Source organism: Scardinius erythrophthalmus (assembly GCF_964197995.2).
Source record: "Scardinius erythrophthalmus genome assembly, chromosome: 19".
NCBI lineage: Eukaryota > Metazoa > Chordata > Actinopteri > Cypriniformes > Leuciscidae > Scardinius > Scardinius erythrophthalmus.
In genome coordinates, this window is record NC_138239.1 from 32,957,062 (window position 1) to 33,074,755 (window position 117,694).

Below are 117,694 nucleotides of genomic sequence, written 5' to 3' on the forward strand. Positions count from 1 at the left end.
CATCTGCTACAAAATATCACAAAAGGCCCTTGATATGGTGAAACGTTTATTCATCTAGATTGAAATTGATTTTGTTACTCTGAGGAGTGAGTGAGCTCAGATAATAACTGAGGTTATTTTTGTGTTAGTGAAACATATACAGACATTAAATCCAGATGATCACCAAACGTATTGATTTTGGACCACCAACAACAGTCCCTCGTTCTGACCAATAGCGAGGTCTGAACTCGCCGTCGCAGCGGTCAATGACGCTCAAGTGCTGGTGGTTTTCACAGCATGGGACTGAACTGGAACACTTTATAAGGCTCCATTTGTTAACATTAGTTTGCATGAACTTACAATGAAAAATACATCTAAAGCATTTATTAATCTTAGTTCATGCACTGATAAAAGTTCTTCTGTGGTGAAGTAAAGACTACAGGAAAAAAACAAAATGTAATTTCTATCTAAATAATTTAGTACCGGCAATAATTAAAATTTAAAGTAAATTCTATATTAGTGCTCGTTAAAATTAAAGCGTAAATATCAACATTATAAAATGAAGTAAAACCTACTCAAGTTTCTGAATCTGGTGTTCCCATCATGTTGTCTACACAATATCTACTGGATTGTTGACGCTAAGTAAGGCATACACTTTCAAAACATGGCTAAATTCAGCTTTATATTAAGTAAAATGTTCTTTAAAAAGAGTATTGCAAAGTAAACTTAAAATAAGTCGAAATTACTCAAACTGTAACGTGACATATTAAAGTTTCTTATTTTCTTTACTTAAGTAGATTTTGCATAATTCACAATTCCATATGTGAAATTTATCTAAAATATATGCGTGTTATATGTGTGTGTTTAATATATGTTGCAATCTAAAACTTGCAAAAGAAAGAATTAAGTAAAAAAAAAAAAAAAAAAAAAAGTTTTTGTTTAGTAACACATTAAAATAAAAAGTTGTACTTGTTAATATTATTCAGTAGACCTTAGCTAACATGAACTTACAATGAACAAATGTATTTCTCACTGATAATGTTAGTCAATGCATTAACTAATGTCTACTAATGGAACATTATTGTAAAGCTCGAAGATATGCACGTTTGAAACTGAAGAATTTTGGACATAAGTATTAGTATTGTAACTTGCAGTGAAATATAAAAATATTAACTGTCATGTAAAATTAATTTTTTAAATTTGATATCTTCATTTTTATAATTAGTTAAAACAATATAATAATAATGATGATAATACATGCAGCCCTATATACAATATTTAAAAAAAACAATAAAAAATAAAACATACTAAACAAAGATTCAATATTTCATCCGTTTACCTGCATGTCATGTGACTGTTAACAAACATCAGAAAACCACGCAGATGTGAATGTGTTGTTGAATTATTGACATATTAGTAAAGTGATACCAATTTCCCTAACAGTTTATTTCCTGAAAACAGCACTATTCAAAAGTGTTGACTACTTCAACCTTGCCTAGAAATGTCTCAGAACCGTCAGATACACATATTACAGGGAAATTTTATTTGAAACAACTCAAACAAAATGTCGTCTTCACAAACAGCAGTAAATGCGCATGCGGGTACTGAGGACGCTATCACATTTTAAAATCCCGAATGGACAATAAACTATTGTTCTGTTTTTTCTGTTGTTGTTTTTTTTTTTTGGACAATGGAGACACAATATTTGAGAAAAGGTGTCTTCGCTGTTGGACAAAACAAAAAGTTGGCATAAAGAGGAAGTTGCAAATAACCTAACTATTGTTTTGACATCACTGAGTGAAACATCTTATTGAGCCAGAAACAAAAACATGTAGTGAGAGACTTGATTTTCTCCTTAGGTTGGGTTAGGAAAAGCGAGCTGCATATCTGAATGTGACTGGCTCGACTCCATATTCCATACGTCAGCAGAGAGCAAGTTGACATTTTGACTAAATATTACAAGGTAAAATAATTATAAAGAAATGCATGGATGAATCATTCTTAAGACCAGAAACATGCATCAAGAGTTGAATTCATGCTGATATTTGATAGTTTTTGTTCATAGACAATGTCAGAAGAATCCTACCATACTGCAATATTTAACAAATATTCAACCATGTGCAGTATTACAAGAAATTATACAAAGTTTCTATGAAGAATGTGAAATTGAATGTCATCTACATTACAGGTAATATAACTGGAAGGTCAGGCAGGAGGTTCACTGCTGAACTCTGGATTTTGTAAGAGCATGATCTAAAAAAAAAAGTCTGACGCACTAGCATATGTAAACTAACCAGAGCATTGGTCCTCAGAGAACAGTCTGAGCCGAGGAACCTGCGGAGAGCTTAACAGGTTACAGAACTGCCTGTGGAGTTTCACACATTCCCTCTACTTCTCCAGTCCTCAAAACCAAAAGCTTCTAACTGATCACTGTATGTAGGGATCACTGAAGGCTTCTTATTCCCCTAATGCAGTCCTGGAGCGCCACTGTCCTGTAGAGTTTAACTCCAAGCCTGATCAAACACACATGAACAGGCTAATCAGTGTCTCCAGGATCAGTAAGGCTGCGTTTGAAATCATTCACTGTTCCCTACATTAGTCCACTAATAAAGTTCACAGTGAACTCGGACACTCAGTGCACCGGAAGGGTTCCTGCTTTTGCATAGTTTGTATTTACTACTAGAGCTGCCAGTTTGCTAAATAGCATTGAAAATGTTTATCTTGAACTCTGTCATGGAAACTATAGCTGTGTTCCATTTGACCGTAAGTGGACTGTGAAGTGGACTAAGAAGTGGACCTCACAGGGTATTCCTCCATCTTATGTGAGATTCCAATCCGAAAGGGAGCGAACATGTTCAGTTCGAAGGGCACAGGGAACGTCGATGCATCACTTCACACGAAGTGGAGAGCGAATATCACTGTGCATCGCGTCTGAACTAACAAACTAGAATATTTATGAATGGTTATGGCGTTTAATTTTACGTTTGCACATTCTATTGTGTGAATAGTTATGCAAGCAAAGTAAAAGAGTTGAGAAGCATCTGAGGCTCCGTCATTTTTTATTTCAAATTTAGTAGCTGCAATAGTTAATGAAATATGCAGGTAGTGTAATTAACATGTTTTAATTATAATTATTAGATACATAATGCTTGTTTTGGATATGTATATTATAATAATGATATGACAAATTACAATATTTATACCATAATCTGCACATCTTTATTGCACATCTGTCCAACTTTATTTGATGACGTTGCATGCATTCCAAATGAGTGATTATTGTCAGCGAAGTCCACTTCAACGGATATGCCGTTCCCGTAGTCAGGGAGAAGGGAGTAGGGAGCAGTGAACACTGCGTAGGGACCCTGTCGAATGGAACGCAGCTTATGTATAAACCTAAAATAAACGATTGAATAATCAATAAAAAAAGCAATTAATACACATATAATATTACACTGTATCCACATTGGTCCAGCGATTTGGAAAATGGATGGATAGATGATTCAGCTGCGGGCGCCATCTTCTGGCGAGATGCGGGAATTCATTCACCGTGACCATCAGAGTGCATTATGGGTATTTTCTAGATGTTGAGCTTACATCGGTTGTACACTTGTTATTGTGGTGCATTGTGGGATTGAATGAGTGCACTCGATAACATCCACTATGGTTTCGGACACCATTACAAATGGCTGTCCCCTCAAACAGTGCCCTGTTAAGGGTACAGGGGTGATTTCGGACAGAGCCGAAGGCTACAGGCCGGTGAGCTTTTTCTTCAGAGTTAGAGCAAAACTCTGCAGGACAGCGGCACTCCAGGACTCCTATCCCTGCTCTAATGCATCATATTCGATACGTGAATTACGAAGGCCTAATAAAATATCAACATTATCAAAACTTGTTGTACAAATCTTCTGCGTGCCTTCTGTTTTTTTTTTTTTTTTGGGGGGGGGGGGGGGGGTTTGTAGCAAGTAAAGGCCTTTTATTATAATTCGAAAAAAAATCCCTTCAGGTCATTGTACATGTGCCTTTTTGCGGCGAAATACTTACTGGACTGAAGCAGCTTAGGTTTACTTTGTCATAATTTCTTAGAAAAATGATGTTAAAATGATACATCAGGCTTTTGAGGAATTTATTTATAGCCTCACAATCACTGTTATATTGTATTTCATTGCATTATGTTTTATGACGTCAAAAAGATTTCTATATATATTCTATATATATATTAATATATACACAAAAGCTTCATTAAAATGAATCCATATGAATCAAGCAGTTTAATCAGTTTTTTCTGAAGAGACACAATCGTATTACATGATGAAAAGGTTTTTGAATTTAGGTTTTTATTCACATTTAAACTCCAAAGATCAACATATAATTTGAAGCACAAACATGCTCACTACAGTAGATGCTTAAGAACCAATGTGGTTTGTCTTAACTTCATCTTAGATTAAAACGATCGATTCAAATGGGTACGTTTTACAATGCTTTTTTATTTTTTGAAGCATGAAAGACTTTTTTGACAAAAAATGATGAGAATATTAAAAAAAATCTCTTAATTTGTGCTCCGAAGATTCTTCCAGAACCCAAAGTTTCATGAGTTTGGAATGATATTAGGATGAATAAAGGACAATTTTCATTTTTGGGTGAACTATACCTTTCAAATAATGAACATGTTATTTGCATTTGGGCCACCAATTTATCACTGTTTTGATAAAGCATGTATGTCTGCTTGACACTCAATGGTCATGCTTTACTAAAATACCATATTACTGACACACTATCCTACATTCAGTAATTTGAATATTCGTATGAAATAATTATTTCAAGTTGCACAATGAAAATGACTTCTGTTTCAATGAGCAGGTTGGTTTTAATGAAAGACTGTGAATCTGATTATTAAACTTCAGGAAATTTGTGAATTGGACTCTAATACATTTATATAAAATTAAGTGCAGTAAGTGCAGTAAACTTGTGAAAGTAGCTTCCTTTTGAACTAATTTAAAGTATGCCTGCTTTCTCCTAAACCATTACACAAACAACAACAAAAAAACTTTTTTTTTATTCCTAAATAATGACTCTGTATTAGAGAAAATAATGCTGGTTAACATTCTATTAAGTTCAGGGACAGCATTTATGTCTGAGTGTTGTGTGATTAAACACTAGCAGTGAATTCTGCAGCAAAACCTGGTGCAATTACACACTGAGCTGTTACATTTGGAGTGTGTGCCAAAGCAGAGCAGTATCAAAACTGATGTGTGTACGACATATTTCCAATGCTTTCAAGACATGAAGGGTTAGTTCACCCAAAATGAAAATTGTCATTTACTCGCCCTCATGTCGTTCTAAACCCGCAAGACTTTCGTTCATCTTTGGAACACAAATGAAGATCTTTTAGATGATATCTGAGCTTTCTGTCCCTCCATTGACAACTACACAACTACCACTTTGACGCTTCAGAAAGTTAATAATTTGATTGTACAACTAATCCAAATGAATTGAGCAGTTTAGTCCTAATTTTCTGAAGAGACTCGATTGCTTTATATGATGAACAGATTTAATTTAGGCTTTTATTTACACATAAACATTGATCAGCAAACATAAAAGCTCAACCGAACCTGCTTGGCACGTGAGAACAAACCTCATTGGTTCTCTTGTTGAAGCTCAAAAGTGCTGCGTAACACGGGAATGAATCTCATTGGTTCTTGCTGAAGCTTAAAACGTGATGTGTAACATGAGAATGAACCCCATTGGTTCTTGCAATCTGTTCATCATATAAAGCGATTGTCTCTCTTCAGAAAACTTGGACCAAACCGCTCGATTCATATGAAGATGAACAAAAGTCTTACGGGTTTGGAACGACACGAGTGTAATTAATGACAGATTTTCATTTTTGGGTGACCTAACCCTTTAATGCGGCACGCAAAGCTGCTCTTCTGGGTAAAAGACGGAGGAGAGATCTAAATGCAAACCTCACAGCACACAGTCAAACATCTGGTGGCCGCCCAAACTTTAGATCAGTTCACAACCAAACACATTTCATCCCATCCACGACACTGGGGCCAGTATCACTTGGCTCATGGCTTTAATGGTTTTGTGTGCAGATGGTTTCTCTCCACGATACAAAACACAGTCCTAAAGAATGTTTTAACAATCAGAGCATGTTTATTTAAAACCAAAACAGATTGCACCCAACATCCATTTTTCCTTTAAACGCCTTTTCTGAGCACATGTATTTCCATAGAAGTTTGATGAAGGAAAAATCACAGACATTTAATATTGGGATAATACATCGTAGTTTAATTCTTTTTTTTTTTTTGTAAGGGTTCCTTTTAAAGCAACTAAACCTTAGTACTGTTCTCACTGTATTTGATGTACGTATATTCTGCTTTAGAGACAAGAAGCACTGGACACCACAGAAGCATTCATTTCAAACTTCGCTGCTGCAGTGTTGAAAAGAAAAGACGAAACAAGCCAGTGCTGTTTTCAAGAATTCTGCAATCAATCCAAAGGAGACAGCCAGAATCCGTACACTCTTCCATAGGAAGGTCAAACCTCTTTCCCCCCTGTATTTACAATTAAGCTACATAATATTTTGGCAAGCAAGTGTCATGAGAGAAAAAAAAACACACACCTAGTTTAAAACAATGGGGTTGCATTAAAACCTAAAAACAGGGAATAAAATAAAATATTAAAATCCCACCTACCATTTAGATCCTCTAGTGTGAGCCGCCTAGAATGCACATACATTTGAAGCTTGAGAGGCAACAATCATTCATTAAGGTGTCTGCTATATTCTAGCGAACTGAGTGAGTCCTGCGAGAGCTTTCAAAACGATTACAGAGATGACTATACAAAATGATCTTTACCTACTGAGTGATGATTATGTTTCCTCAGTGTCAGTTTTCTCTAGCTCAGGTTCAGTCTCAGCGTTCACCTTTGGCCCAGTCTGTTTAGTGTCTGCATCCACAGATGAGGAAACACACATTTCTGGGGTCTTCTCTTCTTTCGAGGGCTCATTCTGGAAGCAGGTGGGTGTGGAGGAACGGGATGGAGAGGGGCTACGAGAGCGCTCTGTAGCAGCCTGGGACGCAGGCTCCAAAATGTTTAATTGAGGTTCTGAATCTGTTTCCATTCCATTGATAAATGAGGCTTCCTCCTGCTCTTGACTACTTGCCGTCTCTTTCGGGGGGCTGAGGGACTTGGGCTCTGGTTTCTCCTCTGGTTGCAGTTCAGTGTCTGGTTTTGTTGGCTGCAGTTCTGGTTGAGGCTGGTGTTGGGATGCTGGCAGAGACGGCGAGTTGATCTGCGCTTGTTCTTGTGCTTGAGGCTGAGCGAGCAGAGGGGTCGGCAGAGGGAGAAGCGGCTGAGACTTGGGTTGAGGAAGCAGCGGTTGAGGCTGAGATTGTGAAGAAAGCGGAGTCCAGCGTTCCCGCTCTTTGTCCTTCTCATTCTCCCTCTCCTTTTCACGCTCCCGCTCTCTCTCGCGATTCCGCTCTCTGGCTCGTTCACGGTCCCGATTCCTGTCCCTCTCCCTTTCGCGGTCTCTGTCTCGCTCCCGGTTATGGCGATTGCCGTTCATTTCGGCCCTGAAGTCCATGTCCCTGTCGTCTCGGTCTTTCTGCCTTTCCCAAGGTCTGCGTCGATCGTCGTAGTCCTGGTGCATGTTGGGGTTAAAAGAAGGCCCGGTTCCACGATTCCAAGCTGGCCCTGATGAATTTCCACCGCGGCCGTCGAAACGATTCTGAAAGTTAGGGTTGGAACGCTCCTCCTGGAAACCCTTTGGAGGTCCAGCAGACATCGCCCTCATGTCTCGCTCATCAAAGTCCCCCCTGGGTGGCCCCCAGCGACTTTCTGTTCTGAAACCTCCTGACATGTTTTCTCTTCTACCCTCTCGACCCTCGACTGCTCTCGGCGGTCGTTCTAGTAAAGGTGGTCTGGCAGGCACAGGCTCAGTACGCATCTCCAAAGGAGGGGTCTTCAACAACCCTGTGCTCTGCTTTTCTGGTGGTGGAAAGCGATAGTCCTGATCTCCCTCTTGTTGGCCCCCTACATCTGATCTGGGTGGGGTCTCGTTATTAGCCTTGGCCAGACTGTCAGGCCCAGCAGATGAGGGGTTAGGCGGTCTTGCAAAAGTGCCCTCGGCGTGGTTGAATTGCTCCATATGAGGAAATGGGACACGGACCCGGGCTTGGGCTTGAAGAGAAGCATCCATTATGTTGTTGGCCTGATGTGCGAGACCGGGCTGCATGAGCAGGGGGAAGCGGCCCCCGGGGCCCTGGAGCAGGTTGGGTCGCAGTTCCAGGGGAAGTAGCCCTGCCATCCTCTGACCGGAGAGAGGGTGTGTTAGAGATGCAGACGGGTGCATTCCCAGCAGACCCATTCCACTGCGCACGGCATTCTGCATTCCTGACAAAGAAACAAGAAATGTTTTACCAAGAGTACAAGAATAAAAACAAAATGATTCCTGAAAAGTAAAAAAAAAACAAAAAAAAAAACAGTCAACTTGTGGTTATATTCCATGACAGAAGCTTTATAACAGATTTGTGTGAGACAGAGCAAATTCGTTTTCACTGAACACGTTTACATCCACACTCTCAAACAGAAGATGCTTAAGACGACAACAGGTCTGGTCATGTTAAACCGTTTTCTTTAATCGGCGTAAGGTTATAACCAGCTTAAGCATAAAGGGATTGACACAGCTATGTTGTTCCAAACTACGCTGTTTTACCTGGTATGTAAAAACCTTATCCTGTGTTCTGTCTGTTTTTTGAAGTGCAAATGTGATAGGAAAGCTTCATTACTGCAGATTTAAGAGCATCCAGCAACATTTTGGAATTAATTGTTTTTTTTAAAGCTTTATTCAACATAACTCACATAACAAATGAAACACTTGAGTCGGATACACGGGTGATATGAGGTGACAACTAGGGATGAGCGAGTACAGCATTATCTGTATCTGTATCTGTTAACCATATGAATTATCTGTATCTGTATCTGTACTCGGACTGGGCGGGGCCTAACCCGGAAGTGGGTGGGATTTAACCCAGAAGTGGATTGTGTTGTCTTGAAATGGGCAGGGCTTTAACCGGTATGTTATTTTAAGCATGCAATTGATATGAGTTGATCAGAAATTGTTATATTTATTGCTGATTAGAAAACTATTTACATGACAGCATCAGCATTGAGCTTCAGATCAATGGTTTTGATCACGATAACAAACGAACTACAGAACAAGTTTTGCAACAATGAATACAACACATGCGGTTGCAATTATGAAGTAAAATGTAATGAACAAGAGTTTTCATCTCAACTAGGGCTGGGTGATATGGACCAAAAGTCATATTCCGATATATTTAGGCTGAATTTCGATATATGATATATATATCCCGATATTATTTTTTTTTTTTCATGTTTTATTTTTTTCAAAATTTGTTGACACACACACAAGTACTGTCCCCCTTTACTTAAAGGTCCCGTTATATGCCCCTTTTCACAAGATGTAAAATAAGTCTCTGATGTCCCCAGAGTGTGTATGTGAAGTTTGAGCTCAAAATACCCAACAGATCATTTTTTACAGCATGTTTAAATTGAATTGGGGCTCAGAAAAACGAGCTGTTTCAGTGTGTGCCCTTTAAATGCAAATGAGCTGCTGCTGGACGGCAAAGGGGGCGGAGCTTCATGTCAGGACAAATTCATCTCACGGAATGATGATAATATCAGAAACTCTCAGTAACGGCATTCAGTTCGAGTCGGACAATAATGCCTACAGAGTCAGAGTGCTGTATAGAGATGAAACAGGTATGGTTTAGCAGTTTAATTACGGTTATTATAACGTATTTGTCATCTGCTTGTATGTATCCATTATTTATTAACAGCCTACAAGTCTGCTGTTTCAGACCAGGTCCGAATGATGATCAAACATATACTGATGAGTTTAATAAAGTTTATTGTACATCACACAAAAGATGAAGCGTCAGTTTTACTTCAGAAAATCACCGTAAGAGCTGAGTAAACACAGTAGCCTAAGTTATAAGAAGTGCGCAAGTAGCCAGTAGAGTTGAGGGAGCATTCCTGTGGGCGGAGGTTAGTCTAAACACGGTTCTGGTGATGTCACTAAAGAAGGAAGTAGAGGGATGTAGTCCAATCGAGCCGTTTTATGTAGTCAACTTCTGTTAAATAAAATATCTCGCTTGGCATTGAACTTTGAGCTTTATAATTTTACAGATATTATTTATACTCTAACAACAACATTACACACTAACTAAAGTTTGAAACATGGGATCACGTAGAACGGGACCTTTAACATAAATTGTAAGAATATGACTAATAGTAAAGACTAGTACTAATAAACATTAGGCCTATGCTAAGGTATTAAAAAGCAGTCCCAAACTAGTTTTTGTTAATACAATGTTGGTATGAGTCATTTAAAAATATAAAAAAATAACACAAAGAAAAATAAAGTGGCATTTTGGGGTTAATATGGAAACGACAGTTACCATGGTGAATACACAATACTAACAAGAACTGTTAATGAAACATGGAAACTGCTCCTGGTGAATAGAATGAAAATCATACCTGCATTACTTTTATTTCATGTAATTTACAACATAACGGCGTTGCATGCTCGTAGTTTCTTTTGCTCTTTATATACAGTGAGGCGATACACAGCGCGGCGATACACAGCGCGCCCCGCCGCATTTGCACGTGCAATTGAGTGTGCGCTACGACTACAGTATAACGGCTGACAGGACAAGAAAGTCCGTTTTTCTGAGGTGAAAGAAAAAAACGTTTTTCCCCGCGCGGGTGCGGGGAGCAGTGCAGAGAGCTCCGAGTCAGCTTGCTTGGAACAAGGATCACAGCGCAAATTTGAACTATATCGATGCGATATGGTCTAATTCCATATCGCATTTAAAAAAATATAAAAAATAAAATAAAATTATATATATATATATATATATATATATATATATATATATATATATATATATATATTCTTTATATCGATATATCGCCCAGCCCTAATCTCAACATAACTTTTTTTTTTTTTTTTTTATCCGAGCACAGATATTGACTCGTATTACTCGTATAATACTCGTACTCGACAAAAGTGCTTTATCCGTACCGGATACTCGTTTCAGCCGAGTATCCGGCTCAACTCTAGTGACAACAGTACAGAGGATTTACCAGATTTTTTAAGATTTTTTCTAGTAAATGCTTCAGTAAGCTGATTTTTGGTAGTTACATACATCTCCACAATCTCTAAAATATCATTTAGATTCAAAAACTGCATGCAGAAGCATCTCAGCAGGTTTGTAATACAGCATACAAGCCCTATGAACTGTCATTGTACTGCTGCAAGATTCAACAAGATCCTCTTTTTTTGTTCTATAGAATAAAATAACAGCATACCATGTGCTAGCTGCATATGACTTGTATTCACATTATGTAAAATGTGCATATAAACCCATTTACCTTGTAGTGTTAGCTCGGCCTCCATAGTTTCTGCAGACTGAGGAGTTTTGTCCGTGCTGCTCTGCTGATGCTGTACTCCCACAGGGTTAAAGACTCCTGCCCCAGGCATTGCTGATGGAATAAAACTCCCAGGAATAGTACCGGTGGGAGGAATCATGGCTCCAAACAGAGAATCCTTGCTGTTTTCTTGAGTGGTTTGCAACGAAGGCTGCACTAGAGCTATAAAGGTGAGAGTGGGGTAAAAGGCCTGTTTAGGAGCTTGAAATTTCAACTTTAAGGACAGCGCTTTCACAAGAAACAAGGATTGCTTATTTCAGAGGCAGTTTAACATACATGTCTGAGCCGAAGCAAGACTGGTTCCAACTGCTGACGGTCCTACTCCTGGCGTGGCCATAAAACCTGTGAAAGAGAAATTTACAGATATATAAATATTTGGTAACACTTTACAATAAGGTTCCATTGGGTTATGTTAATGCATTAACTAACATTAACAATAAGCAATATTTTTGTTAGTTTTTAATTATTCATTGTAAACAATATTCACTTAATATTCAACAATATTACTGATCTGACTGTACTGACTCTTGTGTGAGAACTGAACTGAGCTGGACGATTAAATTATTATTATTTTTTTATAGATGAAATGAACTAATTTAATAACTGATGATCTTTACATTGGAACTGAATCAACACTGGTAAAGCTGCTTTGAAACAATCTGTATTGTATAAAGTGCTATATAAATAAAGGTCACTTGAATCATACAAATATAACTATTTATTGATAGGTCATGTTATCTCAAGTCCATTAAATCATATTTAAACTTTTGACTTTAATAATGTATTAGTAAATGTTGAAATTAACATTAATATCCATCCATCATAAACGAACTCCACAAGGCTCCGGGGGTTTAATAAAGGCTTTCTGAAGCAAAGCAATGAGTTTGTGTAAGAAAAATATTCATATTTAACATGTTAAACAGTAAAATTCTAGCTTCTGGCCAAACGGCCATACGCAGTCTACTTGCGTCCAAAGCGCAACTTGTGACGTTGTAAGTAGGTAAATATCAGCAGTACGTCACATTACTCGCATAAGTTGCGCTTTAGACTTAAGTCGAATCCGTATGTTCAGTTGGCTGGAAGCAAGTTATTTTACTTTATAAAGTTTTAAATATGAATATTTTTCTTACACAAACTCATCGCTTTGATTCAGAAGGCCTTTTATAACCTCCCCGGAGCCGTGTGGAGAACTTTTATGATGGATGGATGCACTTTTTTGAGCTTCATACTGATGGTTGCAATTCACTGCCATTATTCACTTCCAAGCTCGGAACCGTAATGGTGTTTATTAATATATCTCCGATTGTATTAGTCTGAAAGAAGAAAGTTATATACACCTAGGATGGCTTGAGGGTGAGTAAATCATAGGGTAATTTTCATTTTAAAGTGAACTACTCTTTTAACAAAGGTTCATAAATGCTTTGGAAGCATGTTTCATTGTTAGTTCATGATAACTAATGCAGTTAACTAATTCTAACAAATGGAAATATTTAAAAAAATCTATCATACAGTTAAAAGCCTAATTACTGAATGTTCAGGTTTGAACCATGTACCTGGGGGAGGCTGTGAGGTGTTGAACCCTGCCCTCAGAAAGGGTGGAGGAGGACCAAAGCCTGGCGGGGGCACTGACATGGTGACAGGGAAGGATGGAGGCACAAGGCCAACAGCAGAGACGGTCTGCGCCACTGGAATCTAAACCGAACAAAGCCATCCATGTAGAAGTAAACAGTAATGCATTATTAATTCAGCTGTCTCCACACCCCAAGGTGCAAAATAAAAACAAGAATGCAAAAATGCACTCTTATATTACTTTAAGTGGGGTTTGAACCAACAAACTTCAGTAATCAGCTTAAATCTTTAATGGCCGCACCACACCATCCCTAAAATCTATCAATTTAATCAGATGTAAAGATTAAGAAACCGAAATGTGTGTTGTTCCATTTGTCAGGGCATTTTCAGGCCTGAATGAGTGCTAAAATCATACCTGCATGGGCATCATAGTGACAGGCTGTGTAAAGGCCTCACTAGGTGTGCTGCTGGATGTACTGGTTTCAGCTGTAACAGCCTGACTCGGAGTCTCTTTGACTGTCTCAGTATTCCTCTGTGATTCCCATTCTGCAACAGAAAAATGAGGTTAAAGTCCGCGTGAACCGGAAGTTGCAAACGACTTTTCTCCAGTGTAGTGACGCATTTCCCAGTGAAACGGAATATTGAACAGAGGGCAGGGTTTTACTCTAGCGCTCCTCCTCTCCATCTCTGCTCATAACAGACTAACGGTTTGAGGGGAGTGGTTAAGCGTTGCCCAAACCAATTCCTCAAACCTACGTCATCAGAGAAGGTCCTCCAATGCAGAGGGGAGGGGCATTTTCAGATTTTGATTAAAGATTACGAAGCCAAAACATTTTTTTTGTGTGGATTGACTTGCATGGATGAATTGTTCACCACAAAACGATCAATTTAGGCAAACAAAGTAAATATGGTCAATTTTGATTTCATGTGGACTTTAAGTTCTGAGTAGAAGTTAAATATATACAAGTTGCATAAATCTACAATTTCCAGCTCCTAAACAAGGAAATTCTTCTTACCATTGTTGACAGTCTCCTGGTCAATCATGCCTCCCTCTGCAAAGTCATCCAGGTCATCCAGTTTGACCTTCTCCCAAGGAATATAAGTGACCCCAAGGTCCACATCCCAGAACTGCTTATACTCCTGTTTTACCCCTTTGTTGAGGGCCCAAGCGATCTGGAAGCAATGCAACATGTTTAAGATGTATTCCCATAAGAAATTATAGACCATTACAAAAATTATAAGTCAGCGAACATTCTTCACACATACTTTAATGACCTTTGAACCAATTTTGTAGGAGCCTGTGCTCAGTTTCTGAAGGGCACGGTATGCATCCTGACGATGGACCATACAGATATAAGCACAGCCTCTGGGAGGAATCATCTGGGAGAAAATAAAAATAAAGTATTAATAACAATAATAATAAAAAAAATCATAAAACAAAGCCTGAGGACCTACAGTACAAGCTTCCCTAAAATACACTCTTAAAAATAAAGGTTACAAAAGTGTTTTTGCAGCAATGCCACAAAACAACAATTTCTGGTTCACCAAAGAACCTTTCAATGAACAGTTCTAAATATAACAATGTTTTCTTTTCTTTTCTTTTGTAACAGAAATGTTGGTTAAAATGGATGTTAAAGGCTGTTCATGGAGCCACAGATGCCAATAACAAACCTTTATTTTCAAAAGCGTACTTCAAGTTTAGGGTATTTCTAATTACACTTCAGCAAAAAATATTTATAGACCCAAAAAATGCCTCTTTGCTAGATGGCACAACTCTAACTAATATTTGAACTAATCTAAGATGCTCTCAAGTGCTCATAGTTACAGAAACTCAACTCACATTGATAGATTCAATCTGGCCAAACTCTTCGAAAAGGTTAGTAAGATCTTGTTGGGTGGCCTTCTTGTCCACTTGGCCAACCCATAGAGTAGTGCTGCAAACTGAAAGAGGAAAATTAACATGAGTTACAGATGTGATTTTATGGTAGAAGACATTTTCAAGAAATCTGTAACTCTGTTTAGTGAATGAATTGAGTGTTCTAGCAGGTGGTATGGCTATCTAACATTTGTGGATTAATAAATGTAAAATTTTCAGTGCCAATACATCACTGGCCTGAAAGTGCAAGTAACAGTTCTGTCAACTGGCCTGACAGAACAACTTATACCATGTAAATCTTCATAATTTTTGGGTGAACCATCTCTTTAAGCTTTCTCTCACAGACCAAAGCTGTAGTCAGTAAACACGGAGGTTTGTGAATTTCCTATGATATGAACATGATTTTATACAAAGCATCCATTAACTTAATGTGTTATGGAAGAGACGATTACAAGAATAGTTCACCCAGAAATTTAAATTCTGTCGTCATTTACTCACCCTTAAGTTGTTCCAAACCTGTATGAATTTCTTTATTTTGCAAAACACAAAAGAAGTTATTTTGAAGAATATGGGTAAACAAACAGTTGATTTCCAAAAGTATGGGAAATAATTACTATAGAAGTCCATGGGGCCCATCAACTGTTTGGTTACCGACATTATTCAAAATATCTTCTTTTGTGTTCAGCAGAAGAATGAAATTCATACAGGTTTGGAACAACTTGAGGTTGAGTAAATGACAATTTTCATACAACATGCTTACCATCAACAAGTTAGTTTGTACAGAAAGTTTTAACTTATTTGCATGAAACTTGACAGACTAAACCTCTAAAAAACAACCCTTATAAATTCAGAAAGCATAAGGTGGACCCTTTGTAAACTTACCACTGAGAACCCTTGAGCGGATAGGAGGAAGCCCTTTTTTCTGCCTTTCCTTTTCTCTTTCCCGCGCTCGTCGCTCACTAGAATAAGAACGGGAGGACTTCCTCTTTCGGTCCCTCGACCGAGACCGTGATCGCTTCCTGTGTTTGCGCTTCCGAGACCCTGAACGAGATCTTGACCTCCTTCTCTTAGGTGACCTGGGAATAAAGAGGTATTCACAAGAGAACTCTTTACCTGTGACTGAAAAATGGAAATGAGGCAAGAGCTATTTAACAACAATGCTAGACCAACCTGGACCGAGATCTTGAGCGTGTCCTTGAACGCGTGCTGCTGGTTTTCTTCTCCTCAGCCTCAAAGAGCTCCTCATCTATAGTATCCTGTCCCTCATCAAGATCCATGTCCTGCAAAATACACACATGAAAATGGTGTTCCAACTATCTGTTTGTCACCTCTCTTCCATCATTAATTAATCAGTAAGCGTGACAAACATCCAACAGAAGAGGCTATTTCTAAGTCATCTAGTGAGACATCGCCTTTAAACTACTGTCAATACATGACTAACACTGACTTTTCCTCCCAACTACGATTTGATATCTGATCTTGCCTGTTGTTGGTTATCAATGGAGTCATCCATTTTTGCTTCTTGTTCTGGGAGCTGTGGTGGGGCACTGCTTTGGCCAGGAGGGGCAGAACTTTCAGGACCAAAGATGGCATCCTGGGCCTCCATGGACATGGACTGACAGAAGTAAAGTGCATTAAGTATCAAGGTAAGAGAAACTGAGTTACAGTAGCTGCGTTTCCATTACCCTTCAAATTGTGCAAATTAAAATTGTGAATTGAAAATATGGCCAATGGAAACACTGAAATTTAGCAAAAACTCCTATTTATCACAAAAATGTTTTTATGCTCGCATGAGGTGATTTTTCAGGCAATTCGAAAAAAAAAAATGAATATTTTGCAAAACTGCAATGGAAACAATTTTAGCGCATTTACAGGTCACCTGACGTAGATGGCGTGATGTTTGGACAGAAGAAGAGACTGAGTTCTTTATTAAATTCATAAAAGACAATAGAATTACAGGAATACTGGATTCTAAACCTCAAAGAAATGCCACAATCAAGAGCTTAAAGCAGATATGAGGGAGAAACACCTCATATGTGCCACTCGCAAGTATAAGAGGCTTTTCCTTGCCATTAATGCTTGGATAACATGCCTACGTCTCCTCCTATTAACAATAATGGCTAGTGCGGTGGCTGGGATATATATAAACCTACCAACATCGGTCGCCATGATTTTTGGAATGACTTATCACAAGAGGAAAAAATTATGTTTTAGTCGCATAACATTGGTTAATGGAAATGCTGTCATTTCGCAATAGTTTATCGACATTCGCAAAAGTTTTGCGCAAATCTGTAATGGAAACGCGCCTAGTAATAGCACATTATGTCAAGAAAGAATCATGATTTTAAGTACCTTCTGTTGATGCTGCTGGTGCTCCATTAGCTGTTTCTGAAACTGCTCAAGGTTTTGCTGCTGAAGATGCTCGGCCAGCTGATGAAATATTGAGTTATTGATGGAATCTGACACCACAGGTCTGAGAGAGACAGAAAGAACATGACTTAAAAAAAATAAACAAAAAAGGGAACAGCTTTTTCTTGAAAATGGAATACAAAAAAAACATACAACTGAGATGACGTAGCATCTTTCTTAGTATCCTCGCTGTGTTCCGACTCATTCCCGAAATCAAACTGACCCAACAGCTTCTACAACACCACAGAATGGCCAATAAGAAAAGAGTTCAACTTCACAATTGATAGTGTAATGCAAGGATTACACCTGTTCAGCCAGTAGTGCTCCTAAAAGTCCCTGACCTTGTTAAAGGAGGAGACTCTCTGCTCCAGCGGGTTGAGTGTGTTTGCTGCTGCGGCTGCGGTGAGCTGTGCGGTGAGGGCCTGGAGCTGAACTACCAAACCTGCATCCAGCGCCTGTAGCAGAGAGGGCTGAGGCTTCTGCTGCTGCATCTGCAGGCTCTGGACCAGCTGCTGCAACTACACACACACACACACACACACACACACACACACACACACACACACACACGGGTCAGAAAAACAGCTGTGCAGAGAACACAGTGAGGTCAGTGGATGAGAAATCTGACCTGCTGGCCCTGAGGACTCTGTAGGATCTGGGCAACCGCTGCCACTGTGTCCGAGTTGGAGATCTGAGACGCCCAGTCAGGGAGACTATGTTGCACTATGTTGGCTGGAGTGGCTGGAGTTGCAGGAGTTCCTTCACGAAGTAGGAGAAAATATACAGATTTAAGAATGCTTTAAAAAATTTAGGAATACTTACATTTTTAGGTGAGGTAGACCTGGTGAACATGGAACGACATGACAGAAACGAGAGAAAATGGATGGAACAGACTTTTAAACCAGTTGTCATGATACATTTTCACCTCAAGGTGTCAGCATAAACTAGATGCTAACAATTCAATCAGAATTTTGAGTGGTAGGGCAACCTTGTGTGATTGACACACTGAAAAAGGAGTTCTGAGTTCCTGAACGGATACGCTTAGCCTCGAAAACCACTCTGAAGCGTTATTTGAGATAGTGTAGGTTTAGTGTGCATTAAGGGCACTGAGATTGGGTGTTTTTAAGAACTGGGACAGTCTTCCTGTTGCGTGCAAGCGCTCTCAAGTGGCCAAGACTGCGAGTCTGGGTATTTGGACAGGCCCATTCTGCTGTAGTTTTGTATTACTTGTAATTAGTTTCTTTGTTCTTATTTCATCACATACTGTTTACTTCAGTCAGCTTGAGTTTTTGATGATATTAAAACCTTATTTAAAGCAAAAATAACTATAATGTGATATATATTATTATCGTGAAATAAAAGTAATCATATCATAATGTAAGATTTTGGTCATATAGCCCACCTTAAAAGAGTATAATCAAGATTGCCAGAATTGTTATTTTCTTGTGTATTTTTTGCAACCATTCTCAGACTAATTATTTAGGGTAGAAGGGTTGATAAATGAGTAGGGAGGGGGGCATTATAAGTACACCAAAGAGTCCCTGCATATTTGGACTCTAGTCTGTGCAAACGATTTCTCTGAATGTAAAACCTGTTGCCACAACAGTGCATTGTTCCACAGAGGAGAGGATGCATTAGTGTGTAGTATGCATAGTGTATAACTTACCGGGAGTAGTGCTGTTGACGGGTACAGCACTGCTGGCAGAGACGGGCGTGACACTGGGGGGAGGGAGTCCTGCTGCCATGTCCAGGAGAGGCTGGATGATGTCACTCTTGAAGACACTGTTTTTCTGCCATAGATTGAGCACACGGACAATCTTGCTCTGCAATGCAAACATTGAAACTGGCAAATAAGCCAAATAGTCTAGACAAGAGCTTTACCATTTGATTATAGTGATGCGACAAAAAAACACACACACACACACCTTGTCATCTGTCGGGCAGCGGTAGAGGCTTTGAAACGTGCTAATGATGTTCTTACTAAAGCGTGGAGCGAAAACATCTTTCTCTTGACCAAACTGGTGACGAGACTGCCGTACAATGGAGTCGATGACATACAGACCAGGAACTTTGTACTCTGGCTTGCACTACACACACAAAAGTGAAAGAAGTAATAAATAATGAAAAAGGGTGCAAAGGGTCCAGGCTCAAAATACACCATTTTCATCATTTTTACAGCCAGCAATTTCCCATGCAATATGTATAACAACCATTAGCTTCATGCACAGCAAGAGTAAACCACACCAAGCTCTGGGTTTGGAAGCTCTTTTTGTGGGTGAACTGTTGCAAGTAAGAAACTGGATGCGCAAAAGGCATTTTCACATAAGGGATGACATATACATGGATTTATAAATATCTTGTTTAATGCTAGAAGTCTTTGGTGCTCTTTTGTTGGCAAGTTAATCTCTTTTGTAAGATACTTTTAGTAAGATATAGAGATATTCTGGATTCAAAGGAGTACATTTCACCAAATGGTGACAAGTTTTCTGCACAAATAATACTTCAACGTTGCACAAATAAAATTTTCATGTATGATTAAATAAATGTATGCATTACAGGGTTAAAGTATTAATGCTAATATTTATTTTCCATGTAGGACATTTCATTTTGTATTTTCATAAATATTTTAGGCACACTTGAGCATTTTACAAACTCTGTAGAAACTCAGAATATCTATTCATTTATTTTACATTTGCAAGACAAAAAGAACTGACCTTTTGAACGAATTTCTCCACACTTTGGACCACATGTTTGTAGAACTGAAAGAGATCACAAAAAAGAGAAGCTTAACCTTTAATGTAAAGATTAAGAGACATTTATATTTATATATTTAAATTGAATGTTCATCTCCAATTCATGCAATTATTCACATCACTTCACAAACAATTAAATCAAGACCCAGAGCTGGACATGTGAGAAAGGACATTAACAAACATGTTCTTCAGTATCTCTGTGACTGTCACATGTATTCAATGGAAACAAATGTTCAAACTCCGTTTCCATAACTCGCCATTGTATAGCTGGGTTAGCATACATAAGTCGAGCGTGAAGATTGTTTTTTCTATGTATAGCTATATGCTTCAGGGAAAACATGTTTTAGATGCTTTTATGCGACATTTTGATATCATTAGTTCATGATAAATATATATTTTTTAAAAAGAGCAAATGTTCCATTTATTCTCAATTAATAGGTAATGAAAACTATTCAAATACAATTTGATAAATGCTATATAAAAGCAGTTTTTAGGTGAATTTTAGAATTTAACGCAGAACATTTCAAATATGGCAAAAATATCATATCACAATTTTTTTTTTCAGGAAAATCACAATTCACGATTTTATCACGATTCTCTTTCATGTTGGTTTTACTATTTTGCAAGTGACTGAGCCTTACAGCCAAACTAACTTCCCTATTTTAAAAACAAAGCCTTACAAGGTAACAAAATATGAAATAAAAAAAGACAGACAATTAGGCCAAAGTGGCGCAAATAAGAATAGGCTACACAACATAATATACAAATGAAATAAACAGTGCTTTATTTTTTCAGATACAGTATGTATTTAACAGTAGCATTCAAGAAAGAAATTAAATGAACAAATATAAAAATAAAACACTACATAGACATCACTGTATAAATGATACATTGATTCTTATTAAAGCTACTTTTAAAGTTCTCAGTCAAGAGCAGTGAGTGAGTTTCTCTTTGTGTTTTGTTGTTTTATTAACATTTAAGGATTAGTTCCCCCCAAAATGAAAATTGTCATCATTTACTCTCTCAAGTTGTTTTAAACCTGAATAAGTTTCTTTCTTCTGTTGAAAATAAAAGTTATTTTGAAGAATGTGGGTAACCAACCGGTTGCTGGTCTCCAGTGACTTCTATAGTATATTTTTTTCCTATGGAGGTCGATGGGGACCAGCAACAGTTTGGATAGCCACATTCTTCAAAATATTATTTTCTTTTTTTGTTCAGCACAAGAGAGAAATCAATACAGGTTTGGAACAACATTAGAGTGAATAAATAATGACAGAATTTTCATTTTTGTGTGAACTACCCCTTTAACCCTCTGGAGTCTGAGGTGTTTTCTGGGCACTGGAGGTGTTCTGACATGCTCTGACATTTGTGCTTTTTTCAGTTATTTATAAACATGTTAATGGCAAAGGTGTAAATTTACTCTATATAGCACAAACAGGGCTACCAAAATATGTGATCACCATGCATGTATATTTTTTTATTTTTAAGAGAATGCTGCTTATGCGTGGTTATTGAAAAAATTAAAAATGAAAGTTGCTGAAAGAAGACCTCAAAACTCATAATAAATATGCATGAATAAGACTTTTGAGAAATGGATGTTCTTCCTTCGAGTTCTGGCTTCAAAATTATGTGAAAATAGTCTTGCTTTATCGTTCAGATAAAACAATACATTGATTTAAATTGATGTAAAACAGGTTTTGCTTGGAAAGCCATTATGCGAGTGGGCGTGAACGAGGAGTGGTTTACACCTTGGAATACAAAATGTCCCACCCATTATGCATAATGACTCTGCATAATTAGCCATTCATTGAGGTGTGACTCTGACTGACTGAGCCACAATGCAAGGACAAAAAATTAGAAGACGACTTATATTGACCATTTAAGATTTTGCTTATCTATCTTGTAAATATGTTTTGCTATTTTATTAAAAAGGTTACAATTACAACAATAATTAAAATTTCAACAATATTTCTAGTGTACTCTTTCTTTGTAAAAAAAAAAAAAAGATTATAGGCCTACATTTTAGGCCTATCTATGTATTCATTAGTTTGAATATAGCCTAATTGGAACAGCTAACATCTTAGTTGATGACTTTATTTTATATACATATATAAAAATTGCTAAACAAAAGCTTATTTGATATATATATTCAGTATATTCTACAGTAAAAACTGTACTCAAATCTAGTCAACAAAATGTTGTCTTTCATATTTCGCCTGACTGTAACGTTGTTTTTTTGAAATATTAGGGCATATAAATGTTAATTTGCAGTTTAATACGTATTGCTTATACAAATAGCCTACATTTTATTTCAACATATTTCAGTCGATTTTTACTCATCTCAGTATAGTAATACAGTTTGCTAAAACATCATCATTCATTCACACACGCGATTTAAATTTAAACTGTCTTTTTGCGAGCTGTGGTAAACAGCGCGCACCTCTGCCGTTCATTCATCAAAAACAGAAACCCGATTCACGTGAGAAGAAAAAAAAACTTACAGTATTCCTCAGCTCGCTCCTCAATATACCCGCACTTCTGAGGTAGGCTACTTTTTTCATCAAAAGCTTATGTGGCAGTATATTCTACAGTAAAAACTGTACTCAAATCTAGTCAACAAAATGTTGTCTTTCATATTTCGCCTGACTGTAACGTTGTTTTTATGAAATATTAGGGCATATAAAATTGCAGTTTAATACGTATTGCTACGTACAAATAGCCTACATTTTATTTCAACATATTTCAGTCGATTTTTACTCATAGTAATACAGTTATTCACACACGCGATTTAAATTTAAACTGTCTTTTTGCGAGCTGTGGTAAACAGCGCGCATCTCTGCCGTTCATTCATCAAAAACAGAAACCCGATTCACGTGAGAAGAAAAAAAAACTTACAGTATTCCTCAGCTCGCTCCTCGATATACCCGCACTTCTGAGGTACTTTTTTCATTATTGTTATTGCTCACAGCGCTGCTGAGACGGTGTTAAAGTAATGATCTGAATAAACTGATATGTGGGCGTTCACAGGTTTGCTTGGATTGCCTCATTCATTTGCGTTTGAATAGTGCGCGCTCTCCGTAGGCGGAGTCACATTACATTTGAATTAGCTCTAATGAGGTCGACTGGAATCGCTCTCTTTTAATACAGATTTCACAACATGAGAATATTTGTTTTTTATATAAATTACTTCATTTAAGAGAAGAGAATTCAAGCTTCATGCCTGTATGTCTGTTTGCCTGTTTGACTGAGTATTCGCTGAGTTATTGTTCATTTTCGGACGCGTTTCAGAATGGACTACACTGGCAGAGAGAAGGCAGAACTCGCATCACGTTTATTTTTCTTTATTTGGCAAAAAGCACAACACTTTGTTTTTATTGTGAGTATACACAAAAATAATACACATTTAACAGAATCGATTGATGTATGAAACTTGTTTTGTAAAATCAAAGTCAAAAGAGTATTTTGGGTCTCAATTCAACTCATAAGGAAAAAAGCGAGCAGATCACGCCGACGTGATCTCCGACCTCTGAGGGTTAAGGACAAGGGGCAGCAAATTTACTATTGGGCTACTGTCTCTTTAAGACCGGCGCATCTTATGGACACGCCCCTATTTTCTCTCAAATGTGTGCTTTCGCTTTAGACACAAGTTAACCAACTGTGTTTATGTAAACCTTGTGTGTATTTGACAGTATTAGCGCAATAAGACTTGAAAGATAACTTAGTCCAGTAATCAGGCGCTATTTGACGTTTATGCGCATGTTAGTTAGAACCGCGCAACAGCACGCGAGTGAAATGTTTAACCAGCAAATCTCTAATGCACAGGCAAATAAAAACTTTTATGAACTGCAGTGTCCTGTAGCGTGAGTGTAACTCTATCGCTGCGTAAACATGTGATGTGTGAATGTACGTCGCGTTGGGTATATTGACATGGAGGCGCCAGAACTGCAACTGATAGAATGCACTGTAGCACGGTACGATATTTCTTCAAAAGCAGATCGTGGAGGCATTTTAATCGTCCACGGTCAAAAACAGTGATATCGCACACCCCTAATTTCAAGGTATTAACCCTTTAGGCGCCAGAGGTTTTTTTCTAAAACGTTCGATTTTGACATCTTAATTTCAAAAGGCTATATCTTAAAAGTGATAAAAGATAGAGACTCTGTAAATTAGAGAAATATTAAGGATGACCCAAAGTTTATGTAGGGATAACATTTTCCCATCTAATTTGCATATTATGACGTCATATGGTGGCGGCCATCTTGGATTATAGAATTTTCATGAAAATTCACGTTTAAATGATAAAATGCAGCACTTCTTTCCCCCCAAAATGTCCCTCACCTTCTGTATGCTATATTGCACAATACTGAATGCTCAGGTCAATAGTAAGTAGTAAACAAACTGTGTAAATCATTACTAATAAATGGTAGAAACAAACCGAATGCATGTAGCGGTTGGCCTTTTGCTGTAGAGATTTTCCATTTACTACATACAGTTGGCACTCTGATTCCATGTATGGGGCACATATATATTATTCATATGACACACAAACACAAGTAGACAAGACCTGTTTAGTTCAAAAGCTCACTCGCCACGGCAAGGCACATATCATGAGTGAGATGACGAGACGAGGAAAGACAATGTTAGTATATTTTTTTTTGTGTGTTTTGTTGTTTTTTTTTTGTTTGTTTTTTTAGCTGACAAAGACGCACACATCACAAGGACATGAACACACAAAAAAGAACACATACTGTACACTACTAAATGGTCAGGGAAATAGATAGTAAATTAACAGTGTAAATCATTACTAATAAATGGCAGACAAAAAAAAAAAGAATTTATGTTGCAGGGCTTTTGCTGTAGAGATAATGACTCCCTATCCATCCAGGTGACATTTCTTGTAGTGTTTCATGGTGTGGTCTTGCGATAGACTATGCATTATAGCCCCTCTGCCCCGTGTCACACCGCCTCTGCTCCTGCTACGAGCAGCGCGGGCGCGACCAGATCTGCCTCGCGCGCGCCGAGTGTGCACAGCTCGGACTACTGTCATTGTCATTGCAACTTCCCACCCTGCCTCCATGTTGCCCCCTAACAGTCCTATGAATACTTCGACCTTGTCTAACATACCCAGTGGCATTAGACAAAGCCTCCACCACAATACTTTCGCCGCGATTGCGGAGACGCACGCATTCACCATGGCTAGCGCGGTAAAAATCTCCCGCGGCCGCCTCGTTCCCCACAACACTAACACGCCTGCTAACTTCGCGATGAACACTCCGACCCCGGGAAACATTGTTCCCACCACTGACATTGGGCAAAGGACCATCTATATTGGGCAAAGGATTCACCGTTTGTGCTTGGTGTAGGGCTATACTTTCACTTTCAGAATCACCGTCATTTTCTGAAGGCAGATAACGTTATTCCCCTTCTGAATCAGGGTCCGCGAATAGAAGACCCAACACTTCATTGCAGGTAAGCTTTATTGATGCCATTAGATAATAATAATAATAATAATAATAATCTAATGCAAATACTCGCTGACGTTGACAATATTGCTCTGATAAAATGGCTCACTCGCACACTAGCTCCGCTTTTGTTCGCACTGATTCAATGCGCTCTAGCTCGAAGATTTTGTATAGAAACATGATGTTTTTTTGAGTCGGGGATGAAGTATGACATGTCTGCCAACTAGTGGAGGGGAGGTTGAACGAAATTTGACACCTTATTTGACAAAATCAGCCGTTTTATTCAGTGCCGCATCTTGTCGAGTAAACTCGACCGTGGAGCCTAGAGGGTTAAAGGACAAGTTCGGTATTTTACACTTAAAGCCCTGTTAACAGATCGTTTCTGATGAAATAGAACGGTTGAGATAAAAATGTGGACACATGCTGCTGTCCCGAGAATTTTAGGTTTATTTCGCTTCTCCCCCCCACCTACACAATGGCAGCCTATGGGCACTGGAACAATCCTTCCTAAAACGCATTAAACTTTCGATTAAAAAGACGTGAAACTCACCGAGTGGTCAGGGGTGTTCAATGATATGCTCACACAAAAATCGCTGCAAAAGATGCTTTCCAACAGGTTTTATCGTAGTTTTTGTCCAACTCCATTGACTTGAATTGGATGGGCTGTGTGCGGTACGGTATTACTCCGCCGCTTCTTCTTCTGCTTCTTCTGTGTATTCAATGAAATGCCAGTGGTTTGCTTGTAATTGACAAAGGTGCATTATCGCCACCAACTGGGCAGGAGTGTTTATTATTTAAGCTCTCAACGGAAGAATCTACGGGTGTGAGACGTTTGGAAAAATAGATCCACAGTTTTACAACGAATGGTAAAACACCTGTTGGAAAGCATCTTTTGCAGCGATTTTTTTGTGAGCATATCATTGAACACCCCTGACCACTCGGTGAGTTTCACGTCTTTGTAAACGAAAGTTTAATGCGTTTTATGAAGGATTGTTCCAGTGCACATATGCAGCCATTCTGTAGGTGGGGGGGAAAGCGAAATAAACCTAAAATTCTCGGGACAGCAGCATGTGTCCACATTTTAATCTTAACCGTTCTATTTCATCAGAAACGATCTGTAAACAGGGCTTTAAGTGTAAAATACCGAACTTGTCCTTTAAGATAATGTTTCCAACATATAAGATCTCTGACACTCTCATGGCCTGAATTTCATTTTGGACAATTTTGTGCGTTTCTGACCGTTTAAGTGCAATAATCCAATGAAAAAGCACTCAGTTTGGTACTCACAAGCTGTTTGAGAGGCGGCTTTATGTATGTGCGCTCTGGTATGAGTGCACAGAAAACTGTCTCTCAGAGAGTGTGCGAGTCCCAAACTGAGTATTTTCATGGATTATAGTCATGCATATGATCAACTTTAGTAACACTACAAGACTGGCCCAAATAGGCAGGTGAAAATTCTGTCTTGAACCGCGAGAGAAAGTCTTGTATCGCAACGTTCAGCTGGCTTGTACAGACGATGTGGTGATGTGAAGCAATGTGCGCATTTTGAAAGATAAAGGTTTTTATTTCAGACCCAGGGGGAACGGAATAAAAAACAGAGTAAAAACATAAAAATACAAAGAATACAAAGCCTTCCACAATGTTCAGTGTCTAACATAGACATGTTTGCCAATGGTTCCACAGTCCAGAAGAAAATCTGACAGAACTTCGTATAGGGTTTGCCAAAACAGCGATTTAGTCATTTTCTGACTCAGATACCCTACACATAAATCTATACATCAGGTCACGTAAAACTGCAGAACAGGTAGGTACCCCGACACTGACAAACATATGGCTTGCACTGGAGCTTCTTGGAGCTCTCAGCAGCAGCCTCATGCTGTCATTATAAGCCACTATGAGTTTTCTAATGCTGCCTTGCTTATAATGACACCACAGGTAGTATACAAAGGTGTACAATACGCTCTAAAAAGTGAGATCTTCACAGGTACAGAGCACATGCTAAACTTACGACACAGCATGTTCGCTTGAGCATGCAGCTCTGCCGACGCTGCCTATAGATATCCTGATCATCAGACAGGTCATTTGCAATAATATGGCCCAAATATGTAATCTCTCTGCACACCCCAAGTGCAGTGCCAGACAGATAAAAGTCAGGGAAGTTTGACTGTCTATCTTCTCTACTTCTGATAATCATGATCTTAATCGTTTTTGCATTGTATTTTTTATCAAAATCAGTACCATACTGTGTGCATATTTATTAGGGATGCAACGGTACACGGTAAAATCCCGGACCGTTCGGTCAGCCCTGCACGGGACAATCTACCCTCGTGTCCCGCGGGACTTCGGTTTTGCCATTGAGTTCGCGCTGATCCTTTTAGTTTTTGCTTTAGGCGCCGTTCACATATCGCGCCTAAAACGCGTAGAAAACGCTAGGCGCGCCGCGTTCTCCTTTTTCCAAATCGCTAGGGCGGTTGCGCTCCGGAGGCGTCTGTCGTTGCTAAAGCAACCATCAGCTGCGCTCTGGTTGGTTCTTGTCACGTGACCTACGGTGCGCTTGCGGCATTCTGAAAAGTTGAGAATTTTCTCCACTACTGGGGACATCGTTAGTGCCAACCGGTCTCGCCTTGCACCAGACAGTGTTGATAGACTCATCTTTTTGCACAAGAATCTCTCAATAGTGGATGAGTAAATAACATTGCACTTTGTATCCTGAATGCAGTATTTTTTTTATTATATTATTTTGCTCTGCTTTTTTTTATTCAAAGCACAAGCTAATTTATGTTTGTTAAAGGTAAAAGTGCACTTTTTCTTTCACATTGATCACTTCATATACCAGTTATCAAGGTTTAGAATTGGGATCCACTTGAATATTTTGAAGTGTGTTTGTTTACATTTTGTATTTCATATAAGTGATAGTTGAAGAGGTTGTATTACTTAGTGTTGTTCAGTACAGACTAGAGTGTTAATTTATTCCATACATTGATGTTCTTCCTACTGTGACATTCTGTTTATGCTCATAAGAAAAATAAAACATATTTTTGGGATGAAATAGCAGTCTCTTTCTGCACAAAACATGTACCGAAACCGAACCGAGACCGTGGCCCAAAAACCGAGGTACGGACCGTACCGTGGGCTATCTGTACCGTTGCACCCCTAATATTTATCAGAAGCTGTTGTAGACCAGCACTATATGGGCTAAAAATGACCAAATCATCAGCGAACATAAGGTGATTAATTAGTGAATCACCAACCCTACAACCTGTACCGCAAGCATTTAAAATCACAGACAAATAGTTAATATACATATTAAAAAGAAAAGGAGACAGAATTCCGCCCTGGCGAACGCCATTGGTCACTTGGAAGGGAGTAGGGCTAACATTACTAGACTAACGTTACAGTAAGTCCATGGTAAATGATGGGAATTTGTAGACGGAAAAGCCTTCTGCGCACAGTGTTTCTCCTGTTTGTCAGCATTGTTTCATCTGCCTTTAAACTGGTTTAACCCTCTGGGGTCTGGGCTGTTTTTGGGGCCCTTGAGATGTTCTGACATGCCCTGACATTTGTGCTTTTTTCAGTTGCTTATAAACATATTAATGGCAAAGGTGTAAATTCACTCTATAAAGCACAAACAGGGCTACCATAATATGTGAGCCATGTGTATGTACATGTTTTCATTTTTGAGAGAATAATGTTTATGCGTGGTTATTGAAAAAAATAAAAAATAAAAATTCTGAAATAAGGCCACAAAACACATAGTAAATAAGTGTCAATAAGACTTTTGACAAATGGATGTCCTCGCCTAGTGTTTTTTCTTCAAAATTATGTGAAAATAGTCTTGCTTTATCGTTCACATAAAACCATACATTGATTTAAATTGATGTAAAACAGGTTTTGCTTGGAAAGCCAATATGCGAGGGGGAGGAGTAGTTTACACCTTAGATTACAGTGTCCCACCCACTTTGCATAATGATGAGCCATTCACTCAGGTGTGAAACTGGCTGAGCCACAATACAAGAACAACAGATATATTTAGAAGACTTATATTGACCATTTAAGATTTTGCTTACATCTATCTTGTAAATATGTTTTGCTATTTTATTAAAAAGGTTACAATTACAACAATAATTACAATTTCAACAATATTTCAAGTGTACTCTATCTTTGTAAAAAAAAAAAAGATTATAGGCCTACATTTTATCTATGTATTCATATTTCAGTCGATTTTTACTCATCTCAGTAGCAATTCAGTTTGCTAAAACATCATCATTCATTCACACACGCGATTTAAATTTAACTTCTGGCAAAGATGAAGTTGACGATAGGCTATTGACTCGCGATCTTCGCAGTAGGCTAGTGTTTTGGATGGTTTGTTTAGAACCAGCTTTCTGTAAATATATTTCACATTTTTTAGACATGTGAGGCGAGTATAGGCTACGGTCTGGTTCATGATGATCTCCAGTTCAAGCACCTTATGTTGTGATTGCTAGCCTATATTTACTTTAAATCCAGGAAATTTGTTAATGAAAAAATTATTAAAATTAAGATACAATTGATACAAAACGAAATTCGTTTTAAAGAAAGGATTTGTACTTTCTGTTTTGAGGTCTCTGTGAAAGTTTGAAAGTCTTTTAGTGCTTTTTTTAGAGCGCTCGCGTCCATAATGGAGAACTGTCACGTAATATTGTTTTTTCCTCATAAATGCGAACACGAAAAATAAAAGACAAAAGACTTTTAAGTAAAACTTACTCTGAAATTGTGTTCTCGGCGGAATTCGCTCTTCAAAATGCTGCCGTTCGTCCTCTGAGGAAAAGGTGCATTCTTCCTCGCTGTCCAGAATCATCTGAAGGGAGTCTTTATTACCGGAGAAGCGTGTCATACTCAAAACGCGATGAACTATCAGTCTGAAGTCTGATGAACAAACTGTGTTTTTATGGCATTGATCGGGGGGCGTATGCGATGCATACTAGATCAGGTAAACTATTTACATGTGAATCGCGCCGGGGGCGGGGCGGCTGCAGCTCATTTAGAGATAATGAAGGGAGAAGGAAAAACGGTACCTCTCCTTGCTTTCAAAGGGATTACATGAGTTAAAAACATTTGTTTTTTATATAAATTACTTCATTTAAAAGAGGAGATTTCAAGCTTCATAAAGACATATCTCACGTGCCTGTGTGAGAAGTATTCGCTGAGTTATGATTCATTTTCGGACGCGTTTCAGAATGGACTACACGGACAGAGAGAAGGCAGAACTCGCTTCGTGATTATTTTTCTTTATTTGGCAAAAAGCACAACATTTTGTTTTTATTGTGAGTATACACAAAAATAATACACATTTAAAAGAATCGATTGATGTATGAAACTTGTTTTATAAAATCAAAGTCAAAAGAGTATTTGGGGTCTCAATTCAACTCATAAGGAAAAAAGCGAGCAGATCACGCCGGCGTGATCTCCGACCTCTGAGGGTTAAATCACTGAGACATTGTGTTCTTCGCTGAATTCAAGCGCTTCTCACTGGATCTCGTGACAAGAGCGATCAGAGTAAACGCATCGGCTCTAGTGAGCTTGCGCTCGCGCTGCCGTTTGGACTCTGAGCCGAGCGGATAAATGGTTTGTGTGGCGCGCGGTTCAAATGAGTTTCGTTCCGCTTTTGGCGCATAAACATTATCGAACATTTATCGAACTCTTGATATCGTTTTATCCAGAAAAATTATATCGCAATAATTATCGTTATCGTTTTATCGCCCAGCCCTAGAAGGGAGCAGATATTACACTTCCCCATCTAACTCTCATTGTCTGATGCGAGTACCAGTAAACCAAGATTCTAATTAAAAAACCAGGGACCCCACTTTTAGACTATTTTAAAAATAATTTCTCATGATTAACACGGTCAATGAAGCACAAGAACATTGTGTAATTGTGCCTATTATATTTATCTAAAATTTTACTTAAGTGCAAAAATACAAAAATCAGTACCATGCTTTCGTTTAAAACCAAATTGGTTATCAGTAGACAGGACGTACCTCTCAAGTCTACACAGAGAGAGATACACAAAGAAAGAGAGAGAGAGAGAAGATGCTGTAGTGCTTAATCACTCTCTCGCTCTATGTGAAATTATGCCTAGCATAAAGTTTTCAAATGACTATTTGATTATCTGTGTGGTTTTATTTGCTCATTCAACCAACAAGCTAATTGTTTGTGGGAATTTCCTACCCTATAAGTGCGAAACCTGTGGGAATGAGTAAAATGATGAGCAATACCCACAATTGCACGCTGAAATTCAAGCCCTGATTCTGCACACATTTACACTATTGTACATCATTTTGTAATATTGTGCACTTAACAGTCGAAGCTTTGAGAGAAGGGGAGTTTATTGGGCCAAAAAGCTGACCTGATAAAAATAAATAAATAAATGGACAAGATGGCAGGCAAGGCAACTAGGGCTAGGTCAGTGGTTTTCAAAGTGTGGGGCACTTGAAGGATACTTGGACCTCGAGCCCCCTGGGTAAAATTCGATTAGCATGAAAACACATCGCAGAGAATGGTCGACTCGGTACCCATGTGTTATTAACCCCTAGGTTCATTTTGCGCCAGAATTGTCCTTTAAGGATAATCAAACAACAACAACAAAAAAAGCTTTAATAAGGATTAATCTATAGTTAACTTATAAAGTTATGACTATGCAGAGTTATTTTAGATTTGATTCAATTTCTGTGGTATTTTTACTTAAACTACTGTTAGAACTACCTGAAAAAATATACAGCATTGTTTAATTTGTATCTTTATTCTATTGTTTTATTTGTGCTACTGCTTGTAATATTTTTACAAATATTACTCTTTACTTGTCTTTTTTTATTATATTCAGTTCAAAACTTCCTTGTGCTGTCAAAATGGCTGAAAAGCTAAATTCTAATTTCTTTCTTAAATATTAGCAAAATTCAAATTATATTCAAATTCTAAAGTCAATACTTAATGTTAGAGGAAAAAAGTACTATGCCCACAAGAGGGCACAAGCGAGCACAATACGCAAATGTAAACCAAATCAAGCATCACATCTTTTATTGAAATGAAAATACATTATTTTTTTAAAGTGCATTAACTTTTGAACAAACTCTCCCGTCTGTATCTGTGTAAGCCAGGGGTGGGCAAACTACGGCCCGCGGGCCACATACGGCCCGTTAGGCTGTTTAATCCGGCCCGTCGAGTATTTAAAAAATTGTCTGAGGATCGCATTCATTTAGTCTTTTTCTTGCAATACTTTGCGATATATATATATATATATATATATATATATATATATATATATATATATATATATATATATATATTGCGTTGCATATATTTGACAATCAGAATATCAGATATTTCATGCCATAGCTAACAAATGTAAAAAAGGAAAAATGACATAAAAGCAGATCATCATTCATTCAGCGCTGTTGTGGCTGCGGTGTGTCACGTAACAAGCAATGACGCGTCACCATGGAAACCAAACAGACAGCACCTTAAGCGCATAGACTTGTTGCACGTTAATGTTTTTTCCTTTTTTGGAAACTAACTCACAGTGAAAAAAATGTTTGGAAACCGCTTGCACACCTGTTTAGTTTTTCCTTTGATTTGTCTGCTATTTAGTTTCTTTGCTCCTCTGGATTTGTGGATGTATCCTGACTGATTCCGTTTACCGACCTTTATCGCCCGGCTTTCGACTACGCTCCCCTGTCTGCCATGTAGCCTAACGTTACAGAACCCGGTTTTGTTCATTAAATGAACTGATCTGCCTTTGCTTTTTATGTTTTATTTTATTATTCTTAAAATAAATTTGTATATTCATTTATTTCGTTTTTTTTCCACAAATGTATGACTTTTGGAAGTGCAAATTGATTGCCATATGCAGTTTTAATAAAGTTGAATTAACGTAACCTTCTGTCATTTTTACTCTTCTAAGTGTACACTTGCAGGTGTTTTGTTTCTAATTTACTGTTAGGCCCATTAAATAATAAGGATAAACAATATTTAAAAAGTATAGGCTATAATTATCTAACATCTGACTAATTAAAAATTAACCTCAAAACATAACATGCTAAATATAGGGGATATCTAGCATAAAAAATGTATTGTTAGAATGTCGTCTCTCAGTTGTTGAATTTCGCGCAGACGTTGCCACAACGTATGTGTTTGCTCAGTCCGATCTCATGAAAGTGTGAATACCACAAATTGTATTTGTAGTGCTTATTATACGCAGTTTTCGCGTGCATATGATACGCACTTTATGGCGTGTAATAGGCACGCACTCCGCACCCCTAATCCTAACCAAGGGGTTTACAGTGCGTAGCATATGCACGCAAAAAAAACATTTTTGGCGTATAAATGGCACGAGAATTAAAATTTGTGGTATAGATACGCACTTTCATGAGATCGTGTTTCATAATCTGCTACTGGTCCCGCCCTCTGTCAAATTTTAAAACCCAGTGTGGCCCTTGAGCCAAAAAGTTTGCCCACCCCTGGTGTACGCACTCGGTGAAGAACGTCATTGATGTATATTTACAACATGTTTTTAAAGCGCTGATCATTGTAGCCAATCACAGACATATCTGATGAGCGCGTGAGTACAATGGACAATCAGAAGTGTTTACGAGTCCGCTCAACAGCGCTCAAAGCGTCACATTTTTAAAATTTCAGTACTACCGACTTCGGTACTTTTTGACAACTCTAGTTACAATAGTGCATAAAACTGTAAGTACATCAGTAACCTAAGAAAACACGCTTCAACAGAAAGCGTAATGAACTACATGAACACAAAATAGCAAACTGCCATTCAGAAACAATCCACTTCTACTCACTAAACATACTGTTCGTCAAAAACACCTGACGGTCAACTTGATCTGCAGCGAGTGCTGAGCGCTTTTTGTTGACAATGTTTTCAGCTGATGAAAACACACTCAGCTCTGACCGATGTGCTAGGTACGGTCAAGTATTTCGTTGCACGATTTTTGCCACCAACTGAGAGGGTTTTCGTCAGCAGGTTTTTCAGATTAACAACGCAGCCACACCACGCTGTATACTGGATAAGCTTAAAAAACACACAAAAATAAAAAAACACATCAGTTACGTCATTATGTCTCGCGCGCCTCTTGACATCAAAAATTCGAATGCACGGTTTTTGCATTCAAATGTGCAGCTTTTTCAATTCTACGAATATTCGAAATTCAAATTTTTATCTGACAGCCCTAAAAACATCCCGTGAACTAGTGGGCGGTATGACCAAATATCCATATCACGGTATTTTTCAAAATTATACTGGTTTCACAGTATATGATGGTATTATTTTTTTTCAAGCATGACTGGGTGTTAACCACATTTCGACTGAGTGAGAGAGGAAATACTGCAGTAGACTGACTTATGCTGCGTTCACATCGAACGCGAATTGAGTGTCTAGAGCGAGTGATTTCCATTTTAAGTCAATGTAAAGACACGTTGACACGTGTCTGGAGGTCCTGCGGCGCGGTTTCGCCTCGTTCCTGAAAAAGAGGCAAATTAAGTGCCTGCCGCAATATGCGCGAGTAATTTTATTTGGTGCTTTTTGTGCATTCACGCGTTTGAAGCGAATTCGCATCTGACGTCCGAGTTGAAAAATCTGAACTATGGCGTCTGTTCGCGCCACGTAACCAATCAGGAGCCTGCTTGCTGCTGTCACGTGGTGAAGTGACAAGATAAACGGGGACATGCACGCTTTTAAGTTTATAATGTTATTTTCTATGTTTGGCCTCAATAAATTATTTTGTAATATAACTAAATGCCTGGTGTGGTTCTAATGCACAACAAAGCAAATCTTTTATCACATAAAAACTTGATTTCAATATATGAGACATATTCATTTTGTATTGAATGCTATTTATTCCATATCTAAATTTAGATTGTATGAAACATTTTTATTCCAATGTAGATTTTGGTGAGCTTAATAGGTACGTTCACCATAACTGCCTGAGCTGTCGAGGTGGCGGCAAGGGACTGTCTTTGAGCGAGTCTTTAAACCGTTCATTCAACTAACAAGTTCAAAAACACAGATTCATTCAAAGATTAATGTAATGAAACAAGGTGCTGAAATTATTTTAACTGAGCGCCACTTTACGAGGCTCAGCTGAGCAACCATGCCCTGCATGGGCAATGCTGAAACTAATGCTTCACTTCATAGAGATCAATGGCATTGATTTAATGCATTGACCAGCGTTGACGACATTCATGAGAAATACTCTTATGCCGAGTTCACACTGCACGATTTTAGCCCTGATTTTCACTCGAGGATGATTTTGCGTAATCGCAGACAAATGCCCAAAATCGGAGGCAAATTGGCGCCGTTCCCACAAGTGACAATCACAAAGTGTGCATTATCAAAGACGCGATCTGAGAGAATCGACGATGCGTTGCCGACGCCCGTGAGATATTTGGCATGCTAAATATCTGGACCTGCAAGCGATTCAAAATCCTGCTGTGTGAACGTGTTCTGACTGAAAATTACACTGGCAGTGACCTACAGCCAATGAAAGAGATAGATACAGGGTGGCGGTAAATTCAGGGAGGAGTTATAGACCAGAAGATCAGCTTTATATCAAACAGAAACAAAGCACAAACATTTGCTTGACCAGCCGCAACAGCAGCACATTGCAAAAATATTTATTAACCTCTGTCTTTGCAGAACACACAATCCTTGCTCCCCAACAATTTCCTCCTCCATAATCTTTTTGTCTTTTTCTCCTTTTCACTGCAAATCAGCACACAGACAATTTGGATCGCAAGCTTCTTGCGGGCTACCAATTTGAATAATTCTGGTCTTGTGATCTTGTGTTATTTCCTTGTCACTTCTAACGTGTGTTTGGTTGTGAAGCGTAGTTTGCGGACCAGACAGAGTTGTCAGCGATTCTTCCTATTGTAACATGCACTGAGCACACAGCAGCAACTGAATGCTACTCCAGATAGTCGTGCACTGTGAAAAGAACAGTGATCTGACGACTTTGAAAATCGTGCATTGTGAACTCGGCATTAAACATTAAAAGGATGATACAACAAAGATTTCGCTTTCCTTGGACATGGCAAACGTATTTCTTTTTATGAATATGACGACTTGACAATGGATAGGCACGGGTAATCGCAAGTGCTAAGTCGATCTCTCTCATTCACCGTCTGTTTAGGCTTAAGTGCAATCCACGGAGCCTATGTACAAATCACCATGATAAACACTGTCTTGTTATCATTATTAACTTATTTAACATTCAATACACATGTATTTAATAATTCAAAACAAGGGCTTAGCCTTATGAATTTTTTTTTTTAAATATCTGATTTGCTGTGGTTTCTTGCATTCCTCTACTAATGCCTGTTTATAGTACTTTAACTTATTTAGTGTCAAATTATTGTAGTTGGGTTAGGTTGCTTAGATTTCATTGTGAATTTGTTATGTAAATTTGTTATGTTTTGTATTTTACTTATAATTATATATTTAAGTATACTTTAAAAAATGAAAAATAATCAATAAAAAAGCGGTTCTTTAAAAGTCATCCATCGTCCTTTTGTGGCTCTTTTTTTTTTTTTAAGTATCGGTTCAGGCATCATACCGTTTTAAAAGTATAGATTTGGCACCAGTATCGTAAAAAACCCAAAAGATACCAAACCCTACCAAAGAACAAGGTACGATCAGGATTTTTAAGGCCGATTCGATTACCGATTTTTTTGTCATCATGATCGGCCAATATCAATCCCAATCATTCAAGCTTTATACAAGTAATAATTAAACTCACTGTTTAATGTCAGTGTTTTTTTTTCCAGATAAGTAATACCAGATGTTATTTATAGTAATGCTAAAGATTGTTGTTTTAATGGACAATCAAATAAATAAGCACAACAAATATTAATTTTACAATGAACATTTTAATAGGCCTATAAAAACAGGGCTTATGCAAAACACTATCCATATTAGAATACTATGGCTTATTAAAGAGCCTAGAAGACTTACTGTCAAACTGAACATAATTGTCTTGTGTATATGATGTATATTACGATGTCATGATGAACAATATGCCTTTCTCCACTGACATTCTAAATTGTTCAAAGCTTTTCTAAGGATACTGAACTTTAGAAGGCAGACTGAGATCAGGAACATGGTTTGTGTAGCATTAGCAACACATCATTAGCTGTTTGATAACGTAGTCAAGCAAAATGCTAATCATTAATTACCGTTATGTGTCCGACGATGCAAAGAGCTATACTTTGTGTCTATACCTAAACTGGTGTGAGTGAGTGGAGGGAGGCATATTCATGAATCCATTAATTAAATGAAGCAAGGGTATATAGTTACATTCGAGCTATTTTAAAGGTCCCATGACATGAAATTTTCACTTTCTGAGGTTTTTTAACATTAATATGAGTTCCCATAGCCTGTATATGGTCCCCAAGTTTCTAGAAATTTTAATCGGTGTAAATCGAGCTTTTGCTATCTTTCTCTGCCTTTGAGAAAATGGAAGCTCAAACGGGCTGATCTTGAATCTCCTCCTTATGACGTCATAAGGAGGAAATGTTACCTCCCCTGTCTCTGCTTTGCCCACCCAGAGAATATTTCCCGCCCATGAGAAAATGAGCTAGGAAGTAGGAACACGCGCGCGCGATTTTAGTTTGTCCACGAGAGCTATCATGGCTTTTGAGCGAGCAAAGCATAATAATTGCTCAATAATTGGATGTACAAATGAACACCGAAGCCTTTTTTTAGTTCCTTCATCCAAAGAATAACCAGTGGATTCATTTCATTTTCTCTGGAAATGCGCCGACTCAACTTCCCAAAGTCTTGCATGTCTGCGGCAAACATTTCACCGACGACTGTTTCCTCAACTTGGGTCAATACAGAGCTGGGCTTGCTAAATGTCTGAAACTAAAGTCTGGATCAGTACCAACTCTCTTTGGCTCAGCTACACACCTCGGACAAGTAGGCTAAGTCAACTAATGATATATAAGTGTGTTGCTTTACTGTTTATGGTTACCTAGCTTGTTACACGTAGAATGTGGCTATAACATTAGCTACTTGCGCTAATGTAAAGGTAGACAGCATCAAGTATGTGTATGAATACACACACTGTAACGCGAGTGTTGTACACTTCTTTGTTATTTGGATAACCGTTTTCCTGTTGGTTATATGGCGCACGCGCGATATCTGCATTTCAAGATCGCAGAGCTTGATGTAATTGCAAAAAGATAAATTACAGACGTTACAGATCTCTGTGTACTAGAACATCTAGACACAAAAAACAGTTTTTCCCCCATGCTATCTCCAGCTTAAACAGCTAATATTTTAAACTAACCATTCGGAAACGTCGGAAACGTCCTGCTGGAGCCGCTGAGTTGCAACTTCTTCATCCGTTGCTTCTCCATCTGGATCAGATTCTGGGTCAAACTGAAATGCCTGAACGACTGCGTGTCTTCGTGCCATTGCAATATATCCAGTGTAAACATACATGGTACCGTTTCCGCAAGATGGTCAAGGCCACACCCACCCTCCACCTTGCACCGCCTTTCTCCTCCTCATTAGCATTTAAAGCTACAGACACCGAAACGGCCCGTCTGAAGGAAGCTCATTCTGGGACTGACTTGTAGTGGCTATAATTCTGCACCGAGACTGAATTTTTGGAAAGAGATTTCAGATACAGTACTAGGGACCACTAATGCCTATATTAAAGCCTACAAAAAGTAGCATGTCATGGGACCTTTGTCATGGGACCTTTGTCATGTCATGGGACCTTTAACCATAGATTTTTTTCACAGGAAAATAAAACATTTAAATGTGTCATTTTGGTGATCAAAGATGAGTTTTAAGGGATAAAATGATTGACTACAGTGGACTTTAAGAAAAATTACTTTTTACGAAGATACTCGCAAAGACGGACATTTTCACGCATAAGTGTGTGTATGTGACCGTTCCAAGCCCACGGTTTCGCTGCTTACTGTGCGTGAGTGCTTTCATATCACTTGTTCTTAAATCGCAAGGCTTAAAAATGCATTGTTTCTTGAGACTGTAATAACTGCACACTGGTGATGACATGACCGCAGCGCTAAAGTCCTGACTTCACCAATTTGCGATCGTTTGGTGCGATTGGCCTATTTCAGTGACTCCTGATCGAGTCATAGAATGCGATTATCGGCCGATACGGATCAGAAAATCCCTACTAAAGACATTATGATACAATTCTGATAAATAACTGTGACACTTCCTAGGGAGCATTTTATCGCACTAATAGTGAAAGATTGCGTATTATTAATAATCTTTAGTCAGATGAATTTATATTGTGACTGTGATTCAGGTGCAATTTCCATGGAAGGTATTAACAGCATATAATCACTTGGTAGCATGAAAATCTATTATTGAAATTGTGATTAAATTATGTAGGCCTACAGAAAGCTATCAAAGAATGTTCCTTTTACTTAAATTAGTCGAATGTGTCAATTCATCGGAATTGGCATAGAATGATTTGCATCATTCTAGCCCTTAAACGGTGTTAACTCTAATGCCTAATCTGTGATCAGTGATTTCTGATATGTAATGATTCACATACAGAAACTGTAGGGTTGCCAAAAGTACCGGTACTTCGGTAATGATTTTTTTCAAAAAGTGATACCAGCATTTCTGCAGTATTCTGTATATTTGGTGGTACCCGCTGATAGGCGGCTGCTTTCAAATGCTCCCGTGTTCAGCAGTGTAAGTGCTCTGCGAAGAGCGTCAAAGAGCGTTTTTTGAAGCATTGATCATTGTAGTCAATCACAGACATGCTATATCTGTTGAGCATATGAATGCAATGGCCAATCAGAGGTGCTTTGAGTTAGTCAGAATCCGCTGGACACCACTTAAAACACTAGAGTGAGAAAACACGTGCTTTAGAGTTCTGCACGCTCGCGAATCCTTTCATTATTTCACATATACAATTTGTATAAAAGTATTGTTTTCAGCAGTATTAAAATGCGCAATTTGACTGTCAAAGTAGATCTGTGCATTAAGTCTTAGTGTAAATGCGAATTTATAAACCTGACGCTTATTCTTTGTAATGTGTGTGGTTTTTTTTGTTTGGTTTTTTTTTTTTTTACAAATTTTGCACTTCATCTTTGTATAAACAATGTTTACTTAAAAATTTTTAAGGCTACATGCAGTTTAAGTATATTATTTACTTCCAATTTTTAGCATACAAAATGACAGTGACAGCCCTGACAGGGCTGTACTGTGAGGTGTTTAAATAAAACTTACAAATACATAAAACACTTGCACGCACACCTGTTATTTACTCATACTTGTATAGTACTGAATACTTAAACAGATGAAATGCTTACACAGTAATATGAAATGCAGACCAAAACATCTAATGTTACTTGTACATTCATACATAGTATACACGTATGTGTGACTACTTGTACATATGCATGTTTCATATACATATGTATGCTTGAGTGAAGTTTGTGTTAAGCCCTACTTGGTGCCACTGCCACATAATAAACAGAGTGAAATGTCGCACTATGGAAAATCGTTCTATGCAATAAATAAAATTATGATGGCAGCAGACGTAAGATAGTTTTATATGTGTGTGAGACAAGATCTTGACCAAAAACATATGCACCTCTTGATGGAAATAAATGTGTGTGATGTTATTTCCATCAAAAGGTGCATCAATTTTTGCTCAAGATCTTGTACTGACAATGCAAGAGGCCAGCACTCTGTAAAGTCTCCTCCAGCACATCCCAAAGACTTTCGATGAATTTAAGGTCTGGACTCAGAGGTGCCAATTCATGTGTGAAAATTATACTTCATGCTCCTCACAACCATTTGTTCACAATTTGAGCCTGATGAATCCTGGCTTTGTCATCCTGGAATACGGCCATGATGTGTCTTCCTACATGGTTGTTTAAGAAATGAAAAGCTACACACTCCATCAATTAGGGTTAGAAGAACTGCTGCCAAACATATAACACGCTAGAAACATAATCACTGCAATAATGATCCAATCAAAGACTAAAGCATTTGCCTATTTAATCCAAACATAATTTGTAAGAAATCTACCCAGCATTGCACATTCGTTCCTCAACTCAAAGAATGAATAGACAGAACACCTATTTCTCCCAACTTGCACTTGTTAGTCATTCACAAATTGAGTTAAAAATAATAATAATTGTAAATATGTGACTGAAAAGTGATACAGACCTAAATTGCTAAATAATACAGAACTTTTTTTTTATACAAAAAGTTTATTCAGATGTCGATTAATTAAAATGCCAATATGAATCCCAAGAATAGGTCTTGTACTAATAATTGCATGGATTATTCAAATTTATACTAGGGGTGTGCATGAATATTCGATCTGTAATTATTATTTCGAAAAATATAATACTATTTGAATTTTACGTTGCTTTGCTGGCCGTTAATGCAGTGTATCCATGATAAATCCCAAGCACTAACTCGCAGTTATAAGTAAATGCACTGAGTGGCGCTGATTGTATTTGATCACTATGTCGTCGCGAAGTTTGGATTTACTTAGATGAAATGATCTTTCTAAATGATATTACAAAAATTAATTACTTTTAATCAAATTAATTAATAAAACTTGAGTTATCATGATATCACCACCACAAGGAGAAACATCCAATCCAAGAGCCAGTCGAATGAGGTAAGACAGCTGTCCATCACTGCATTCACAACGACTGCAGGCAAGCGATGTACGATGTGAGCCGAATTGATAACTTATCTGATAGCAAAATGAGACATATGCTTCCTTTAAGTTTCGTTGAGGGAGACAGGTTTAAGAACAGAAAATATAAAGTGCTGTTAGAAACTTCGCTTGGCACATGGTTATCTGTGTCTCTGCAACGTTTTCTCACTCGAGCATGTGGGTATTGTTTTTTCTCAACATGAATGTGAAACAATATAAACACGATAACCATTTGCTGACTGGTGTGTAGGCTATATGTATATTCTGTACGATAATTGGCACAGTCTGCTTTATTAGCGTTTTTTTTTTTCATTCACTGAACTTAAATGTTTTATATTTTTTGTTTACACATATTGTTTAAGGTTTTAACTAAAAGAAAACCTTAAGGTATAAGCTTGTTGTGTTTGTAAGCTTGTGTATATTGCCCAATCAAAAGCTTGTTCAGAAATGGTGACAAGATTTAATAAAAAAACTTAAACTTAAAAAAAATAACATCTTTCTCTAATTTATACGCACACGAGAACTTACAAAAAATGTCCGCCTAAATTTCAGAATGTGCATATTATGCACATGGACTTATTCTTCACCTCAGTCGAACGAATTTGGAGTATTCTAAAAGAGCGACCGCGTGCCCAAGGAGAGTAATTTGCATAAAACACAGCCAAATAATGTCCATATAAGGGCTTTCCACACAACCTGTGCTTTCCTGCTTCGAGACAGCGAGCACATACACGTCATACAAATGGGTCAACATGCAATTCAAGTATCTTATCAGAGTAGTAACTGTAAAGAGATAACAGTGTGTAATTGTGATTACAGGATAAAGAAATTACAGTAATAGGTTACTGCGTCCAGAGTGAATGTGTGTATTCCTGCAGAACATTCATCTTATCTGTTAACACTGATTTTGTGTTTCTATTTATATTATCTTTACTATTTTCTTCATTTTTAATGTTGGGATTTAAACAGTCCTTTTGCTTTATAGCTCTTTTACATATAGCATATATACTATATTTGCCATTTATGTTTTCATAGCCTTCAGTTGGCACGTCTGTATGAAGGACAGCATTGGGCAGGATGTGGAATAGTATGTTTTGTCAATAATTTTTTTTTTTTTTTTGATTAATAGAGGAAATAATTGGCCACCTAACTGATTATCAAAATAATCTTTAGTTGCAGCCATAAAGTATTTGGACTATTATAGTGAAGTTTTACACAGCACTAGAATACGGTTGTCAGTCTCATATTTTGTGGTTAATATGGCTGCGTTCATACAGCATTCTGTTTTTACGAGATGCCATGCATCTGAAGCCTATACTCTGACACCGGTTAAAGCATTTAACGCTGTTGTTGGTTATTTAAAAAATCTGATGGATGAACTCACGCCTCGATTGGACTCATTTATTTAATAAGATTGACGCGCTGTCAATCGTTGTAAAACTTCACGTTTGACACTGCTGCTATGGTTACCACTCTGTGGTTGTGACTTCATCTGTTTGATCATACAGCTGTATGAACAAATTCAAGCAGCTACTTCAGGATTCACACTTGTAAGCAATTGCTGCTGTAAATCCCCCAAAAATACTGAATGCAGCAGCCATACTAAACACCTTTCCTAATTAGTCCTACACTGCACAAACCTTATCTTTTCTGATAAATAATATCATTAGGTAAAAGACTAAAAGTTCATGCATAAATTAGTTACGAACTTAGTTATTATTTTTTGGTAAATTATTGGTAAATTAACCAAAGGATTAATTGACTATTCAGAAAATAAACAATTGATTAACCATTAAAAATAATCGTTAGATTATTGGATTAATAAAAAAAAAAAAAAAAAAAATCGATAGATTAATCGATTGAAAAAATAATCATTAGTTCCAGCCCTAAAACACAATAAACCCCTTTAATACAGACCCAGATTACAGACCTCCGATTAGCCAGCCATGTGTGCAACTTTATTAAAAGAAAACTAGCAGCTCAAGCTATAACGCGCAATTTTGTACTCTTTTACTTGACAAAATATTGGATTATTCTGTAAATATTCATTGAGCAGGGTGACAATGACAATCTTCAACTGAGATTTGAAGCCAAATTACAGGGGGTAAAAATGCCATTTAATATTTTGTCTTTCATCTGGTCTTTCTTCAGAAAAAATATGGACAAAGTCAAAAATTTCAATAAACTAGCTAGCATCCCTTAAAGCATGTTTTTGAACTGCTAATTTTTAACATGATCTAAACAAAAGGCTAATCAAATGACAAAAGTTAAAAAGTGAGCAAGTGACAACTATTGGTTTCAGAATTGGCAATAGTTGTTTGTTTGAAAAGCTGTCTCATGATATCAGCATGACAGAATTGAGTTTATGGCAAAACCTTTTACTGTGCTTGCTTGCACTATATTGTTCTGTCTTTTACTGCATATGATAATTCATACTCTAAGAACTGAAAATGATTAGTGTAGCATTGACACATTTCCTCGTTTTCTAAGGCCGCACAATATATTACAACCATTTAAAAATCATAATATAGAGCATAGTGCTATATTATGAAATCACAAACACTGCGATTCAATTAAATAAATATTTGTGCTAGCTGTAGGTTTCAGAGTGAAGCGTGACGCTTTTGTTTCTTCCAGAAGCTCTATTCACAGTAAATGCTCCTCTATGCGAACTCAGTCTCGGCATGTGCTGTTTTTTGGGGTTTCCGATAAAGTTTACTTGGGAACGCATATAAAGTCTGATGCACTGTATTTCATAGTGAAGTGTTGCACTGTTATCATTTACACGTGTGAAGCACGTCTCAGCAGCTCGGTTAAACTCCATCTCTGCATATGCTGTGAATTTGGGTAACATTTATCTGGGAACCATCACCATTCCACCAGATTTGTAACAAATAATTTATAAACCTACACAGGAGAATACATCAATGTGTTTCTAAATATGCTAATTGCTGTTCATCACGATTTCAAAATAAAAGTTTAAACCCTCGTTCTGAGGTTACATGTTTTAATGTCCACATATTCTTGTTCAAGAAAATACAGTGGCTTCAGCATTTCTATTGTAAAGAATTATATTGAAGTGTCAAATTTCAATATAAGCACCCTCAAACGAAAGCAAGAGCATCCTCGGTTAATACTGTAATATCATATTGGTGAAAAAGATTTGGCAATCGGCCCAGTGTGAATTTGTGTTTGCGCTCTGGAGAACGTCAAATGATCCAATTTACAACACGTTTATCCAGCTGTGAGAAATGTAACCAGTCACAGACATGTTTGTTGATTGCTTGAACACAATGGCCAATCAGAGATTAGTTTAGAGTTTCATTTAGTCACAATCCACTGAGCGATCAAAACGCTGGAGGTTTTGTTCAGTGGTGAGTTCTGAACACTCGTGAATCCTCTCATTAACAAACAAAGAACCGATGTAAGTAAGAGATTATGCAGTGTAGACAACTTTAATGATTTTAATGGAACTTTGTGAGATCGCGAACTGAGATAAGTGACAGCTTTTTAGTGATTGTAAAGGGAGCAGACTTAAGCCTATATAATCCATTGAACAAAAAGTTTTATTATTGAAAAATTTGCCAGATACCGATAATTATATATTTTATAATAATTTATATTTGAAAGCCAATAACTGATATATTGGCCAATAGATCTAAATTTATAAAAAATTTAAGAGCCTGATTACAAAAACAAAAGTCTCATCATTAAAAGCCATGTCCCAAAAACTTCAACATAAATCAAACATATACAGTAGACCTACTGTAGCATAGCTTGAACCAGTGAAAGTTTTAAAATTAATTGTACACTCCTATGGCCAACTTTCTTTATCAAAAAAATTAAATAAAATCTATTGCCTTACAAATAAAAAGTGCCAATAATGCAAACAAGTCTTTGGACAACATCACTTAAAGAACCAAAATGCATATGCCATGGATAAATAAAATGGCCTCTGCACAGACAATAGGCCTAACGAAATGATTTTAACTAAGCCATATGGCAGATGAAAATAAAAGTGCATCAATGTTTTTGAAAAAGAAACATCTAAAATTATTATTACTGTTCCAAATAACAGCATTGCTGTTTGAGCTGCACTGAAGCTGTAGAGCTTAAAGGAGTAGTTCACTTTCAAATGAAAATTACCCCATGATTTACTCACCCTCAAGCCATCCTAGGTGTATATGACTTCTTTCAGACGAATACAATCTGAGTTATGTAAAAAAAATAATATATATCCTGGCTCTTCCAAGCTTGATAATGGCAGTGAATTGCAATTGCAAGAAAGTGCATCCATCCATCATAAACGAATTCCACGCGGCTCCAGGGGGTTAATAAAGGCCTTCTGAAACAAGCGATGAGTTTGTAACGCGTTAAATATGAATATTTTTCTTACACAAAGTAAAATTCTAGCTTCCAGTCAAACGGCCATACGCAGTCTACTTGCGTCCAAAGCACAACTTATGCAACTTATGACGTCGGAAGTAGCGTAGTGCATCATGACGTAGCGTAAATATCAGCAGTATGTCGCATTACTCGCGCAAGTTGCTCTTAGACTTTAATCCGTATGTTCGTTTGGCCGGAAGCTAGTTATTTTACTTTATAAAGTTTCAAATATGAATATTTTTCATACACAAACTCATCACTTTGATTCAGAAGGCCTTTATTAACCCCCCGGAGCCGCGTGGAGTTCGTTTATGATGGATGGATGCACTTTTTTGAGCTTCAATCTGATGGTTGCAATTCACTGCCATTATCAAGCTTGGAAGAGCCAAGATATTTTTAATATAACTCCGATTGTATTCGTCTGAAAGAAGAAAGTCACACACCTAAGATGGCTTGAGGGTGTGTAAACCATTGGCTAATTTTCCTTTTAAAGTGAACTACTCCTGTAATGAACTTTAGCCATTTAATTAAGTCAACCAAACGCATCCTATATTAAATTAATCAGACATTTATGCAACATAAACTTAATATTACATCTTATATCTGCACAAAATGATGCAAATGCACAAGTAAACGAACTAAGTTAAGTGCTATTCAGAATGTGTCACTCCTGTTATGGATGCGCTCTTCTCGTAACAACAACGAGCTGAAATACAGCAACTAAACCCAAATAATTCACAAGGTTTTATACAATAGTGTTCTCTATATAATGTTCTGTAATACGATAGTCCCAACCATAGTTATTAATGTCATGCATTGCTGTTTGAGCTGCATGCACTTCACTGATCACCGGCACGTTTTACTACCATGTTAATTCTTAAACAAATGCATCATATATATATATATATATATATATATATATATATATATATATATATATATATATATATATATATATATATATATATATATATATATATATATATATATATATATATATATATATATACACACACACACAAAATAAACAATAATACAACTTACATTTGCACAAAACAAAAGGCTGTGTAAACAGAAGGCACGCAAACTTAAAGTCATGAAGGTGTAACTCTGCTGTGGATGCGATTATCCTGCAACAATGTGCACTGAAACATGGGCGTACAGAGAATTCACAACGTTCTTTTACAGTAGCATTTTCATTCTAATTTTGTGTATGACAGACTTACGGCCACATTTTCATAACGGGTTGGTATCGATGACATTAAAATTGATCATATATATCGGATGATACAAATATGGTGGCCGATATATTGTGCATCCCTAATTGTTATTATATATGCATTTTAAGCTATTTTAAAAAGCCACTCAGGTCTATTTTTATTACCATAAAAATAATTCCTGTATACTTTAATATTCATCAAAATAATCGACCGGTTACTCGATTACCAAAATAATTGTTAGTAACAGCCATACTTTTCAAAATGCATCTTCATCGTTTAGCATTTTGTAACTTTCAGTATTATTCCAGTCATATTTTGTCATTAAAGATTTCTTAAAAACAGCAATAAAATATAGTCTCGTCTTGTTCTCATGAACCCAATATTGTGCATCATTTCGTGAGCTTGACGTTCATTATGACAACCAACACATCTTCCTCGGACATCCAACACTCAAGAACTACATCTCACTAGGTCAAACAAAATAGTAGCCTACACTCTTAAATGAAAGCGTCAAATCTCTGAATAAACTCAAGTTAAGACCTTTCCAGACAAACTTGTTACACAGAAGTTGTCACAACACCAAGAAGAGACTAAGACTAACACCTGCAGGCACAAAACTTAGCACTTCCATTAAAAACACTCTTCAAACGGCACTGGTCTACACGCGCAATACATAAATACAGGTGTGATGATCACTGAAGCAGTGAACCCTGGGAACCATAAGGGCCCCCTAACACTCCTGCCTATATTAAAGAGCATTTTGAGTTATTTCTCATGTGGCTTCTTCCATCCTCCTTTTGAAACAGCCCATCTCCTACCTAAGCTGGTTAGGGGTTCCCTTATCTCTTTGAAACTCTCTCTCGCCCCATCCTCCTGCTTGACTTTCAGTGCTTTGGGGGAGCTGGGAGAGCTGCTGAGGGAAGGGGAAAGATGTGTTATTCACAGAAAAACAAACAATACATTAGGAGTTCAATATACCAAGTATGCAACAACTGCAATGTCCCAGAAACACCAACAACAACAAAAAAAATACTCAGTTAGAAAACTGATACAGATAACCTGTAAATGGCCTGAGCTTGTGCCATGATTTATACAAAGAATGAGTGGAAAATGTAAAGAGAACATTTAAATAAAGTACTTGAGTGGTTAATTCTATGTTGTATCTTGTGTGCTCCAAATCGGTAACTCTACTGTTCCTGAAGGACCCCCAACACTGCACATTTTCTTTGTCTCCCCAATCAAACACACCTCATTCAACTCATCAGCTCATTAGAAGAAACTGCAGGAGCTGAAACGTGTCAGAAAGAGGGGACTTTCAGGGCGTCTTTACACTGAGCCCCCCCGCAGCGTTGGTCTGGTTTCACACAAAACAGAACGCGGGTCAATTGATTTTTTATTAATTTGGTGCTATTATGCGCAGCAAAGTAAACGAAACTTGGGTTTACTGTATGTGTGTCGCATGAAGGCGGCTTTCGGCTGTTTGCAAAGGCTCTTTTGAGGAAACAGTGGATTGTTATTAATTAGTTTCCCTGATTGCACACGCTATGCGCGAATACACTGCAGGCTCACGCTCTCGCTCATCAGGCTCACGCTCTCGCTCATCAAGGTAAATCATCAACACTCATCCCTCACATGTGTTTTATTAAATTACTATCATCCCTTACATGTGTTTTATTGTATAACTATCATCCCTTACATGTTATTTATGGAACTAAATACATTGTAATCGGCTAAAACGCATGCGCAGGTTACTTTACTTCCTGAACAAGCACGCACCCGACGTAGTGTTGCTTTCACATTCATGCGAATCGTGGCAGTTTAGTCACAGGCACAGGTAGTCTCGGGTTCGGTACCTCTGCGCGCTCCCAGGCTTTCAAATTAGCAATTTCTCATGCGAACCGAGCCCCGTTCTGAACTAACCTGCCAGTGTAAAGACGCCCTCAAAACGTGCAGTGTTGGGGGTCCTCCAGGACCAGAATACCTGAATAATACCGGAACTGTTCCAAGCTGATGGTTTTTATTACTCATGCTTGCCTCCGCTTGTGGCATACCAAATGTTTTATATTGTGATGTATATCTTCAGCGTGAAATAAAATTACTAAACATTATCATGATATAAGATTTTTCATATTGCCCACCCCTAGGGCCAAGTGTCACACGAATGGACACAAACACAAGACTAGGCTTTTCATCTCTATCTCTTATTTGCCACAGACATCAATTTCAATGCATGTTTTGGTATGGTACACTTCCTCATAACACATCCCATAATGATTACATTAGTTGAGTGGGGCGAGTAGGTGGTGCTTCACTGCTGTTTGCATTCCTGACAGATTAGTATTTACAATACAAAGGTGACGCAGTCACAGTTTTTCAAAGGCACAATATGTCATTTTGCTAGAGGTCGCTTATTCAAAACAAAGGTGTAGCTTGATGATGCCGCAACTGAGTGTGGAGTCATGGAAAGTGTCGTCTTCACCTCCACAGCCGATGGAAAGCAATCCAAAATCATGTTCATGGATGAGCTAATGTATTTAAGTTTTATTAATGTTACTGTGGTATGAAGCAGGGAAGGGTCGAGAGCCTGGGATATATTACGTTTATTGTGCTTATGCCGCAGTCAGCAGATGCCGGTCCTTTCGTTTTGATGTTTTTCTTTTACGATTAAAGTTATGATTAAAGTTACGTTTAAAGGGTTAGTTCACCCAAAAATGAAAATTCTGTCAGTAATTACTCACCCTCATGTTGTTCCAACCGCGTAAGACCTCCGTTCATCTTCGGAACACAAATTAAGATATTTTTGATGAAATCTGAGCCATTTCTGAATCCTCCATAGGCTGCTATGTGACCGAAACTTGCTGGCCCAGAAAAGTTATTAAAGAGATCGTTAATATAGTCCAAGTGACTCCAGTGGCTCAATCTTAAGTATATCAAGCGACGAGAATACTTTTTGTGCGCAAAAACAAACAAAAATAACGAATTTATTCCACTATTCATTTCCTTCTCTCTGGACCTCGTAGTGTTTTTGCGCTGCGCGTCTGTGTTGCACGTCATCACGCATCACACACATGACCGGCGTCGGCCAATAGTGAGCCTACGTTGTGACGTGTACACAGACGCGCTGCGCAAAAACACTACGCGAACCAACTAGAGGTCCAGAGAGAAGGAAATGAATAGTGGAATAAAGTCGTTATTTTTGTTTGTTTTTGCGCACAAAAAGTTTTTTCGTCGCTTTATAAACTTAAGATTGAGCCACTGGAGTCACTTGGACTATATTAACGATCTCTTTAATAACTTTTCTGGGCCAGCAAGTTTCGGTCACATAGAAGCCTATGGAGGATTCAGACATGGCTCAGATTTCATCAAAAATATCTTAATTTGTGTTCCGAAGATGAACGAAGGTCTTACGCGGTTGGAACAACATGAGGGTGAGTAATTACTGACAGAATTTTCATTTTTGGGTGAACTAACCCTTTAATGTCTGCCGCCTCCTTCCCTGAACATTGTTACAGTTATGTTTGATCACTTAAATGAACATTATTTCTTTCTAATGAAATAGAAGCACATGCTGAATTAATACTCATACAGGTAACTTTACTTGAAATAATATTGTGGGGTAACTCAGTGCTGTTTTACTTGGTCAAACAATCATACTAAAAAGTGTGTTGCAAGTTATGCTATAACGTTACTCTGTGCGTTTGCTCGGCGGCTGGTATGAGACTTGTTGCACACTGCAGTAAGTTAGGCCAATGCTAGAATATCATACTAACAAAAGCTGGATGACTTGTGCTGCTAAATAGCATGCAATTAATTTAAAATATATTATATGATGGAGAAAATGCTGTTACTGTGGCTATGTTAGCCACTTGACAAAATAGCATAGTCTCTGAGGCATGGTACAAATATGTTATATACTCGCTGTAAATCAAGAAAACAAGAGATTATAACAATAAGACTAACCGTGAATAACAATGATTCATTTTCTGTCGATAAATGTCTCCAAATAGTTGCTCATCGGTCTAATAAAACACAATATATTAAAGCATCTTTGGGGTTCTATGGTTTCTACGGAAGAAAAACCTGAACTCAAGGATAGCGCGGATATGATGTCATTGACAGGCGACGCAATGCATGTAAAATTGTGGATTTCTCTGGATTAAAACATTGTTGGAAACATTTGGGATAATGCAAGTCAACAAAACATAAAACTAATATATAACTAATATATACTAATATAAAATATATAACAAGTGGTTTCAATCCAAAAATCCTACATATTGTGCCTTCAATTAATTTGTATGGATTTCAGTGGTGTGATCACAAAAGGTTTCCACTTATGGAGCGCTGACCACTTGTGATTGAACCACCAAAAACATCTTACCAGGTAGAAACGAGGCCTTGACTTTTTATTTGCACTAAACCCATACTTTAATTATTTCATGTCATGTCACAATACACTCAACTACTGTGTTGCCACAACATATGAAACTCTACAAACAAAAACCTGAAAAACTACTTCACATGATCTGTCTTCAAATCACCACTTTATAAATCAGGTTCAGCTAAAACAGCTATAAATGCTTTTATACGCGCCGCCTTGTTACAAGAAAAAAAAAAAGTCTTTTTTTATTATTATTTATATCCCAAAAGACAAAACAATTTCAAAAGTTAACCTTGGTTCTTAAGGATGAACATGTCAAATTCTTTTAAGCAATTAACCAGCATCAACCATTTAAAATCGCCTTATCAACAAGCCATAAATAAAATGTGCACTCACAGCCAAGACTGAGACAACAGCACTAAATAATTATCCGAACGGCTACTTTCCATACAAAGTATCTTAGCATAATTAGCTAGTCATCAGTAAACATATGTTTCTCAACTATGAGAATTAGTGAAGAGGACAGATTTCTGATTTCAGTAGGGATTAAAAAAAAAGTGTTAATCTGCAGTCTGTGTGTTCTCCAGTCCTCATCATTGTAGTGCTATACTGACTATGACTCGAAAAAGATATCAGCCTTAATGATCACAGAATGAATAAAGCATAACATACCACACTGCCCTCATCTTGTGAAAGGACATTTTCAAATTATTAGTAAAGAGAAACCTTTTTATCCCAAGTTGTGCATACTGCACATTTATCCTCTAAATTTTAGAATCACCAGATATGAAGGATTGTTGCTAAATCTGTGTTTGCTGGAGACTAAACTTATTCGCCTGTTCTTGGGGAAAAAGAAGAAAGTCCTCTAGTTTCACAATGTATCATAATATCTATAAAATATATAACTGAACTAAAAATAAGATAACGAAAGAAAACATTTATTTGGTAAACAAATTAAATCAACTAATATGATTCATATTCCTTTGGGTTCTATACTTTTTTTTATTATTACTAATGCAATTAAAAAAATGGTATCAGTAATCTGTACCAAAGAGTACAAAAATGAAAGCATCGTCTCGTATAGGGCTGTGCAAAATATTGATATTCCAACCTCTAGCATCAATACTTTTTTTTATTTAAATCATGCTTTAAACTGGTTTAAAATGACGTCAACATTTCATCAAATCCCTTCTGTGTGTCAAACGACCTCCTCAGATCCTCTAGATCGCTGACTCGCAGTCTACAAAGCTAACAGTTGCCCGTAATTTACATTCATGCGGCCAATGTCTCAGAAGTAAGCGGGAGTGAGCATGGCAGAAAATATGAGCGCCTCCAGCTTGCAGAGCCGACATGTGGGTGCTCTTTGGTTTAAAAGACGGTTTAAGTCAGGGAGTAGTAAATAATAATAATTAGATAAAACAATTGCTGTTTGTAAGCTTTGCCAGACTACACTAAAATATTCAAGAAACAACCAACTTCTCGTGAACTCACTCAGAGGCCCACACTGAAGAAAATGAATGTCTTAACTAACTTTTCTGGGCCGGCAGATGCAATTACCTAGCAGCCTATGAAGCAGTGAGCCAGCTCTCAGATTTTTTCAAAATATCTTAAATTTGTGTTCTGAAGATGAACGAAAATCTTACAGGGTTGGAACAACATGAGGGTGAGTGATTACTGACAGAATTTTACATTAGCTCTAGAGGAAAATGGCATTATAGTCCATATTAAGTAAGTTCAGTACTTGATTCATTGAGGTTGTAAAAATCATTAGTACATAATTTAGTGAATTTATCTGGGTAGCAGCTCTGGAGAAAACAGTGATGTCATCGTCCAGTTCAGTTCTAATAAAATGGTGTCAACGCAGGCAGATCAATAATATTGTTGAATATTAAGCATACTGACTATTTCAGTTGTATGAATGTTTCATTTAATGCACTTAATTTATTTACAACATACTATTTCAGTTTTATAAATTTTGTGGCATCTACATTTTTATTTAAAAGTGTTCAGTGACACAATATGCAACTCATTTCAGTGTGTTCACTGACAACAACTTATAAAAATAAATACATTTAATAATTATTATCTAATAAATCGGAATGAACGTTTTTTTTTCTGCTGAGTTATCAATATAATGTGATACACAAACCAGAATACCTCAGATGGTACACAGCAAGTTTTATTTTCAGCTCTATTATTTTTTACATTAAAAAAAAATAAAAATAATAATTGAGTGACATGCATTGTGATACATATCGAATTGTGAGGCCCTTGCCAATACCCAGCCTAGACTCGTACTCATTCTGGAAAAAGTGGTATTGGTGCATCCCTACTTTTAAGACAATATATATTTACTAAAGTGTTTATTTAGTTGTATTTTCAGTTCTACAAAACATTTACACAATAGTTCATACAAACGCACACTTTTAAGGACAACTACTTATGGACTTACAAAGTGTTGATTTAAATGTTTAACATGATTCCAGATACACCAGATGTGTTATGATCACATATCTTATGACAGTAAAAAATTCTTACAAAGGTTTTTTTTCCTTCTTTCACTTTAATAGTAAGAGATAGTGTTTTCCTTTGGAAGAAAGTTGTCCCTTTTGACACCAGTGTGTATTACTGTAACCCGCTTTAAACCCTAATAAGAAGTGAATATTGTAAACGGATAATGTAAATGCTGTTTGGTTTCGGTTACTGAATATGTCCTAATTTTTGTGCCTGCTGACCACAGCGTAACACTTATTTATATAGCAACAAATAAATCAAAATAAATAAATGGCATATTGCGCTATTTAGCCACTCAAAATCACCGCAAGGGAAATTCCTTCACCGCGACAGCCCTAGTACCAACAAAACTTGTTTGGATTGTTTTTATGGACACAGATAATTTTGTACAATCCAAATAAGTTTTAGAGATCTTCATTAGGAAGGGTTTAAAAGTGCAATATGTAATACGGACAGCTACTGATTGAAATGAGTACTGCAGTCCAAATTCAAAATATTGGAAAGCGTTGTTTCGCACATCCCAAATAACGTGCACAATACATAGTAGTATTTACGAGAAGCAGAGGTCCAGGGACATAAATACATCTCCTGGAAAACCCACACCATTGGATATTTTGACTACGTCATTGCTTTCCGAGAAGGAGAAAATGGCAGCCTGAGCAGCTTAAACATGCTGTCTTTCAGAGACAGATGTACACCAGAAAACATAACACACGAAAGTACACATTTGATCTTTACTCATTGACATTAAATCAGAATGATCAGGGAACTGAGTGAAATATTTCACATTGCATTCTTAAAAGAATAAAAGCCAATCCAATTAAAAAGTCAAGTGCTGGTTCCTGACAGAAACAGGAAGTTGTGCGTTATATTTTGACGGACATTTTTCTTGCACAAACTAATACATTCTGATTATGACATTACCGATTTGAATATTTGCAATTATTTTCTGTGCTTGACTGATCTTTTTTCATAATTTTGGCAATAGATACACTGTTAAACAGGTGATTCTGAGATGAGACCAAGTAGTCATCCAATTTGACTCTCCTAAGCTGATTTAAGAAATTGGGAAATTGAGAAAATTGTGATCAAACTACATTTCATAAAAATCACCTGTCAGTTGTTTAAAAGATTAAGGCAAAAATAAAGTTTGATAGCCTAAATGTTTAATTTTCCAACAAAAGATGATCATATTTTTACATGATTTGTTACATTTAATTACACCTTAACAGATTTTGCCTTTTCTGAGAAACAAGTATGTGAACTTAAACATCACATATTCTCTTAAATGTCTGCAAACATATTATGGTATTTTTATGCATTAATACAGTCAAAAATGGCATTTTTATTATGGTATAATAAAAATACCATATATGGTATAATTAAAAAAAATAACATTATGGTATTTTTATGCATTAATAGAGTAAAGAAAATACATACAGCACCTTTAAAGCTGCACTATGCAAGAATTGTACCTTAATATTACAGCTTCAAAGTCATTTCGGTGGTAAACAAACTCCTAGTAGGGCGAATAATCCTGGTAGTAAAGCTCGGGGGGGGACGCCTCTGGAAAAACCAGCAATGCAAGTTTGAGAGAGGCGCCCCCGACAAATCTCGCGAGAACACGACTTGCTTTACGGCAACGATGTCACACACATCAACAACAACATGAAGCACGAAGACACTTGCGCGCATTTCAGACGTGATTCTTGGAAGACTCGACGATGGAAAAAAACAAAGAAAGCGCAGTCGGAAGAGTGTAGGAAAAGGAAGAGAGAATCTGACTGTGTGAGGTACCGGACAAGAGTCCATAGTCCCACTCGGTCAGGCTTTCACTCGTTGGCGCGAGCTAAAAAGCAGCACTGGATGCAACAGCGATGCTGACCTGGCGATCTTGTTGATGGACTAGTAGCCTAAGTAAATCTCTTTTTTGGAAACGACGCTGTTGAAGTTGATTCCTGCGATTATCATGAGAACAGTTGTCAATATCTCACACAATTATCAGGACATAAATAAGCCTAGAGGTTGTAAATAGTGTAAACGAGCACAATTTTCAAACTATCACAAACTATCATTTGACTCAAGGTAAGCCTATCTTCGATTCTCTGCTTATTTTTAATTTTTACCTTCTCACAAATCCGTATTTTATCTAGACGCGTTATAACTTAAATAATGCCGCGAGTGAAAATTATTATTGCAGTTTAATTGCACTGAAATATTGCCTGCTAGCAGCTAGTTTCGATTTGGGCCATTTTCGCTGTATTTGCTTAATTGCTTGCCGAGACAGCAACTGTAGAAAGATATAAATACTAGGAGATTCAGATCACAAACAGGACAAGCGGTCAGTTAGTGGACGCGGCGAGAGCGCGCAAGTGGTTTTTCTAAATACACCAGTTCTGCTGTTATTCAGTGTTATTTTTGACTCAAGGTAATTAGCCTATCTTGGATTGTATTTTTCATTTTCTTTCAGTCTTCAACTCTCTAGTCTACCCCCAGCTGAAAACCCATCTCTTCTGTGAGCACTTGAAACGCAAGTGAAAGCGCTCTGAAAGCGCATAAGACTTTCAAACTTTCACAGAGACCTCAAAACAGAAAGCACAAAGCCTTTCTTTAAAACGAATTTCGTTTTGTATTAATTGTATCTTAATTTTAATAAATTAACCAATTTCCTGGATTTACATAAAAAGTATAGGCTAGCAATCACTGAACTGGAGATCATCATGAACCGAACCGTAGCCTCGCCTCACACAGGCCTAAAAAATGTGAAATATATTTACAGAAAGCTGATTCTAAACAAAACCATCCAAAACAAAATAAAACTATGTAGCCTAATAAATGTGCATTTCTCCGGTGCGTTCACTAGCCTACTGCAAAGATCACGAGTCAATCGTCAACTTCATCTTTGCAGCCGACACAGAAATTAATAAACAACTAAAATGTCTTATTTCAATATTTTACATATTCATAATCATTACTTTTGCTGGTTCTCTGAGGCAGCTTTTTTATGTTTATTGCGTTTTGGAAAAGACCTCTTCACATACAAACACGTTTCACCAAGGCACAGCGGCCCTTCAGCACATAAGAAAAAAAGCACGGACTTACTAATTACGAAACTTTGATATGGTTGAACAGGTGAAACAGTCACAAATTCCACTGCAACTCAAACCTTCTCAGTATGAGTTATGAAGGAAGAGAACAGCATTACAGTTTTCAGCGCGTCTTCCTCTGATTGCTGTGTTGTGACTGAATTTACGACAGTGCAAGTATTCCACAGCGACTCTAGGGGTCGTTGTTTGACAAAAACACAATTCCTGCATAGTGCAGCTTTAAACAATATGGTTAATTGAACTAGGATGAAAAACAAACTATTATTGCACATGCAACTGTGTGGAGCAGTCCTTAAAGCGTTAGTTCACCCAAAAATGAAAACCCTGTCATTTATTCACCCTTATGCTGTTACAAAACTTTATGAGTTTTTTTCTTCTGTTGAACATAAAAGATATTTTGAAGAATGTTGATGGTAGCCATTGATTTCCACAGTAAAAAAAAAAAAAAAAAACTATGGAAGTCAATGGCTACCGTAAACTGTTTGGTTACCCACATTTTTTACTGAATCTTCTTTTATGTTCAACAGAAGAAAGAAACTCATGCAGGTTTGGAACAACATAAGGGTGAGTAAATGACAGAATTTTCATTTTTGTATAAACCATCCCTTTAAGACACCAGTTTACAGGTGGCAGACAATTAAGATCACAGTTACAATAACTTAAGAAACATTTCTACTGACTCCAGAAGAAAATTAACTTAAGAAGTCTGTGATCCCTGTTCATCTGCGAGAACATGCCATAAGCATATTATTGTGATTTCCCTTGCCAAATTTAAGACCTCTTGAAATAATAATTAGGACTTTTCTTAAACCACTTCAGATTTGTAAGACTTTATTACCTTAAATTTGATACAACTTATTTTAAGACTTTTAAAGGACTGAGCAGCAGAATAACTGCTCACACCGTGTCCTAACCAGACGCAACGCGATAAGATTCCAGTGCCAAGCAATTTATCCGTTCACAACACGACTAGAGATGCGACAACATCAATCATAAATCACTCCCAATCAGAAGGGCGTGTGAGCAGGCTCTCTTTCTCTCTGCAAACACTCCGTTGACCCTCACTTGCAACCAAATGGAAAAGTAAGGGTTTGTGAATTTCTACCAATACATTTCCATGCCTTTTCCATGACTTTTGAGGCAAATATTCATGACCTTACGTTCCATGAAATGTCTGTGTGTACATGTAAAATAAGAATAAAAATCCATGTTCAAATTTAAAATCACAGCATATCTTAAAGGTATAGCGGAGGATTTTTTACTTCCGGGTGGATCACCTATACTATTGGTCCTCCTAATTGTCAATCATTCTGGTGAATCAATCAAACTTTTCAAAAAGTGGAGAGGGCGGGTCTTATCTAAAATTCGGAAAGATCCTCCTATAAACTATAAACTATTGCATTGATAAAATACACCGGAACTACGCATCAATATCTCTTCCCTTTTTCCTTTGAACTTTTCAATGCGAAGCGCTGCGACTCTGTTGTTGCTTTAAACACATCGTTCTGCGCACAGGATCCGCATTAGCGCTGTGTGCCGTTCTATATTGGAGCCTTTCGTATTATAATACTTTTGGGCAATGAAAGATTATTAATAGCCTATCTATAATATGTTGCTGCCTCATTAAAACAGCTGCGCTCTACATTTAAAAGAAATGTCTTTTAATTTTATAGTATATATTATTGTGGCAAGCACGACGAGGTCGAGGGCCGTGGGAGGACGGGCGCGAGGCCGGTGGCGTGACTGATAATGAGCGACACGTGCGCGACGCACCGGTCTCGCATCTCTCACGGAGGAGCGGAAGCATAAAGGAGGAGCGAAGACAGTGAAGAGCGAGAGAGGAACAGGCCTGTGCTTTATTTGATGTTTTGTGTGACAGCAGTCGTCCATGAGGGGCTGCTGTCTTTTACTTTCGTTTTTTATTTGTTTTATTTTATGTTATTAAAATGTTTGAATGTTCGCCGGTTCCCGCCTCCTTCTTCCCGTAACATCTGAACTGCGTTACAATTATAAATATATTTACTTGTTTTTCATGAATGTATTTTACAACAAAACAAAGAGCAATGAGTAACATTTTAACAGATTTAGTGCTACACTTATTCACTTTTATTTGTTCCCCATCTCAAGTCAAGTCAAGTCATCTTCATTTATATAGCGCTTTTAACAATGTAGATTGTCTCAAAGCAGCTTTACAGAGATAAGCGTATAATTTAAGGTAACAGAGATTGTTTCCACTTGATCTCCACTAAATAATGTTTTTTTCACTAAATTATTATGCGCTCATGATTTTTCTAGAGTAACTTTTGCTGCTGAATTTTAAACTAATCTAGTTTATAATAGTATTTTGTCAGATTATGATCATGTAATTTTTTCATTTGTTGTCTTTCTTTATAATAATGTTAACACACAAAAGAGTAATTATCAGTTCAACAAATTCTACATTGATTAAAAAAAAAAAAAAAAAGTGCTGATATCGGATCGGTATCGGCCGATACTCAGATGTTTTGGTATTGGATCGGATCGGATCGGTTCTGAGAAAATGGTATCGGTGCATCCCTACGTTTAACATCAAGCAAAGCGCACGTTTCTATGCGCATATCCTGTGCAATGAGAATGTCCTTGTAATTCTCTTCAACCTTGCCGAACTTTATGAAAGATTATTTTACTGAAGGTTTGAGTGGTGTGTGTGTGAGGAATTGGCAACAAGCAGAATACAGGTGTTTCTAAAGCACACACAGCGTGTTAAAAACATTACGCATCTGTGGTTAAAAACTAAGCTCAGAATCGATCCAGAAAGGTTGGAGAGTAAATCTTTTCTCCCATCCCTATTGTATAGTATGATCGACACAACATTAGATAGACTAAACATGAACTGATCTTTCCTGTATGCCAGGCCTTTATGCGTAGCGTGTCAAGTTGATGCTTCCTCTGCAGACTGCTTTACTCTCTCGTGTCACGTGACCAGAGTGTAATCGCAGCCTTTGTTAAATCTCTTTCTATCATATCGGGATATTATACTGCAATTAATCGTTCAGCCCTACTGTGGCAACAATGTTAAATAAATAAATAAATAAATAAAAGTGTCCACTGTCCAGTAACACTGGCCGTAACTTTACAGGCTGGCAGTGAGAGACAAACTTTTGGAACACAAAATTTGGTACCCAAGACAACTTTAAAACAGCTTAGGCACCTATTTACGATTAATCTCATTGGATAACCATCAATCATCAAGATAAAGTCCCTATCTGAATTCCCCAAACACAGTCAAGTTTATTTGTTCTGCTATTTAGACCAGACCAAAGTACAAACTGCAACTGCCAGACGTTAGCCCATCTCCGGGTCAGAAATTCACTTTTCCATTAATTTTCCACTTGCCATTGATTTCCAGGGGCATTTTTTATGATCACCTGTGTTGTCTTGTCAAATACTTACATTTAATTACTTAAATCAATCAGAATACTATATAGACTGATACTGCATCTGAAATAGCATAAATGTTTACTTACACAGACTGTTTAATGTTACTCATAAATAATAAAATTAACAAGAACTCTTAACAGGTCATAATTGTCAATTAATGCTTTTGATATTGTAATAATGATTATTAATCTTTATTAATAGAATGAATAAAAATGTTTTCGCGTTTGGGGAAACTGCACGTCATATTCTGGCTACACGGATAAAATCTAAGAACCATTTATGAATTATTTTAATAATTTTTACGCATTAGAAAATTAAGACAATCTTATCAGCACGATGAATAAATTATATTAACTGGAATAAAATGAACACAGAAAGGGAGCAGAGAACGTGACAGATCGTGAAGCGGTCCATAACTTGAGTCTTAGCGTGACTAAGCTCTCACAAACACTCCCGTTAAAATCACGGGAACGCACTAGACTGTGGCATGAAGCTCTTTACATCGAATCTGCACTTTATTGTTTATGATGGGAGAATTCAGTCAGAGAGCGCACGCACTGCCACTGAACGAAACACTGTTTAAGCGATGACTAATCTGAACACCTCTGATTGACCATCACATTCATAAGCTCAACAGAAACGTGTGCGACTGGTTATAATGCTCAACACTGCAAAACGAAATCTGATGCAATGCTGGAGTCGGATGGATCGAATGAACGTAATGTATTATAGTTTATTTAACCAATATTATCACAAAGGCTAAACATTCTCTTACATAAATATTTTGAAGCTAATTTCCATGACTTTTCCAAAACTTTCTGGGCTTATTTATTTTTCCAAAACTTTTCCAGGCCTGGAAATTGCTATTGTAAAATTCCATGACTTTCCCAGGTTTTTCATGACCGTATGAACCCTGGGTAAGGAAACCAAACCAGCTAAAAGCACATCCTGTGTGCCAAGCTCCTTTTTGCGCGTGTGAAGGATTATGTTTTACATGGATATTGGAACACAAGTGAAGTACAAAGCCTAGCATACATAATAAATAATAGTTAGCGTCCAAATGCATCATGCATATGGAAACATTTGGATTTGTGCTGAATGAGCGAGGTTGTCTCCATGAGCCCAACACCAGTTTGTTTCAGTTTCACTTTAAATTACATTTTTTTTGCCTTGATTTCATTCTTGTTCTGTTCTGAATACCGTTAAATTGAACGGATTTGTTGTGGAGTAAAGGGAACTAAAATAGCCTATAGCTACGTTAATAGTGTTATAAACATTTTGCTTTATTTACCTGTATTTTACATTAAATGTAATGGAAAAATGCAACTTAAACAGGAATTATCTGGGGAGGGGGTTTGGGGGGGTATTAACACATGATGCTTTAATGGTCATGAATAAACGTGTTCTTTGGGATAAATCCAAGATGGGAATAAAGTAATCAGTTGGGGGACTCCGTAAGAACTTGGCCTTAATGTTATGTTACCTTATTATTAAACTTACCTTTATAGCTTTAATTGCTGATTTTGTAATCTGGGTCATCTTTGCTTTGGATATAGGTGGTTTGTATTCATTCAGTGAGTACAGCTGAAAAACAAAAACAAAAATATGGTGAATTTGTGACTTAACATTCTTTCTTTTTAATGCAAGTTATTAATTTAGTCTAATGTCATCTGCTGGATGCACGTATATGCATTACATGTGATGCACCAATATGAACATTTTGGCCGATACCGAATCGATAACCAATAATTCTTTATATTTGAAAGGCGATAACCGATATATTGGTCGATAAATCTAAATCCAAATTTTTATATCATTTTTGAGAGCTGGATTACAAGAACAAAAGTCTCACAATTAAAAGCCATGTCCCAAGGACACAATTATAATGATGTTCTCATTATAATTTTATGTAGCCTATATGACAGACTTGTATGTTGCACTTAACTGTATTTTCCTTTTTGAAGTTATACCAATCATATTTCAAGCAATTCAAAACCATCATGGCGAACAGTGTGCATCTGAAGTGTAGGTGATGGAAATAATGCATTATTTATCGGCTTTAATATATCGGCCAAAATTTCCTTATCGGGCTGATAAGGATAACATTAAAAATGAACATTTAACGGCCAATATATCACATAACCCTAACATATATTTGTACTATATTTGTATTCAGTAATTCACTGTTTTTTTATTTATAAAACAACATCTAACAAGAACAAAAGACATATATCATACATTTTGGTTTGTTGCTATTATGTTGTAACTACAAGGTGTATTACAGGGATACTGCACATTTATATTTGCAATAAAATCACATTGTCCTTTTACACAAGTCTGCTTTTTTGGGACTCTTTTTGCTTTTTCTCTAAACGTATATGATTTACACTGCTAAACCATAAAAATATACAACTCGTTGGTTGATTATAATTCCTTAATTCAAATAAACTAGCCCACAAGAATGAAAATTCACACTGAAACACTAACTAATTGATAAAGATATGACCTCACTGAACTAGTTCAGAGAAAAGTGAAGTCTATTACATTGAGACAGGTTTAGATGTTCACTAGCACGGCTAATCGTCTGCTGCTAACTGTTAGCAATTCAGTTTTAAAAACAAAGGCAGTATCTCAAAACCCATTGAGACAAACTACAATATCTTTGGGCATCACATGACTTTCCCAGGGTTGCAGCATTTTCGTACTGATTTGAAACATGTTTGTTATGCCGTAAAAAGCCGTTAAGTTTGAGCGGCCTATCATGCTCTGTTGTCTACATAAGCTCAGCTGCTCACCAGCACTTACACGAAGCGGAAACATCAGCGCTCATATTACCAGCACTTCCTAAATAGGATAAAATATACTTAAGCAAAAAAGACTATAATTAAGAAAATGCATAAAGAGAAGCCTACTTTTAGCTGCCGGACTATTTTTTTTTTAATATATATATATATATTATTGGTCAACATGTTTTCCACTAAGATGACGGGAAAAAACGCCAAACACTGCACTAATCTGAATTTATTGCATTTAACGTTGCTACTCTTTCGGTTTTCAAAATGCACGCAAAGATTCACACAGACCTATCAGATTTTTAAAGATTAAATGTTGAAATTATGTAAGATATATGGCCTGCACCATGAAACCGGCTTGATGACAACAGAGGCCTACACTCGAGTTTATCGTGTCTACATTCATACAAATAAATATCATACAGACCTCGCCGTTAAACGCCTTGACGGCCTCCATTGTACAGACTTGAAAGTGTTCTTTCAAACAGATAAAAACCGTTATGCCTCTTCGTCCTTATAACCGGCCTGACGCACGCATGTCCTGAAGTTAGCGGTGGTCGAGATGGAGGAGGGCGCTAATATGGCTGACAACGCGAAGACAAACACAGACCGAATCATCCCGGAGTCGACTCCCCCAGAGAGACTCACGATTCAGGAGGTTGGGGGAATGAACAATGCCCTGTAAATGATCTCAAAGGTGCCCCCACACTCTCTATATGCAATATTCCTGTGAACAATCAAGTTATATAGGCCTAGGAATTGTAATTAATAAAGACCAAAAACAAGATGTAGCCTAAACTACATTTTGATCCTCTAATATTACAGTTTTTTTCAATTGCTAAGAAGCATTTGCCAATTCTTAAAATACTTTTTCTAAACTCTTAACACAGCAACACACCTACATCACACAATTAGCCAAATAGTACATTCTCAGCCCCAAACCAAATTTTCTTAAATAAATACAAACTCTACATTTCAAAATGCCAAAAAAAATAATTTCAGTATACTCTAACTCCAGCAAAACACTGCAAACCCGTTTCAAAATCGAATAATTCGGTCAAAACTTTAGCAATCGTTTTCTATCCAACATGAACACATAGTCAATCATAGCACAATGACTGTCAAAATACTAACAGTTGGTGGCATTACAAAAACTGCATTACTTGTCATGTTTCAGTTCTATCTGTATAGAACAGACAGTATGAAATCCTTTTTTTTATTATTCATTCAGCTGTCTGTATGTGAATTCATGGTGCATTAGATAGTATGTGTACAACATAATATTTAAATGTGAAGGAGTCATCAATACTTTATGTACAACTGAAAAAGAAAAAAACCCAGTAAGTGACAGCATTGCTGCAGTAAAGGCTTTATTAGCAATATGAATTACAATACTTTGTTACTGTAACTGCATTACAGTAATAGCCCTCATGAAATGCATGACTTTGTTGAAAAATCCGGATAATGGAAGCAATGGTTTATCGTCTGAGATTAGGCTGGACTCTTTCACCAGCCTTTCTCAATGATAGACCATGGTTTATTACATATGATGGTGGCTCTTATTTCATCCATGACAACAGCTCTTACTCTTCTTTGAACAGCAGCACACATTCTTACTCCTCTCCCCCTACCTCTCCTTCTCCCTTGTCCTGGTCCAACTAGTCCTCTCCCTAGTCCAACTAGTCCTCTCCGTGGTCCAACTAGTCCTCTCCCTCGACCATCTAGTCCTCTCCCTCGTCCAGACATGTTATTTCTTTTTCTGCTCCTCTGTGTTGTTCTGTGTTGCTTTGAACAAAAGTAATCCAAAGAGTGCCTTTTTATTGTGTATGTCCATGTAATGGAAAGTCTTCAACACCTGGCTATGTCTCTGATTGAGATTGGAAGCTATTTTTTACTGTAATGATCAGTAATTTAAAAATGCTTATCAGCTGTTTGAATTTATATATATATATATATATATATATATATATACATATTTGTTTCAATACTTTTGAGCTGATATTGTTGCGGAAGTAGACACTTTATACTGTATCTATGGTTTGGAACATTAGGTCTTCATTTCTGGCGAGCTGTGTTAAAGCATTTGTTAAAAAGACTATAAAGATCCATGATTTTGGTATTGGGTATGATTATATTTAAAGAAAATGTAGGCATTCTAGAATCATGTTAATTGACTGCATTTTGTGTGAAAACAACATGAATTGTGTTAATGGTATGGTCACAACAGACGGATGTTGAGCTAATTGTGTTTAGAGTTTTGAAAATGTGACTACAGATTGGACAAAAGGATGTTAGCAATTAAAAAACTGTAAAACCCAAAGGAAACTCAATTCTTGGCTGCAAAGAGATTTAAGAGGAAGAATTTTAGTCACAAAAACTGAAGGATTGTCGAGACGTATAACGTATGCAGCTCTCTCCCTGGAGGTTGATAAAGGAACATTAAAAAAGGTTGAAAGCATGTTACTGTAAGTAAATAATAAAACCCACTTTAGGCTATAGACAGTAGAATCCAATAAAACAGGGAGGATTTTATTTTTACTGTAGATTTTACTAACTTAAACAACACTTTTCAAATTAATTGTCTTAAAATGTCCTTAATAATCCCTCCTCACTTTTGAATATTAATATATTTTATCCCTAATTATATTTTCTCCAACTTTGTAACTATAATGTTACAAAGATCACTATCAAACTTTCTAATAAGCAGATGCTCTTGGCCTGGCCTCTATAACACAACTTTTCTTCGCACAGATATTACTTGGAACAAGAGTAAATCACTTTTCTGCTTCAACTGTTTTAAAAACTATAGTTCTAAAGTCTGCCATGCAAGATAAAAAGCTGTACAACGAAAAATATGATTGTTTTTGAAAATATTCAGATTTTTTGTTAGTGTTTTTATGACATTGTGCTATGATTGACTAGAACGTGTTAATGTTTTGGTAGACATAGTGTATTGTGTTAGTGTATTATTGTATTTTGAAAATGAGTGTTGGAGTTTAGTTTACAATGTGTGATTTTGAGCATGAAATTAACCGTTTTGCCAATTGTGTGTTGTAGGTGTGTTGGTGTGTTAAGAGTATAGGTAAAATTGTTAAACGTATTGAAAAAATTGTCATATCGATCATAAAAACTCTAAAAGCCTAAATTAAAGTTGTTCATCATATAAAGGCTATAGCTTATTGCAATTATCAAATTAAAGTCTGTAATTTAATTCATTTAGTTCATTGTCTGTTGCGCTGCATGTTTCAGAGCGAAGGGCAGCACTGTGTTAAACGCCTGCAGTTTATATTGTTTACAGTGTCAGGGCGCCTCTGTTGACAGTAAATGCTGCTTCTCATCAGCATCATCTCTGTATGAGCAGTGAGTTTTGGGATGCAACGGCAACGGGCACTGGGTTCACTTTATTTACATATTCACACAATTTTCAACATTTCTGTTGAAGATAATAGCATTTCAACCCAGCATTCGCCAAAATATAAGCTTGAAGATTTGAAGGTTTAACAGTGAAGAGTTTTAGACAAAGCCTAAGTATTGTGACTTGCAGCATGAAATCAAATAATTATTAGGCCCATAATTAATTTGAATATAAATAATAAGAATAAGAATACTACTACTACTACTACTACTATTAGGCCCTGTTCACACAGCCCTATAGGCCTATATAAATATTGAAATATGAACTTAAAGTGCAAGTGGAAGGCCTACTTCGTGTAAATCATTTACGTGTAAGGGGTTTGGCTGACAAAAAAGAGTTTAGGAAGCTCTGGTCTAGTTGAAGTTGAGGAGAGGAGCAGTTCCAAAAGAAAGTGTAGCGCTTAGTGTTGCTGAGAGAGAAAGAAAGAAACTCGATCGCCTCCTGGAGGAGAAAGGAAGAATGACGAGCCTGAGCTGTGCTTTCCCTTTGCCGCACTAATAGCAGGCAAAAGCCAGAGAGAAAGCAAAATGTAAGAAAATAAATCTAATTTGAAAGGATAAAGGAAAAAGCGTTGGTGAAGTGAATTATCTGAGTAGTGAAGATGAAGCAAAAGCTTACAGCACCTGGTATTCCCAGGCGGTCTCCCATCCAAGTACTAACCAGGCCCGACCCTGCTTAGCTTCCGAGATCGGACGAGATCGGGCGTGTTCAGGGTGGTATGGCCGTAAGCGAGAGTCTCTGGCGATAGAGAGATATTTAAAGAAGAACAGCAGCAGCACCCCTACACATGACGTGGAGTTGCCTAACTAAGAAAACAACAACAACAACAACAACAACAACAAAAAAAACCCTTTTTCTCAACGAAAGAAAGACACCAGCAAAAGTCAAGGTTACAGTGAGGCACTGTGAGTGGAAATGAACCTTAACTGTTATAATGATATTGTAAACAAATGTGTTAGTTGCCAGACATGACTGAATATATTACAGTCTAATTAAATATCAATATAATCAATATAATTTGTTTATTTATTTATTTATTATTTTGAACAATTTATTTATACAAAAAAATAATAATAATAATAATAATAATAAGTTTAATTTATACATGGATTTCTCGGCGACGTCATCACTGCTTGCGCACGCAACCAAGAGGCAAAAGACCCGCGCTCTTCGTACCGGAGTAAAGGGTTCGGCTAGTATGTGTTGTTGCTAAGTCAAAATGCCAAGGAGTTGTAGCCAGTGCTGGGTGCCTGATGTTCAACATTACTATGGGGAAGCATGGTTTTGCCAAAAAAATGCCTTAAAATCATAAGGCTTGGCTTTAATGCCTTGCCTTTGACGAGCACATCCTCAACACGCAAAAAATCCGGTGCAGCATCAAAGTATTTGACAAGCTGCACATGACCATATTAGCACGTAGTATGCATCAAGGGATTTGTATGCTCTAATCATTTCTCTTGTAGCCTATACTTGGTGTCTGAATAAGATAATTATATCAGGCCATACAATTGCTGGCCACTTCTTGTCATCCACAATCCAAAGATCGTCATGTATTGCATAGATCCGGCAAGATCTCACCATTGCTGAGAGTAAGTTTTTTTAATATAAATTAGGCTAATCGCCACGTTCGGAGGTACTAAGGGTTCCCACATAATCCATCGTCAAATCTTTGATTTACAGTAAAGTAACGTTATAGGCTATGTGTCATGAAATGTTGCAGGTCGTAACGTAAACAAGGCTAACTTATATAAAAGCAAAGCTCTATAGATGCTGCACTCCTAACATTGGCTATTGCATTACTACATTGCTATAGTCTAACGTTAACATGATAATTCATGCATCACAGTATGTCCGGATTTTAATTCGTAAACAGTTGGACGTTTTACATAATGTTATATTAATATAATATAAACACAAACAAACAGATCCAACTCTGAAATTGCAGTTTATTATTGAGTCAGCAAGAAATTACAAACAATGCGAAATCTACGTTAATTACAATGTTCTTTTACAGAACTCGGCATAACAGCTAGCGGTTTTCTGCCTCTTGGATGCGCGCGCATCCGGTATTGTTTGTATACAAGAAACCCGTGTATATAGCGCCTTTCCCAAGCTCAAGGACGCTTCACAATGACAGTAAATAACAAGCAGTTTACAAATAAACGGACAATGGACATTTGCCCAGTCCAAGTAGTGAGTGATTGCAGTTGCAAAACACATTACATATGCAATACAAACATAAAGACAAAGGCAACAAACATTGATTACAGACAGCATGGTGGGCAGTTGGAGTAAAGATGCAGTAGATTATTGGTACCTAAGTTAACATTGTGACTGTGTTATGTCGAATTAACATTTTCATGGCTGATAATACTGATTAAACAAATGTGTTTTGAGTTTATGCTTAAATTCATTCAACGTGGTTGTTGTCCTGAGAGCCAACGGAAGAGAGTTCCATAGCTTAGGGGCTATAACAGAGAAAGACCTGCCACCCATAGACGACAGACGAAATCTCCGCTCGCATAGGAGTTCACAGCCAGAAGATCGGAGAGTTCGAGGGGGAATATAAGGAGAAAGTAAGTCAGAGAGATAGGCTGGAGCAAGACCATTTAGTGACTTGAAGGTAAGCAAAAGAATTTTATAAGTGATTCGGGATGACACGGGTAGCCAGTGCAGTTTAAACAGAATTGGAGTGATATGGGCAGTTTTTTTAGTGTAAGTTAGTAGTCTTGCGGCAGAGTTTTGAATATATTGCAAACGTGAGATAGAGTGTGCTGGTAGTCCAGAAAAAAGAACATTACAGTAATCGAGGCGAGATGTGATGAACGCGTGTACTAGTGCTTCAGCGTCTTTTGGGCTGACATAGGGACGGAGTTTGGCAATACGGCGCAGATGAAAAAAGGACGCTTTACAAAGTTGACTAATGTAAGCGTCGAACGTCAGTGCAGGGTCAAGAATAATACCCAAGTTTTTTACAGTGGCAGATGGAATTATTGATGTAGCTTCGAGGTCAAGTCTGGGAATATTACTTAATTTTTTTGTTAGAGATGTAGGGCCAGTGATTAATATTTCTGTTTTAGTCAGATTCAGACTGAGAAAATTGGAATTGAGCCAGGCCTTTAGTTCATTGATACATGATGATAGTGATGTGGTCTGGTGAATAGAATCCGGTCGGCAAGCAGTATATATTTGGATATCGTCGGCGTAGCAGTGATATTGAAAACCGTGGCGGCGAATAATTTGTCCGAGAGGCAAAACGTAAATAATAAATAGTAACGGGCCGAGAACTGATCCCTGTGGAACACCTTGTTTGAGAGTGACAGTGGGAGATTTGTAATTGTGCATAGTGATGTAGTATTTCCTATCTGTCAGATAGGAGGAAAACCAGGATAACGCGGCTCCTGAGATACCAATCTCTGAGAGGCGCATGAGTAAGACTTTATGGCAGACTGTATCGAAAGCTGAGCTGAGGTCGAGTAGTAAAAGTAAGGAAAGGTTTCCCGAGTCACCAAAGAGTAAGAGGTCATTGATAACCCTTGCTAATGCAGTTTCAGTACTGTGGTTTTGGCGAAAACCAGACTGAAATAAATCAAAACTGTTGTTGAGGGATAGATATGACTGCAATTGAGTGGCGACAACCTTTTCCATGATTTTTGAGACATACGGTAGATTGGAGATTGGGCGATAGTTAGCGTAGTCAGTTGGGTCCAGATTTGTTTTTTTAAGAATAGGAGTAACTGCGGCCGTCTTTAGTGAGACTGGAACAGAGGCAAAGAGAAGAGACATGTTTACAAGATGTGAGATAGGTGCAGAAATGACAGAGGTACAGTGTTTCAGAAGGGTTGTAGGTGCAGGATCCAACCGGCAAGAAGAAGAATTGGATTTCTGTATAATTTCACTAATCAAGATGGGGTTGGTCAGCATAAAGTTATTGAGTGTTTGTATCTGAGCTTGCTCACAACTAGAAGTGGTCGGTTCATCACTAAAAGTCCCACGTAAAGCATCCAACTTTCCCTGAAAGTGTTGCAGAAAAGAACAGCACAAGTTGTCAGATTCTTGTAGACAGGCGTTGTGCGCGGGTGCCTGAACAAGCTTATTTACAATGCTAAATAGTGTTTTAGGCCTGTTGTTTGCGTTATTGATGATTTTAGCGATATAGGAAGAGTGAGCTGTATTTAAGGCGGTTTTGTAAAGCTTAATATGGTCCGAAAATGCTTGAAAGTGTACAGTTAGATTGGTTTGACTAATACTAATACTAAAATATATGACTTAATACGTTTTTTGTGTCTTCCGTTTTTTTCATCAGTGAGTGCAGTGAAGTAAGTAAAGGCGAAGGGAGTAAGTGATGTTATGCTGCCCTCTTGCGTTTGGATTAAACCTTTATAAAGTAAATAACTAAAGTGAAATCTGACAGAAAACCTTCAGTGCTGTTTTAAAAATAAAATACCTTTGATTTTCTGTTAAAGTGATGAGATGACGTGTGTTTTGTACTATATTAGAGACTGGTTTACAGTAGACTACAGGAATGTTAATTGATTTTTTTTCTATTAATGAATGTTATGAATGTACACACGTTTTCAAAACCATGTCACGTTTTTTCAAAACTCTACACACAATTCCCAGGACTGCACACACAAAATGATAAATGCCTCACATCTCATTCAAAATGTAACACTGCATTCAAAATGCCATAAACACATGTCAGAATGAAGCATTTGCATCAAATGGCAAACAGTCACCAGTGCGAAGTACGCTTCATCTCTTCTCCGGGCTGGGTCTGGCCACAATACTTCTTCCACATCACAAGATACATTTTCTCTTGCCAAACATCGAGGGAAGCATCTCCTAGCATAGCGTCTCCAACCTTGGACAGAGGCTAACTCTATGTCCCTCCATTGCCTGGAGAAGCGGCATGCGGGCATAGGGTTGGCGATCATACTCTTTCCAGCGCCAAGCTGAGAAGAATTCCTCTATGGGATTTAGAAAAGGTGAATATGAGGGTAGGTACAAAACTACAAATTGTGGATGGTTGGCAAACCAGTTTTGAACCAGAACAGCACGGTGAAAACCAACATTGTCCCATATAACCACAAATCTAGGCTCCTGATCTGGATCAGGACAAGCATTGTGTAAATTGCATCCAGAAAAGCGTGGCATTGTGATGGAGGACCCTGTTTTGAGTGATGGCAGCACGCATAGTTATATTACCCCCACGCTGTCCAGGGACATTGGTAATTGCCCTCTGTCCTATATTACATTTCTTCCGCGGCGCCTGGTTTAGGTGAGGTTGAAGCCAACCTCCATCCATCCATCCATCTTCTACTGCTTATCCGGGACCGGGTCGCGGGGGCAGCAGTCTAAGCAGGGATGCCCAGACTTCCCTCTCCCTAGACACTTCCTCCAGCTCTTCCGGGGGGACACCGAGGCGTTCCCAGGCCAGCCGGGAGACATAGTCTCTCCAGCGTGTCCTAGGTCTTCCCCGGGGTCTCCTCCCGGTGGGACATGCCCGGAACACCTTCCCGGGAAGGCGTCCAGGAGGCATCCGGAAAAGATGCCCAAGCCACCTCAACTGACCCCTCTCGATGTGGAGGAGCAGTGGCTCTACTCTGAGCTCCTCCCGAGTGACCGAGCTTCTCACCTTATCTCTAAGGGATCGCCCAGCCACCCTGCGGAGAAAGCTCATTTCGGCCGCTTGTATCCGGGATCTTGTCCTTTCAGTCATGACCCACAGCTCATGACCATAGGTGAGAGTAGGAACGTAGATTGACCGGTAAATGCAACTTCACCACGACAGACTGGTACAGGGACCGCATTACTGCAGAAGCTGCACCGATCCGCCTGTCAATCTCCCGTTCCATCCTTCCCTCACTCGTGAACAAGACCCCAAGATACTTGAACTCCTCCACTTGAGGCAGGAGCTCTCCACCAACCTGAAGCGGGCAAACCACCCTTTTCCGATTGAGAACCATGGCCTCGGATTTGGAGGTGCTGATTCTCATCCCAGCCGCTTCACACTCGGCTGCAAACCGTCCCAGTGCATGCTGGAGGTCCTGGTTTGATGAGGCCAGCACGACAACATCATCCGCAGAGATGAAATCGTGTGGTCCCCAAACCTGACCCCCTCCGGCCCCTGGCTGCGCCTAGAAATTCTGTCCATAAAAATTATGAACAGAACCAGCGACAAAGGGCAGCCCTGCCGGAGTCCAACATGTACCGGGAACAAGTCTGACTTACTGCCAGCAATGGGAACAAAGCTCCTGCTCCGGTCGTACAGTGACCGGATAGCCCTTAGCAAAGGGCCCCGAACCCCATACTCCCAGAGCACCCTCCACAAGATGCCGCGAGGGACACAGTCGAATGCCTTCTCCAAATCCACAAAGCACATGTGGATTGGTTGGGCAAACTCCCATGAGCCCTCCAGCACCCTGTAGAGGGTATAGAGCTGGTCCAGTGTTCCACGACCGGGACGAAAACCACACTGTTCCTCCTGAATCCGAGGTTCTACTATCGGCCGGATTCTCCTCTCCAGTACCCTGGCATAGACTTTCCCAGGGAGGCTGAGAAGTGTGATCCCCCTATAGTTGGAGCACACCCTCCGGTCCCCCTTCTTGAAAAGAGGGACCACCACCCCGATCTGCCAGTCCAAAGGCACTGTCCCCGACCGCCACGCGATGCTGCAGAGGCGTGTCAGCCAAGACAGCCCCACAACATCCAGAGACTTGAGGTACTCAGGGCGGATCTCATCCACCCCTGGTGCCTTGCCACCGAGGAGTTTCTTGACTACCTCGGTGACTTCAGCTTGGGTGATGGACGAGTCCGCCTCCGAGCCCTCAGCCTCTGCTTCCTCAATGGAAGACGTGACGGCGGGATTGAGGAGATCCTCGAAGTATTCCTTCCACCGTCCGGTGATATCCCCAGTCGAGGTCAACAGCTGCCCACCTCCACTGTAAACAGCGTTGGTAGGGCACTGCTTCCCCCTCCTGAGGCGCCAGACGGTTTGCCAGAATCTCTTCGAGGCCGACCGATAGTCCTTCTCCATGGCCTCACCGAACTCCTCCCAGGCCCGAGTTTTTGCCTCCACAACCACCCGGGCTGCAGTCCGCTTGGCCCGTCGGTACCCATCAGCTGCCTCAGGAGTCCCACAAGCCAGCCAGGCCCGATAGGACTCCTTCTTCAGCTTGACGACATCCCTTACTTCCGGTGTCCACCACCGGGTTCGGGGATTGCCGCCTCGTCAGGCACCGGAGACCTTATGGCCACAGCTCCGAGTGGCCGCATTGACAATGGAGGTGGAGAACATGGTCCACTCGGACTCAATATCTCCAGACTCCCTCGGGATCTGGTCGAAGCTCTGCCGGAGGTGGGAGTTGAAGATCTCTCTGACAGGAGATTCGGCCAAACGTTCCCAACAGACCCTCACAGTACGTTTGGGTCTGCCGAGTCTGTCCAGCTTCCTCCCCTGCCATCGGATCCAAGTCACCACCAGGTGGTGATCAGTTGACAGCTCCGCCCCTCTCTTCACCCGAGTGTCCAAGACATACGGCCGGAGATCGGATGAAACGACCACAAAGTCGATCATCGACCTCCGGCCTAAGGTGTCCTGGTGCCATGTGCACTGATGGACACCCTTATGCTTGAACATGGTGTTCGTTATGGACAAGCTGTAACTAGCACAGAAGTCCAATAACAGAACACCACTCGGGCTCAGATCAGGGGGGCCGTTCCTCCCAATCACGCCCCTCCAGGTGTCACTGTCGCTGCCCACGTGGGCGTTGAAGTCCCCCAGTAGAACGACGGAGTCCCCAGTCGGAGCACTTTCCAGCACCCCTCCCAGAGACTCCAAGAAGGCCGGGTACTCTGCACTGCCGTTTGGCCCGTAGGCACAAACGACAGTGAGAGACCTATCCCCGACCCGAAGGCGCAGGGAAGCGACCCTCTCGTTCACCGGGGTGAACTCCAACACATGGCGGCTGAGCTGGGGGGCTATAAGCAAACCCACACCAGCCCGCCGCCTCTCACCATGGGCAACTCCAGAGTGGTGAAGAGTCCATCCTCTCTCGAGGAGTGTGGTTCCAGAGCCCAAGCCGTGCGTAGAGGTGATCCCAACTATCTCTAGTCGGAATCTCTGAACCTCACGCACAACCTCAGGCTCCTTCCCCGCCAGAGAGGTGACGTTCCATGTCCCTAGAGCTAGATTCCGCGTCCAGGGATCGGGTTGTCTAGGCCCCCGCCTTCGACTGCCGCCCGATCCACTTAGCACCGGCCCCTTACGATCCCTCCTGCAGGTGGTGGGTCCACGGGAGGGTGGCCCCACGTCGCTCCTTCGGGCTGAGCCCGGCCGGACCCCATGGGGGGAGGCCCAACCACCAGGCGCTCGCATACGAGCCCCAACCCCAGGCCTGGCTCCAAGGTGGGGCCCCGGCTGCGCCATACCGGGCGACGTCACGGTCCTCGTTTTCTTTTGCATCACAAGGGTTTTTGAACCGCTCTTAGTCTGACCCGTCACCTAGGACCTGTTTGCCTTGGGAGACCCTACCAGGGGCATATAGCCCCAGACAACATAGCTCCTAGGGTCATTCGGGTACTCAAACCCCTCCACCACGGTAAGGTGGCAGTTCAAGGAGAGGTGAAGCCAACCTCATCCACATAAATAAATTCATGGTGAATTACATGGGCATCCATCTCCAATACTCTCTGTAACAGACAAAAGGATATACAGATGAGTAAATATGGTATGTCTGAAGTACTGGAAGTAGTGTTGCATACATACCTCTACAGTCATGTCACAGATTCTTGACTCTGTCAGAGTTTCTCTCAAATGGCACCTTGTAAAGTTGTTTCATCGTCACTTGGTGCCGTTGGAGGATGCGTTGTATGGTCGACAGGCTTACATGTTGTTAAATATGGTGTCATTATTCAAGATAAGCTCTCTTATCTCTCGAATCCTAATGGCATTGTTGGCCAAAACCATATTTATAATTGCAGTCTCTTCAGGTCCGTAGCCAGCCTATTGAAAGGGGGGGTTCTTTTTTTCAAAAAGTGGAACTTTTTGCAGTTTTTCTCCTCCTTTTGTATTTAATTATGAGGTTCAAATACTTCATTTTGGTGACCTTTTATGCACTAATTTGTGCTGGATTAGCTTGTCTGCTGGTATCTTAACGAGCACGCTTTTTGATGCACCTAAAATATTTACTGCATTGTTGTCAAATTGCTTCCTCATGTAACACCAATATCACTGAATATCCCACTATGTTTTTATGACCGCCGCTAGCGTAGCTAGCGAAAGCGGTCATATAGAGATTGTCAAAGTTTTTTTTTTGTTTTTTTTTCGTCACCTTACTGAATTTTTCGTCAACGATACCAGGGACACCGAAGCACCGGGGAACATGAAATTTGGTGGGCATGTAGCCCCACTAGACTTCTAAGGAAAAATTTCGTTTGGTCCCCGGGGGCCACTCCCCCCCCGCGCTGGGCCCCCCCAACCCAAAAAAATTCAGTTTTTCCTAAATAACTACCTGAACCGTGGCACCGAGGATGAAGAAATTTTTATGGTATGTTGGTCTACTAGACTTTTACGGAAAAATTTCGTTTGGTCCCCGGGGGCCACTCCCCCCCCCGCGCTGGGGCACCCGTAAATTTTTCGTCAACGATACCAGGGACACTGAAGCACCGGGGAACATGAAATTTGGTGGGCATGTAGCCCCACTAGACTTCTAAGGAAAAATTTCGTTTGGTCCCCGGGGGCCACTCCCCCCCCCGCGCTGGGCCCCCCCAAACCCCAAAAAATGCAGTTTTTCCTAAATAACTACCTGAACCGTGGCACCGAGGATGAAAACATTTTTATGGTATGTTGGTCTACTAGACTTTTACGGAAAAATTTCGTTTGGTCCCCGGGGGCCACTTCCCCCCCCGCGCTGGGGCCCCCGTAAATTTTTCGTCAACGATACCAGGGACACCGAAGCACCGGGGAACATGAAATTTGGTGGGCATGTAGCCCCACTAGACTTCTAAGGAAAAATTTCGTTTGGTCCCCGGGGGCCACTACCCCCCCGCGCTGGGCCCCCCCAAACCCAAAAAAATGCAGTTTTTCCTAAATAACTACCTGAACCGTGGCACCGAGGATGAAGAAATTGTTATGGTATGTTGGTCTACTAGACTTTTACGGAAAAATTTCGTTTGGTCCCCGGGGGCCACTTCCCCCCCCCGCGCTGGGGCCCCCGTAAATTTTTTGTCAACGATACCAGGGACACCGAAGCACCGGGGAACATGAAATGTGGTGGGCATGTAGCCCCACTAGACATCTAAGGAAAAATTTCGTTTGGTCCCCGGGGGCCACTCCCCCCCCCCGCGCTGGGCCCCCCCAAACCCAAAAAAATGCAGTTTTTCCTAAATAACTACCTGAACCGTGGCACCGAGGATGAAGAAATTTTTATGGTATGTTGGTCTACTAGACTTTTACGGAAAAATTTCGTTTGGTCCCCGGGGGCCACTTCCCACCCCGCGCTGGGGCCCCCGTAAATTTTTCATCAACGATACCAGGGACACCGAAGCACCGGGGAACATGAAATTTGGCGGGCATGTAGCCCCACTAGACTTCTACGGAAAAATTTCGTTTGGTCCCCGGGGGCCACTCTGGGGGTATCCTCTGCTAAGTATATATATATATATATATATATATATATATATATAAAACCCCTCCCCCCCATCATTCAGAGGCGATGCTTCTTCACCGTTGCTTTGAAAAGTGTATTGCGAGAACTCTCTCTGAACTGCACGCGCAGCACACACACACATACGTCCAGCTACAATAATCATATTAATTTGAAACAGCAACCCAGAATATTTGTCACAAGCATTGATTAAAACAATGATGACAATAATCACATGAAAAAAAAAAAAACACGACTTAAATTCTGGACCTTTGGCAGTGAGGGGGGGTTCGTTCGAACCACCCGAACACCACCTGCCTATGGGCTTGCTCTTGTACATCTGTAAACAAGCGTCCTCGTCCACCATGAAGTCTTTGTCTCTCCACTCTGTACATAATTCAAACACAGTTTGTGCTCAACATAGGAACTGTATACAATTTACAAAAAAAAGGTAGTATAGCATGATAACCAACCTCATTCATTCAATGCAGTGCAGTAAATGGATGGCCTAGTGTTACAAATGTTTAGGCAATACTATGCAGTCATATGTATTTTACAGTACATTACTGTAATGCTAAAATAGTCATTAGATAGTTGCATACCTTTTCTCATTTCTGAAGGTTCGAATTATGGACGCCACTGTAAATCGACTCAAGTTGGGCTGGATTCTCAGTCCAGCCTCTCTCATGGTCAAACCGTGGTTGATCACATGATCAAAAAGTGTTGCCCTAATCTCATCAGAGATGGCTCTCCTTCTTTTCCCTCGTCCTCGCCCTCGCCCTCTTCCTCCTCCTCCTCCTCCTCCTCCAACTCTTCGTCTTTGAATTTGTCCTCATTGTCCCCTGCCTCTCCCTCCTGTAAACAAAACGTAACAGAGTTCGTTTGGAACCGGACCGAGAGCACCTCTTCAGCTGGGTCTCGGTACGGTTGTTTGGTCCTCACCCGAGTGCGATTGCTGTACACACCTGCCCAAAAGATCCGCACCAGGGGGAAAGAACTTGAGTTTGATTCAATCAAACCAAACAAGACAGGTGTGAATACACCCCAGAGTCTTACTGTAACTTTTTGAGTTTTTTTAGTCTTCCACTTTTTTCAACAATGAGTCAGTAAGTGATGTTATGCTGCCCTCTTGTGTTTGGATTAAACCTTTATAAAGTAAATAACTAAAGTGAAAACTGACAGAAAACTTTCAATGCTGTTTTAAAAATAAGTAAGAAAACCTTTGTTTTTCTGTTAAAGTGATGAGATGATATGAGTGCCTGGCAGTATATTAGAGATTGCATTTTTTTTTTTTTTTTTTACAACAATAGACAATACAGGAAAGTTAACTGATTTTCTTTTGTATAATGAATGCTTGAACAACAATTACAAAACAAAACTACCAAAAAAATAATATCTAAATAATACAGCTTTTTCAAATTGCTTACACAGTTTCTGAAACTATGGCTCAGTTTCTTGAAACTGTACACACAAAACACACACACATGCAAAAAATTCAAACATCTCTTGCAAAAGCAAACACTTCCTTCAAAACAATTTTAACTCTTCCAAAAATTGTGTTTTTGCATAGTGACTCACAAAAATAAAATGATTGGCTATACACACCAAACTACACACAGATGTGAAAAATGTAAAACACTACTACAGTATCTTGAGTCTTTTGCTTGTTCAGTGTGCAGTGTACAGATAGTTTAGTTTAGTTCACGAACAATGGTTTCACTGAGTGGGCCTACATTTTCACTTTTAGTGTGTAAGCAATTTGGAAAAACTGTAAATGCCACAATAATTTCCCGAAAACCTACACCCAATGACCATGTGTGAAAACACTTGTGAAAACATAAATTGATCACTTAGGGACTGTTCGTTTTTTATTTAAGGGGCTACCGGAGGAGTTTTGAGATCTACAGTCAAAATAGACTTACCCTCCCTTCGCCAGCAATACATTTTTCTATGACCCTCCAAAATGATTGTGAAAAAAGGCATGACCCTCACCAATAATTTATTGATTAGCCTACTTCTGTACTGGTTTGGGCTTGGCAAAGATGTTCAGATAGCCATTGTTTTTCTTTACAACCATGACAAACGACTTAACCTCGATCTACTCTCTCATCTAAGAATGTAACGATAGACCAAACCCACGATTCGGTTTGTATCACGATTTTTGATTTGAAAAAAATCTCCATGTTTTCGGTGCTGATGCGGTGGTGACACGTTCAACATGTGGGTGGCGGCGTGGCGCTGCCTAGGGTTGCCAACTCTCACGCATCTGGCGTGACACTCACGCTTTCAGCATCAATCTCACGCTCTCACGCACACGCAAGAAATGTCACGCCAAAATCCATTTTTCTCCCCTCTCAATCCGTTTATTTTCTGTTGATGACACTAGACCACAGCGTATTAATGACAGGAGAGGAGTTTAAGGCCCACAGCTGTAACATCTGCCTACAACGTTCTCACTGCAGTATTCTCTGATCGTTGATTCGCTGAAAACCTTGCACCTGATACGTCAGTTGCGTGTGAAAAGTTCAGAGAGAGTTCGGAGCATACGGTAGGTTCGGAGTCCGAGTCCACTGATGCGTGTTTCAAAGTTTGGATGACAATCAAGGTAAGCAGATAATAAAATGGTGTGCCTTTCACTACAGACGTAGCCTTGCCTAATCAGTCTGTGTGCCGAGAGTACAGACTTCACTATATTTGCGAACGTTGCCTGACGTGCGTTATGTGGGCTAGCTAATTGCTCAATAAAAATAGGCTCATGGTACAAACTACGTTTTGGCAAATCGGGCAAGTGGCATTTTAAAATTTCCCAAATGATCAAAGGTTGCCCAGATTGTGTTGAGTCAAATGCGGATGCTGAGCGAACCATTTCAGTTACTGGCCTAAACAAGACTGACACCAGGAACAGACTGTCACTTGATGGCACCCAGTGATGAGAAGTTCGGATCATTTTACTCGATCTCGTTCATTAAAATGAACGAATCTTTTTTCGAGTCATTTCGTTCATTTTTAGGGCTTTAAATGTTATACTTTTAACAGCCAAATTCCCCGAACACATCCACCTATGCAGTCTTTATCTTATTCTGAATTAAGAAATCATTATAATGCAGTCAAAAATAATTTACAGGGAACATAAATAATTACCTTCCGAGTCTTTCGTTCATTTGTCACGTGACAGACGCAATGAACGTTCATCACCGGATTGAACCCTGCTTCAGATACGAGCTCTTGCAGAGGTAGTGAAGCAGGCCAACACTGCCACTGTGGCATAGGCTACAACAGGCCTAATGTGTGAAACTTGTGCTGTGGTTTTCTGGGGAGGTGGAGTAACTATTATGTGTCCCTTTTGTTTTGAGATTTTTTATTGTTTTGATGTTGTTGTTTTACATGTTTGTTATTTAATCACCTCTATCTTTATTTTTTTATAGTGCAATCAATAAATTAATTGTACATTTTGAAAAAACTTTTCCATTCTATTATTTTTTTTTTTTTTTTTTTCATAAATCAGGGTTTATACTAAGTAAACAAGGACTGACATTTTTTAAATTAGGGTTAGGGTTACGTGCGCGCACTGATGTTTTACAGAGTCTCACTCCAGCCAAAGTCCCAAAGTTGGCAACCCTGCTGTCATAAAGAACTGGCAAAAGTAAGGATTATGAACAGTGTTTGAAATACCCGTCATTATTCGGGGGGGTCCCCATCTCCCGATTGTTGAGAGAAGTTGGTATACCCTAGGCTACTCGTAATTAATGCCCTGGTAATATTTTTTTTATCATCCCAGCAAACGCTCTGTGTTGTGACATGTAAGACTAGTCTTGTATATTAGTTCACCCCAGAATGGGCCAGTAGCATTATAATATTATGCACATTATCACTTAACTTTTGCTGCTTGACTTCACGGAGAAAGGATCATTATGAAATTAATATTAGCCACAGAAGAGGTGCCGTTTTTGCAATTAATACTGCCTACAGACTATAGGAAGAGACAACTAAATAATTATGAATTTTGAGTGATTATTCCTTAGTCCATCCACACATGAAAATTGGACAACTATTCAAGGGATCACTGTCTTTACTGGGTGCAGGGTCGACGCAGGGTTTTATAAATACCGGGGTCCCAATAATGATCTTTCTAGGGGGGTTCGGGGCTGGGGGCATGCCAAATATTGAAATACGAACTTAAAGCGCAAGTGGAAGGCCTACTTCGTGTAAATCATTTACGTGTAAGGGGTTCGGCAGACAAAAAAGTTTTAGGAAGCTCTGGTCTAGTTGAAGTTGAGGAGAGGAGCAGTTCCAAAAGAAAGTGTAGCTCTTAGTGTTGCTGAGAGAGAGAAAGAAAGAAACTCGATCGCCTCCTGGAGGAGAAAGGAAGAATGACGAGCCTGAGCTGTGCTTTCCCTTTGCCGCAGTAATAGCAGACAAAAGCCAGGGAGAAAGCAAAATGTAAGAAAATAAATCTAATTTGAAAGGATAAAGGAAAAAGCGTTGGTGAAGTGAATTATCTGAGTAGTGAAGATGAAGCAAAAGCTTACAGCACCTGGTATTCCCAGGCGGTCTCCCATCCAAGTACTAACCAGGCCCGACCCTGCTTAGCTTCCGAGATCGGACGAGATCGGGCGTGTTCAGGGTGGTATGGCCGTAAGCGAGAGTCTCAGGCGATAGAGAGATATTTAAAGGAGAACTCCGGTCAATTTTAACATTGAGCTAATTTTTTTGTACATTTGGAGTGCTGTCAATACAGAGAACAACGACAAAAATCGGTGTTGCCTACACCGAGTTATTCTATTTTTAAAATGTGCACCCTGTTGACTTCAATGGGGCAAGTACTAAACCTGCTTTTAGGCTCTTAACATCCTTGATGTGTCATTACAAGTGCACAGACAATGTGAGTGATTCCTTCTGAGTAAACACGAGTGGATCTGACTGCAGTAGATGTAAAAGATATGTATAAAAATGATGTTATTTAAGCCAGCGCAAATACCTGTTTACATCCTGCTTTTCGGTTGAAGTCCAAAGTAGTCGATTGCCGAGTTCACGCGCGTGATAAACCTATGCGCGTGAACTCGGCAATCGACTACTTTGGACTTCAACCGAAAAACAGGATGTAAACACAGATATTTGCTGGCTTAAATAACATCGTTTTTATTAATATCTTTCACATCTACTGCAGTCAGATCCACTCGTGTTCACTCAGAAAGAATCACTCACATTTTCTGTGCACTTGTAATGACACATCAAGGATGTTAAGAGGCTAAAAGCAGGTTTAGTACTTGCCCCATTGAAGTCAACAGGGTGCAAATTTTAAAAATAGAATAACTCGGTGTAGGCAACACCGATTTTTGTCGTTGTTCTCTGTATTGACAGCACTCCAAATGTACAAAAAAATGAGCTCAATGTTAAAATTGACCGGAGTTCTCCTTTAAAGAAGGACAGCAGCAGCAGCAGCACCCCTACACATGACGTGGAGTAACTAAGAAAAAATAAACAAATAAATAAATAAAGCCGTTGACTCAAGCGAAAGTCAAGGTTACAGTGAGGGACTGTGAGTGGAAATTATTACAATTGTTATGCATCCTAATGATATTGAATACACATTTGTTAGTTGCCAAACATTACTGAATATGAGCTATAGTCCAATTAAATATGAGTCAATGTCATTTGTTGGTTTGTTTATTTAATTATTTTTAAATAATTTATTTATATGCATGCGTTTGATTTTGAACTCGTATTAAAACTATACATTCAATTTTTTCTTATTTTTTTTTTCTTTTACTCCTCCACGTCATGTGTAGGTGGGCTGCTGCAGCTGCTGTCCTTCTTTAAATATCTCTCTATCGCCTGAGACTCTCGCTTACGGCCATACCACCCTGAACACGCCCGATCTCGTCCGATCTCGGAAGCTAAGCAGGGTCGGGCCTGGTTAGTACTTGGATGGGAGAAAAAAAAAAAAAAAAAAAAAAACACGCCCGATCTCGTCCGATCTCGGAAGCTAAGCAGAGTCGGGCCTGGTTAGTACTTGGATGGGAGAAAAAAAAAAAAAAAAAAAAAAAAAAAAAAAAACACGCCCGATCTCGTCCGATCTCGGAAGCTAAGCAGGGTCGGGCCTGGTTAGTACTTGGATGGGAGACCGCCTGGGAATACCAGGTGCTGTAAGCTTTTGCTTCATCTTCACTACTCAGATAATTCATTTCACCAACGCTTTTTCCTTTATCCTTTCAAATTAGATTTATTTTCTTACATTTTGCTTTCTCTCTGGCTTTTGTCTGCTATTAGTGTGGCAAAGGAAAAGCACAGCTCAGCCTCGTCATTCTTCCTTTCTCCTCCAGGAGGCGATCGAGTTTCTTTCTTTCTCTCTCAGCAACACTAAGAGCTACACTTTCTTTTGGAACTGCTCCTCTCCTCAACTTCAACTAGACCAGAGCTTCCTAAACTCTTTTTTGTCAGCCAAACCCCTTACACGTAAATGATTTACACGAAGTAGGCCTTCCACTTGCACTTTAAGTTCATATTTCAATATTTATATAGGCCTATAGGGCTGTGTGAACAGGGCCTAATAGTAGTAGTAGTAGTAGTAGTAGTAGTAGTAGTATTCTTATTCTTATTATTTATATTCAAATTAATTATGGGCCTAATAATTATTTGATTTCATGCTGCAAGTCACAATACTTAGGCTTTGTCTAAAACTCTTCACTGTTAAACCTTTAAATCTTCAAGCTTATATTTTGGCGAATGCTGGGTTGAAATGCTATTCTCTCTGGCTTTTCTCTGCTATAAGTGCGGCAAAGGAAAAGCACAGATCAGCCTCGTCATTCTTCCTTTCTCCTCCAGGAGGCGATCGAGTTTCTTTCTCTCTCTCAGCAACACTAAGCGCTACACTTTCTTTTGGAACTGCTCCTCTCCTCAACTTCAACTAGACCAGGGGTGCTTCTCATTTCTTATTTGTGCATTTGTTTAAATATGTGAGATGTGTGGTTTATATAAACTGCAAAGGTAAAGTATAAATTAAAATGATTGTGACCGATGTGAAGGGGGAGGAGCATTTATACGTGCGTCACGTTTTAGTCGATAAAACTCTTCCGCATAGGATACACCCGTGTATCCTCGCTCATGACTCCTCAGGAAGCCTCCTCACTCTTCGATCCTCGACTCCTCACGGTGCAATTAGAGAATTGAGATGTCCTTCAAGATGGCTGAGCTCGATCGATTTCCGGGTCATAGGATGGAGGACGGAGGAGCGAGGAGACGAGGAGGGATATTGAGAAGCACCCCAGAGCTTCATAAACTCCTTTTTGTTAGCCCAACCCCTTACATGTAAATTATTTACACGAAGTAGGCCTAACACTTTTGCTTTAAGTTCATATTTCAATAATTCAACACACATTCGCATGTGTTCTCTGTTGGTTAACGGAAATACAAGTAAACAGATGAAATGTTGATTTTTAGATAGATAAAATTATAGTTCTATGGATAAGAGCAGGGAGAGCAGCAATAACCCCCCTTGGGGTAAACAGATCAAAACCAACATGAATGTTTGCAAATATATTTAATTCAAGATTTTAAAGTACAACATAATTCGAGAATTTATTCTGATTCAAGGGGAATCAGAATGCCAAATCCTGACTGACAAGAGGAGGAGCTGGGGATGGAGGAGGGTAATTAGCTCCTGAGAAACGGATAGCTGCTGGTAATACTGAAGGAGCTTATATATGTATACAGTGATAGGTGTCATATTCCTATAGGTAGACGTGGATCAGCTGAGAGTCAGCTGATGCGAGCTTGACTAACGTGACCTGCCAGAACTGATTCTACGCTTGATATTAATTACTAGATAGATAGAGACAGACAGACAGATAGATAGCTAGCTAGCTAGCTAGCTAGCTATATAGATAGATAGATAGATAGATAGATAGATAGATAGATAACCCTGTTATATGGTTTGTACAATATTCTACTTATAACCCGTGTACATTCCAAAAAATGTCATCATGGACACACTCAGTTATATTCATTTATACACACCTAAACGCTCCACTACTTATATGATGTCATGTGCTGAAGTAGTATTGTAGACTTGTTTTAGATGTAGAGTTTGTGAGCTGCTAGGATGAGGTGTTTTGTCTAGCCAATCAGTAAAATATCTATAAAAAATATACATATCTAATATACATTATTTTGGCTTTACAGCAGCTCTAGAATAAAGTTATATTAGTTCAAGTTTGCTCTGTGTGGATGTATTGTTCTGTTCCAGTGATGTTCTTTGACTAAACCTTGAAGGGAAAAGATATCACCTGGTCAAAACCTGTTCCTCAATTATCTCTGCGTTTCTCTCTGTGTTTTATAGATGGTGTGTAATGAATCGGTGAATTGGGCAGATATTGTAGCAAATATGACTTATTATATTTTAGCCTTATAATGAGAATATAAATAACATGGCAAATTAAATTACATTGTAACCCACAAAGTGCAAATAATCTTGAGGACATGTAAATCTCTGCACAGGTAATTCTGACTAACCCACACAATGTCTAAACCAGGACCAAATTATGTTGTTGTTTTTTTTAGTTCCTCATCTACTACACTTTTGAAGTGTTCAAAACTGTTAAACACAACACCTTCAAAACCTGAAGTGGTGGACTTCCTAGTTGCTGGGCAATAGGTAAATATTTTTTGGCTACTTTCAGCAGCCTTGTCTTTGGAGGGCGTGTACCTCTTACGCTGCCCACCACACTGGGGTACTTGGCAGGCCCCACAAGGCTTCATGGATTTATGAGGCTTGATTGGTCTGGATGTCAGCACAGGAGGCGGTGCGAAAGGTATGTACCCTTCCCTTGACTGCTGGATGCCCCACAGAGCATCATGAATGGTCCCTGTGGCTGTGCAGGAACCACTACCAGGACAGGTGCTGCTGACGCTCTGGGTGGGATGTACGTGGCCACAGGGGGTTTAGGTTGAATGGGCCGGTTCCCAAGCATTTCCACATCTACCCTGCAAAAATAAATCATACATGCGATGATGAGTATAATTCATGAGAAATAATGTGTATGACTATCAATTCACATGGTCTGTTGTGTTTGTTTAAACCATTCAGCTGATAAATTCAGATATGTTCCCATATTGTAATAAAGTAGTAAAGTCACATACTTGTTAAATGAAAAACTGAACAACTTACTTGCGCTTCTGACCATGCCTTTTCCCAGCGGCATGACGTAGGCTCTGGTACTGAACCTGAGGTCGATCTGGAGCTGGAAGGGATTCTGGCAGAGTAGGAGCTGCTGACATTGGTTCTTCTGACAGCACTCTTTGGTGGGGTTTCACCTTTGGCATTACTGTTGCCCTGTAGTTAGCCTTCTTCTCTTCCCGTGCCATGAATGTAGAGATGGACTTGGCATTCAGATTGGGCAGAGGAATGGAGAGACCGTTGAGGATGGGATCGTCTCTGACTCGGTCTACAATCCTTTTATACTGGCTCTTGATTGCATTGGTGATTTTAGTGGGGGAGGTGAGACGACTGGCTGGTGGCTGGTTTTTCAGCATCTTAATAATGAGGTACAACAGACCACTATCCTCAGTCACCTGGGCAGCCTGAGGGTACCTCATCCAGGAAAACTTTGTCTTCTGTGCTGCTCTGGTCTCAGGTGTGTCAGCTCCCAAGCATCTGCCAAACAGGGTGTAACCCCACCTTGACCTTTTTACAAAGTTGGCTGCAGACCTGTCATGCTCGTGCAGAGCACCAACTGCAGTGCCAATCTTCAGCCTTGGGTCAGCTGGCACTAGGTGACGGTCAATGTTGTCTGCCAGTTCTAAAATGAGCAGGGCCAAGGCTTCCACTTCCTCCAGCCCAGGAAGATGCAGATGGCTCTGGGTCATCAGCACATCCTGCCTCCTCCACCTGTTCTGATTGAGTGAGGATGGCATGTTTGTCACTGAAAGTGTCCATAGGATCCTCCTCTGACTCTGCACCCATGTCCTAGTAATCCTGAAGACATTGATTAGCTGGTTCAGGTGTGTTTGATTAGGGTCCCAGATCAGTGGTGTAGTCTACGTGATACGCAGGTATACGCCGTATACCCACTAGAAAAGGCCAAGGATTTGCGTATACCCACTTAAAAAAAACGTGAGGATACGTATCAACTTCATTTTGTGTCAGAACTTTCACACTTTCATTCATAAATTCACCCCGTCTGGGTTTGCGAAGCGACGGATCGAATCGCGGAATCCAGTCACAAATGGAACTTGCTATATAAAGCAGAACGTCATGGAATTTGGCTCTTTTTGAATGAATAAATCAAAAGTACAATGAATCAAATCTCGATATGGACTAGTGTCTATGAATATTAAAGCTAAAAGAGACTGCAATTGTTCTACGCGTCTCTGGGAATGAGCGCTCAATGTGTGCTCCACTAACTGTTACACACACACACACACACACACCCACACACACACACACACACAGAAGCACGCGTGACTCACGCTCGTGTTTTCAGCGTTTCACTGTATTGAGACATGATGTAAGCTACACATGTGCATTTCATCGCAGAGCTGCTATGAGAGTCACTTGATGAGAATTTCACCATTTCATTTGATAAAACTATCGTCATTCATTCGTTTCATACAGTATACACACAGAAACTGTTATGTCTTTACGACAACCTGTCAAAATAAAAGTTCTGTATAACTTGAAGAAATTATAACAGAAATATATTACTATTGCACAGTAAAGTATACTTCAGGCCTAATAATAATAATAATAATAATAATAATAGTTTATTAAAACACACAGAAACTCAAATGTCTACAAACCACCAAATTAAAAGTTCGGTCTAACTCAAATAAATTAGAAAGAAATTGCACAGCAAAATGTATTTTAAATAACACCTTTTTTTTTTTTTTAGTATGCGGTGGCGGGGGGGGGGGGGGGATTGGGGATATTTATACTCACTACAAAAAACTAGACTACACCACTGTCCCAGATAGATAGCAGCCATCAACATAATATTAATGTGTCAATGTTAACTGCACTGAGTCAACATCTCTGTGTCACGGAACACACTCGGGAAACAGAGAGATCCATGTACAGTATTTTTAATATCGGGGCAATCCAACTCATAATCGTCCATGCAAGGGTCAAAATCCATCATAGCAGTCCAAATACAAAATAAACAAGAAACAAACCAGAACAGACAGGAACCACAGATCAGAAGTGTAGGGTGACATAAAATAACGACTCCGTAACAAACACTAAAACAGACAGGCTTAAATACACAAGTGCTGACAAGGTGACGAGAAACAGCTGAAAGACAATGAACAATCAGTGACAGACAGGAATTGTGGGAAATGCAGTTCAGAATAGTGACAGACACCGTGGGGAAGGAGGACATCTAGTGGTGACCCAGGGAACATAAACCAGACACTGTGACATAACCCCCCCTCTACGGAGCGGCTACCAGACGCTCCAAGACCCACAAAAAACAAACAAAACAAGAGCTCAGGAGGGAGGTGGAACAGTGGAGGATCAGGGGGAGGGATGGGGGGCCAGGTCCATGAAGGGGAACAGGAACAGAGGATGTCGGTTTAGCCAGCTGCCAGGGCGAAACAGACAGTCCATCGGACGGCCAGGATGAAGCAGACGGCCCATCGGGCGGCCAGGGCGGTGACTTTCCTTCAGGCGGCCAAGGCAGAGCAGACCATTCATCGGGCGGCCAGGGCGGAGCAGATCGTCCATCGGGCGGCCAGGGTGGAGACTTTCCCTCGGGCGGCCACGGCGGTGAAGACCCCTCGGGCGGCCACGGCGGTGAAGAACCCTCGGGCGGCCACGGCGGTGAAGAACCCTCGGGCGGCCACGGCGGTGAAGAACCCTCGGGCGGCCACGGCGGTGAAGACCCCTCGGGCGGCCACGGCGGTGAAGACCCCTCGGGCGGCCAGGGCGGTGAAGACCCCTCGGGCGGCCACGGCACAGGAACTGGAACAGACACCAATGGCTCAGGAACTGGAACTGGCACCACCGGCTCAGGCACTGGAACTACTGGAACTGGCACCACCGGCTCGGGCACTGGAACTGGCACCACCGGCTCGGGCACTGGAACTGGCACCACCGGCTCAGGCACTGGAACTGGCACCACCGGCTCAGGCACTGGAACTGGCACCACCGGCTCAGGTTCAGGAACAGACACAGACACAGACACAGACACAGACACAGACACAAACACAAACACAAACACAGACACAGGCTCAGGAACAGACACAGGCTCAGGAACAGACACAGGCTCAGGAACAGACACAGGCTCAGGAACAGACACAGGCTCAGGAACAGACACAGGCTCAGGAACAGACACAGGCTCAGGAACAGACACAGGCTCAGGAACAGACACAGGCTCAGGAACAGACACAGGCTCAGGAACAGACACAGGCTCAGGAACAGACACAGGCTCAGGAACAGACACAGGCTCAGGAACAGACACAGGCTCAGGAACAGACACAGGCTCAGGAACAGACACAGGCTCAGGAACAGACACAGGCTCAGGAACAGACACAGGCTCAGGAACAGACACAGGCTCAGGAACAGACACAGGCTCAGGAACAGACACAGGCTCAGGAACAGACACAGGCTCAGGAACAGACACAGGCTCAGGAACAGACACAGGCTCAGGAACAGACACAGGCTCAGGAACAGACACAGGCTCAGGAACAGACACAGGCTCAGGAACAGACACAGGCTCAGGAACAGACACAGGCTCAGGAACAGACACAGGCTCAGGAACAGACACAGGCTCAGGAACAGACACAGGCTCAGGAACAGACACAGGCTCAGGAACAGACACAGGCTCAGGAACAGACACAGGCTCAGGAACAGACACAGGCTCAGGAACAGACACAGGCTCAGGAACAGACACAGGCTCAGGAACAGACACAGGCTCAGGAACAGACACAGGCTCAGGAACAGACACAGGCTCAGGAACAGACACAGGCTCAGGAACAGACACAGGCTCAGGAACAGACACAGGCTCAGGAACAGACACAGGCTCAGGAACAGACACAGGCTCAGGAACAGACACAGGCTCAGGAACAGACACAGGCTCAGGAACAGACACAGGCTCAGGAACAGACACAGGCTCAGGAACAGACACAGGCTCAGGAACAGACACCGGCTCAGGAACAGACACCGGCTCAGGAACAGACACCGGCTCCGGCTCAGGAACAGACACCGGCTCCGGCTCAGGAACAGACACCGGCTCCGGCTCAGGAACAGACACCGGCTCCGGCTCAGGAACAGACACCGGCTCCGGCTCAGGAACAGACACCGGCTCCGGCTCAGGAACAGACACCGGCTCCGGCTCAGGAACAGACACCGGCTCCGGCTCAGGAACAGACACCGGCTCCGGCTCAGGAACAGACACCGGCTCCGGCTCAGGAACAGACACCGGCTCCGGCTCAGGAACAGACACCGGCTCCGGCTCAGGAACAGACACCGGCTCCGGCTCAGGAACAGACACCGGCTCCGGCTCAGGAACAGACACCGGCTCCGGCTCAGGAACAGACACCGGCTCAGGAACAGACACCGGCTCAGGAACAGACACCGGCTCCGGCTCAGGAACAGACACCGGCTCCGGCTCCGGCTCAGGAACAGACACCGGCTCCGGCTCAGGAACAGACACCGGCTCAGGAACAGACACCGGCTCAGGAACAGACACCGGCTCCGGCTCAGGAACAGACACCGGCTCCGGCTCAGGAACAGACACCGGCTCAGGAACAGACACCGGCTCCGGCTCAGGAACAGACACCGGCTCCGGCTCAGGAACAGACACCGGCTCCGGCTCAGGAACAGACACCGGCTCCGGCTCAGGAACAGACACCGGCTCCGGCTCAGGAACAGACACCGGCTCCGGCTCAGGAACAGACACCGGCTCCGGCTCAGGAACAGACACCGGCTCCGGCTCAGGAACAGACACCGGCTCCGGCTCAGGAACAGACACCGGCTCCGGCTCAGGAACAGACACCGGCTCCGGCTCAGGAACAGACACCGGCTCCGGCTCAGGAACAGACACCGGCCCCGGCTCAGGAACAGACACCGGCCCCGGCTCAGGAACAGACACCGGCCCCGGCTCAGGAACAGACACTGGCCCCGGCTCAGGAACAGACACTGGCTCCGGCTCAGGAACAGACACAGGCACCGGCTCAGGAACAGACACAGGCACCGGCTCAGGAACAGACACAGGCACCGGCTCAGGAACAGACACAGGCACCGGCCCAGCGACCATCTTGTCCGGAGACACAGGCTCGGCAGCAGCCATCTTGTCCGAAGACACAGGCTCAACGACGGCCATCTTGTCTGGAGACACAGGCTTGGCGGCGGCCATCTTGTCTGAAGACACAGGCTCGGCAGACGTGACGTGAACAGTCTCTGTGGCGGCCATCTTGTCCGAAGACACAGGCTCGGCAGATGTGACGTGAACAGTCTCTGGATCAGCAGACGTGATGGATCGCTGGGGTGGCGCAGGCAGTGTGAGCAGCTCAGGCGGGGCTGGCAGAGCAGGACGCCTGGGCGGCGCGGGCAGAGCAAGACGCCTGGGTGGTGCGGGCAGAGCAAGACGCCTGGGCGGTGCGTCAGGGACGGCGGTCACCTCCGGGATGGTCTCCGTGTTATGAGCCACCGGACTCGGGACCACCGGACTCGGGACCACCTGAACTGGGACCACCTGAACTGGGACCACCGGAACTGGGACCACCGGAACAAGGTTCACCGGGACAGTCACGGAGGGAGTCTTCCTTCTCCTCCTCCGTTTCTGAACCACTGGAACTGGAACCACCGGAACTGGGACCACCGGAACAACGTCCACCGGAACAATCACGGAGGAGGTCTTCCTTCTCCTCCTCTGTTTCGGGTGGCGATGTACAGGCTCTGAGCTGAATGAGACCTGCGGCGAATGGAACTCTGATCCTTTGACCGCCATAGCCTCCTCGGTCTGACGGGTCCATAATGCCAGGCATTGAAAGATGTTCATACGGGTAGGACCCTCTTCCACTGGCGAATTCCATTTCCGCTGCCTCCGCTCTGTCCTCGTGGTTGGGGAAGCGCCACGAAAATCAATACCGCTGGATCTCTGCTTTGACGGAGTCGTTCTGTCACGGAACACACTCGGGAAACAGAGAGATCCATGTACAGTATTTTTAATATCGGGGCAATCCAACTCATAATCGTCCATGCAAGGGTCAAAATCCATCATAGCAGTCCAAATACAAAATAAACAAGAAACAAACCAGAACAGACAGGAACCACAGATCAGAAGTGTAGGGTGACATAAAATAACGACTCCGTAACAAACACTAAAACAGACAGGCTTAAATACACAAGTGCTGACAAGGTGACGAGAAACAGCTGAAAGACAATGAACAATCAGTGACAGACAGGAATTGTGGGAAATGCAGTTCAGAATAGTGACAGACACCGTGGGGAAGGAGGACATCTAGTGGTGACCCAGGGAACATAAACCAGACACTGTGACACTCTGTTGCTCCTGCAATTAATGTTGAGAAAATGTTGAAATTTCATCCATAAATCAATGGTAATGGTATTGAGTCGATGTTACAATGTGATGTTGGTTCAACATCATGCTTGCACTTTCAGAAAATGAAACCAAAAACTTTTGTAGACGTCTGACAGAAAGTCATTCTGGTTTGTAATTAGTGAAGGTAGTAATGATGTTCGTGGAGTTGTTTAATCCTCCTCTGATGAGATCTTCACAGTTTTAATGTCTTCTTTTCTCTTCAGTTGATTTCATCTAAGGCTGTGTCTGAAGAAAGTTCTTGTGTTTCTACTCATCTCTTTTTTCTGTTCTCTTCTTTCGTTCAGTGATTCTGCTAGCTACTGCATGCATTTTGATGGCACATGAGAAAAATTATTTCACATCATTTCTTGGCTCATTTGGGAACATTTTATTGATTTATTGAAAAATATCCCTCCCCCAACCCCCCCACCCCAAAATATTTTTTTGTTGCCTGAGGGCAACGTTATGCAACAATGGTAAAGAATCATAGATAAAATTATCATTATACAATTCTCAGAGAGCAATAAAAAAATACAAATAAAAATAAAAAAATGTCAAGAAATCATTTAAGTAAAAAGGGAAAAACACTTGAAACATCAATATATTTGATTTGATACAGACATAGGTTTGTATCATGTAGTGCGTCATGTCATATCATGTACTTCATGTATCCTAATCATCCCCATATACACTACTGTATATTGACAAAAGTATTGGGACACCCCTCCAAATCATTGAATTCAGGTGTTCCAATCACTTCCATGGCCACAGTTGTTTAAAATCAAGAACCTAGGCATACAGATGCTTCAACAAACACTCTCAGGAGCTCAGTGAATTCAAGCGCGGTGATAGGTTGCCACCTGTGCAATAAGTCCATTCGTGAATCAATGAATCAAAGTCAATTTCCTCACTACAAAATATTCCACGGTCAACTGTTAGTGGTATTATAACAAAGTGGAAGCAATTGGGAACAACAGCAACTAGGCCACAGAGTGGGGTCAGTACATGCTGAGGCACACAGAAGTCGCCAACTTTCTGCAGAGTCAATAGCTACAGACCTCCAAACTTTGTAGAGAGCTTCATGGAATGGGTTTCCATGGCTGAGCAGCTGCTTCCAAGCCTTACATCACCAAGTGCAATGCAAAGTGTGGGATGCAGTGGTGTAAAGCACGCCGCCACTGGACTCTGGAGTAACCAATCGCTCTTCTCTGACTGGCAATCCAATGGACGAGTCTGGGTTTGGCAGGAAAACGGTACTTGCCTGACTGCATTGAGCCAAGTGTAAAGTTTTGTAGAGGGGGGATTATGGTGTGGGGTTGTTTAGTGGAGGGGGGGATTATGGTGTGGGGTTGTTTTTCAGGGGTTGGGCTTTGCCCCTTAGGTCCAGTGAAAGGAACTCCTAATGCTTTAGCATGCCAAGACAATTTGGACAATTTCATGCTCCCAACTTTGTGGGAACAGTTTGTAGATGGCCCCTTTCTGTTCTAAAATGACTGTGGATGCTGCACATTAGTGTCACTTTGGTGACTTTGGGCGTTCCTGTGCACCCAGGAACCCTACATCTTCCCTACTTGTAACACATTATTTGCCATTGTGAGGTATTGTCCAAGACATCCTTGAAAAGTACCCCTTATCGCATAACGTTGCCCTGAGGCAACAAAAAGAAAAACTGAATTTGTGAACATGCAAAATAAAAAAAACTTCACAAAACCTGCCAAAAGGCTTCTCTACACCTTCATACACACACACATATTTTTTATGTACAGTTCATGTCATTTTAAATATGATTACTAAAGCAAATAATCTTGCTTTCATCTCACACCATGTGCTCCCGTGACCATGTGTCAGAAAAGGACGTCCCGCCTTCAAATTGTGCTTGATAGTGACTCCCAAACCTTATTGGACTGTTCTTTGATACTTTTTCAAACATTCTAATTGGTTGCAATCATTTAAAGAAAAATGTACTGAACATAGGGCTAAAGAAAACTTTCCGTTGCCTGGGGGCAACGCTATGCAGTAGAGGGTTAACAGGCTGTTGCCTCTGGTTCTGAGCCACAAAACCTGTGTATATAAAATATTGAGTCATCTCAGTCTTAATAAGCCTGTTAATAAGCAGAATCACTGAAGGAAAGAAGATAACAGAAAAAGAGATGAGTATAAACACAAGAAATACAATTGACTTCAGCCACAGTCTTAGATGAAATCAACTGAAGATAAAAGATGACGTTAAATCTCTCAAGATTTCATCAGAAGAGGATTAAACAACTCCACAAAAAGCATTACCACCTTCACTTATTACTAACCAGAATGACTTTCTGTCAGATGTCTACAGAAGTTGTTCTGGAAAATTAACAGGGGTTTAACTCTAATCTGTTTCATTTGAAATCACCATAATGGTGATAATTGTTTCCATTAGTTGGTCTCTTAAAGGAGAACTCCGGTCAATTTTAACATTGAGCTCATTTTTTTGTACATTTGGAGTGCTGTCAATACAGAGAACAACGACAAAAATCGGTGTTGCCTACACCGAGTTATTCTATTTTTAAAATTTGCACCCTATTGACTTCAATGGGGCAAGTAGTAAGCCTGCTTTTAGCCTCTTAACATCCTTGATGTGTCATTACAAGTGCACAGAAAATGTGAGTGATTCCTTCCGAGTGAACACGGGTGAATCTGACTGCAGTAGATGTTAGAGATATTAATAAAAATGAGAGACAGATCCTGTTTTCGGTGGAAGGCCATAGTAATCGATTGTCGAGTTCACGCGCGTGATCATAGGCACTAAACCTATGCGCGTGAACTCGACAATCGATTACTATGGCCTTCCACCGAAAACAGGATGTAAACAGAGGTATGAGCGCTGGCTGAATTAACTTCATTTTTATTAATATCTCTAACATCTACTGCAGTCAGATTCACCCGTGTTCACTCGGAAGGAATCACTCACATTTTCTGTGCACTTGTAATGACACTTAAAGGATGTTAAGAGGCTAAAAAGCAGGCTTACTACTTGCCCCATTGAAGTCAATAGGGTGCAAATTTTAAAAATAGAATAACTCGGTGTAGGCAACACCGATTTTTGTCGTTGTTCTCTGTATTGACAGCACTCCAAATGTACCAAAAAATGAGCTCAATGTTAAAATTGACCGTAGTTCTCCTTTAACTCTTGCAAAGAAAGCAGTACCAGCCAGCAGTGGTCAACCTAAAGCTTCCACCTGCACTCCCATCGAAGCTAAGTAGGGTTGAGCCTGGTCTTTATCTGGATGGGAAACCTCCTGGGAGACTGGGTAGCTGCTGGAAGAGGTGTTAGAGAGGCCAGCAGGTCCGATCAACTTGTGGCCTTAATGGGTCCTAACGCCCCAGTACAGTCACAATAAGCTGTGCTGTACAAAGGGTACCCCTGGTGTAAAATAGTCCCTATATCACATAACATCCAGCACCCCGATACAGTCACTATAAACTGTTCTGAATAAAGGGTTAAAATAAACCCCAGAAAAAAGGGGTATGACCCTGGGGCAAAAGTAATCCCTAACATTGTTATTAATTTTCTGGCTGGTGTGACTGTGTGTTTGTATGGTATGTTTGTAATGGAAAAGAATGTAGCCACTTATATGTATGCTTACTTGGCATATGAAACACTTGCCTCAGCAGAGACCATTGGGGAACAGGTTATGACCCCATAGGAGATATCTTTTCCCTTCAAGGTTTAGTCACAGAACATCACTGGAACAGAACAATACATCCACACTTTAACTAATATAAACTTCTTCTTACGATTAATTTTCACGTTTTTATCATATAGTGACCAGTTGTGTTGTAAATACCTAAAGAGTTACATATACCAAGTAGGCATACATGTAAGTGGCTACATGTGGTGTGATAGAACTTCAAGACCCTAGAAATTCTGCATATCTGTGACGTCATCGCCATGTGTGACGCGCCAGCAGCAGCGCAAAGACAAGCAGCGTCTCTCAAGACAAGTCTCTCACCTCAGAAAAACGGACTTTCCTGTTCTCTCAGCCGCTATACTGCAGTAGCGCGCACTCTTCAATTGCACGTGCATTTGTGGCGGAGCTCGCTGTATCACTTCACTAAAGTGCAAAAGAAATACGAGCATGCAACGTCGTAAATTAGTAAGTTAAGAAATAAAAGTAAAATATCAATAAATTACGTTATTGGTATGTCATGTGTGTTGCTATTTATCAGGAGCAGTTTCCATGTTTCTTTACCAGTTCTTCTAAGTATTGTGTATCACCATGGTAGCCTAATTGTTGTTTGTTTCCATAACAAAATGCCTCTTACTGGCTATTTTGTGTATTTTTATATGACTGTGGTAGCCTGGTAATACCAAACTCTGCTACTTCGCTTTGCTTTGTAGACAGAGTCTGGCATGGCATAATAGAGAAGTGTTTTCTTTCTCGCGGGGGGCGCTTGTCTGAAGTTTAAAATCATTGGTTACCCGTAAGCCAATCACATGACGTTTGGTTATGGCGTGTGTTATGCACATGCTCAGCCGCATCTAACTTCCACTGTAAACACATGTATGATGCGAAAACAAAACCATCGAGCGAAATACCGGAGTAAACATGGCTGTGAACGACTTTTGCAGATTATGTGAAGTAAATCTACGCATCCACGGTACAATCAGCATCTACGTCACGGCTCTCAGCCCGCCCTCTGTTCGTTGATTGGCCCGGCCGTCCGAAGGCCGCTGGAAAACTGAAAGATAGGCTGCAATCTCAGACTGACTACTGAAGCGAAATGAAATTGAGCGGAAGTAGGAAGTCTGACGTAGTCAGGCTATGACTGTGGTGGCTCATACCAAGACTGTATTAACAAAAACTAGTTTGGGACTGCGATTTAATAGCTTAACCTCGCAGTGCCTATACTGTTTATCAGTATTTGTCATATTCTTACAATTTTTTTTGTATGTTAAGGGGGACAGAACTTGTGTGTCAACAATTTTTGTGTTTAAATGTATTATAATAGGCCTATATAATTCCTAAAAAGGTGGGTCGAGGCTTGATGACCATAGGGAAATGTGGGTCCCATGGCCAAACTATTCAAAACATCATTCAATGTTGTGATAATCGTAATTAATAATCACAATTACAATTTCAAGGGAATAATCGACAATTATGATTTTTGTCATAATCGTGCAGTCCTACGTTATTCAAATAAAATGTGAATGCATTTGACATTAATTGTTGTTAACTTGTTTGTTTATATCCATAATTAATTGATACCTGATTCCCTTACAAGAATTTTTGGCTAAAAAGTCACTGAATCGATTTCAAGTCACTGAATCGTTTCGGATCGTATCGTTCTAAATGAACCAATATCGTCCTTGAATCATATCGACAACCACGAATCGCGATACGAATCGAATCATTGTTAAAACGAATCGTTACACCCCTAATAAGTTGCATTGAACATAGCTCATTACACTCATATATTTTATACATAAAATAATTTAAAGAAAAATAACAGAAGTAATTCAGGGAAGATTTTTTTAAGAAACCAAATATAATAAATATACAAAATATAGTTTTGGGTTTAGGACCTAAGCTATTTAACAAAGATGACTTATGCTTATTTAGAATGCTGAGAATAACAGCTTTTAAAGCAATAATTGTTTTTTTGGAGAAAGCAAGAATGTTTGGTTAAATTTAGTTTATACAGTACATTATGGAGAAGATAACGTGAAATTAAGAGCAAAAGTATACATTTTGAAAAGATAGGTGCAACTCTAAAATTAAAGAATATTCCATAAAAAAAGGAATACATATGAGCCTACATTAACTAAATAAATATTTGTATAATTGTGTTAAATGTGTTTGAATTGAAAGACATAATAAAGTACATAATATATATATAAAAAACGTTAACAAACATTTCATACACATTTTAACACGTTTGTAGGTCTATATTGTCTCATTTATCATTGTAGCCTTATTTAAGTGGATTTTCTTTACTGTATATTTATTGTTGGACTGATGATAGTTAATGAAGTCAAATAATGGTATGAGAGAGTGTCAGTCATTGTATTCCTATTGGTCAGTGTTAGAGGATCTGTGGCTTAGCCTGACAGTTAGCCTGCCCTGGACCAGGCTAGTTTCCCAGCATAAGTTGCCAGAGTAACTGAGTTTGAACTATTTTAAGTTTGCTTTATGAAACAGAATTAACCGACAATAAGTCTGACTAAGCAAAATAAGACTGGCTTGTATTCTAATCTTGTTTTATGGAACAACCCTCTGATCATCATTACTTCTGGCTTTCTTTGCAACAAATTACGCGTTTTGATAAAAGCTGTTACAAAAACAACAAACTAAGCTAAGAGTCAAACTGCCCAACTAACACTCATCACCATAATGGTGACCAACCATTTTCAATAAATCGTCAACATCTAAACCTCTGTTAATTCTCAATAAAAACTTCTGTAAAAACATGACAGAAATAAGGTCAGTCTGGTTAGTAATAAGTGAAGCTGGTAATGCTGTTTGTGGAGTTGTTTAATCCTCCTCTGCTGAGAGATTTAGTGTCTTATTTTGTCTTCAGTTGATTTCTTCTAAGGCTGTGGCTGGAAGTCAGTTGTAGTTATTGTGTTTCTCTTTTTTTCTGTTCTTTTTGTTTCTCTTTCGCTTGTTGACAGCAGGTGTTCATCATTAATGCCCAATCATCACTTAATTAATCACTTAAGTATCTCATTAACTTTAACTCTGATTCACAGTTATTTTAACTCTCTGTAGAGAGGGACCAAATGTTCTCTGAGTAGAGTAAATTTAACTCTGGGGATTTTGCTGTGTATGCGTATTATATCAATTCATGAAGTTAAGCAGACTTAATATTTATTTAGTCACTTTAAAGTGACTTGAGCCAGCTTATTGTTTTGAATAAGGGACTTTGGCCTCACTGTTCAGCGTTCAAATTTGATGGATACAAAATGTATGCATTGTAATTCAAATAAATTATATTGGACAGACAGGTTATTGATAGAAACTATCAAATGAATGTTCTGCTTTGTGTTTTCCAGGTCCTTAAGAAGATATATGGTGATGGCCAGGGCACCATGCAGTATGTCACCAGTGTGCTGAACGAGTGGGGCCAGTTCTTGACCACAGTGGTGGTGGCAGCTGAGTCTGAGGGGTGCTACAGTCGTATGGCCAAAGGTCTGATGGGCCGCTTTGAACGAGCTAGGGCTTCTGCACCAACTGTCATATATGCAGATAACAACTGTTGTCGGTAGGTAATAACACATCCATATACCCTGATAAAATTTGTCATTCATTTAATGTAAAAAAAAAAAAAAAAGAACACATGCTGAATTTATATTGTTTAAGTGACAGTGGTTCGTCCTTCCTGGAGGATCTGTTGGGGGAGGATCTGTTGGGGGACTGGGTGCAGAAGGGCACTGTGGTCAGACTGGACAGCCGACACTGGCTGCACTGTTGGGATGCTGTTGTCATCAAACAGACCCATCTCAAGTATGGGGTGTTCATGAGTGCCCTTGCAGGTGCAGTGCTGGCCTACTACAATGACGATATGATGCTCCTAATCCAGGCAGTCAGGAAGGGCAACCAGGAGTTGTACGCCAGTCTTTCAGACGAGGACATGATAGCCTTCCTCAAACCTCACCAGATCAGGTCCTATGTCAGACGGATCACCCGTGGGTTTGAGGTTAAGTGTAATATTAATCCATGTACAATCTTTATGTATAAGAAGCTCAAAACATACTTCACTAAAATTAACTGAGTTGTCACACTACTATATTTCATTTTGGAAATACTTCCAATTATTGAAATAATTTCATATTTTAAGCAATACAACTGTATAAAATAAATGTGAATGATTGTTACAGGAGACAGCTTCAGCAACTGAGTCTATCATTACGGAGTTCAAGGGACCTGCAGGCCTTGACATTGATGGGATCCACCTGTACAAATCAGCACAGGCAGTGGATTCTCACTGGGCAACTGCAAGCAAGCATCTTAGTTGTATGCATGTGGGTAAACATTTTTGAACTAATCATTGTAAAATCATACAAACTCAAACTCACAGACACCATAATAAATAAGCAACATATGTTTTATAGGACCCCCCTGGCATACAGCTGTATGTGTCAGTGAAGGTGGTGGTGCTGAATGGTGTCCGCCTGAACAAGTACAGGTGTCGGCGAGGCAGTAACTCCTTGGAGGGCTTGCACTCACACCTGTACAATGTCATTCCCTTACGGAGATGTCGAGTTATGCCATTCCAAGTAAGTATAAACAGCTTTAATATTTAAAAAAAATATTGATTACACATCATTGTTCATAGGCATATTTTACCTGTATCCTCCCTGCTTTTGTGCTACCCTTTCTTCCTGTGTGTGTGTGAGCTCTATGCTGTTCACATAGCATCAGTCCCGTGAAGAAGAGGAGACGGCTGAACAAAGTGAGGACAAGCTGGCAGATGAGGGTGTGGACATGGGTGCAGAGTCAGAGGAGGATCCGATGGACACTGTCAGTGACAAACATGCCATCCTCACTCAATCAGAACAGGTGGAGGAGGAGGACAGTCCTGCTCTGCAGGATGTGCTGATGACCCAGAGCCATCTGCATCTTCCTGGGCTGGAGGAAGTGGAAGCCTTGGCCCTGCTCATTTTAGAACTGGCAGACAACAGTGACCGTCACCTAGTGCCAGCTGACCTAAGGCTGAAGATTGGCACTGCAGTTGGTGCTCTGCACGAGCATGACAGGTCTGCAGCCAACTTTGTAAAAAGGTCAAGGTGGGGTTACACCCTGTTTGGCAGATGCTTGGGATCTGACACACCTGAGACCAGAGCAGCACAGAAGACAAAGTTTTCCTGGATGAGGTACCCTCAGGCTGCCCAGGTGACTGAGGATAGTTGTCTGTTGTACCTCATTATTAAGATGCTGAAAAACCGGCCACCAGCCAGTCCTCTCACCTCCCCCACTAAAATCACCAATGCAATCAAGAGCCAGTATAAAAGGATTGTAGACCGAGTCAGAGATGATCCCATCCTCAACGGTCTCTCCATTCCTCTGCCCAATCTGAATGCCAAGTCCATCTCTACATTCATGGCACGGGAAGAGAAGAGGGCTAACTACAGGGCAACAGTAATGCCAGAGATGTGGAAATGTTTGGGAACCAGCCCATTCAACCTAAACCCCCTGTGGCCACGTACATCCCACCCAGAGCGTCAGCAGCACCTGTCCTGGTAGTGGTTCCTGCACAGCCACAGGGACCATCCATGATGCTCTGTGGGGCATCCAGCAGTCAAGGGAAGGGTTCATACCTTTCGCACCGCCTCCTGTACTGACATCCAGACCAATCAAGCCTCATAAATCCATGAAGCCTTGTGGGGCCTGCCAAGTACCCCAGTGTGGTGGGCAGCGTAAGAGGTACACGCCCTCCAAAGACAAGGCTGCTGAAAGTATATATTAAAAAAAATATTTACCTACTGCCCAGCAACTAGGAAGTCCACCACTTCAGGTTTTGAAGGTGTTGTGTTCAACAATTTTGAACACTTCAAAAGTGTAGTAGATGAGGAACTAAAACAAAACAAACAAAAAAACAACAACTAGAGAGCCAACTACATCCCTCAAATCACAATAGCAGATTTCAGGGGTATGGTTTGGACCTGGTTCAGACCTAGTTTAGATTTTGCCCTAGTTTGGACATGATTTAGACCTGGTTTAATCCCAGTTGTACTAACCTAATTTGGTCCTGGTTTAGACATGGTGTGGGTTAGTCAGAGTTACCTGTGCACAGAGATTTACATGTCCTCAACATTATTTGCACTTTGTGGGTTACAATGCAATTTAATTTGCCATTTTGCGTGATCACCACTGGACAATTCGCTTCTGACAGTTAATTGAATCTGAGTGTACAATGCAGAATTTTGTCAGAAAATAGAAATACGTTCTAAATGAACCGTCCGAAAGAATCGCGGAAATGAATCGTAATTCCACAGTCACTGTTTCACTGAAGAGAATTCATGATGAACTGTTGATCTGAATCTTACAAAGGAGTCGATTTTCCTCGATGGAATCGATTACAACCTGTGGAATCGAATCTTATGCCTCTGAATCAAGGAATCGATTCCTTTCCTTTGGAATCGATTTCCAGCCCTAGTCAGGAGCTTACTGTCAAAATACTAAAGGAAAAGTAAAGAAGTTTGTCAGTCAAAGAGCAAGCGCACTATACTAGAGCATTGTTTATTATGTTTCAAAACAGTAGGCTACCTCAACTGTCTGTATATCTTCTAAAACGCAGATGTTTAGCCTACATTTACTGATCGATCATAATTTACCTAGGGCCTATTTCATTTTTTTCGTTTTCCAATCATAAATACTGTTGTAATATTTATTGAAAATATTAAGCATATGAATAAGCACACGATTACAGTTGAATAAATGAACTAGACTTTTTATTTAGTAGTTTATTTTAGATTTGTGTGTGCTCTATTCATATTAAATGTATTTCTCTAGAAAACATAATATGACATATTTAGTCTACCAAAAACAAAACTGTTCATTATCCCAAATAAGGGGTTAGTGTGTTACTATAAATAAATTACTGAACAAATTACTGCAAAAAAAAAATAAAAATCCTGACTGATAAAATAAAAAGTGTCATTAAATGAACATTAAGCAATGAGGTGGAAAAAAAAATATATATATTACAGTGTAGAAAAACAAATGTAGCCTATCTATTGACATTATTTGTTTTAAACATCACCTGTTGTAGGATCACTGATGAGGTTACTAAAAACCAGCGGTGAGTCAGAAGAACAACAGGGCAAAGAAAAACAGGAGCAAGAGAGTGATTTTGAGGAAGACCAACTACAGGGCAAAGAGAAACAGGAGCAAGAGAGTGATTTTGAGGAAGACCAACTACAGGGCAAAGAGAAACAGGAGCAAGAGAGTGATTTTGAGGAAGACCAACTACAGGACAAAGAGAGACAGGAGCAAGAGAGTGATTTTGAGGAAGACCAACTACAGGGCAAAGAGAGACAGGAGCAAGAGAGTGATTTTGAGGAAGACCAACTACAGGGCAAAGAGAAACAGGAGCAAGAGAGTGATTTTGAGGAAGACCAACTACAGGACAAAGAGAGACAGGAGCAAGAGAGTGATTTTGAGGAAGACCAACTACAGGGCAAAGAGAGACAGGAGCAAGAGAGTGATTTTGAGGAAGACCAACTACAGGGCAAAAATAGTGTAGGGCCAGAGAGTGTTTTTTCTGAGGTAGATCATCGAGTCAGCAAAGAAAGTGAAGGGCCAGAGAGGAGCCATGAGGTTGAATGCAATAGTAGTGAGGGACTAGAAGGCATTGAGTCTGGAGGAGGCAATGCCAGACCTGGAACATCAACAAAAAGTAAAATAGGAAGCACAGTACTCAAAGCTAAACCTGTTGATCCAGCCCTGACACAGTTGCGCAAAGTTACAGAGCAGAGGCAGTGAGAAGAGGACCATTTCAAGTCAGAGAAAGTTATGTTTTTCCAAAAAAATCAGATGGACGAGCCTTTTCACACAGTTTGTGTTATGGTGAAAGAGTCAAACGATCATGGTTGTCATATTAAGAAGTGAATGATGCAGTATTTTGCTACAGCTGCAAACTTTTCTCTACCCAAGTAATTAAACTCATTAAAGGAGGATTAAAAGACTGGAAGAACATCCACACCATCCTGTGCAGTCATGAGTACAGTTCTGAGCATATAAGCACCATGCAGAAGTGGAGAGAATTAGAATTGTGGTCTAAAACAGGTCAAACCATAGACCAGAGACAGATGACCCTTTTGGAGGAAGACAGACAGAGGTGGCGGAATGTTCTCACAAGACTGTTAACAATTATACAGTCTCTTGCTGAGAGGAATCTTGGATTGAGGGGATCCACAGACAAACTCAATGTTTCTGATAATGGTCATTTTTTAAAGGAGCTCCTGGCAAAGTTTGATCCAGTCATACAGGAGCACTTGGCTAAAATCAAAGATGGAAGTACACACACACACACACTACTTGGGGAAAGACATACAAAATTAGTTACTGAATCTGGTGAGTAGTCAACTGACCAAAGAAATTGTTGCAAAAATCCACACTTCAAAGTACTTTCCTATCATCCTTGATTGTACACCAGACATTAGCCACCTGGAGCAGATGTCTATCATTCTACGTATTGTGGAACTACAGCCAGAGCCAGAAATAAAATAATATTTTCTGGGATTCTTGGTTGTGGAAGAGACAACTGGCAAGAATCTGTCTTCGGTATTCCTAAACAGGCTGAAGGACCTTCAGATTGACTTCATGGATTGTCGAGGTCAGTCATATGACAATGGTTCGAATATGAAGGGCAAGAAGCAAGGTGTACAAGCCAGGCTGCTTGAAAAGAACCCAAGAGGCCTGTTTGTCTCATGCGGGGCACACACGTTAAACCTGGTTCTAGCAGATGCTGCAAGAGCTTCAAAGGATGCTACTGGATTCTTTGGACATCTGCAGAAACTATTCACCTTTTTTTTAGGATCCACTCAGAGATGGTCTATTTTGAAAAAAAAAAAATATGTGGACCTCACTCTTAAATCATGGAGTGACACAAGGTGGGAGAGCAGATTGCAAAGTGTTCAGGCTGTCCGGTTCCAGGTTGCCCAAATCAGGGAAGCGCTTGTAGAAGTACGGCAGAGTTTGTCTGACCCTGTTTCTAAAGTGGAGGCCCAAGCTCTTGCTGAAGAATTGGGGTCTTATCGCTTTTTGATTTGTTCTGTTGTGTGACATTCTGACACTTGTCAACCAGGGGTGCGTTTCCCGAAAGCATCGTTAGCCAACTATGGTCGCAAGTTCATCGCAATGCCCATTGAACTCTATTGGTAACGACGGAACTTGCGACCATAGTTGGCCAACGATGCTTTCGGGAAACGCACCCCAGGTCAATAAGCTTTTCCAGTCATCCTCTATGCAACTGGATGTTGCTTCAAACCTGGTAATCAGGTCCACCAAAGCAGCACTCTCACAGTATAGGGCATCTGGCTTTGCTGCAGCACAAGCAACTGCAACTTTTTAACACAGTTGTGGATGTAGCACTTCATTCTCTTGAGGAGAGATTTCAGACCATGGAAAATGTTAGGGACACTTTTGGTATCCTTTTGAATTTTAATGATGTTGCAACCATGTCAATAGTTACAGTGAAGAAACACTGTAAAGACACTGAGAAGGCACTCAGCAAGGAAGGGCATGCAGATATCTCTGGAATTGAAATGGCTGAAGAGATCCTCAACCTTCCACCATTACCATCAAATAACACAGCACTGGAGCTTCTGAAATTTCTTCACCAGAAGAAACTGCAGGAGATATTTCCAAACCTCTGGATTGCACTCAGAATTGCAGTTAAACCTGCCAGTAACTGTAGCAGCTGCTGAGAGAAGCTTCTCAAAACTGAAGCTTGTAAAAAATTACCTGCGCTCCACAATGACTCAGGAACGACTTAGTGGACTTGCTTTAATCAGCATTAACAGAGAACTCGCACAGCAGATTTCTTATGAAGTAGTTATTGATGAGTTTGCTTAAAAAAAAAGCAGAATCTCTGTCTCTGTAGGTGGCCATGGAATAAGAATAATAAGTACTGGTCCAGATGACTTTTCAGATTTTTTTTTTTGGTGTGTTTAAAGGTGGTATCTGCGATTTCAGGCCCAAACATAAATGATCACATTCATCTAATATTGCCTAACGATCCGCTAGCTGCCCGCCCCATAAGCATGCTGTCAAAAAAACGCGTCTCTCTAGGTAGCCTAGGCTCTGAGATCTGCACACAAAAACAGTTGATATCACCATCACTCAAAACCAAAATAAATAGTGTTCCAACCAATCATCGACAGGGGCGGGTGTTGTGAGGATTTGCGCTCGTACACGGCTGCACGCGAAAACCTCACAACACCCGCCCCTGTCGCATAATCTTTACTCTTTAATTTGATGTGTAAGTGTGAACTCGTGAATTCTAAAAGGTGGAGGGGGTGGAGGGTGTGGAAGGGGGGCCTCCAACAGACATTTTGCCAAATGGCTAGAACTGGCCCTGAATTTAATGACGTAATCATGGGTAATATTAGCTCATATTAGCCATTTCCTGTAAGATTTTTTTCACAGGTTTTCAAAATGTTGGGGAACTGGTGGTTTGTGAGTTGAAACTAATTCTATATATAAGTGCTTTTAATATAAAAACAATTAAAATAAAACACTTACTGAAAAAAATCTATATTTCATCTATTTACTTCCAAAAGAAAGTGTAGCGCTTAGTGTTGCTGAGAGAGAAAGCAAGAAACTCGATCGCCTCCTGGAGGAGAAAAGAAGAATGACGAGGCTGATTTGTGCTTTCCCTTTGCCACACTAATATAGACAAAAGCCAGAGAGAAAGCAAAATGTAAGAAAATAAATCTAATTTGAAAGGATAAAGGAAAAAGCGTTGGTGAAGTGAATTATCTGAGTAGTGAAGATGAAGCAAAAGCTTACAGCACCTGGTATTCCCAGGCGGTCTCCCATCCAAGTACTAACCAGGCCCGACCCTGCTTAGCTTCCGAGATCGGACGAGATCAGGCGTGTTCAGGGTGGTATGGCCGTAAGCGAGAGTCTCAGGCGATAGAGAGATATTTAAAGAAGAACAGCAGCAGCAGCACCCCTACACATGACGGACCGCATTGACACACTTCCCGAGCTGCAGCTGAAGAGAAACAGCTCCCTTTCCCTATCAAAGTGTTTTCATAACTTTTTATTTTATTTTTTAAATATGCTCGCTTCATGAAATTTGAACTCAGTTCACAGCATTTGTGCCATAACGTTAATTAACGTCATTTGTTTGTTAAATATATTAGTTGCCAGACAATACTGCAGATAGGCTATAGATAGATTTCCGATGACGTCACATTTCTCCCGCAACTCCTTACGGCGCCATCTTGTGTGTCAAGTGGGTCAAGCGTTTGTGTTACGGAGCATGATAATATCCTGAATCGGCATTATTCTGAACATGAAAATCATACGATTAATGTTCAGTGCTGCTCTTGTGAACATTTAGAGGTTTTGTGCTCTGGAGATGTGACACTTTATCTATTTCCAAGATGGGCTAGCTAAATGCGCTAGCTCTCATCGGCTGTCAAATCGCTGTACCCAGGCGGCTACTATCGACACAGCCCTTGAGAGGTGTTGGCTGGGCAGAAGCACACTCTGACGATTGTCCACCTTCATCACTTTCTCTGTGGCCACATCAGCTGGTCGAGGCAGAGGCTAACGTTACACCTGGAGCACATCGCTCCGTGCCTCTGCTCTCCATCTCTCTCCTACACTAAATGAGTTCGGAGCATTGTGTTGTTGTTTTTTTACCCAGATGGTGTTGTCTTGACACTGTCTAAATGTATCGTATAATAAGGGCTGTGCAGATATCAGCCGCCTGGCTACAGCGATGTGAACCGTCAATGCAGGGCTCCAGACTAACATTTCCACGAGGGAGAGAGAGCAAGACAGCGCTTAGTTTGGAGACGGTGAAGTCTTGTTTACACTTTCGCCTGGCTCCGAAGAGAGAGAGAGTGCGCGCACGCGACCGGCTCGCTCTCTCTCTCTCTCTCTCTGCTCGTTCTTTCAGTTAAACATGCGCCCAGTTCATCTACATTACTCACCGATCAAATAAGACTTTGGCGGGACAAAAATTCACTTTGGTGGGCGCTAAAACAAGTTCAATGCAGGAGAATTCATGCGTGAATTTAACTGAGTAGTAGTACATGACCATGCACTCGCACAAATGCGACCATAAAATACATAACCAGTCCTCTTTCGACATTGTGTAAGGATCCTTTCCATCGATATAACTCAACTTCTCATCATATCTTGCCTTGCAAACATCGTCTAATGTGTCCCTGTAAATAACCTTCACCTTGTCGCCAGGTTTGGAAGAATTTGTCATCGTTATCTCAACACAAAAGAGTCAAAAACATTTTATATTAACTGGCTTTCTATTAATGCGGCACAGTGGCTTACTGACAGCTTTGACACACAACATGGCGGCGCGCCGCAGAGGATAATGGGTAATTCGCGAAACGGAAACCCATCTATTGCAGTCCAATTAAATACGAGTCAATATAATTTGTTTATTATTTTTTTTTAATTTTTTTATATATATATGCACGCGTTTGATCTTGAAATCGTATAATTATTAAGAGTAGGCTATTACTGTAAAAAAAAATATTTCAAACAAAATGGACTTTTTGGACTTGAGCGCTGAGAACAATGAGCGCTGTAAGTGATGCTATGCTGCCCTCTTGCGTTTGGATTAAACCTTTATAAAGAAAATAACTAAAGTGAAAACTGATAGAAAACTTTCAATGCTGTTTTAAAAATAAGAAAACCTTCGTTTTTCTGTTAAAGTGATGAGATGACACGTGCTTTGTACTATATTAGAGTTCTTTTTTTTTTTTTTACAACAGTAAACAGTAACGTTAAATTAATGTTAATTGATTTTTTTATTATTATGAATGCTTGAACAACAATTACAAAACAAAATTGCCAAGGGTGTACAAATAAAAATATAAAATATAAATATGCCTATGTATATAGAACTACCAGCAAAAAAAAATAAAATTAAAAAATTAAAAAATTAAAGTTTGTGCTCTCCATAATAGTAACTATATAGTTTTCTAATTATTTCAGTATCACAGAAAAAAATAGGTTTATAAAGATTAATAATGTATGCCTCATTTTCCAGACTTAATAATGACATCAGTCTGTTTTTCATTCAGTTGTGTCAATTGGGAAACAGTGTATGTTTTGTTGACAAGTTTTGTGATTTTAAATCTTTTTTGATGCCACTGTTTGTAAAAGAGCAATCTGTACATTCTTTAAAAAACTCTTTGTTATGGACCAAGTCATATGGATTTGGAATTACATGAGGAAGAATGAAGTGGGGACCGCTTACACCGATATTTATGAGGGAAGGCGGGACTCCCGCATCACTGTCGTGATTGGTCTGTCAGCTGACAGATGTGGTGTAATTTGTGCTTCCAACATCAGTCACGCCCGAGGCGCTCCAAGGCCTCTTAGATAGAAAGCACTCGTGCCTGCAGTGCAGTGATGTGGACAGCGAAGACCAGCCGGCCGCCGCACAAATGTCTTCAATTGATCCAAGCCCATGAAGAGGCCATGCCCCTTGTGGAATGAGCCCTGACGCCTATGGGACATTGCAGGCCCACTGAGGCATAGGCTAAAGGGATAGCGTCCACTATCCATCTCGATAATCTCTGTTTCGTGACCGGAAGCCCTTTGGTCCGGCCGCCGAAGCATACAAAGAGCTGTTCTGGCTGTCTGAATGAGGCAGAGCACTCCAGATAAAATCTGAGAGCCCTAACAGGGCAGAGTAGACTCAATTCTATATCGTCTTCCAGTGAGGGAAGCGCCGATAGCGAAATGACCTGAGCTCTGAACGGGGTTGAGAGCACCTTAGGTACATAACCATGTCTTGGCCTGAAGACGACCTTGGAGTCGTTAGGCCCAAATTCGAGACAGGAAGCGTTCACAGAGATCGCTTGCAAGTCGCCCAATCGCTTGACCGAAGCTAGTGCTAGCAGGAGTGCGGTCTTAAGTAAGAGAGGCTTTAAGTCAGCCGACTGAAGTGGTTCGAAAGGGGGTCCCTTAAGGGCCCTGAGTTAAGCCTCCTGGTCCCTTTAACTCCCAAAGCAGTAGAGATCCCTATATTAAATTATTAAGAGTTAATGTCATAGTGCATCTGCAGATTTAATATATATATTCCTTTCTTTTTAGGGGAGTGACATTTAGCCTGGTAATACCAAACTCTGCTACTTCGCTTTGCTTTGTAGACAGAGTCTGGAATGGCATAGGCTAATAGAGAAGTGTTTTCTTTCTCGCGGGGGGCGCTTGTCTTAAGTTTAAAATCATTGGTTACCCGTAAGCCAATCACATGACGTTTGGTTATGGCGTGTGTTATGCGCATGCTCAGCCGCATCTAACTTCCACTGTAAACACATGTATGATGCGAAAACAAAACCATCGAGCGAAATACCGGAGTGAACATGGCTGTGAACGACTTTTGCAGATTATGTGAAGTAAATCTACGCATCCACGGTACAATCAGCATCTACGTCACGGCTCTCAGCCCGCCCTCTGTTTGTTGATTGGCCCGGCTGTTTTCAGGCCGGAAGAAAACGGAAAGCTATGACGCTGTCTCAGACTGAGTACAGAAGCGAAATGAAATTGAGCGTAAGTACGAAGTCTGATGTAGTCAGGCTAAGTGACATTACCAAACGTCGGAAAACAACAGATCTTGAGGGACTGCCACTTTTCCAGCATGAAAACTCTACAAGTTTACTCAGGATGCGTCTGGTAAATTACCATTTTCATTTCTTGGTCATTTTTTCAACTATGTATGTTTGACATGTATTCAGGTTATTTACACAACAACATCAATAATAATAATGTTGTTGTTATTATTTTTAATTATACACTTCCATTAATACCCCTATCCCATGAATTATTCTCCGAGGATACTGATCCTTTAGATTACGGCACCAAAGATGTAGAGATCGGAATCCTTACTGTGGCCGAAGATGCCGCTGTAACATCACTACCAACTCTGGCCAGCTAATACTGGAAGAGGCCATTACAGATCTACCAGCAGCATGCACTTACTTGTTTCGGACTCATGAATGCACTGAATATGGAGTATCCAAAAGAACTGAAGTATATTAATTCAGAAGATTTTCATGGATCTTGGAGGTACCTTCTCTGCAAGAGTGCAGTCACTGAGGTTTAAATTTAGCTAAATGGCCATTTTGCAAATGTCATGGCAACATTTGAGTGACATTCCTCCACTGGACACTGTTTCTTTTATACTTTAATAGTTAATGACTAAAAAAACAAAACAATACTGCTCTGTCAATGTATTGATTAATGTTGTTAAGTATTAATTGGTTTCAACCTTAGCTTTAAAGGGATAGTTCATCCAAAAATGAAAGTTCTGTCATCATTTACTCATCCTCATGTTGTTAGAAACATGTATGAGTTTCTTTATTCTGCTGAACACAAAAGATAATATTGTGAAGAATGTTACTATCAAACATTTGACATATTCAACTGTTTAGTTACCAGCATTCTTCAGAATATCTTCTTTTTAATTTCAATTTCAATTTAAGGGTAAATCAATGATGACTGACTTTTCATTTTTGGGTGACCTAAACCTTCAGGCTAATGTACTTTAACGTGCATTGGTAAGTAGCCTACAATGCACTGAGTTAACAAATTCAAGACTTGCTACTATAATGTCATTGTTGTTGTGCATTGGACACAAACTGTCTAAATAAAAATAAAAAAGTTATCTGACTTGTGTTATGGTCTGTGTCTTATTTAATTAAACTATTTAAATAATATAGAATAAATCAATATAGGCCTACACTGAGTCGCTGTCCTCAGTGCCGCAGAAAAGCGCTGAAACGAAGATGAAGGGGAACCCGTTTGTGTGTGTGTGTGTGTGTGTGTGTGTGTGTGTGTGTGTGTGTGTGTGTGTGTGGCTTATTTTAACTGGCCCATCCAGTTTTCTGGAGGGCCACCTACAATCAAAATCCTGGCGCCGCTAGTGACTAGCAGAGGTGGAAAGAGTACTGAAAATTTGTACTCAAGTACAAGTACCGTTACATTGCTGAAATAATACTCAATTACTGTACAAGTAAAAGTACTGGTGTCAAAAAAGTACTTAAGTAAAAGTACAAATTACTCTTCTCAAAAACTACTCAGAGTACTAGTTACTAGTTACTTTTTAGCTGCCGATAGTTAATGTATTACCAATAAATATTTAACCAAATCATAGATTTATGTAGAAAATAGCTACTTTTAACACGTTTTTACCTTATTGATACTGGAATTTCTAACTTCAATATAGAAATATGTCAGTATTCAGTAGGCCTAGCCTATAATTTTTAATACCATCGGGAAAACTACCACATATCTACATTTTTGTCCATCCATTTTGTCAAGGCAATCATTATTTTCAAGCATCGAAAAGCACAACAATCATTGTAACAGTAATCTATTTGAATGGAAAAGTTTAATTCAAGTCTTCTGAAGAGACACGTCCACTTTATATGGTGAGATTTTAATTTAGGCTTTTGTTTACATATTTAAACATTAATCAATAACCATTACAATAATCTAACTTAAATATTTACTCACTCAGTGTATTTGTCTTTACAATAGGGTAACGTTAACTGTTGAAATAGCTCACACACAGCACAAGGAAGCTTGATTTCAAACTGAATTTAATTTGCAAAAAAGACTAGATTTTTCATAACTTTTGAAAACTTTTAATTCAAGAGCATGGAGAGATTGGAGCTGGACGTCATTTGAGTCTGCAGTGAGAACCACTTGAAGAGATTCGCGAATCGCGATTGCACATGATATGACACAGTCCGAGAGCGCACACTCAATATCCGAGTCCAGTTCATTCGTATTTGAGAGCTCGCGTCATTTCGTCACTCGTGACATTTGCCATTAAAATATGCCATAGAAACTTGCAGGTATTAATACAATTATGCGTAATAGGCCTACCTGCAATCCCGCGCTGAGAGGAGGCGGCCGGGTGTGTCAAACTCGCTGTCGTTGAGATGAGAGAATGAGAACGCGCAGCTGGTATCGTATCGGTGTATAGGCCAAAATGAGTATTTGACAGATATTTCAGTATTGATAGCCTATGTATCAAAATATAGATATTTTGACAATACTACTATGTAGATTGTTGTTTCTCCAAACTTTCAGTCCAGCCATTAATCACTCTGAACTCCTCGCCTACTTCACTTATGCTCTTCAAAACCTGCTGCGACTGCGGCGGCTTTAATTCAGTCCAAATATCAGGGGTTTTATTGGTCCGTTTACGATCGAATATTTTTATTGGCTACCGAAATGCCGGTCAAAGATTTGAATATCAATTCAAATTGTACTCAGTAACGAAATGTGATTTTACAAGTAGCGAAGTATATTACTTAGTTTTATATGTACTTGAGTACAAGTAAAATTACAGGTTTAAAAATATACTCAAAAAAGTACAAGTACCCAAAAAAAACGTGAGTAGTTGTAATTCGTTACTTCCACCTCTGGTGACTAGTAGCATGAAAATAGAGACTAGTAGGTTTTAAAGATTAAATGTTAAAACCATAGGATAGACAGTAAAAGGTTAAAACGGCTTGCCATACACAGCTAGCACAATGCAGAGCTGTCTAGCGTGCTGATTGGCTGGGCTGAGGGAACTGCACGAACCTATGGCGAAGCGGTGAGGAAGCGCTATCCTATCAGGACGATTCCTGCGTCGCGCGTGCCGAAGCGCGCCACAACAATGGTCATATAATGGTACATGCACGTTTAGAAGTTGATTGTACTGAAATGTGTGTTGATACGCTGGAGCAGAATGGCGTCTAAGCGATTGTGGTGTTCTGTTCTTGGGTGTAAAAAGGAACACAGCAGTCATTATGATGTCCCTAAACCCGAACCGCTGAGGACGCAGTGGCTGAGTTTTGTTTTCAAAGGGAAAATTCCCCACGATCAACGTCAATGCTTTCATGTTTGCGCCAATCATTTCTTACCAGACTGCTTTATAAACGAGGGTCAGTATAAAGCTGGGTTTGCTAAGAAGCTGCTCCTGAAAAAAGGATCGGTACCAACTATTCGTGTTCCTGTTGCACTTCCAGAAAAAGTGAGTGTAACGTTTTATTAACCTTTATATTAATATTTATATCGCTTGCACGCTTCATGATGAATGCGGCTGTTTACACTCAGGGTACATTACGGCATGTTTTCTATGTACAACGTTCTCAATATAATTCATAATCCCACGTTTATAGTTTATAATGAACAACGCGTTATGGTTAACTTTTTGTGTTATTAACGTTACAAACCGTGTACGCAGGTGTTAAAGTTAACGTGGTAACACTAAACTAAGCTTACTTTTGTAGATGGTTTATAATGGTGTCTGTTACTGATTAAGAAGTAATGTAAAAAAAAAAAAATAAATAAAAAAAATAAAACAGTTATAACTGCATGAAGATGAATGGTAACACAATAACCTTACCTGCAAAATACTGTTTACATCCTGCAAATGCATATGATTCAAGACTATAAATACTCTAATTGATGTTTTTCAATATTACACCGGAATAAGTTATGTTATCTGATCACTTAACGTTATTTGCTTTTGTATAGGCAAGCACATCTGAAGAATTGGACATGGTGCAACATGTGGCCAGCCAAAAGAAACTGTGCACAGTTGGCACCCAGACCCAGCTCTCAATGAAAACTGTACTTCCGCACTACAAAAGCACAGGTTTGCTGATCCAGATCTTATATAGTGTGAAGTCATATTCAGTTTTTGTGGTGTTGTCATTAATTAATTAATTAATTATATAAATATATTTTATTTTTTATATTACTCCATGGTATTAAAATGTCAACTATTATGTAACAGGCACACAGACAACTATGTTATACCCAGATATTGGTGTTGGCCAGTCAATACCACTGCTATCATTAACACCAATAAAGAGGCCAAATAAGAGATCTCGCTTGGAGCTAGAGGAGGAAGACGAGGACCCTTCTGGAGCCAGCTCAAGTATGAATGTAGAAGAGCCTATGGATTCCTCATATGATCCAGCTGACTCTGTCACAACCTTGACTGAGCCAACAGATGTGAAGTAAGTGACAAGACTATTTTCTTTTTTTTAAATGTTGCAATCAGTTCGATTGTATAAATTTTGTGGCATTTGGAAATGATTTAAGTAACTCTTTATTATTTTAATAGATTTGAGTCTTCAAAGCCGGTTCACAAGACATCGACTTACATTGTTTATGAAAACTGCCTGCTGCAGCTCTTTGAGCAGTGCCCTGTGTGTCAACGTGTTACCTATGTACAGAGAAAAGTATTTGGCACATTCCTCTCTGTGGAACAACGCTGCCCACACTGTGACTTCTTCAGGAAATGGAATAGTCAGCCAATTATACAAAGCACTCCTGCAGGGAACCTCCAGCTTTCTGTTGCAGTGTATGCCAATGGTGCCTCTTTCTTCAAAGTTAAACAGGTAGGTTGGTGAGGATTTTACTGTCTAGCCTATAATTTACTATTGCAAGTAATATCACAAAGATCAACCCTGAACATAAATCAATGAACATACTGTCCCTGAAGTCATGCTAAATGAAGGAATCCTCTTTTCTGACCTTAGATATTCCAGGCAATGAAACTGAAAATGATCCACTACACCACCTTTCGAATTCATGCCCGGAGGTACATACAGCCTGCAATTGTACATAGCTGGAAGACGGCACAGGATGGCATGTTGCAGCAGCTCAGACAGCAGCAGAACATTGTCCTGGGCGGAGACATGAGGGCAGATTCACCAGGTACTTAACAACTGTCTCAGTTTACATGTTACTGTGAAAGCAGAACATACAGAGTAATAATAATAAATAATAAATACCGAATGTATTACAAAGTAAACATTAATTTTCTACGCAAAGGTCATTTAGCCAAGTTTGGAAGTTACTCAGTGATGGACCTAAGGACCAGCACTATTATTGATCTGCAACTAGTTCAGGTGAGTCTAACATTACAGACTTATGCAAGATGTAATGCATATGCAATGTAACAAAGTAAATGTACAGGAAAAAAAGGCACAGGGATTTTCCACTGTGTAGCTATTCGCTAACATAACAGGCATTGACAATAATTGTCATGTATGCCCTTTATTTTGTAATCAGAGTAATGAAGTTGGAGGGAGCAACAACATGGAGAAAGAGGGACTGAGGAGGAGCCTTGATCTCTTGAGGGCACACGGTGTGACTTTTGACAGCATTGTTACAGACCGGCACCCTCAAATACAAAAATACCTGCGGGAGGCCAACATCACACAGTATTACGATGTATGGCACATTGAAAAAGGTATTAGCTCCTGTTTGAGTG

General features: G+C 39.8%; 2 protein-coding genes across 4 annotated transcripts in view; one reads left to right on the forward strand and one right to left on the reverse strand.

Annotated features, from left to right (window-relative positions):
* Window positions 1-6,114: 6,114 nt before the first annotated feature.
* Window positions 6,115-64,736, reverse strand: scaf8 (SR-related CTD-associated factor 8). Of its 3 annotated transcripts, XM_081348026.1 has the most exons (21): window positions 64,543-64,731; window positions 62,824-62,907; window positions 48,720-48,814; window positions 20,074-20,118; window positions 19,285-19,446; window positions 19,026-19,182; window positions 17,988-18,118; window positions 17,701-17,877; window positions 17,513-17,592; window positions 17,303-17,423; window positions 16,434-16,565; window positions 16,121-16,230; window positions 15,833-16,026; window positions 14,915-15,015; window positions 14,341-14,454; window positions 14,091-14,247; window positions 13,490-13,620; window positions 13,059-13,197; window positions 11,782-11,847; window positions 11,449-11,667; window positions 6,115-8,382 (listed from the first exon to the last, which is right to left on the reverse strand). In XM_081348026.1, exons 6-21 carry the CDS (start codon window positions 19,102-19,104, stop codon window positions 6,857-6,859), a joined length of 3,477 nt encoding a protein of 1,158 aa, XP_081204152.1. In that variant the 5' UTR covers window positions 19,105-19,182; window positions 19,285-19,446; window positions 20,074-20,118; window positions 48,720-48,814; window positions 62,824-62,907; window positions 64,543-64,731; the 3' UTR covers window positions 6,115-6,856. The 3 variants fall into 3 exon arrangements, with proteins under 3 accessions (XP_081204152.1, XP_081204150.1, XP_081204151.1); XM_081348024.1 differs by lacking the exon at window positions 48,720-48,814 and having other exon boundaries at window positions 64,543-64,736; XM_081348025.1 differs by lacking the exon at window positions 48,720-48,814 and having other exon boundaries at window positions 14,350-14,454.
* A 50,324-nt stretch (window positions 64,737-115,060) lies between these two features.
* Window positions 115,061-117,694, forward strand: part of LOC308707797 (uncharacterized protein) — a 4,461-nt gene continuing 1,827 nt past the window's right edge. The window contains exons 1-7 of the mRNA XM_081394460.1: window positions 115,061-115,438; window positions 115,945-116,065; window positions 116,207-116,432; window positions 116,540-116,816; window positions 116,958-117,135; window positions 117,253-117,329; window positions 117,493-117,673. Coding sequence (XP_081250586.1) covers window positions 115,154-115,438; window positions 115,945-116,065; window positions 116,207-116,432; window positions 116,540-116,816; window positions 116,958-117,135; window positions 117,253-117,329; window positions 117,493-117,673 — 1,345 coding nt within the window. The 5' untranslated portion in view covers window positions 115,061-115,153. The remainder of the gene's footprint in view (window positions 115,439-115,944; window positions 116,066-116,206; window positions 116,433-116,539; window positions 116,817-116,957; window positions 117,136-117,252; window positions 117,330-117,492; window positions 117,674-117,694) is intronic.

Bases quoted from the DNA above. Each gene is read 5' to 3' on its own strand.
- scaf8 (XM_081348024.1), bottom strand. From the start codon at position 64,572: ATGGAGGCCGTCAAGGCGTTTAACGGCGAG. The intron at 19,447-20,073 runs GTCAGTTCTTTT...TTGTGTGTGTAG, and splicing joins TGGAGAAATTCGTTCAAAAG to TGCAAGCCAGAGTACAAAGT. The intron at 16,566-17,302 runs GTACTTAAAATC...TACTTCTGTCAG, and splicing joins ACCAGCAGCATCAACAGAAG to TCCATGTCCATGGAGGCCCA.